General features: G+C 36.5%; 1 protein-coding gene, 1 long non-coding RNA gene and 2 pseudogenes across 3 annotated transcripts; 3 read left to right on the top strand and 1 right to left on the bottom strand.

Moving 5' to 3' along the window:
* The first annotated feature begins 42,513 nt into the window (after positions 1-42,513).
* LOC114305851 (rRNA (cytosine-C(5))-methyltransferase NOP2C-like) lies at positions 42,514-91,475 on the top strand (annotated as a pseudogene). Its single transcript, XR_014345593.1, has 14 exons — positions 42,514-42,545; positions 42,634-42,802; positions 43,676-43,823; positions 63,747-63,884; positions 64,645-64,707; positions 65,961-66,082; positions 73,002-73,170; positions 73,679-73,804; positions 73,846-73,931; positions 75,207-75,209; positions 76,590-76,687; positions 89,383-89,464; positions 90,487-90,548; positions 91,317-91,475. The product of XR_014345593.1 is annotated as an rRNA (cytosine-C(5))-methyltransferase NOP2C-like (transcript).
* Positions 91,476-104,727: 13,252 nt separating this feature from the next.
* LOC114301925 (uncharacterized) lies at positions 104,728-105,567 on the top strand. The gene has a single exon (XM_028246882.2). It carries the CDS (start codon positions 104,728-104,730, stop codon positions 105,565-105,567), a length of 840 nt encoding a protein of 279 aa, XP_028102683.2.
* A 5,779-nt stretch (positions 105,568-111,346) lies between these two features.
* LOC114301929 (aspartic proteinase CDR1 pseudogene) lies at positions 111,347-112,717 on the bottom strand (annotated as a pseudogene).
* Positions 112,718-142,110: 29,393 nt separating this feature from the next.
* LOC114317363 (uncharacterized) lies at positions 142,111-142,976 on the top strand. The gene is made up of 2 exons (XR_003648552.2): positions 142,111-142,182; positions 142,707-142,976. It is a non-coding gene; the product is annotated as an uncharacterized LOC114317363 (long non-coding RNA).
* Positions 142,977-144,179: the final 1,203 nt, after the last annotated feature.

Raw genomic sequence — 144,179 nt, forward strand, 5'->3', positions numbered from 1 at the left:
AATTTAAAATCAAGTTACCATTTGCGAACTGCCACGTATCGATCCATCACTACCCATGGTCCTCCAGTGAAAACCTTCGTGTAGTCTTCCATTATTTCAAATTTCACTATGAATAAACCATTTCCAATATCCAAAGTTTCAAAACTTGCTTGTAGATTCCACACCTTCCTCATTCTATTTACAAACAAATTGTAGCCAATATTCTTTCCTAAAAGTCTGACAATGAGACATTGCTTCCATGGTTCTCTCACTTTTTTAAGGAGGCTAGCAGGTAGTTTAACCACCTGGTTCGAGGCTATCTCTTTCTCCTCCGAAGATTCCTTTGTTTCCTTCTCATTTTGCATTTCTTCATCGGAAGAGAGATAGTCCGCTTCACAATCAAAACTGCGTTCTCTCTCAGTTTCATTGAATCTGGATCTCAGAAGTGCTTGTTTGAAGGACCTATGGATGCCCATGTCCTTTTCTGATTCCCTATCCTTGATACCGTTTCAGTGTTCCGCTTCCTCCACCATTTGCTCGTCTTTCTTTTCCAGGAGTTCCTCATCAGACGCTTTCGTAGCTTTTGCCTTTTTCTTGCTCCGATCAAGGTGATCTTGCTCCTCTGTTGGTGTTTCACGGGTGCCAATATATCACCTTCAAAGGTCATCTTAGAGAGAGAAAAATTTCGATTATGATCCTTGCGTTTTTCAAATTTCACATTTTCTCCTCAAAAAATACTAAAAGTCATTTGTCAAAAATAATAGAAACAAGGCTACTTAGTCCAAAAGTCTAAATTTTAATTTTGTTTGTTTAAAGTTTTTGGCATTGAAACATTTTGTCCAAAAAGATAAGTTCAAGAAAAATGATCAAAATGTCATTTTTTATATATTGGGTCCCAAACCCTCTCACTCAGTCACTATGAACTTTGATCTCTCTCTCCTCGATCAGTCCCAAACCCTCACTGAGATCTTTGCCTTCCTCCTCAGCATCACTCGTCGTCGTCTCCCTTCTCCACTGATCTCACTCTCTCTGCCTCCCCTTCACCGCTGATCTCGCTTCCTCCCCCCCTTTCTCTCTCTCTCTCTCTCTCTCTCTCTCTTTAATCTCACACGATCTGTCTTTCCCCCCTAACACCACCATCCTAGCCGTGTTGATCTCATACTCTATCACCTCCTTCAAACTGTAACCAATACATACTGTCTCTTTTTCTTCCCATTCTTTCTCTCCCCTCTCTCTTCTCTCCTCTCCATCTTAGTCGCCGACACCACTACTTCATCTTCCCTCTCTATGTTCGTCAAATCCACCGGTGTCCATCATCAAAGATGTTAGATCTACACCAAGTTCAAGTTCTACTAGATCTGGACGGAGATAAATCTTTCTCTGAGGTGTTCGTCCAAAACGATAAATATCCAGATCTTTCTTTGGTTCGATCTTCTAAGGTTCTCATATTATTATCAATAATGCTAGGGGTCAGGAATAATTTATCAGGAAAGGTTTCATGAATGACTTGGCAGTGACCAACTCATCTTGGTGGAGCCCCCAATATATTATTAAAAAAAATAAAAAAGAGAAATTGGAAAGACAATAAAGAGAGAAAGTTCTGATTCTATATTGGAGCCCCCAATAACACGCAGTCACTTAAGCAGCAATGACAATCCCTCAAAAAAAAAAAAAAAAAAAACTTCTTGTTGTCTCACATTTGTGGTGGTTGGCGATTTCTGCTATGAGTTCTTGCAAGAACACCATCTCCAATCACAAAGGTATGAAAATATAGCCGCTCCGTTATAGCAGTATGAAGATTTAATAGCAGTTGCTCTGTTAAGTGGCTCTGTTTTTTCACTAATGGTTGTTATTGTGTTGTGCTTTTTTCACTAGTGCATCGACTTTTTATTTTTATTTTTAATTTGTACTATTTATTGAAATGGGTTGTTTCAGCTACAAGTTTTTCATTTGAAGAATCATATGTTGTTTGTTAAAATTTGTCAATTTGATTCACATTTTCATCATGAGAAAGGCCCAAGTGATGAAATTTATGCAGAATTTATTTGAATTTATACAAGTTATGAATTCACAGTGCGCAAAATTGTTATGAGATAACACCAGTCGAATTTGTTGCTAAAATTTCTTCTTGAATTTTTACAAATTTTCAGCAGAAAGTTAATAAAATAATTTAATTTTTTACTTAATTAGGGTTTTTGTGTCCTTTGTTATGAATAAAAAAATTTTAATTTGTTATTTACATTGTAAAGGTATGGATAAAGAAATATCGAGTGGATCAAATGAGAACTGTGACGAAATCGATATTGAGACTGAAATAGAAGACACAAAAAATGTAGAAGTTGAAATTGAGGATCCTCAAGTGGGAATGACATTTAAGTCAATTGATGAAATTTATAAATATTATTCAAGATATGGGAAGAGAAATGGTTTTGCAGTGTCAAAGAAATATTGTAAAATGGGAGATGATGGGGAGAAAAAATATGTAAATATTGCTTGTACTCATGCTGGAAAGGCAAAAATCAAAACAAGCAATATAGTTAAATTACGCCCACAAACTAAAACGGAATGCAAGGTTGGACTTAATGCAAATTTATAGGGCGATGGAATATGGATACTGCGCTCCTTAAGACTTGAGCATAACCGTGAAATGAGTCCAAGCAAATCTCATTTTTTCAAGCAAAATAGGATTCTTGAACCACATGTGAAAAGGAGACTTGAATTAAATGATAGTGCAGGGATTATAATGAACAAAAATTTCACTTCACTTGTGCTTGAAGCTAGAGGGCATGAGAAGTTGTCATATTTAGAGAAAGATTGTAGGAATCATATGGACAAAGTTCGTCGTTTGAAACTCAAGAAAGGAGATTCCACTACAATGTATAATTATTTTGTGAAAATGCAAGTTGATAATTCAGAATTTTTTTATGTCCTGGATTTGGAAGAATAGGGCAGATTACTAAGCTGATGCAGGGAGAGGGCTGCATTTAAAGAGTTTGGCGATGTGATCACATTTGGCATGACATACTTGGTAAATAAATATGATATGCCCTTTGCCCCTTTTATTGGGGTCAACCATCCTGGACAGTCGACATTGTTAGGTTGTGGACTCATTTCACGTGAAAATACAGAAACATTTACATGGTTATTTAAGTCTTGGCTTGCATGCATGTCTGGATTATCCTCCAAATGCTATTATTACATATCAAGATAAAGCCATGAAAAATGCTATACAAATTGTTTTCCCTAATGTGTGTCACCGATGGTGTTTGTGGCATATCTTGAAAAAAAATTACATGAAAAATTGAGAGGATACAAAGAATATAAGGCAATAAAATTTGGTATATAGAATGCAGTTTATAATTCCTTAACAAAAAAGGAGTTTGAAGAAAATTGGAACAAATTGATAGAGAATTATCAACTTGAAAGCAATGAATGGTTATTTGGATTGTTTGAGGATAGGCATCAATGGGTACCTGCATTTGTCAAAGATATTTTTTGGGCGGGAATGTCAACCACACAATGAAGTGAAAGCATGCACGCATTCTTTGATGGGTACATCAACTTAAAAACCACTTTGAAACAATTTGTGGAGCAATATGACAATGCTTTGGAGAAGAAGGTGGAAAATGAAAATGGTGAAGAATTTAATTCTCTCAACTCATACATCCCATGCATAACTCAGTATCCATTTGAGAAGCAATTTCAAAAAGCTTACACTATTGCAAATTTTAAAGAGTTCCAATAGGAGGTTCTAGGACAGCTTCATTGCAATTTGTCTTTGTATACACAATGTCTTGATTTTTCAATATATGAAGTGAGTGAAGATGTTCCATTTGGAGAGAACATTCGATTAGCAACTTTCATTGTCTATTTTGATAAGGAAAACTTTGACACAAATTGTAGTTGTTAGTTGTTCGAGTTTAGGGAAATAGTGTGTAGGCATCAAATTGTGGTGGTAATGAAAGAAAGGGTTCATGAGATATCAGACAAGTACATTTTAAGAAGATGGAACAAAAATGTGAAAAGGTGCCATAGTAAAGTGATTATCAATTATGACAACTCTTCAATGTTGCCTGAAACATGTCGGTATAATAAAATGTTCAATGTCTTCAAAGATGTGGTTGATTTGGCAACTGATTGTGAAAATAGGTGTGATATGGTGGTCGAACAGTTACTTGAACTAAAAGGGAAATTGAAAGAAGAAGTTGAAATTGATTGTGGAAATAATAAGTCTAGTTTTGTGAGTAATCATCATAATTCAACCACTCATGGAGATGGTGTTTCGAAGTCAAAGGAGAGTAGAACCATACTTGATCCAGTTGTTTTACGTCAAAAAAGGAGGCCACCATGTAAAAGGAAATAGTCTATGGTTGAAAAAGTTGTTAATAAGAATAAGAAAGGAGCAAAGACCAAGACAAAGACCATCAACATCCAAGGAAGTGTAGAGGTGTGAAAATTATTTGAATAAGTTAATTTATTATTTAAAAAAAAAAGCTATTATTTTGTTAACTTTCAAATTTTATATTTTGCAGCAATCCAAGTTTGGTGCATCTTCAAATATAGGATTTGTTGATCTTGGTACACAAGAGAGTATTCAAGTGAATGAAAGAAGTTTATTTTATTCATTAACTTTATAGTTATATGATTTATTTATAGTTGGATTGTCTAATTGCTTCTTATATTGCAGAAATCTGAAATATTGGGTCCAAGTTTGGAGCAACAAAACATATTTTAAGAAAACTTTCCATACCAAGTACGTAATATTCTAGTATGTATTTATTTACATGGTTTTATGAAAATTTAATATATTTTATTTTTTTGATAGGACCATCATCATCCATCTCCATCTTTGATATTCGAACATTCAAGTTTCACAAAAATGTTGAATGACATAGTACAATCATAGGCTAACAATCCAAAAGAGGACACGAATGGTAGAAGTTGAAAATGTCTACATGACAGGGTTACTTAAACATTTGTTGACTTTTTTTTATAAAAAAAAAGTTCATTGAGAATGTTTATATTGCATTTTGAGAGACTTGTTTGTTAAAGCACAATGATTTTGGTGTTGGATTATATAGTTGAACTATTACATTGAAGCATTATCAATTATTAGAGTTTATTATGAAACGTTGAAGTTTTTATTATGAAATGTGATTTTTTTTTTCACATTATGAGTAAATTACCATCAAGAATGTTTTTTTTTCTTTATTATGAATAAATTTCATTTGTTAACCAAGCCTATTAACAGGTTATGTTTGTCATTAAAAATAAATAAAAAGTCAATAAGGAGTTGCTAGTAACAATATCAATAAGAGCATGACAAAAATAAAGAATTTCATATTCTTCAATGACCATTACAATTCAAAATACAAGACATTCCATTACAATACAAACACAAATATGAAATGGCATTAGTCATATTCTCCAATACTCATTTTATTGCCATTGCAACACAAAATACAAGAGTGTGCTAAATCAACATTTTTAGAATATTAATATTACATTTAATTCCTTCAATATTCAAACTCAATGGATTGTTCTCTACTTCATGAGTGTTGGTAGCCATAAACCTCTAACTGTCTTGCTCTTCTTTGAGTTTCATGTTTAATATGTTTGGTTGTTATGGGATTACACCATGCCTAATAAGGTCTTTCTGTGTTTGGCGTCTCGGACTCTATCATCCAAATTACTGCAATTACACCGCAATTACATTTTTTGCTTTTAAATCTAATCTCAATGGTTTCATCCCCTATCTCCACCAGTACCAATAGATGTTGATGTTGAACATCTGGGAAAAAAAATTCAAGGAGAAAAATCATAATCAAATTAAACCATTGTTACCTCATAACAATTATGAACATTATGAGGTCATGCTTAATGAGAATCATTCGTCTAGTATTTTTCAACTTTCATAAATTTATGAGAATCAATCTTTAGCAGTTCTCAGCTTTTATAAATTCATAAATTTCATAAATTCAAACAAACATTGACTGTAACTGATTATAAATAAAAAAAATTTCTTCTTTAGTTTGGCCTTTCTTTAATAATGCACAAAATAAAAAGTCGATGCATGACTACACCAACAACAACCATTAGCAAAAAACCACAACACAACAACAAAAGCACAACACAGCAACAACCATTAGTGAAAAAATAGAGCCACTTAACAGAGCAACTGCTATTAAATCTTCATACTGCTATAACGGAGCTGTTATATTTTCATACCTTTGTGATTGGAGATGGTGTTCTTGCAAGAACTCGTAGCAGAAATCGTCGATTGCCAAAAACATGAGACAAAGAGAAGTTTTTTTTTTTTTTTTTTTGAGGGATTGTTGTTGCTGTTTAAGTGGCTGCATGTTGTTGGGGCTCCAATATAGAATCAGAACTTTCTTTCTCTATAGTCTTTCCAATTTCTCTTTTTATTTTATTTTTTAATAATATATTGGAGGCTCCACCAAGATGAGTTGGTCACTGCTAACTTATTCATGAAACCTTTCTTGATAAGTTAGTCCTGACCCCTAGCATTATTGTATTATTATTATTATTTTCAAAAAATAGGCCATGTGTGTCTTTGTGTTGTTGCTGTTGTTGTTGTTGTTTTTTTTTTTTTTTTTTTTTTGTAATAGTTGTTGTAGTTCTTGTTGTTGATGACGATGATGATGAAGATCTCTATTTATTTATTTATTTATTTATTTTTTGTTGCTAATAGTAATGAAACAAAATGCAACAGATAAGAACAGAGAGAAAGAGAGAGAAAATAAAGATTTGAACAGATAGAATTTTTTGTTGTTGTTGTTGTTGTTGTTGTTGATGATGATGATGATGATGATGATGAACAGACAAATTGAACAGATTAATTTTTTTAACAAATAATTTAATAAATGGATTTTTTGAAAAGGATAATTTCAACAGATAGATTTAATGGCTTATAGGTTTTGGATCTGCTTGTTTTTGTTTGTTTTCTCTCAAATCATTTCTTCATTTACCCCTGAAAATGACAACACACAATCGGTTCTTGTACATATAAAAATTATTAGATATAAAAATTTATATAGATAAAATTTGGGTAGAAAATTTGTACAGATAAAAATATTGAACAGAAAAAAAATGGACAGATAAAATTTGGATAGATAGAAAATTTAGGTAGAAAAATTTGAACAGATAGAAAATAATTTTATCAGATAGTAAAAAAAAGTCAACAAATTAATTAATGGGTAAAATTGAAAACAAAATGTCTTTCAAAACAAGTAAAAGGACCTCTCACCTAACCATTTCACAAATTGGGCCTCTCATAAAAATAAAAAAATAAATAAATAAATACCCTGGAACTAATGCCTTAGGCACCCCCTAAATTGGATTTATCACCAATTTTCTCTAGAAACAATCAAATCTATATAATAAGGGAGAAAGATTTTTGAATTTATCCTAGAGACAATTGTCCTACTAGGACATTTCAATGGTCATGATTCACTTGTGTATTTAGATAGACGGATGAGATGAGCCTCTTTAAATATATATCAATTTACTTCCCACCCAAACACTAAACTTCATACTCACCCACGTCTCATCTCCATTCTATCTCTATTCTATCTTTAAGATCACTCTGTTATTCTATCTTTATCTCCTTCGTTCTTTGTTCTCACCAACCTCATTCCCTCTTTATCTCTCTCTCCCTCCCTATTCTTCTTCTTCCATACCCTCGCTCCCGAAACTGTTACTCTCCAGCCATATTCTTCTTTTTCCATACCCTCACCCCCGAAACTGCTGCTCTCCAGGTAAGATGCTTTCCAGGCAAGATCACTTTGTCATAAAAAAGACCCGTTGAGTTCCCTCTCTCTCTCTCTATCTCTCTCTACTGTGCTTTACAAGTTGCGATCATGGCTCACTCTGTTGAATTCGATCTAGGGCTTTCACTTTACTTTCTCGAGTTCACTCTATTGAATTCGATCTAGGGTTTTTCTTTACTTTCTCGCGATTTCTTGCTATCACTCTGTTCTTGCTTTCAATTGATCTTACAAACGATTTCTTTTCAGATTTTCCTTCTATCGGGACAAACAGATCTCACTTTACTTTCTCGCTGTTCTTGCGATCATAGTTTTACGTTTACTCTTTGATTTTATTCGAACTGTGATGATTAGTTGGGTAATGATTTCAGTTTTCGCTTGAAATTTCAGATTTTGGCTTGAAAGGCTTGCGGAGGAAGCAGAAAATAGAGTTTCTGCGAAGCATTAGGGTTAATTTTCAGGTGAGATTCTAATTGTGAACATATGAACTTCTAATGCTTCATTTTCTCATAGTAAGATAAAAAAATCATCTTATTCTTCTATTTTTTTTCCTCTTTTCCTCAATTTTCTCAGCAACCAAAGTTTAGTTAGTGTCAAGGTTTATTTATGGTTCAATATTTTATTGTTAAAGGCTATTTCAATTTTTATGCTTTAGACCCCCATTCTAAGCAGTTTGCTTTCTGATTAAATGTGGTGACTATGGACTTCATTTTATCATGTTTGATTTCTACCTCCTCCTCCATCATATAACAGAGTAAAATTGATTTGTTAATTAGGTATTATCTGGATATCACCACCACCACAACCACCGTCATCGTCTTTGGTTCGAACCCCCTCCGGTACCTCTCTCTGTCTCTCTCAAACCCTGTGTCTCTGAGGTTTAAATTGATGTTCTTTGTGGCTGTGTCTGTTCAAACCAATGAGAAAGAATGTCTTTGTTATAGTTTTCTCTCAAACCCTATGTCTCTGAGGTTTAAATTGATGTTGTTTGTGGTTGTGTCTATTCAAACCAGTGAGAAAGAATGTATGGGTTCATTATGTTTCGTGATGATCTTGATGATGCATTGTGTGGTGTTGTTAGAAGATGTATAAGAGTGGAGTATTTATTGCTGCTTTTCTGTTAAAATTGTGATTTTAATTTATTTAATGAAGCAATATTGGTAATTGGTAAGTTGTGGTGAGTTCCATTTATTTAGGATGTTAGAACTGGACTACTACAAACTTTGATGAGATATTTATGCTATGGATGATATGAGACAATGGTGATTACATTTTTGTACTGTATTAACCTTTTTAATATGAATGGATATTTTATGGTTTAATGCACCCACTTGATTTTTTTTTTTTTCGTGACGATCTTGATGATGCATTGTGTGGTGTTGTTAGAAGATGTATAAGAGTAGAGTATTTATTGCTGCTTCTCTGTTAGATTTGTGATTTTAATTTGTTTAGTTAAGCAATATTGGTAATTGGTAAGTTGTGGTGAGTTCCATTTATTTAGGATTTAGCTTTACTCTTGGAACTGGACTACTACAAACTTTGATGAGATATTTATGCTATGGATGATATGAGACAATGGTGATTACATTTTTGTACTATATTAACCCTTTTAATATGAATAGATATTTATGGTCAAATGCTGTATTGAATTCCAAGTGTTAATTGAAGAAGTTTGGAATTGTTGTTCATTTTATTGAGTATTGGAATTGCAAGGTGGTCAACTTAATTTTAGATGAAGCTGCTAAGAGGCCAACAAAAATGCCTTAGATAATACAGTGAGGTGTAATGAAAAAAACTTGGTTAGATGTGATTTAAGAAGAGTATAGTTTTGCATGTTGAATGGGGTGGAAAAGATTTCATGCTGCCTACATCAAGTATTCAGGAGTGGAGGCAACTCGAGTGTTTGTTTCGGTATTATTACTGATTGTAGTTAATGTGCGCTTTGTTTTTTTTGACGTTTCCAATTTCCACATGTGTAGATATATATTCATATGTATGTTCAAATTTATCTCATCCGGATTTAATATTTTAATATGACATTTTGTATTTTATGTTTCAGTGAGGCTCCTTTGACTCTTCAATTGATTAATGTTCTTTTGCTAGCAAGGTTGAAGGTTTTATGCGGCAAATTAGCAGAGTTTGATTGATTTATTAATAAAGTTTGGCTGCTTGAAATGTATGGTCAGGGTAAAGATCACTCTGTTTATTATGTTTGATTGCTAACACATGGATTCTTCACATTAAGGTAAAGACTCTTGGCTCCAAATTAGGTGGGTCGTTCCTGTTTGTGTTTTTTGCTTTTAACAAAAGATGGTCTTTCCTGTTTGGAAGATTTGGCATTTTTTTTCTTCAGAAATCTCACCAAAGGTCTTTACGATATTTAATAAGGCCATGATTTTTGGGTTTTATATGTGTATCTCTATGAACTTTCTTTTTTCTCTTTTGAAATTGTTTTGACATTATACTTTAACTACATGTCTCTTTCCAGTTATTATATTAAGATATGTATGAAACTATGGATTTAAAAGGAATGTATGAAGAGGAGTTATTGTCTACTGCATAAATGTTTTTATGCAAGAAGTTGTGATGGATGTTAGCATCCATATCTTTTAGAGAGAGAGTCATTTGAATCTTCGACTAACAGAATTAGTTAGTTTTTTGGAGTTTAGAGAGAGAGTCATTTGAATCTTCGACTAAATCATTATGTGCTTCACATTACATGCATTTGGATATGAATAAGGCTTCCAACAGTGACTTGTGTGTGTGTGTGTGTTTGTATATATATATATATGAAACTGTAATGTTGAATCAGTATGACACATGAAACAGGATTATGAAAACATCATATTTGGCCTCATGATCACTTTGGAGGACCATCAACTTGGTGATTCCTAAGAATGTAAGAATAGTTATAAAGTGATTTTCCTTTTAAAGGTTATTCTACATGTACACAGGTTGAAAATAAAAAGGAATATGTATCATCATAATGGAATAAAAAGGAAAATGTATCATCAAAAAATTATGAGCAGTTAAAATTTTCTTATGTAGTTATAATTTGATTGGCAGTAGTAGTACTAACTGGTGTGCATTTTAATTTTAATTTCTTTTAAATTGTAGAGCACTGGCTGGTGTGCATTATTTGATATTTTATTTTTTTTTATATTTGATTTGTTTAGAATTGTAGAGTATAGTCTGTTAAATATATTTTTATAACTGCATTTTAATCTTAATATTATTTACACTGTGCCTTTAGGCACGAGCATACGCTAGTTATTAAATATTTTATGCAATACTTATGTGAGAAAAATGTGTATTATATGTACTTTATAATTAAAAATAAAATAAAAGCACCATCTCATATATTTTTAGTCATAACTAAAGAAAAAAAAAATCATAACCAAACATCTGAGGTGTAATCAAATATTTCATGAGTGGTAATTAAAACATTATCGTAATTAAAGAATAAAATGACATAATTAGATATGCATATCCTTAAAAGAGTGTGTATAGTATAGCGATCCCGGATTTACCCTTGTTGTACAGCGATCCGGACATGTGTCCGTGGATGTTGGTAGTTGATTATTTTCTTGTTTACATCCTTTTTACTTTGTATTTGAGTTATAGGATGTGTTGGGCAGGTTTGTTACAGGTTGGTTGAGTTTAGAAACCAAAACTAGTTGCCCAGATTTTGACCTGTCCGCTCGAGCGGGGGTTTTGGCGCTCGAGCGGGAATTGCACCATCCAGTATTTCCTGTGCAGTATTGGACGCTCGAGCGTGGAGTTGGCTGCTCGAGCGGGGTTGTGTGAGTGCCGCTCGAGCGGGGAGCTGGAAGCTCGAGCGAAGACCTGGTTCTGTAAAAGTTCTGGGAGTGTGTATCCGCCGCTCGAGCGGGATTGTTGACGCTCGAGCGGGAGTTTGTGAGTGACGCTCGAGCGGGTCGACTGGGTTTAAGTTCCGTGTTTTGACTTTTCAAATCACTTTTTCACTTTCTTTTCTCTCTCATACTTTTCCAAAAACACCATTGTTGAGCCTCTCACTCTAGAACTCTACCTTCTCTCTAGGTTTTGATCTAGTAGGAGTGATTTGCTCATCTTTGGCCTTTACAAAAAAGTTGTTGATCGTCGAGGGCTACTTTTTAATCTGAAAATTTTGGGATTTGGAGCATGTTGGGTTTTGTCATCTTCTCCATTGGAACTCCGAATTTGAGGTAGGGATATCCTACTCCTCTCTATGGATTTTGTCTTTAAATTTTGGTATTTTGAGATGTTGGGGTTGGTTTGGTAATTTTTTGAAAGTTTGGGGCTTTTGTGTTATTTTACAAAAGTTGGGGTTTTATTTATAATAAGCCTAGATGCATGTTTGGTATAGAGAAATGGAATAAATGTTGAATCATTGATGAAAATGAGACCTAAGGGTTGAAATGGTAATTATGGAAAATGACCTAATTACATTATCTGATTAATTGAGATAATTAATTGTGAGAAATGAGGAAATGAAATGGAATTGTTGAGATTGGGAGTGCTTGGGGTTAAAGGGTGTAACTGAATTGTTTATCACACACCGAATTGAAATGTTGATTGAATATCCATTTGTGCATTTATTTTCTGTTTAGAAATAATTGCTTTGGGCTATCGGTGGAGGATAGTCGTGATTGTTGTAGACAATGCATGATGATTAGGCAAACGAAAACTAATCAATGGAATGTGTCATGGAATTTGACGGTTGATAGAATACATTAACTGTATGTATTGAGTGATGGTATATAGAACCAATGTGTTTGTATACGTTATGTGTAGAGGAGGAGATGGGGGATGTACTTCGCGGTTTAGGGTAAGATAGGGGATGTACCTCTAAACCGGATAGTGTTGGGAGAAGATAGGGGATGAACTCCGTAGATACAGCTCATATGCTTGTCTAGAGAAGTGAAGATAGAGCTCATATGCTTATCTTTGTGAAGTGTGGATACAGCTTATATGCTCATCTGTGAATGTGGGATATTGTCGTTATACATATCTGTTGAGAATGAGGATATAGCTTATATGCTTATCTGTGAATGTGGGATATAGTTTTTATACATATCTGTTGAAATGATGATAGAGCTAACATGCTTATCTGTTGAAAAAGGGAAAATGAAAAGTAACTTGGACTCATAAGTCATATGACATAAATATGTGATTTATGTGAATGTATCAGTGTTGGCCATCTATCAATTGCTAATCTTTTAGTCATTGTTCATGGTTGGTTTAGTATATTTCTACTGGGCTGTGGCTCACCCTATATGGGAATATCATTTTCAGGTACAGGTAGCATGCCACCTCCAAGGTCATAGCTTGGGAGGCTAGAGGCGGACATACTTTTGTCGTTTTACTTTTGATGTATTACATGCAAATTCAAGCCTAGGGCTTAATATGTAAATGAGTTAGTACTCTTTGTTGTAACCAAGTGTTAACTTGGAAAGCTGTAAGCCCGTAGGGCATTTTGCTTTTGTTGTTAACATGTAATACTTTTGTAATGAAACTCTGATAAATAGAAGAATGTGGTTATTTCATATGTCAATGAATGTCTTATTTGATGGGTTTAATGTTATTATTTTGAGGGTGTTACAACTTGGTATCAGAGCGTACCGGGTTCGAATACTTTGGGTACGTGGGAAGTGATTAGGATCACAATGGGTTTGTCTCGCTTGATAGAGACTTAGATGTAGTATCATATGCTATGTGCTTGATTGATAACATGCTTATGTGACTATGTGGGTATGGGATTTGATTTCTAGGATGTTGATTGGATCCTTGGGTTTCTGGGAGTCTTGTTGGAAAAGCACTTGATCAATGCTGTTTCTAACCGGAACTCTAGTAACGCCTCGGGACTATCACTATCCGGAGATGAAGTTCGTAAGTGCTTATGTGTTTATGTGCTTACGTGGAGTGAATTACAGTTGTCCATGCATTAGGACGTGAGTGTTTAGTTTTGGCACATTTGTGAATGTGCTAACGTTCTGTATTACCTTTATTAGGATGTCAAGACGAGGAAGAGGTGCTAGGCGTGGTAGACCTGTGAGGCAGGAAGTACCGTTACCGGGTGAGATTCCGGCAGTGCAGGAGGGAGTTAGCCAGGCCAATGTGGCCGAGCCAGCGGGTCAGCAGGCCATGGGTGCCTTGGCCAGAGAGATAACGGGAGCTTTGGGTATTCTTAGAGCTGGGAATCAGGCAGCTGAGACAGGGCCTTCTTTCTTGAAGAGGGAGTTTTTCCGGTCTAATCCAGATGAGTTTATCGGGGATCTGAAGGAGCCACTGAAGGTTGATGAGTGGCTAGAGCAAATGAGTAAGACGTTCGAGATGCTTGGCATCGAGGATGGAGAACTGAAAGTGACCTTGGCATCCTTCCAGCTGAAGGGAGATGCGGGTCAATGGTGGAAGTACGAGAAGGCTCGTGTTGGTGGTACGTGGGAGGCGTTTGTGAATGCTTTTCAGGAGAGGTTTTTGTCTGCAGCAGCTAGGGAGAAGCTGAGGGATCAGTTTAGCCGGCTTAAACAGCAGGGCTTGTCAGTGGCCGAGTTTGAGGCTACTTTTACCAGTCTGTCCAAGTTTGCACCTGAACTGGTGGCGTCTAAGGAACGCCGTTGCTATGAGTTTGAGCGGAAGTTGAGGCGGGGCCTCAAGTTGAGAGTTGGTGGGTCTTACATCCGAGAGTATAGACACCTGGTAGATGCCGCTGCTCATATGGAAATTATGATGCAGGAAGAGGAGGAAGAGCAGAGGGGCTCCAAGAGGAGCCAAGATGGCCAGGGTGATGGCAGGAGGCAGAGGGGTTATAACCCTCAGCAGTCTCAGGGAGCAGTTTCTAGATCGACCTTTCCAGTGCCGAGTGCAGGCTCGGGGAGAGGCAACCAGGGGGAGTTTGCTTGTTACAAGTGTGGCCAGCTGGGTCACAAGGTTTCTGTTTGCCCTCAGAAGGGTGGAGGTCAGAGAGCTGCTTCTTCTTCTGCTAGACCGCAGAGTCAGTTTGGGCTGGGGGCAGCCCTTGTCTTGTTATCAGTGTGGACAGCCTGGGCACCTGAAGAGGTTTTGCCCGCAGTTGAGTGCCACGTCGGGAGCGTCTGGTTCCAGGCAGACGCAGAGTTTTCAGCCAGCTCAGTCTGTGCAAGCCTCGAGGGCCAATCCGGGGGCTTCGTCGTCCTAGTCTGTGCAGCAGTCTTTTGCTCCTAGAGGTGAGCAGGTAGACCAGGGGCCTACGGGGCGCGTGTATACCGTTACCGCGCAGGATTTAGTACCAGCTCCATCGGTAGTGAGAGGTACTTTTCTGTTTTGCAACTCGGTTGCTAGTGTGTTGATTGACACGTGTGCATCTCATTCTTTTGTATCTGCTACATTTGCATTTGTTTTAGAATTGGAGTTGGCACAGTTAGCATCTCCTATTTGTGTGGTATTGCCTTCGGGTGGTGAGTTGATCTTGAAACAGGGTGTTAGAGGTTGTGATATAGAGGTCGCCGACCATAGGCTTCCTTTTCCGTTTGTTGTCATGCCCATGAAGGGTTTTGATGTTATTTTGGGTATGGACTGGCTATCGTCATACCGGGCTGTTATCGATTGCTACCGCCAGAGGGTCACGCTATGTACCTTGAGCGGGGAGTGGTTCCATTTCTTGGGAGATCGGGTTGGTTGTGTTTTACCACCGGGGTATGATTCGCGAGGGCGAAGTGAGCTTAGTAGTCTACTTGCTAGCTTTGAGAGAGGTGAGAGTGGTGAGACCCAGCTTGTATTGCCGAGGGTGGTTTGTGAGTATTCGGATGTCTTTCCCGAAGATCTTGTTAGTTTGCCACCTCACCGAGAGATAGAGTTCTCTATTGATTTAGTGCCCGACACGGCGCCGATTTCTATGGCACCTTACCGTTTTGCTCCAGCAGAGTTGGTTGAGTTGAAAGTTCAGCTCTAGGAACTACTAGATAAGGGTTTTGTTCGCCCTAGTGTTTCACCGTGGGGAGCACCGGCCCTCTTTGCTAAAAAGAAAGATGGTGCGTTGAGATTGTGTATTGACTACCGGAAGTTGAATCGGGCTACGGTCAAGAATAAGTACCCTATGCCCCGTATAGATGATTTGTTTGACCAGTTGAAGGGTTCCCGTTGTTTCTCTAAGATAGACTTGAGATCGGGTTACCACCAGTTAAGGGTCAGGGAAGAGGATATTCCGAAGACGGCATTCCGTACGCAGTATGGCCATTATGAGTTTCTGGTGATGCCATTTGGGCTTACCAATGCACCGGCAGTCTTTATGGACTTGATGAACCGGATCTTCCGGGAATTCTTGGATCGATTTGTAGTCATTTTTGTGGACGACATTCTTATCTATTCGCCTTCTGAGGAGGAGCACGAGGAACACTTGAGAGTGGTGCTTGAATTGCTTAGAGCCCATAGGCTGTATGCCAAGTTTGGGAAGTGTGAGTTCCGGCTGAGGGAAGTCAAATTCTTAGGCCATGTGGTTTCCGGGGAAGGGGTGTCTGTTGATACATCCAAGGTAGAGGCAGTGCAAGATTGGGCACAGCCTAAGAGTGTGTTTGAGATCCGCAGTTTTTTGGGATTAGCTGGGTATTACCGCCGGTTTGTGAAAGATTTCTCCAGGTTAGCATCACCGTTGACTAGACTGACTCGGAAGGGAGTTAAGTTTGTGTGGAGTGAGACTTGTGAAAAGTCGTTCCAAGAGCTGAAAGTTAGATTGACCACCGCTCCGGTGTTGATTATTCCGGAGAGAGGGTTGGGTTACACGGTTTATTGTGATGCCTCACGAGAGGGTTTGGGTTGTGTGTTGATGCAAGAGGGGAGCGTGGTAGCTTATGGCTCACGTCAGTTGAAAGTACACGAGAAGAATTACCCTACACACGACCTAGAATTAGCGGCTGTGATCTTTGCCTTGAAAATCTGGAGGCACTACCTTTATGGTGAGAGGTTCGAGGTGTTCTCGGACCACAAGAGTTTGAAGTATCTGTTTACACAGAGAGACTTGAACTTGAGGCAGAGGAGGTGGATGGAGTTCATTGAGAATTATGATTTTGAGTTGTATTATCACCCGGGAAAGGCCAATGTTGTGGCCGATGCCCTTAGTAGGAAATCCATTAGTGATGTAGCTAGTATAGCCATCCGAGAATGGGAGATGTTGGGAGCACTTGGCGAGTTTGATTTGCTACTGGGCGAATCCGTTGAGGCTGCGGCCTTATTTTCTGTTGTTGCACAGTCTACACTTGTGACACGAGTGTCAGAGGCACAGAGAGGTGACCTTGAGGTAGAATCCCTCCGAGAGAAGATCTCAGGTGGGAAGGTTGAGAAGGGTTTGACGGTATATCCTGACCAGAGTGTGAGATACCGAGACCGTTTGTTTGTGCCGGAGTCTTGCCGAGAGGAAGTACTCCGAGAGTTTCACCATTCGCGCCTTGCGGTGCATCCGGGAGGTACTAAGATGTATCAGGATTTGGGTCGCCAGTTTTGGTGGCGGGGTATGAAGAGAGATGTGGCTGTTTTCGTATCGAAGTGCCTTACTTGCCAGCAAGTGAAGGCCGAGCATCAGAGGCTAGCGGGTTTGTTGCAACCCTTGCCTATTGCCGAGTGGAAGTGGGAGCATGTCACTATGGACTTCATCGTAGGTCTTCCGAGGACTCAGCGAGGTAGTGATGCTATTTGGGTGGTTGTAGACCGGTTGACTAAGTCGGCGCACTTCATTCCTATGCGCGTGAGAGATTCGGTAGATCATCTTGCCGACTTGTATATTCGGGTCATAGTGAGGTTGCACGGGGTCCCAGTGACGATCGTCTCAGATAGAGATCCTCGTTTTATTGCTAGGTTGTGGCAGAGTTTGCAGAGTGCCTTAGGCACTAAGTTGACCTTTAGTACGGCTTACCATCCTCAGACTGACGGGAAGTCCGAGCGTACTATTCAGATCCTCGAGGACATGCTTCGGGGTTGTGTCCTGGACTTCAGTGGGACGTGGGAGAGGCACTTACCCTTGGTAGAGTTTGCCTACAACAACAGTTTTCAGTCTAGTATCGGTATGGCACCGTTTGAGGCCTTGTATGGCCGACCGTGTAGGTCTCCAGTGTGTTGGGCCGAGGTGGGTGATGCACCTTTGTTGGGTCCGGAGTTGGTTAGGGAGACGACGGAGAAAGTTGAGCTTATCCGTAGGAGACTTGTTACAGCCCAGAGTCGTCAGAAATCGTATGCCGACCGTAGGAGGAGGCCTTTAGCGTTTGAGGTAGGTGATCATATCTTTCTGAAGATATCACCTAGGCGAGGCTTGATGAGGTTTGGGAAGAGTGGGAAGTTATCCCCTCGGTTTATTGGTCCTTTTGAGATCCTTGAGAGGATTGGCGAGGTTGCTTATCGATTAGCTTTACCGCAGCAGTTGTCCGGAGTGCATGACGTGTTTCATGTGAGTATGCTTCGGAAGTATGAGCCAGATCCATCACATGTATTGGATTGGACCGATTTAGAGGTAGATGAGGATGCCTCATATGAGGAGAGACCGGTTCGGGTCTTGGATAGGCAGGATCAGGTCCTGCGTGGCAAGACCATTCCTTTAGTGAAAGTCTTGTGGAAACATCACGGAGTGGAGGAAGCCACTTGGGAACGTGAGTTGGAAGTCCACGAAAAATATCCGGACTTGTTTGTTGATATGTAATCTTGTATTTAGATTTTGAACTATTGTTGAACTTAAGAGCTTTTATATATGTCTTAAGTTGTGAAACATTGAAAATGTTTGGTTTATTGGAAGTATGTTTTGGAACTTGCCTCATATGGAAGTTGAATGTAACATTATATATGTTGAATATGTTGTTGAAATTGGAAAGGAAATGCGTAATGTTGATGCATGTTGAAAGTACATATGTTGTTTACATATTGTGAAATGCCTCTTGTTAAAGGGATGGGATGACCGGTAATGGGTCAAATTGTTGAATGTTAAAATGTAACATTGTTTAAAATGGAGGAAAACTTGTTTTTGAAAACTTGTGCTTAATTTCGGGGACGAAATTCTTTAAGGGGGGGAGGTTATAGCGATCCCGGATTTACCCTTGTTGTACAGCGATCCGGACATGTGTCCGTGGATGTTGGTAGTTGATTATTTTCTTGTTTACATCCTTTTTACTTTGTATTTGAGTTATAGGATGTGTTGGGCAGGTTTGTTACAGGTTGGTTGAGTTTAGAAACCAAAACTAGTTGCTCAGATTTTGACCTGTCCGCTCGAGCGGGGGTTTTGGCGCTCGAGCGGGAATTGCACCATCCAGTATTTCCTGTGCAGTATTGGACGCTCGAGCGTGGAGTTGGCCGCTCGAGCGGGGTTGTGTGAGGTTCCGCTCGAGCAGGGAGCTGGAAGCTCGAGCGAAGACCTGGTTCTGTAAAAGTTCTGGGAGTGTGTATCCGCCGCTCGAGCGGGATTGTTGACGCTCGAGCGGGAGTTTGTGAGTGACGCTCGAGCGGGTCGACTGGGTTTAAGTTCCGTGTTTTGACTTTTCAAATCACTTTTTCACTTTCTCTTCTCTCTCCTACTTTTCCAAAAACACCATTGTTGAGCCTCTCACTCTAGAACTCTACCTTCTCTCTAGGTTTTGATCTAGTAGGAGTGATTTGCTCATCTTTGGCCTTTACAAAAAAGTTGTTGATCGTCGAGGGCTACTTTTTAATCTGAAAATTTTGGGATTTGGAGCATGTTGGGTTTTGTCATCTTCACCATTGGAACTCCGAATTTGAGGTAGGGATATCCTACTCCTCTCTATGGATTTTGTCTTTAAATTTTGGTATTTTGAGATGTTGGGGTTGGTTTGGTAATTTTGTGAAAGTTTGGGGCTTTTGTGTTATTTTACAAAAGTTGGGGTTTTATTTATAATAAACCTAGATGCATGTTTGGTATAGAGAAATGGAATAAAGGTTGAATCATTGATGAAAATGGGACCTAAGGGTTGAAATGGTAATTATGGAAAATGACCTAATTACATTATCTGATTAATTGGGATAATTAATTGTGAGAAATGAGGAAATGAAATGGAATTGTTGAGATTGGGAGTGCATGAGGTTAAAGGGTGTAGTTGAATTGTTTATCACACACCGAATTGAAATGTTGATTGAATATCCATTTGTGCATTTATTTTCTGTTTAGAAATAATTGCTTTGGGCTATCGGTGGAGGATAGTCGTGATTGTTGTAGACAATGCATGATGATTAGGCAAACGAAAACTAATCAATAGAATGTGTCATGGAATTTGACGATTGATAGAATACATTAACTGTATGTATTGAGTGATGGTATATAGAACCAATGTGTTTGTATACGTTATGTGTAGAGGAGGAGATGGGGGATGTACTCCGCGGTTTAGGGGAAGATAGGGGATGTATCTCTAAACCGGATAGTGTTGGGAGAAGATAGGGGATGAACTCCGTAGATACAGCTCATATGCTTGTCTAGAGAAGTGAAGATAGAGCTCATATGCTTATCTTTGTGAAGTGTAGATACAGCTTATATGCTTATCTGTGAATGTGGGATATTGTCGTTATACATATCTGTTGAGAATGTGGATATAACTTATATGCTTATTTGTGAATGTGGGATATAATTTTTATACATATCTGTTGAAATGATGATAGAGCTAACATGCTTATCTGTTGAAAAAGGGAAAATGAAAAGTAACTTGGACTCATAAGTCGTATGACATAAATATGTGATTTATGTGAATGTATCAGTGTTGGCCATCTATCAATTGCTAATCTTTTAGTCATTGTTCATGGTTGGTTTAGTATATTTCTACTGGGCTGTGGCTCACCCTATATGGGAATATCATTTTCAGGTACAGGTAGCATGCCACCTCCAAGGTCATAGCTTGGGAGGCTAGAGGCGGACATACTTTTGTCGTTTTACTTTTGACGTATTATATGTAAATTCATGCCTAGGGCTTAATATGTAAATGAGTTAGTACTCTTTGTTGTAACCAAGTGTTAACTTGGAAAGCTGTAAGCCCGTAGGGCATTTTGCTTTTGTTGTTAACATGTAATACTTTTGTAATGAAACTCTGATAAATAGAAGAATGTGGTTATTTCATATGTCAATGAATGTCTTATTTGATGGGTTTAATGTTATTATTTTGAGGGTGTTACATATAGTATAATTTTTCTACTTATATAGGACCCATGTAGATCCATGTGATATGAGTATCACGAGTATTACGTATAATATTTGATAATTCATTTTGAATCTCTACTATTTTTCTTATCAAATGCTTCTCAAATTAGTAAAAAATTCTTTTTTTTAAAATTAAATTGAAAATTCAATAAAACCTTCATGAAATTTGTATTTGATACAAATTTTAGAAGATAAAGTATTGAAGATGAGTTTTTTTTTTTATTTATCAAATTTGATAAGAAAAAAATTTGGGATAAAGAGGGAAATTTTTAAAAAGCTTTTAATAAAAAATTGATGAAACAATGTGTACTTTATATCAAATTTTTTATTCAAATTTAAAATAAAATTAAATGAAAAATTTCAGAACAAATTGAAGAATCTCTTAATAATCTAGATTTTTTTAGTGACTTCTTATTTTTTGGTATAATTTAAAATATTAGTGCCATAGGGACGTTTAGAAATTTTATTTATAGAGATATTTATGGATTAAATTGATCTGATTGAGATAAATCAAGAATTAAATTGATTCTTACAATTTCATAAAAAAATGAAATTGTAACTGAATTGTGTAGGTCATCTGACAATAACCGAATGATAAACAACAACATGTTCCGATTCGATTCTGCCATTTCAAAAATAACAAAATTGATACATAAATTTTTACTTAAAGGATTACAAATGTATTTTATTCTTCTTATTTTTACATACAAATAATTAAAACAATAATAAACAAGCTATATTACGATTCAGTTCAACGATCAATTTATGGGTAGGGAATTTGGGAGCCTATAAGCGCACAACAATATTGGCCCAATCCAATAGGGGGAAATTCTAAAGTCCACAAATTCCACATCAAGGCCCAATATACATTATTTGTAACTTATACTAAAAACTTAAGTTTATAATGGGCTTGTTTGCTCTAGATTTTAGACACCAGATTATAAATTTTAGCTTCCAAAAGCCATTTCAGACTGTTTGTGCAAACTTTTGTTCATTAGCTTCTGATTTTGTAGCTTTTTTTCCTTAAAGAAAAGTGGTTGGAATCAGAAGCTGCTCTCAGTAGCTTCTGCGTTTGAGATTAAATGGAGGGCATGCGAAATTACTTAATAGCCCTTGTCAATTTCAACTATTACCAAAAACCTAACCATATAAACCCTAATTCTCAAAACACTGTTCATTTGCTCACTTGAGACAAATAGGCTATTTCCAGCGAGAGCGATTTCTGGCGGAGGTGTGAGAACCCGCATTTAATTATTCTTAAAAAAAAATAAATGAATAAATTAATTAATTAATTTCACTCAGAGTCTTTCTAAAATATATATTAGTATATAACTTAGTTTTAAATTAACTCAATTCAATCACTAACAAAGATATTATTAATAATAATAATTTTGTAGATGTTTAATATTTGTTGTTTATAAATTATTTTAATAAGGGTTCAACATGAAAATTATCCTTACTAAATACCTTAGTTAAAAACCTTAGTTTATCAATTTTAAGAAACCCACACAAATATATAAAAAATAAAAATAAAAAACTAGAATCCGATTTTTGGATTTTCTATGGCAGTGAATGCCACTTGTTCTTATACATGGCATTGTAAAAGGTAAGCTCAAATCATATTCCTTGGATTTGAAAAATCCGATTAGACAACATAGAATGATGAGAAGAGAGAGAGAGAGAGAGAGGGCTCAGCTTGGTGAATTCATCTATATGTATATGTAAAGGTTTGCTCATTCGAGTCAGTGAGGAGAAAATAAGCAAAAGAATTATGTGAGCAAAGAAGCGAAGTAGGAGAAGAAGAGGAGGAGGTTAAGAAAGCTAAATTTTTCTACCATTTCACCATCCTAATTCAATCTTACTATTAAGTAAGAAAACTCTCTCAACTCACTCATTAGCTTGGTGAATTCATCTATATGTATATGTAAAGGTTTGCTCATTCGAATCAGTGAGGAGAAAATAAGCAAAAGAATTATGTGAGCAAAGAAGCGAAGTAGGAGAAGAAGAGGAGGAGGTTAAGAAAGCTAAATTTTTCTACCATTTCACCATCCTAATTCAATCTTACTATTAAGTAAGAAAACCCTCTCAACTCACTCATTTTTTTTTTAAAGTTAAAATTTCAGATTGTGTTCCTAGCAAAATTATAGACAGAATTTTATTTATAGTTGTATATAAATTTTGTGATTTGTATATCAAATATTTGAAGATATTGATAGTCTTAAAATCATGATATTATTGCGGAAATAGGCTTGCATGTGTAGTTTATGCCATTAAAAGAGATGATTGAAGATTTTGTTTGACCCTTAAATCTACCAAACAATTGTACGGATTTTTAGACAATTTTATACTCAAAATTTTGAGATGATTTCTTTTACAAAGTTGTTGAGAATAATGTCTAGTTCATCCAGGAATGTTTGCAACAATTATTGAGTTTTGTACGAATTTATACAAATCTTTAATTAAATTTGAAACTATGAGACAGATTTTACTATATGTTTGAAAAATCATTATATTAAACCAAATTTAGTAATTTCTAAATAAAAAATGCAATTTGAGAAGTCTAGTTTCATAACAAAATTTTAAATTATGGAATTGATTTATAAATTTAAATATGGAATTAATTTAAGAAAGTATGATAAATTTGTGTCATGAAATTTCTTGGAATTTTATAGAATTATTTATAACTTATTTTTGGGAAATTCTTTCTGAAAAATGACCTTAAGATGTTTATTGAATATCATGTAGATTGTCACAAATTTTAGAATTGCATAAATAATTTATTTATAATTTTAATTACGAAATTTATATTCTGAAATTTCTAGACATATTTAAGATTATTACTTCAATTATTTATTTGGATAAAAAATTAATTATTGTGTTGGTCTAATTCGTTAACTATTGTAAATTAGTAACCCATGTATGGGTGTATTGTGGTTCATTTTTTTGTATCCAAATTATCAATTCATGTCATGGTTCAATTAAACTGTTTATTTAAATTTTGTACATTGATTAATTAATGTGTGGCATGTATAATATTTTATGTTAGGAATTTTTGTAATGTCCCAAATATTTTTTTATTTATTTATATAGCAGGCCTTCTCTGAAACGCTAGGTGAGAGTGATGAGTGATTATTATTTGCTTGCAAGGCAATTGGAAAATTTTTAGAGGGAGGAATAAAATAGGACCCACCACTTAGCTGATGCTTTAGAAATTGCTCAACAATAGGAAACGCAACGGGGCGGGGCAGGGCGGGGCCGGGGATCACACTCCCCGTCCCCGATCCCCGATTGTGAAAATCTCTCCGGCCCCGGCCCCGGCCTCGGCCCCGATCCCCGACAGGGAACCTACCAGTGTCCCCATCCCCGCCCCCCTAACAGGGATCAGGTTTCCCCGACCTCGAAAATTCCCCACCCCCCAAATCTGTTTCAACACCACCATCAACAACAACAACAGCAACAGAATCATCATCATCAACAGAATCATCAATATCAACAAAATGAGCAATAGATCATAAACCAAAAAAAAAAAATGGACAGACGACATACATGTATAAATACATACACAAAGAGAGAGAGAGAGAGAGAGAGAGAGAGAGAGAGAGAGAGAGAGACTGGACGATGGGCATCATCAACAGACGCCGCCTCTGACGCTGACGCCGACTGCTTCCCTTCGTTACCCTGCTGCTTCGTCGACTGCTTCATCGACTGCCTCCAATGCCGATTGCTTCGTCGCCGACTTTCACGTATGCCGACTGTTTCGTCGACTGTTTCCCCCTGTCATGTACGCCGATTGTTTCCCTTCATCGAAGAAAGAAACCGAGAGAGAAGATGGAGAGAGGGAAGGGAGAAACTCAGAGAGAAGATGGAGAGAAGAGGTGGTCATTGTGTAATGTTTTAGGGTTTAATTTTATATATATAAACATAGGGGAAAAATGGTAATTTTATGTCGGGGACAAATCGGGGATGAAGACGGGGCCAGGCCGGGGACGGTGCTTGGACACTAATCCCCGTCCCCTGCCCGAAAGTGATTGGGGATTGATTTTTTAATACCATCCCCGTCCCGTCGGGGGTATGTTTCGAAAAAAAACCGTTTAAATCGGGATTGGGGGTCAGGTCCCTGTCGGGCCGGGTTCAAATTGCCGTCCCTACTTAACAACGTCATGATGTTGAGTTAGTGGCATCGGGAAAAAAAAAGGCAGCATGTGAATGATATATTTATTTATTTATTTTGTTGGCCATTAAACACACATGGGTGAAACATTTCCACTCAGCAAGAAAGTGTTGCCAGGAACACCACTTCAATCCACAGAGTTCTGGTGCATACATTTTTCGGCCTAATGGATCTTGTCCCAATGTGATTACAAGATCAGTGGCCTTGAAGGTTGTGCATGGACCTTTAGCCGATGAAGTTCATCAGCAGTTCAACTCATGGATCTACCAGGTGGTTAGACTTCACAAAGACAAAGAACATGTTGAAGTTGAATACACGATTGGTCCTATATCCAAGGAAGATGGTGTAGGAAAAGAGGTCATTTCACGGATGACAGCAAATATGGTTACAGACAAGGTGTTTTATACTGATTCCAATGGGAGGGACTTTCTAAAACGGGTTCGAGATTATAGAGAGGACTGGTCTCTTGCAGTTCGTCAACCCATTGCAGGGAACTATTATCCACTCAGTGTTGGAATTTTTACAAAGGATAAGAAATCTGAATTCTCAGTATTGGTTGATCGCACCACTGGTGGATCCAGCATTGAAGATAGAGAAATAGAACTAATGCTTCATAGGCATATGACCCATGATGATTCTGGAGGACTTGTTGGACCCCTTGATGATCTTGGCCTCCTATGTGCTTATGAGGATGTTAAAGTTTGTATAGAGAATTCCTCTAATGCAACTGAAGAATGTGAATATTATAGAAAAAATTCTTTGCAGTGTAAATATTTTCTTGAGAAGGTTTTATCGACAATGACTGCATCATTGCCACATGGTTGCCAGGCTATTTTGGAGAATATTTAGGGCTTATTGGAGCAAGAATTAATGGAATTAAAATGCATGTGGCCTTGCAACTCACTTTGTCCTTTCAAAGGCAAAAGAGGGGGAGGACTTTTTATGGCCTTATTTTTTTTAATGGCTCTGGTGGGGCCCGCAGCACGTGGGTTTACATGAGATGAGGTTTGAGGAATCATATTGAATGTCAGAGGGCTTGTCATGATCTTCGCAATGATGATCTCGGATCCATGATTGGGTGATATTTGCATTTTCGGATTAGCTCTTTTTGGCTTGAGATAGGGATTTTCTACACTCTAATATGGTTTTTAACTTAGTTATTTGCTATTGTGTATAGATGATGAGATTTGGTTGTGGTTTGGACAAATCTAAGATTTGGGTATGAAATGAAAAGAGGGGTTTTTGATGTATGAGAGATAAATGAGTATGGGGCTTGAATATAAGATCTTGGTGTACCAAAATAGTTGATTTTGGGTGTTTGGGTCGATATTGGAAAAATGGAGATTTTTGCCCTAATTTGATAAAATGATTATTTTGTATAAATAATTGGAATTAACATTGAATATGTTAAATTGGATGGTTATTGACATAGGTGGTGAAATTGGATATGTATTATCTCACACCTTTGAAAGTTTTAAATAATTATTTATCTTGAGATTTAATATATGTCTAGAGATAAATGTATTGGGCTATCGATGGAGGATAGTCATGATTGTTGTAGAAATTGTATAAGGATTAGGAGATTTAATGCCAATCTATTGTTGGTTGTCATTGAATATGACCGTGCTATAAATACATCGTAAATGTGTATTTGTTGGGAGGAGATAGGGGATGTACTCCATATATGATTGTGTTTATAAATACATTGTATATGTATGTTTATTGAGGGGAGATAGGGGATGTACTCCATATGTGATTATGTTTATAAATATATTGTATATGTATATTTGTTTGGGAGGAGAAAGGGGATGGACTCCATCTAAAGCAAGTTGCCCGGAGTGTCTTGGGTGAAAGACCCAAAATTTTTTATATAAATGGGTGCCGATTCCTTCGGACGAAATATTCGTAAAATGGCAAGTTTGAAGTGTTTATGTGTGTTTTACATAAATGGAAAACCATTGAGTTGTAATCTCATTTTGGTTGTTCAAAGATGATGAATTTAACTCATGAATTGAGTAGTATATATGAACTGGAAATGAATTGAAGGAAAATGGAATAAGATTGGTCTTAGTAGCATATGAATATGCGGGCTTGTGGATGCTTCCATATCGGTATTGTTTATGTACGTGGTAGTTATACCTTTGCTAAACCTCATAAATTGTTTTAGATTATTTCTACTAAGTTGTTGGCTCACCCTATATGGGAATATCATTTTCAGGTGCAGGTGAGATGTTTCCTCCAAGGCAATAGCATGGGTGGACTTTCGGGAAGCAAGGGCTTCTTATTTATGCCTTATGTGTATATGTTTGTTATTTGTAAAGCCGAGGACTTAAGATGTAATGAGCAAGACTCAATTTGTGTAACCAAGCAATGGCTTGGAAAGGTGTAAGCCTACATGGCATTTAACTGTTTGTTTAACAGTGAACTCTGATGTATAAAAGTATGTTGTTTCTCATATTTATTCCGCATATGAGTTATCTTTATTGTATTATTTTGGGGGCGTTACAATTTTAATGAAATAGTATAACATTATTGGTGATTGAAATTTGAATTATTTGTGATTAATATAAAAACTAATCGAAATGATTAGCGGTGTATACAAAGTTAACGATCGAGAGTTAATTCCGATAGTTCAGGGTGAGCCCTGGTTTTTAATAATTTTTATATAATTGTGTCGCGAAATCCTAAGATGACATGGGACTTATTTGAACCCTTATCAGTATTTGGTTTTGGGATAAGAGTGGATGTGCAGGTGGCACGTAGGGAGGTTAAATACCCTTGACAGACTGTTCCCTTGGGGCAGACCACGAATACCACGGCTCGGGTATATAATTCTGGGTATGGGCATCTTTGGTAGTTCTTGAATATTTGACCACGGGGGGTTTCAAATTAACCGTGACCATGGCTTAGTTGTTGGTAAGAAAATCTATTTAGTGAGATTTTGAGTGTCATCTAAACTAATAAAATTGTTGAAATTATTTTAATTGTTGTTATATTATCATGCTATTAATTCCGTTATTTTCTCTTAATTGTCAGGATTATTATCTAATTATTTTTCTCTTAAAAAGAATGGTAGGTTGGTTATGTTTTCTTATTGTGTTGCAAAACTCATGGAATATATTTTGTTGCCCTAGCGTTTTATGCCAGATTTCGATGAGTAAGGAATGGAAGCTGAGGTTGGAGCCGTAACTAACATAGAACATTGGCTAACATGAAGTCAAGATTTTATCAAAATAAAATTTTATTATCTCTTGTATTAGTAATTAAGAATGTTGTAATGTTGTATGCGGACTTGTATTTTTTTTTAATTTTTTTTATTTTTTGTGTTGTTAAACTTTAACTATGTGAGAATTTAAATTTCCCTAAGTAGATGTTAAAATTTTTATTTAACAAGTTATTTTGTTATTTAAATTTTATGATGTTCCAAAAATTTGGGGCGTCACAGGAGGAAAACCAGAGTTCTCTCTCTTTATTATCTCTCTCTCTCTCTCTCTCTCTCTCTTTCACACACACAAAAACACACACGATCTGAAGCTCTTTCTTCATCACCACCACCATTACGATCTGAAACCCTATCTAGAGGGGTAAAACCCTCCCGTCACTATTGAGTTGAGGGGCAAACCCTCCTATCACCTAGCATCGTGATCTGGTCGGAGAACCACTACCATCGCATCAATGAACCAGAGCTCTCTCTCTATCTCTCTCTCTCTCTCTCTTCACGATCTGGTTGGAGAACCAGGCTAGGGTTTTGGTAGACCGTAAGGTCTAGGGTTCTCGAGAGAAGAAGAAGAGGGCTAGGGTTTTGGTAGAACGGTGACGATGACGATCGACGGGTTGTGCATCTCCAGCGTTGTTTCGACGGTGGCTATGTCATTGATGGCGCTCCCCTTGCGGTTCCAAATAGACCGTGCTTCGTTCTTGTACCCAACATTAATATAAAAAAAATATATAAAATAAAAATTTTTATATTAATTGATACTGATTATATTAACTTTCAATAATGAAATAATTTTATACTAATTGATGAACAAAAATCACAATTAATAATAATAATAAAGAAAAAGAAATACATATATAAATAATTAAAATGAATATATAAAAAATAATATGTAATCAAATCACAACATTAATATAAATTAGAACATGAATATTAATTGGTATTAATTTTAATGAATTAATAAATTAAACAAAATTAACAAAGAAACACTACAAGAAATCGCACTTTTACCGACCAAAAATTTGGTCGGCCAAAGTCCATTTTTAGTTGGCAAAAGTTATCCGCAACCAATTTAGTCGTTGAAAATAAATATTTGGCGACCAAACTTTTGGTCGCCAAAGATAAAAAATAAATTTTTCTTCTTCATTCGGCGACTAAATAATTTTAGTAGCCAAAACTAACTATAAAGCGACTAACATATGTTTTAGTTGCCAATTGTGGAAAATTTAGCGACTAAATTTTTTTTAGTCACCAATTGTGGCATTTTTAGCGAAGAAATTTTTTTTTTAGTCTTCAATAATCAATATACCCCGACTAAAAAAATTTAGTAGCTAAATATTGTACTTTTGCCGACCAACATAATTTTTTGTCGCCAATTCCACAACTTTTGGTGACCAAAATGTTATTAGTTGGCAAAAGTGGTCGCCAAAAATTTATTTTCTTGTAGTGAAAGGAGAGAAGGGAAAGAAAAAAAAAAGAAGAAGAAGAAAGAAGAGAAAAGAAAATAAGGAGAAAAAAGAAAAGAAAATAAAAGAAAAAGAAAAAAGAGAGAAAAAAATGTATTATAAATGAAATCACAAATTTTATATCTTATAAGGCCAAAAAGGACATTACACAGCAAAAAACTATTTTACAGCTTATTCAACCAAACACTACTCTACTGATCACATCTATAATCTCACAGTTGTACCAAACAGGTTAACAATTTATATTTAAAGCTATAATCTATAATCTGTTAAGTCATAATTTATAATCACTTTCCCACAGCTACACCAAACGAGGCCAATCTAATTAAGACTCATCTCTTTTATACATTATTTGTATTAAGCCTATAATCTAATTAAGACCCATCTCTTTTATATATTATTTGTAACTCATACCAATTTAAAAGTTTAAGGGTAACACTAAATTTAAGAGGGGTGTAATAGGCTATAATACTAATGCAACCAGTCCAACTGTGATTTGTCAAATCTGTGGCAATTCTGAGGCCAACCAACAACTCAATCACATACGTGCTTGAAATTGAGACTGCAATTGATGCTACTTGAGTTACTCTGTTATGAGCTGAGGTTTGTGCTATGGCCTTAGCATGAGTTTGTGGCATTGCCTGAGACTGCAACTTAGTATCTGATGTGAGACTTTATCTTCACACAACCAAACATTAGGCCTTTCCTTATTCCTTTTGGATCTTGATTTATTATTCGTAAATTCATCATAGATGATATGCACTCCCCATTAATCTTGATTATGGAACTCCAACATCGAGTTTATGCTAGAGGAGAGCCCACCCATGGAACGTTAGCTATTGATTCTGATACCAATTCCAACAAGGAGAAACTCTAGAGTCTACAAACGCCACATCACGACTCAACATACATTATTTATAACTCATACCTACTAAAAAGCTAAAGCCTATTGTAACAAGCCCGCGAGGGACCCCGCTACAGTTCGGACTCGATTTTGTTGTCGCGGTTCTTAATCTGAACCAAAGAGTCCAAATCTGGAAAATCGTTTTGAGAAACAGATTTTTGAAAAAGTAGTGCCAAACATGGACTGCTTTGCCAGATACAGAGTCGCCACCTAAATATTTTTAAAATGGGGAAATTTAGGAAACCCTGACTCGGCGCCAAAGGCCACGTGTCCGTCATCACCAAAGTTGCCTCGGCTCGGGAACTTGGGTACGATTGGGGAAGGTCAGCTATGAGCACCCCCTCTCGCCCGGTCCGAAGACCGGCCTCTACTAACCGTGATATCCAGTTTTGAAAACGTTATGTGTTCTTATTCCATTTATTAGCCTAGAATTACTATGTTATGCGCACAGTAAACAAGTATAGACTAGATTGCCTAATTTGGGAATAAACATTGCATATCCGTTTGCTTTGGAAATACTTTAGATTTTGCTACTCGTAAGTAGGCTAAAACACGGATTTCAATGAGTTTTTCCAACTCAAACAATCCAACCTCCACCCACAGGCATTCAAACAGTTTAACACATAAGCATTTAGCCGCATGGCAAGCATACTGTCATGTTAATATTCACACACATGCGAGATGCTAAAGCATAAATACTTACATCGTACTCCGTGCCAAAACAGTAAACTAGTTAGCAAAACGTGCGTTTCCTAGTTCATGTTAAATTGCCTAATGCAACACATACAAGATGCAATTTAGATAGGCTCGGCTAACCCTAAACATGGCATGTGAAATGCGGTCAATTATCACATATTCGATTTGTAAATTGAAGTACAAATGCAGTTAGCGTGATGTACCGAGCCTAATGCATGCAGTACAAATGCATGAATGCACGCATGCATAGCATAAGGTATGCTAAATTAAACATGCCCTAATCTACCATCATAAGCAGGTAAATAAAAGGGAAGAAAGACGTGAGGTTGGAAGACATACACACACTCACACACACTTATTACAGATTTGCCCTCACTCGGAGGGACCAAATAAATATTACAGTCCCAAATAATAAACAAATAAAATTATTACAGAATTTCTAATTAATTAAAAGAAAGGATGCAAAAGAAAGAAGAGGGTGGCCACAGCCTCTGCCTCGGGATGCGCAGATGATGCATGCTCGAAACTTGGCTCGCCCGAAAAACCCGTACCGTACCCTTGCCACCTCTGTTTGTACTGCCTTGTCTCTCTGAAAATTGCCAAAGTCCTGGAGCAGGTTCCTTGCATGCTGCAGAGCACCACCGGCCAGACAGAATTCCCACCGGCACTCTACAATTTCCACCGGCTGTTCTTGGACTCATCGGCACTTCAGTGATTGCCGGTCGGCACTAAATTCTGCCGGTCGGCAGAAACTTCCTGCAGAAGACAGTTTTGACAGCAGACAGAGAACAGACAGTGCATGGCGTGGGGTTTTCAGGCACATGTGAGCATGGTCATGCTTCCTATCATGTTTTGAACTCAAGGAAGCATGATCTTCAATCCTCAAGCCATCAATGGTGCATGATAGCCCAAGGGATCAAATTTGCCACTTGATGTAAGGATGCATGCAACAAACAAAATGAGAACCAAAGCCTTATCAAGTCGGAGTCAAAGGCTTCGGTGACCGAGAATCAAAGCACATTACATCACTTGTAGTATGAATGTTCCTTGATTCTCACACTTGGTTTGACACCCCAAACCAAGCAATGCAATGCATGTTATGCAAACATGATTCAAATGCAACATGATGCCAAATATTCAAGTCATGGCAAATGTTATGGAATTATCATGGCGAATATGCAATGCTAAGCATGCAAGGTGCAAACGTGATGCAAACATGGACCAATTTACCATAAAGTTAGCATGGGACTACACATTTATGAAACAATTATGTAGCAAACATGAGACAAGCATGCAAGAGGGCCTTAAAGTGATAAAGGTGCAGGCCTTAATTCACCTCAAAACAGCACCAAAAGTGCTCAAAATGATGGGCAAACTCTCATGTCAACATGCAAGCCAATAGACCCAAGGCTAAGGCACCAAAAGGGTCACTTCATTTCCAACAACAAGGCCAAATCATGGCATGGTTTAGACAAGTAAAAACAGAGTTTTTGCAGACAAAATAGGACCCCAAACCCTCTTAACATGGCGGCTAAAATGACTCCAAAGGAGTGTATGCACCAAGGTTCAAATATAGGCATAAAAGGGCACACCCTCAAGGCACAAAAGAGATCATAAATGCAAGCATGCAAACATGATTTAGGGACTGAAATAACATGGCAAACAACTTCAACTCATTCAAGTGGACCAACTAAGGCATGCTTGTGACTCATATACTTGAGGGCTCACAAGCCAAAATGCATAGCAACCATATCAAACATGTCAAACATGACCAAATGGATAACCAACAGACTTTAAGCATGGAAAAATAGTGCTAACATCTTCATGGAACCAAGCCAACACATGCAAAAATCATGGTCTAAACACAAGGGACATTTCTAGGCCAAATGGAGCAATACAAAGCAAGTACTACTAGCATACAAGGAGGCACAAATCCGGCCAAAAACAGAGGTTACATATGACCTAAAACATCCAAAAAACTTCTGAAATAAGGCTCAAGATGATCAAACATACATGCTACCTTTTTAGGCCAAAATGTAAGGAAACAAGACAATGAAGGGAGAGGGGTGTCCCTCCCCTATGCAAGACTTCAAACCACCTTCTTTATCACTGAAAATCAACTGGTTTTTAGTGGTGAAAAGACCAACACACTCAAGCAAACAAGGTCTCTCAAAAGAAGCACAAAAGAGGCCAAATAAAGCCTAATAAGGTGAGTTTGCACTCAAACCACAAAACAACCTTAATGAGAGTTCTAAAGCATGAAAATATAAGCCTTTTTTATGTTATACACAAAAGCTAAATCAACAAGCAAGATAGGTAAAAGACTATTGCAAGTTTGGGGAATATAAAGCAAGATGCTCACCCTTGAAGAACCCTTGAAGAACAAATGGTCTAGCCCTCTTCTTTTGATCAAAACCAGTCCAAAAACTCAAGAAACAACCCCCCAAGTCCCTCAATTTCGGAGCAAGGTGTAATAGTGTGTGTAATGGTGCAAAAGTAAGGTAAAAACACACTTTTGGGCCAAAAATCACACACAAAGGAGGAGAGAGAGGGAGATATAGAGATAGGATATATCTATATCTCTAAGCTCTGGTTTTTGCTTCTAACTTTCTAACCTAGATCAAAGAGGAAGGCCCTTCCTCTTATAAGACTCCCTCTTGCAAAGCTTATACAACAAGCTTGCTTAGAGGGAGATCCCTCCATCCACGTGTATGGAGGGAGGCAGAGTTGGTGCCAGCTATCACAGCTGGCACAAAATATCTCCATAAAGTAGGATGAACAGTGGTCGGCTGCCCAAAAAAGTTATTTCGACAAAAAAAAGTGCCGACCGGCAACAAAATATGCCGACCGGCAATAAAATGTGCCGACTGGCAACAAATGGTGCCGATGGAAGCAAAAGACCAGCCGGTGGCCTCTAGCCACTGCCGGTGGTGTGTGGGGATGCCTCACAAGGCATTCTCTGCCATTCCAAGGCAAAACACAAGTGTTCGGTATGAAACCAGACACTAAATGGTCAAGTTCGGAGATCCTGAGGCAGGGCGCGCGAGCCGAGACCTCCGGGAACTCCAAACGAACACAAACACGGATAATCACCGAGTGTTCCAAGCGGTGACGTCCAAGTCTCGAGGACGGTCAAAAATGGGGTGTCTACACTTATAAATAGAGAGAAGCTTGTTTGGGGTGTGCCATATAAATACATTTTTTATCTTTTTTTGATCACATTATCTCTTTACTTTTCTATACATATTTTCATAAAAAGTTAAAAAATATACTTATTTAGATCATTTCAATTGACTGTGACACATGTTCCAACATTTACTAGTTCTATGATCAATATTTTTAAACACCCATAATACGGTCAAGTCAAGATTTATATTTTTATGATGCATTTTCACTAGATATTAATAACAAAATTATATATTTTGTTTAGTTACACATTAAAAAAATAATCCATGTAATTTATTTCTAGTTATATTTTATTTTTAATGATAAATTCAAGCTTCAATATAGCACTAAGCACTTCTATAAGATTTTTAAGAGCAAAAATGTTGTAAAAGCAAAAAAAAAAAAAAAATGATAAATAATTTGTTATTTATTCTTAATAAACCATTATGTAGGGTAAATAGAAGTGGTGTTTTTGGATGTGTTTGATTTGTGTTTTGAGATAAATTTTTAAAAAAAAAATTTGAAGAGAGAGTTTAGAATTTTTTTTTTATTTATTTGGTTGTATATTTTGAAAATAGTTTTGGAGTTTGGAAGTTTGGAATAATTTGATATTTTATTATAATTAAGGAGTTGTTTGGGATGTCTTAAATAAGTTCCTTTTTTGACTTTTTGGACTAAAAAATTGAGGAAAAAAATATGATTGTTTAGGATAACTTTTTAACTTTTTACGAAAAAATGTGTATTAAAAAATTGTATAATTTAGTGTATAGGAGAAGGGAGAGAGAAATAGGCCGTACGCTGGGCAGAGTCGTGGCAGACTAGCATATAGGATATGCTTGCCTCCTTTTCGGGCATTGAATTGGACTGTGATGTTCGGTCCGTGGAGGCCACCATGGGTCTCGTTTTGGTAATCAGAACTGTTTAATGTGTAGAATTCATCAAGTACTATATGTTTGTAAAAAATCACGTTGATCAGATATCAATAGCTATTTGATCGGATTAGGTTTTTATCAACTGTTAACTATAATACCATATTTTTTTTTTATACAAAACTGATTTGATCATGTAGTTAGCAATATTCGATCAACATGATTTTGTGCAGCCATATAGTACTCGACGGGTTCTACATATTAAACGGTTCAGATTATCAAAACGAGACCCGTGACGGACCCCATGGACCGATCAACACCGTCCTTAAGCTTGCCTCTGCATGTGTAATTTGTTCTCACCAAAATCAGCAAAAGGCAACTCACGTCAACGTGATTTGTACTTTTTTTGTATAAAAATAATTTTTTTATAATTTTTTTTGATGAATAGCGATAACTTTTTAAATTTTTTTAGTAATTTTTTTTGTCTTTTTATCTTTTTTCAATGATCCCAAACCAGGCCTAAGAAGATATGTGTAAGAGAGAAAGTGATTGAGCAAACGAGAAGAGAGATAAAAAGTAATTGATAAATATGTAAGAGAAAAAGTAAATTTAAATTCTTCTGAAAAAAATTTAAAACAAACAAAATTTTAAAACATTTTCTTAAAAATTGTATCTTGACTTACAAACCAGCCGGTTGGGTTGTCTTTGAATGAAGGGAGGGCTTTACTCAAAATCCTCCGCAAAAGCTTCCTTACTGTGCAGCGCCCAACTACACCCTTCGTACTCTCTCTCTCTCTCTCTCTCTATATATATATATATATACCCTAGCGTATGCTCGTACCTAAAGGCACGGTATAAATAATATTAAGATTAAAATGCAGTTATAAAAATATATTTAATAGATTGCACTCTACAATTCCAAACAAATCAAATATAAAAAAAAATTAAATTTCAAATAATACACACCAGCCAGTGCTCTGCAATTTAAAAGAAATTAAAATTAAAATGCACACCAGTTAGTGCTACTACTACCAATCAAATTATAACTACATAAGAAATTTTAACTGCTCATAATTTTTTGGCTTGCTAATTGACTGTCAACTGCTCATAATTTTTTTATGATATACATTTTCCTTTTTATTCCATTATGATGATACATATTCCTTTTTATTTTCAACATGTGTACATGTAGAATAACCTTTAAAAGGAAAATCACTTTATAACTATTATTACATTCTTAGGAATCACCAAGTTGATGGTCCTCCAAAGTGATCATGAGGCCAAATATGATGTTTTCATAATCCTGTTTCATGCGTCATATTGATTCAACATTACAGTTTCATATATATATACAAACACACACACACAAGTCACTGTTGGAAGCCTTATTCATATCCAAATGCATGTAATGTGAAGCACATAATGATTTAGTCGAAGATTCAAATGACTCTCTCTCTCTAAACTCCAAAAAACTAACTAATTCTGTTAGTCGAAGATTCAAATGACTCTCTCTCTCTAAAAGATATGGATGCTAACATCCATCACAACTTCTTGCATAAAAAAATTTATGCAGCAGACAACAACTCCTCTTTATACATTCCTTTTAAATCCATAGTTTCATACATTTCTTAATATCATAACTGGAAAGAGACATGTAGTTAAAGTATAATGTCAAAACAATTTCAAAAGAGAAAAAAGAAAGTTCATAGAGATACACATATAAAACCCAAAAATCATGGCCTTATTAAATATCGTAAAGACCTTTGGTGAGATTTCTGGGGAAAAAAAATGCCAAATCTTCCAAACAGGAAAGACCATATTTTGTTAAAAGCAGAAAACACAAACAGGAAAGACCCACCTAATTTGGAGCCAAGAGTCTTTACCTTAATGTGAAGAATCCATGTGTTAGCAATCAAACATAATAAACAGAGTGATCTTTACCCTGGCCATACATTTCAAGCAGCCAAACTTTATTAATAAATCAATCAAACTCTGCTAATTTGCTACATAAAGCCTTCAACCTTGCTAGCAAAAGAACATTAATCAATTGAAGAGTCCAAGGAGCCTCATTGAAACATAAAATACAAAATGTCATATTAAAATATTAAATTCGGATGAGATAAATTTGAACATACATATGAATATATATATCTACATGTGGAAATTGGAAACGTCAAAAAAAAAAAAAAACAAAGCGCACATTAACTACAATCAGTAATAATACTGAAACAAACACTCGAGTTGCCTCCACTCCTGAATACTTGATGTAGGCAGCATGAAATCTTTTCTACCCCATTCAACATGCAAAACTATACTCTTCTTAAATCATATCTAACCAAGTTTTTTTCATTACACCTCACTGTATTATCTAAGGCATTTTTGTTGGCCTCTTAGCAACTTCATCTAAAATTAAGTTGACCACCTTGCAAATCCAATACTCAATAAAATGAACAACAATTCCAAACTTCTTCAATTAACACTTGGAATTCAATACAGCATTTGACCATAAATATCCATTCATATTAAAAAGGTTAATACAATACAAAAATGTAATCACCATTGTCTCATATCATCCATAGCATAAATATCTCATCAAAGTTTGTAGTAATCCAGTTCTAAGAGTAAAGCTAAATCCTAAATAAATGGAACTCACCACAACTTACCAATTACCAATATTGCTTAACTAAACAAATTAAAATCACAAATCTAACAGAGAAGCAGCAATAAATACTCTACTCTTATACATCTTCTAACAACACCACACAATGCATCATCAAGATCATCACGAAAAAAAAAAAAACCAACTGGGTGCATTAAACCATAAATATCCATTCATATTAAAATGTTAATACAGTACAAAAATGTAATCACCATTGTCTCATATCATCCATAGCATAAATATCTCATCAAAGTTTGTAGTAGTCCAGTTCTAAGAGTAAAGCTAAATCCTAAATAAATGGAACTCACCACAACTTACCAATTACCAATATTGCTTAACTAAACAAATTAAAATCACAAATCTAATAGAGAAGTAGCAATAAATACTCTACTCTTATACATCTTCTAACAACACCACACACTGCATCATCAAGATCATCGCGAAACATAATGAACCCATACATTCTTTCTCACTGGTTTGAATAGACACAACTACAAACAACATCAATTTAAACCTCAGAGACACAGAGTTTGAGAGAGAACTATAACAAAGACATTCTTTCTCACTGGTTTGAATAGACACAGCCACAAAGAACATCAATTTAAACCTCATAGACACAGGGTTTGAGAGAGAGGGAGAGAGGTACTGGAGGGGGTTCGAAGCAAAGACGATGACGGTGGCTGTGGTGGTGGTGATATCCAGATAATACCTAATTAACAAATCAATTTTACTCTGTTATATGATGGAGGAGGAGGAGGTAGAAATCAAACATGATAAAATGAAGTCCATAGTCACCACATTTAATCAGAAAGCAAACTGCTTAGAATGGGGGTCTAAAGCACAAAAATTGAAACAGCCTTTAACAATAAAATACTGAACCATAAATAAACCTTGACACTAACTAAACTCTGGTTGTTGAGAAAACTGAGGAAACGAAGAAAAAAAAATTAAAAAATAGAAGAAGAAGATGATTTTTTTATCTTACTATGAGAAAATGAAGCATTAGAAGTTCATATGTTCGCAATTAGAATCTCACTTGAAAATTAACCCTAATGCTTCGCAAAAACTCTATTTTTTGCTTTATCCACAAGCCTTTCAAGCCAAAATCTGAAATTTCAAGCAGAAACTGAAATCATTACCCAACTAATCATCGCAGTTCGAATAAAATCAAAGAGTAAAAGCAAAACTATGATTGCAAGAACAGCAAGAAAGTAAAGTGAGATCTGTTTGTCCCGACAGAGGGAAAATCTAAAAAGAAATCGTTTATGAGATCAATTGAAAGCAAGAACAGATAGCAAGAAATCGTGAGAAAGTAAAAAAAAAACCCTAGATCGAATTCAACAGAGTGAACACAAGAAAGTAAAGTGAAAGCCCTAGATCGAATTCAACAAAGTGAACCATGATCGCAACTTGTGAAGCACAGTAGAGAGAGAGAGAGATAGAGAGAGGGAACTCAACGGTTCTCTTTTATGACAGAGTGATCTTGCCTGGAGAGCATCTTACCTGAAGAGCAGCAGTTTCGGGAGCGAGGGTATAGAAGAAGAAGAACAGGGCTGGAGAGTAGCAGTTTCGGAAGCGAGGGTATGTAAGAAGAAGAACAGGGAAGGAGAGAGAGATAAAGAGGGAATGGGGTGGGTGAGAACAAAGAAGGGAGGAGATAAAGATAGAATAATAGAGTGATCTTAAAGATAGAATGGAGATGAGACGTGGGTGAGTAAGAAGTTTAGTGTTTGGGCGAGAAGTAAATTGATATATATTTAAAGGGGCTCATCTCATCCATCTATCTAAATACACAAGTGAATCATGACCATTGAAATGTCCTAGTAGGACAATTGTCTCTAGAATAAATTCAAAAACCTTTCTCCCTTATTATATAGATTTATATCTATAAGTTGTCAGCTTCTTCTGGATATGCAATTTTTGCTAAGTTTTATAGTCACAGATGGACGCATCGGACCGTTACCGCTTCGAGCCGAGGTTGTGATGGAACCCTTAGGTCGAAGAACTGACCATTTCGCTCGCATTTCGAAATCCCTAACGTATGCTCAAATCTTTTCTCATCGCATCTCATATTTTGTTCTGTTTTTCGTTTTTTCTGTTTTTAACTGTGAAGTCACACCTACATCCATTTGGGATGCTTTTTGTTTGTTTTACTTAAGCTTTAAGCATTTTACTACTAAGCTAAAGTTTAAATTGTAAAATTGGAAATGGAATTGAGCTATTTTAGTTCAAAATTTGTATTAAGATAGCATCGAATACCAAATTGAAGTACTGGGTGTTGTGATCCAACATATAAAGGGCATGCTTGGAATTGGATTTTGAATTTTTGGGATTGAAGGAAGTGGGATTATGCGGAATCAGTATATTGCTCTTTGGTGTAACTTTTGAAACTCAGCTGGAATTAGTTTATAGATTTCAAAAACAATGTTTAGATGTCTAAACAAATCTTTTAGTATTGAATTGGTTTTGATAATAGTTTACCCACTTCGCCATTTTGAAGCTGGGTAAAATAATTCACCCTTTGGGTGTTTTGGGTTGTATACTTTATTATACTTGTCTATATTTTGAGATTTGAGCTATAACAGTTGATACCTGTACTCCAGCACAACAAATTTATTTCACATTTTTTTAGTTACTAAAATATCTACTATATTATATGATTAAGCATATCTATCACCCCTTGGGCAGCACAAACATCAAGTGTTGCTAAAACATGCTAAGACTTAGAGATTGTGTTGATGTAAGTATTTCTCTTTTATATCATTAAGTTCTTCCATGTTTAGACCCATGTTGTGACAGTTTGTACCTATTGATACTTAATAGTCATGCTATTTTCCTTTTCTTTTACAGGCAACTTTAGTCATTGTAATCGTAATTTTTTTCCTTTTAGTTTTCTGATATTTGAATGTGATGAATTTTTGGATGTATAATTTAACAAAATTTATCCTTTTTCAGTAGTTGTATATTCATATATACATATTTAAAATATTTGTCACCCTTTTGTGCATACATGTATTGCTCAGGCATCCATTTTGTTTTTTTTTTTTTTTTTGATCGGCGAAAAGAAGACTTTATTGATGAAATAAATTGTAAACTACATCAATAAAGAGGAGCTTGGAGCTAAAACAAGCTCCAACCTCCTACTTGGTGAGAGACCAACGAGCAAAACAAACAGAGGAAAAAAAACCAGAAAAACCAGAAATATTATGCACAACAGCACCAAAACCAGAACAAGCAGTACAACACTCCTTTAAGCACCAAACAGATCAAGCCCTACAACAACCCTTCCAAGCACCAAAGCAGAATAGCAGCAGCCTTGAACTATAACCACCCTTCATCCAATCCAAGCACCAAGATTATTTAAACCAACACAGCTGCAAAACTGATCAAACAAATCAGACACAACAACATACAACCATGCAAAACAGATCAGGCACAATAGGACAGAACACCCTGAGCAACAACACATAGCCATGAACAGCACAACAGCACCCAGCCATGAACAACACATCAGAACAGAACACCCACTAAATCAGATGCACCAGAACAGAACAACACCCAAAAACAGCAATACACAGGTTAACACCCTCAGTGCATGATGCAGAATTTCACATTTTGCAAATTAAACACCAAATCATCAAGTAAATAACATAAGGAAGGACTAGAGGCTCTAAACCACAATGCAATCCGTGTTTTGATAATAGCACACAACTTTTCAAAATCCAGTTGTGACTCATTAAAAATGATTTCATTCCTCTGCTTCCAAAAAGACCAAAGCACTGCCAGTGGGATTATCCTCCAGATTACCTTCAATCTGTTGTTGCATCTAAACCCAGTCCACCATTGAAAAAGACCAACAATTGAACCCGGCTGCACCCAAGATACACCCCACCATCCAATAATATGAGACCAAACTCTCCAACTGAACGTACAACACAGCAGCACATGAGATATAGTTTCCCTTTCATTCCTGCAAAATACGCAGTTAACATTAGAATTGGCACTTAGGATTCCAATTCTTTGCAAATAAGTAGAAGTCTTGATCCTCCCTTTCCATGATAGCCAAGCAAAAAATTACACTTTCGGAGGTGCAGCATTCTTCCAGATGAGATATACCACTTTTGTAGGCATAGTAGATGGTGACTCATTCCACTTGTAGGCAGACGAAACAGTAAAAGTACCAGACCTGTCTGCAGCCCAAGACAATCCATCCAACACACAATTTCTGAGCTCTGGAGCAGTTTGGAGCAACTCCTTCATCCTCCTCACATCTTCAAGTTCCCATTGGAACAATGCTCTTCTGAAAGACAAATCCCACTCCTCATTTCCATTACTCCTACTCTTAATCACTGCCACTGATATACCTTTATGCATAGACACAGAGAATAATCTAGGAAATAAATTCTTTAAACAATCACTACCAACCCATTGATCCAGCCAAAAACTTATGAGCCTTCCATCCCCAATATTAACCTTAAAGTTGGCCTTAAATACCTCCAGCAACTCTGGGCACTTAATAGCAACCCTTAAAATATCCCTCCACACCAGCTTTGGCTGTCTCTGAAAGTACACAAACTGGTCTTGTTTCAAGATGTCAATTACCTGGGCTAGACTATGTTTTGTTTGTCAAAGGTTTAGGACCACACAATATCAGTTATGCTCATGCACAAGACAAACCTCCAAAGGAGATAATTGTTAGCCGTAAATGCGCTGAGGCTGTGCTTCGCGGTGCTCAGGTAAGAAGTGTCTAGTAGTGCCTACATATCAACTATATTTGTTACTTCAAGTCTCTTTGTCAAGTACTTTTGAATGTTCCAATTTGTGTTATAAACATCCTAGCATTTTCCTTTTTTCGATGATGTTCTTTATTTTTAATATTTATAGCCTTCAATCTTTTAATCTTGTACTCCATTTGCTAGAAGTATGTGGGCTAGTGGACTATTCTACCTTAATTTTCTACCCTCAGTTATTATTAACTTATTTCCCCCCCTCCTTTTATATATATATATATATATATATTTTCTCTTAGATTCCATGCCTACTTTGCGTGTTTCATTGAATATAATATTTCTTTCTCATTCAAAAGGATTTATAGTAGGCAAGGCCAGTGTTCAACAAAAAAATTCAAAACTATTGTCTAGGAAAGAAGTTGAGGTTTTAGTGTAAAGTGATATGATTATTTTATGCAGCTCACTTTTATAGAAGAGAAAGTCATTCAGTTTCATATTTTACCACTAGTATTACCTGTAATTATTTGTTATTTCCTTTGTTTATTTCTTCTATAAGTATTCGTACTGAGGCAACACAACAATATTGTGTATATTTCTCACTCTTACAGATGAAAAAATCATTCAGTTTCATATTTTACCACTAGTATTTCTTGTAATTATTTATTATTTCTTTTGTTTATTTCTTCTATAAGTTTACGTATATATTTCTTAGGTTTGTGGGGATTGCGGTACTTAATTTTGTCTTGAGGCAATAAAACAATATTGTGTATTCTCAACATGAACATCAATAACCCCCCCCCCAAAAAAAAAACACGAACTCGACAAGTTGTGATGACTTGGTACTCTTTCTTCTGTTTTCTTATGATAGTTCATGTGTAGGTATATGTTTCTGGTGTATTGGCTTGCAGTGCTCACGTTGAGAAAGGGGATGCAGTTGTAGTATCAGTTGCTGTGGAGCAGCCTGGACAGGATGGTGGATGGGGCGTTGGTATGACACGTGGAACTATTCTACAGGGATTGCAGACTAGCAAGTCAGTTTCTACAGTTATTTACTGAGTACACTGAATGACCTTTAGCGTGAATTGTTTAATTGTTTGTTCTTTGGACCTTGATTGTTGGGATCTGAAACTTTATCCATGAAAATGACCATCAAAGTGACATTGGGCGAAATTCATTGGGTTATTAACTGTCACACCCCAAACCCGCCCCTAAAAGTTTGGGCATGACCACCTCAGAACGGACATATAATACGATATATATATATATACAACATATGGGGCCTGAACGGAAGCATTTAATAATAACATAAAATAATATAAATTAATAACCATCGAGCTCACACCTATATGCCAGGATCTCAATGTGCCATTCAACAGTTCCTCATATGATAGACAGATATACAAGAAGCAGATATATGCATTCACACAATAACACATATGAGCATATATATACAGAACCAGCCCCAGACGTGGGCATACAACAAAAATATTGGTACAAGAAATTATACACGACTAGTTACATTAGATAAAAGGTTAAGGACCAAACTAGGGGTCATTGGGGGAACCCCACAAAATGCATAAGCTTCTCCACATGTCTTGACCAAGAAGGGGTGACCAAAGCTGAACTAAGACCGACCTTCAGGTTGATTGCCTACAGAAACAGACATAACACAAGGTGAGCAAGGCTCAGTGAATAATAGCACTTAACAATTTAATGATTATACTTGAATTATACTATTTATAACGTATGTAAGTGCGGAAGTCAAATAATTGCTCGTATCTGGTAAACATTTTCATAATGGCCTTGGGCCCAGTTTTCATACAGAGAGGCTTTAAGCCCAGTATTATGCAGAACGGCCTCATGCCTAACAAATCCAACAGATTGGCCTCAGGCCCAGATAGTAACAGATTGTACAGAACAACTTCCAGCCTAATAGATTACACAGATCGGCCATAGGCCCAACAGATTATACAGATCGGCCATAGGCCTAGCAGATTATACAGAACGGCCATAGGCCTAGCAGATTATACAAAACGGCCTCTGGCCTAACAGAATATACAGAATGGCCTCTGGCCTAGATATCATCAGAACAGACTAGTCTTAGGGTTATACAGAGGCACACAGATTCTTTCAATCATTCACATGAGTTTACATAGTTAGTTTGCGTTTAACAGGATACTAATGATAATTATTAGCAATAAGTAAAGCGTATTTCATAGATATCACACGTACCTTTACAGTACTATTTGTAGGGACGAAACCATTCACATTATAACGTGAGTCATATAACAACGTTATTGATATTCAATTCTTTCCTCAGGTTGAGTCATTCATAGGCCAATTCGATATTTAGCATGGTTTCTCAACAGTTACTAACATATAAAGCAACCCATAGCTCTATCTGATTATTCCTTCCGATGATCCATTCTAGCCAGATATCCATGTCATAAGACATGTGTTATAACAATTCCGGTTTTCCCTTTCTGTATCTGCTGTTTTCCAGACTTTGGTTCTGTGATGTTAGTGGCTGTATACCTTGTTGTCATCCTTTAATTCCGCTTGATTGAGTTTTAGGATGTATTGGGTAGAGTTGTTACAGGTTGGTTAGGCTTTGGTTTCAATTCCTTGTTGCCCAGTTTTTAGGAGGTCCGCTCGAGCGGGTCTTCTTGCGCTCGAGCGGAGATTGCACACTCATTATGTTTTGGTGCTCTGCAAAACTTCTGCAAGCATGTTTTTCACACTCGAGCGTGTTTCTTTACGCTCGAGCGGGTACTCTGGCACTCGAGCGGGCAGTACATTTTTTGTGTAAGTTCTGGGAGGGAAAAATCTACGCTCGAGCAGACTGGTTTTCGCGCTCGAGCGGATGTACTTTATTCTTGTGTCTTGGCGCTCGAGCGGGTCTTCTTGAGCTCGAGCGGACCTAATTTTTTGTTCTTGATGCTCGAGCTTGTGTTTTCTGCTCGAGTGAGAATGTCGTATATCAGAGGGCAGCTGGGCATTTTGAAATCATTTTCTATACTCCCACTTTCTCTCTTACTTTTCCAAAATGCCATTTGAGAGCCTCTCTCTCTAGAAACTCTCTTCTCAGAGGGCTTCATTTTGATCCGTGGATTTTGGAGTTTGGAGCATTTTGATTTTCTTCATCCTCTTCTCTTGGGCTCCGAATTTGAGGTAGGGATTCCTACTCACTCTTATGGTCTTTGACATAGATTTTTGGTTGTTTTGATAAAGTGTTGAAGTTAGGAAATTTTGGGGCTTAGGGTTTCAAAATGTTAAAAGGGGGTTTTGTTATTTTGATTCTAAAATGTGTATTGTGGGTTTCAAAATAATGATATTATTGTTGGTTGTTGATATATAGACCATTGGGTCAATATGGGGAAATGGGGTAGAGAACCCTAATTGGTTGTATAAATTAATTGGTATAATTAATTTGGGAAAATTGTGGCTATATGGAATTGAGTTGGAAATAATGAAATTGGCTCATTATATAGTAGAATAGTGGAGTTGGATTTATTAATTGCTCACTTTTGAAAACATTGATATTTTATCTGTTGGAGCTTTTATTATCTATTTAGAAATGATTGCTTGGGCTACCGGTGGAGGGTAGTTTTGATTGTTGTAGACAATGCATGATGATTAGGCAAACTAAAACTAATCAATTGGATATGTCATAGAGTATGACCATTGATAGAATACATTAACGTTATGTATTGATTGATTGTGTATATGACCTATGTGTGTATACATTGTGTGTGTGGGAGGAGATAGGGGATGTACTCCACGGTTTAGAGGAAGATAGGGGATGGACCTCTAAACCGGATGTTGTTTGAGAGGAGATAGGGGATAGACTCCACTGATACAGCTCATATGCTTGTCAGTTAACGTGTTGATATAGCTTATATGCTTATCTATGGAAGTGTTGATACAGCTCATATGCTTATCTTTGGAAGTGTTAATATAGCTAATATGCTTATCTGTTGAAATGTGGATACAACTTGTATGCTTATCTATTGAGATGTTGATACAACTAGTATGTTTATCTATTGTAAAATGGGAATCGTTTAATATGAGTCACTGTCTCATATAAGTGGTTGGCCAGGTTCTGAGCTGTTGATGTAAATTGTGAAATTGATAAGAAATGGGAAATGAAAAGAAACATGAACACAGTGGCCATGAAATGGAAATGGGTTATGAATTGATTTATGGAAATTGAACATTTATCAATTGCTAATGTCTTAGTTACTGCTCATACTGTGTTTAGCATATCTCTACTGGGCGTTGGCTCACCCTATATGGGACATTATTTTCAGGTACAGGTAATATGCCACCTCCAAGGACATAGCTTGGATGATGATGAGAGTTGAAGACTCTTTTTGTTTATTTTGTTTGTATTACATGTATATCAAGCCAAGGGCTTATTTTGTATAGAGTTAGTACTCTTCTTTTGTGTAACCAGGTGTTAACTTGGATAGCTGTAAGCCCTTAGGGCATTTGCTTTTGTTGTTAACATGTAATACTGTTGTAAGAGCTACTCTAATGAATAGAAATTGTTGGTTTCTTTTATATCAATGCATGTCTAAAGCGATGGGTTTTATCTATTATTTTGAGGGCGTTACAACTTGGTATCAGAGCGTACTGGGTTCGAATACTTTGGGTACGTGGGAAGTGATTAGGATCACAATGGGTTTGTCTCGCTTGATAGAGACTTAGATGCAGTGTTATGTGCTTATATGATAACATGTTTATGTGACTATGTGGGTATGGAATGTAGTTTCTAGGATGTTGATTGGATCCTTGGGTTTCTGGAAGTCTTGTTGGAAAAGCACTCGATCAATGTTGTTTCTAACCGGAACTCTATTAACGCCTCGGGACTATCATTATCCGGGAATGAAATTCGTAATTGCTTATGTGATTATGTGCTTACGTGGAGTGAATTACAGTTGTCCATGCCTTAGGACGTGAGTGTTATAGCTTCGGCACGTTTGTGAATGTGCTAATGGTCCTGGTTACCTTTATTAGGATGTCAGGACGAGGACGTGGTAGGCGTGGCATGCGTGGTAGGCAAGAGATGCCTTTACCGGATGATATTCCGGCACAGCAGGAGGGAGTTGGTAAGGCCAATGTGGCCGAGCCAGCGGGTCAGCTGGCTATTAGTGCCTTGGCCTGAGAGATAGTAGGAGCTTTGGGTATTCTCAGCACAGGGAATCAAGATCAGGCCCACGTTGCTGAGGCAGGGCCTTCCTTCTTGAAAATGAAGTTTTTTCGGTCTAACCCGGACGAGTTTGTTGGGGATCCGAAGGAGCCACTTAAGGGTGACGAGTGGTTGGAACAGATGGAGAAGACATTCGAGATGCTTGGCATCGAGGACGAGGCTTTAAAGGTGACCTTGGCATCCTTCCAACTGAAAGGAGATGCGGGTCAATGGTGGAAGTACGAGAAGGGCAGCGTTGGGGGTACATGGGAGGCTTTTGTGAATACCTTCCAGGAGAAGTTTTTATCTTCAGCTGCTAGGGAGAAGTTGAGGGAGCAGTTTTGCCAGCTTAAACAGCAGGGTTTGTCTGTGGCCGAGTTTGAGGCTACTTTTACTAGTCTATCCAGGTTTGCACCTAAACTTGTGGCGTCCGAGGAACGCCGTTGCTTTGAGTTTGAACGGAAGTTGAGGCATGGACTCAAGCTGAGAGTTGGAGGGTCCTTTATCTGGGAGTACAGACGTTTGGTCGATGTTGTAGCTCATATGGAGATTATGATGCAGGAAGAGGATGAAGGGCAGAGAGGCTCCAAGAGGAGCCAAGATGGTCAGGGTGACGGCAGGAGACAGAGGGGTTCTAACCCTCAGCAGTCTCAGGGTGGTTTGGCTAGATTGACCCTTCTAGTGCCGAGTGCGGGCTCTGGGAGAGGTAGTCAAGGAGGCTTGACTTGTTTTGCGTGTGGCCAGTTGTGTCACAAGTTTTCGGTTTGCCCGCAGAATGGAGGGGGTCGGCGAGCTGCTTCTTCTTCAGCCAGACCTCAGGGCCAGAGTCAGGACAGGGGCCAGCCTTTGTCTTGCTATCAGTGTGGTCAACCTGGGCACCTGAAGAGGTATTGCCCATAGTTGAGTGCCACTTCAGGAGCGTCTGGTTCTAGGCAGATGCAGAGTTATCAGCCAGCTCAGTCTGTGCAGGCCTCGAGGGCCAATCCGGGAGCTTCGTCATCCCAGTCAGTGCAGCAATCTTTTGCTCCTAGAGGTGAGTAGGTGGATCAGGGGCCTACAGGGCGCGTGTATGCTGTTACCGCGCAGGACCTAGTACCGGCTCCATCAGTAGTGAGAGGTACCTTTCTGTTTTGCAACTCGGTTGCTAGTGTATTGATTGATACGGGTGCGTCCCATTCTTTTGTATCTGCTACATTTGCATCTGTGTTGGAGTTGGAATTGGCACTGTTAGCATCTCCTATTTGTGTAGTATCACCTGTTGGGGGTGAATTGATTTTGAAACACGGATGTAAAGGTTGTGATATAGAGGTCGTCGACCATAGGCTTCCTTTTCCCTTTGTTGTTATGCCCATGAAGGGTTTTGATGTTATTTTGGGAATGGACTGGCTATCGTCATATCGGGCTGTTATTGATTGCTACCGCCAGAGGGTCACAGTTTGTACCTTGAGCGGGGAGTGTTTCCATTTCTTGGGGGATCGGGTTGGTAGTGTGTTGCCACCGATGTATGATCTGCGAGGGCGGAGTAAGCTTAGTGGTCTACTTGCTAGCTTTATGAGTGGTGAGTGTGATGAGACCTAGATTGTATTACTGAGGGTGGTTTGTGAGTATTCGGATGTTTTTCCCGAGGATCTCGTTAGTTTTCCACCTCACCGAGAGATAGAGTTCTCTATTGATTTAGTGCCCGGCACAGCGCCGATTTCTATGTCACCTTATCGTTTTGCCCCAGCCGAGTTGAGTGAGTTGAAGATTCAGCTCCAGGAATTACTGGATAAGGATTTTGTTCGCTCTAGTGTTTCGCCGTGGGGAGCACCGGCCCTCTTTGCTAAAAAGAAAGATGGTGCCTTGAGATTGTATATCGACTACCGAAAGTTGAATCGGACTACGGTTAAGAATAAGTACCCTATGCCCCGTATAGATGATTTGTTTGACCAGTTGAAGGGTTCCCGTTGTTTCTCTAAGATAGACTTGAGATTGGGTTACCACTAGTTGAGGATCAGGGAGGAGGATATTTCGAAGACGGCATTCCGTACGCGGTACAGCCATTATGAGTTTCTGGTGATGCCATTCAGGCTTACCAATGCACCGACAGTCTTTATGGACTTGATGAACCGGATCTTCCGAGAATTCTTAGATCGATTTGTGGTTGTATTCGTGGATGACATTCTTATCTATTCGCCTTCTGAGGAGGAGTACAAGGAACACTTGAGAGTGGTGCTTGAATTGCTTAGAGCCCATAGGCTGTATGCCAAGTTTGGAAAGTGTGAGTTCTGGCTAGGAGAGGTCAAATTCTTAGGCCATGTGGTGTCCGGGGAAGGGGTGTCTGTTGATACATCCAAGGTAGAGGCAGTACAAGATTGGGCACAGCCTAAGAGTGTGTTTGAGATCCGCAGTTTTCTGGGATTAGCTGGGTATTACCGTCGGTTTGTGAAAGATTTCTCCAGGCTAGCTTCGCCGTTGACTAGATTGACGCGGAAAGGGGTCAAGTTTGTGTGGAGTGAGACTTGTGAAAAGTCGTTCCAGGAGTTGAAAGTTAGATTGACTACCACTCCGGTTTTGATTATTCCGGAGAGAGGGTTGGGTTATGCGGTTTGTTGTGATGCCTCACGAGAGGGTTTGGGTTGTGTGTTGATGCAAGAGGGGAAAGTGGTAGCTTATGGCTCACGTCAGTTGAAAATACACGAGAAGAATTACCCTACACATGACCTAGAGTTAGCAGCAGTAATCTTTGCCTTGAAAATTTGGAGGCACTACCTTTATGGTGAGAGGTTTGAGGTGTTCTCGGACCACAAGAGTTTGAGGTATCTGTTTACACAAAGAGACTTGAATTTGAGGTAGAGGAGATGGATGAAGTTCATTGAGGACTATGATTTTGAGTTGCACTATCACCCGGGAAAGGCCAATGTTGTGGCCGATGCCCTTAGTAGGAAATTCATTAGTGATGTAGCTTGTATAGCCATCCGGGAATGGGAGATGTTGGGTGCACTTGGCGAGTTCGATTTGCTTCTGGGCAAATCTGTTGAGACTGCGGCCTTGTTTTCTGTTGTTGCGCAGCCTACACTTGTGACTCGAGTGTTAGAGGCACAGAGAGGTGACCTTGAGGTAGAATTCCTCCGAGAGAAGATCTCCAGTGGGAAGGTTGAGAAGGGTTTGATGGTGTATCCCGACCAGAGTGTGAGATACCGAGACGGTTTGTTTGTGCCGGAGTCTTGCCGAGAGGAAGTACTCCGAGAGTTCCATCATTCACGCCTTGCGGTGCATCTGGGAGGCACTAAGATGTATCGGGATTTAGGTCGCCAGTTTTGGTGGCGGGGTATGAAGAGAGATGTGGCTATTTTCGTGTCAAAGTGCCTTACTTGTCAGCAAGTGAAGGCCGAGCATCAGAGGCCAGCGGGTTTGTTGCAACCCTTGCCTATTGCCCGAGTGGAAGTGGGAGCATGTCACTATGGACTTCGTTGTAGGTCTTCTGAGGACTCACCAGGGTAGTGATGCCATTTGGGTGGTTGTAGATCGGTTGACTAAGTCGGCGCACTTTATCCCTATACGCATGAGAGATTTGGTAGATCATCTCGCCGACTTATATATTCGGGACATAGTGAGATTGCACGGGGTCCTAGTGACGATCGTCTCAGATAGAGATCCTCGTTTTACTGCTAGATTGTGGCAGAGTTTGCAGAGTGCCTTGGGCACTAAGTTGACCTTTAGTACGGCTTATCATCCTCAAACTGACGGGCAGTCCGAGCGTACTATTTAGATCCTTGAGGATATGTTTCGAGGTTGTGTCCTTGACTTTAGTGGGACATGGGAGAGGCACTTGCCCTTGGTGGAGTTTGCCTACAACAACAGTTTTCAATCTAGCATCGGTATGGCACCATTTAAGGCCTGGTATAGCCAACCGTGTAGGTCTCCAGTGTGTTGGGCCGAGGTGGGTGATGCACCTTTGTTGGGTACAGAGAAAGTTGAGCTTATCCGTAGGAGGCTTGTTACAGCCCAGAGTCGCCAAAAGAGTTATACTGACCGTAGGAGGAGGTCTTTGGCATTTGAGGTAGGTGATCATGTCTTCTTGAAAATATCACCTAGGCGAGGTTTGATGAGGTTCGGAAAGGGTGGGAAGTTATCCCCTCGGTTTATCGGTCCCTTTGAGATCCTCGAGATGATTGGGGAAGTTGTTTATCGTTTGGCTTTGCCACCCCAGTTGTCCGGGGTTCATGACGTGTTTCATGTTAGTATGCTTCAGAAGTACGAGCTGGATCCATCCCATGTGTTAGATTGGACCGACTTAGAGGTAGATGAGGATGCCTCGTATGAAGAGAGACCGGTTCGGGTCTTGGATAGGCGGGATCAAGTCCTGCCTGGCAAGACCATTCCTTTGGCAAAGGTTTTGTGGAAACATCACGGAGTGGAGGAAGCCACTTGGAAACGTGAGTTGGAAGTCCGCGAGAAATATCCGGACTTGTTTGTTGATGTGTAACTATGCATTGGTAATTTTGTAATATCGTTAAACTTTAAGAGCAATATATATGTCTTAAATTGTAAAACATGGTGGATGTTTTGGTTTATGGAAGTATTGTAGAACTTGCCTTGAAATGGAAGTTTGTTATAACATTATATATGTTGAATGTATTGTAGAAATGGAGATATATCATCAATGTGAAATATGATATAGAATTGTGAAACAAGTATATAGAAATTGTTGAATTTCGAGGAAAACATGTTGTTAATACATATTGAGATATGTGGTGAATTGCCTCTTGAATAAGAGATGGAATGACCGATAATGGGTCGAGTTGTTGAATTTCGCTTGTAATACTGTTGGGAATTGAGAAAATCTTGTTTTTGAAAAACTTGTATTTAATTTCGGGGATGAAATTCTTTAAGGGGGGAAGGTTATAGCGATTCCGGTTTTCCCTTTCTGTATCTGTTGTTTTCTGGACTTTGGTTCCGTGATGTTGGTGGTTGTATACCTTGTTGTCATCCTTTAATTCGGCTTGATTGAGTTTTAGGATGTATTGGGCAGAGTTGTTACAGGTTGGTTAGGCTTTGGTTTCAATTCCTTGTTGCCCAGTTTTTAGGAGGTCCGCTCGAGCGGGTCTTCTTGCGCTCGAGCGGAGATTGCACACTCCCTGTATTTTGGTGCTCTACAAAACTTCTGCAAGCATGTTTTTCACGCTCGAGCGGGTTTCTTTACACTCGAGCGGGTACTCTTGCGCTCGAGCGGGTAGTACATTTTTGGTGTAAGTTCTGGGAGGGGGAAATCTACGCTCGAGCAAACTGGTTTTCGCGCTCGAGCGGATGTACTTTATTCTTGTGTCTTGGCGCTCGAGTGGGTCTTCTTGAGCTCGAGCGGACCTAATTTTTTGTTCTTGACGCTCGAGCATTGTGTTTTCTGCTCGAGTGAGAATGTCGTATATCAGAGGGCAGCTGGGCATTTTGAAATCATTTTCTATACTCCCACTCTCTCTCTTACTTTTCCAAAACGCCATTTGAGAGCCTCTCTCTCTAGAAACTCTCTTCTCTCTAGGGTTTGATCTAGTTAGACTGCTTCCCTCCCCTTTGGCCTTTGTAAAAGTTATGTTGATCGTCGAGGGCTTCATTTTGATCCGTGGATCTTGGAGTTTGGAGCATTTTGATTTTCTTCATCCTCTTTTCTTGGGCTCCGAATTTGAGGTAGGGATTCCTACTCACTCTTATAGTCTTTGACATAGATTTTTGGTTATTTTGATAAAGTGTTGAAGTTGGGAAATTTTGGGGCTTAAGGTTTCAAAATGTTAAAAGGGGGTTTTGTTATTTTGATTCTAAAATGTGTATTGTGGGTTTTAAAATAATGATATTGTTGTTGATTGTTGATATATAGACCATTGGGTCAATATTGGGAAATGTGATAGAGAGCCCTAATTGGTTGTATAAATTAATTGGTATAATTAATTTGGGAAAATTGTGGCTAGATGGAATTGAGTTGGAAATAATGAAATTGGCTCATTATATAGTAGAATAGTGGAGTTGGATTTATTAATCGCTCACTTTTGAAAACATTGATATTTTATCTGTTGGAGCTTTTATTATATATTTAGAAATAATTGCTTGGGCTACCAGTGGATGGTAGTTTTGATTGTTGTAGACAATGCATGATGATTAGGCAAACTAAAACTAATCAATTGGATATGTCATAGAGTATGACGGTTGATAGAATACATTAACGTTATGTATTGATTGATTGTGTATATGACCTATGTGTGTATACATTGTGTGTGTGGGAGGAGATAGGGGATGTACTCCACGGTTTAGGGGAAGATAGGGGATGGACCTCTAAACCGGATGTTGTTTGGGAGGAGATAGGGGATGGACTCCACTGATACAGCTCATATGCTTGTCAGTTAACGTGTTGATATAGCTTATATGCTTATCTATGGAAGTGTTGATACAGCTCATATGCTTATCTTTGGAAGTGTTGATATAGCTAATATGCTTATCTGTTGAAATGTGGATACAACTTGTATGCTTATTTGTTGATATGTTGATACAACTAGTATGTTTATCTATTGTAAAATGGGAAACGTTTAATATGAGTCACTGTCTTATATAAGTGATTGGCCAGGTTCTGAGCCGTTGATGTAAATTGTGAAATTGATAAGAAATGGAAAATGAAAAGAAACATGAACACAGTGGCCATGAAATGAAAATGGGTTATGAATTGATTTATGGAAATTGAACATTTATCAATTGCTAATGTCTTAGTTACTGCTCATACTGTGTTTAGCATATCTCTATTGGGCGTTGGCTCACCCTATATGAGACATTATTTTCAGGTACAGGTAGTATGCCACCTCCAAGGACATAGCTTGGATGATGATGAGAGCTGAAGACTCTTTTTGTTTATTTTGTTTGTATTACATGTATATCAAGCCAAGGGCTTATTTTGTATAGTTTGTACTCTTCTTTTGTGTAACCAAGTGTTGACTTGGACAACTGTAAGCCCTTAGGGCATTTGCTTTTGTTGTTAACATGTAATACTGTTGTAAGAGCTACTCTGATGAATAGAAATGGTTGGTTTCTTTTATATCAATGCATGTCTAAAGTGATGGGTTTTATGTATTATTTTGAGGGCGTTACATGTGTTGAACCAAACAGACTGTAGGAGTCCCAGATGGGACATTCGGGATATCATGTTCCCATTCAAAATATCATGTTCCCGGTAAGTGGGGGTTACATTCACAATTTCTTTCTGTCAACCAATTCCACAGTATTAATAGTTTGTATGCAATTCTTATGCAGAGTCATAAGTAATTTACAGGTTATAGCACATTAATGATAACTATTAACCGTAACCAGAATGCAAAGTAGTTCCAGAGTCATACCGATGTACACAAATTCCTTCAACGTTTACATAAGTTCACACCGATTCCCAATCCACATACATGTTAACGTAATTATTAACAGAGAACAGAACGTTAATAACAATAATTATTAACAGTAAATAAATGTACATGCATAATACTATTACTCACTGCGTTGTGGCGGAGCGCTAATTCCTCCCGGAGTGTGTTCTACACACACACAAAGTCACAAATTAATTCTTTTTCCTTGTTAAATCATTTTTTGACTCACTTTTGTTTCGAATGAATTTACAAACATCAAAAGGCATCAAATACTAATTTCAAAAATATTAGAGGGTTAAGCACATAAAACAGAGCAGATAACATTTTACAGCATAGGCTGCACGTGTGGCTAGGAAGCCCCGCACGTGCCTTTTTAGCAGTAGCCAAAACCCAAAAATCAACCATTTCCCGTACGTGCGGCCATGACCCCCGCACGTGCGGCGATTCCCCCAGTGAGAGCAGTCCGAAATTCAAGCAAAATCTCATTTATGGTGAGTATTTACAAGGCTCAAAATAAGTCTATAAATTGCTAGACTATGGTCCAAAAATCATGTGAATAAGAATTACAAACACATATCACTCTCAATATGAATTGATTCTTCTATTTCTTGCAATTCATAAACATCAGTTAAACACTTTGAATCCCTACTATAAAGTTCCCAAATATAAATGTAATCATCCAAATCCATAAATGAGTTCAAACATGTAAAGATAAGGAATAGAATGAAATTCCTCGTCATATAACACAATTTAACTCCAAATCAATCCAAGGATACAACATCTTTTTAATTTAACCAACACACACCCTAATTTGCATGATTATCAAAGAAAATCTAACTCATATTCAAGAGAGGACTTAATTCAAGCAAAATACACATACCTTGAGCTTTAAACCCTACAATCCCTCTCAATTTTCCAATTTTTGTTCTTGATGAGTGCATTCTCTTCCTCTCAAACCCTCTTCTTCCCTAATTCTTTTTCTCAGGAAATATTTTGAGTAATTGCTCTAAGTCAAAGATGTAAGGAACACACACACACACACATATATATTTATATATATATATATATATATATCTAAAGGTGACTATAGACAAAATTTAATCAGTTTAATCGTTCCAAATCAAAATTTCACAGAAAACCCTATTATGATCTAAAAAACATACTGAACTCAAATATAACATCAATTTCAGGTAATTAAGTCTCTACGGCTTCCAATTTCTGATTCAAACATTATAATTGTGACAGATTTTTCTCTTATTAGACAGATATGCATCCATAATCATAGGATTCACTTAATTAAACTTAATTTCACATAAAATTTCACAATAAGCATTTAAATGCACAGAATGCGCGACTGAAAGTATACCAGAAACATACACGAGGGTCGGGTTATTACACTCTCCCCCCCTTAAATAAGTTTGGTCCCTCAAACTTGTTTTACCATGTAACAGATTAGAAATCCCACTCTCACATCATTGCCCCATTCTGTTATAGATGTTCACGTAATTCTTCAGTTCGAACAAGTCATAGGTTAACCCGATATATATCACAGTTATTCGAAAGGTCTCAACATAATAAGCTCCTCAGAGCTTTATTCAATTAGTCGTTTCGATGTCCATTTCAGGCATATAGAACAAGAGAAAACAACTCCATATATTTATTTCATAGGATCCTGTATTGAATAAGATAAGACTACCATAGTCCATAGCAGGACGTTTAAGGCATAAAATCCTTAGTAGGTAGGGTTTATAATCACAATATTTTCTTGTCAAAAAGTTCCATAGCGTCAATTTTCAAATACAGAAGCATGCAATTCTCAAACACAGAAATATAGTAGAAACTATTTCTTTCAGCACATAATTCATATAGTCCCATAGCATACATTAATCTCAACCACGATAATAAAAAAAAATGTTCTTTACTATGTTCAACCAAATCGACCCAGTATTAATAGTTCATATGTAAATCTCATTACTTGGTAAATCACATATTACAAGTCACTTGGAGATGAGTTGTTAACTAAAGCTAGATATCGTGTTCAAAAGAAATTAATTATGTAGTTAAATTCAAATCATATTATGCATAATGAAATCAGATATCAGAGCCCACCAACAAGGTTCTGTCTATTTAACAAAGTATACTTCTTTCCAATAGTCACAAATAAGTCGCTTAAGTACGTAGCCACTAGCTTAACAATCTGTTCTTAGTATTCCCCTATTTTCAAAAGCATTTCAGAGGCATACCATTATATTGGTTCAGAATTATATGTAATAGTTCTTGTCAAGGTCAGTACAACATAAAGAAGCGTCACAATACACGTCGTTACTTCCTCATAGCATTACTTCTAAGCACGGTAACACAAGGAAAATCATGCTCAGAATCAAACAGTTATGATAATATCAAAACTAGTATCATATACTTTTGCAAATTCATGCAGATGTGCCATGATAAACACTTAATCACACTATTACAACCATCTTTCCGAGCAAAGGAAGCCATCCAAAGATAAGGCCAGAAATCAAATTCAAAATCATGCTTAATTAATCAGCCATAACAGTAGGGTGTAACATCCTCCCTTAATAGGCATTTCTTCTTATTACAGCACAAACTAATTTGGCCCCTTTTTAATCATTTAAGTATTTCACTGTTCAGATAATTCTTACGAAAATTATAGACCAGTCGTTCGGCCCAGTCAATTAACATAAGCAAAGTATCCAGTTACTCCACGTACGTAGGTTCTATTAGGTCCATTTGTTTTAACAAAGTTCACTATATCTCACAGAACAATTCATATCATAGCCTCTAATATAAAATAGAGGACTAAATTGGCAATTTGCAATATCCAACATTTGCAGATTTACACAGAAATATATCATAGACATGATTTCTTAATCTTAAGTCAGTATATACGTAGGCAGGATTTTAATTCTTACGGTAACTTATCAGATTACCAATCATTTAGTTTCGATTCCAAATTAGTCAATAATTACCTATCTTTTTTACGAGTATCATATGAGCAGACAAGTAATATGGGTGGGGTCCTTCATGTCGTTTAACCATTTCTTATAAGAAATCCCGATTACAGATTACAGATTATAGATTACACATAAACAAAGTAGATTACAGATTACAGATTACATATTACAGAGTACAGAGTACAGATTCCTTACTATAAACAGACACAATTATGTTAAACACCATCAATAATTCCTCATCAGAAGTCATCGGTAATTTTCTCGGTTTGCGAAATCATATTAATTACATGTCGTTCCATGGTCAATAATCAACTTCCAAGTATAGCTAATGTGTAGGTCATTCCCTTGTCCACTTAAACAATCAGTGGGAACAAAATCACATTTAATTAACTTCTTACACAATTCTAAGAGGGATCACTTTATGCATAGCTTCTTCTCACAGCCACTCATACTCAATACAATCGAGCTATCATGCAAAACCCAATTTATCAAATATCTAAGCACAATAACTTCTCAAAATCACAGGTCTAAACTTTGTTGTGGCAAGAAAGACATGGCTATATCATAAAAGTTAGAGCATCACATATATCATTTCATTTGGTCAACAAGTCCTTGAAATATGCAATACTTAGAGTTTAATCAATTCATCTAAACAGATGCTAGAAAGCACAATTATATGGTCATCGTTCCCCACAGATAACTATCAACCGATAACACACATTTCATCTCACCATTTGCATATAAATTGTTTTACCAAGCTCGAACCCTCACCACATGCAGTGCACGCTTTTGATTGAATCCCACCTGCGTGTCTTGTATTGTCCACTAATCTATTTAAGATAAATAGAGGCAATAGTTCTCATAATTATTTATTCTTTATTATTTAATTTTTTTTTCTTGCAATTCGTTTTACTTAGGTTGTACAATTTCCCTTTTCATTCTGTCTAGGCAGACGGAGGTAAAATCCTCCGGATCTTCCATTTTTATGCTCACTATATTCTGCATCACAATCAGTCACAATATACTCAAAAGATATACAATACACATAACTGCAGATATTACACACACAAATATCGTTGCCATTAATCTATTTCATATGCACCAAGGATGTCATGCACGATGCCTAAGTCTTTTCTGGACATCCTCAAGCTCAATGGATTCGTGTGTGAGATAGCAACTCGTGCTCTGAAACCACTTGTCATGCCCCAAACCCGCCACTAAAAGTTTCGGCATGACCACTTCAGAACGGACAGATAATATGATATATATATATACAACATATGGGGCCTGAAGGGAAGCATTTAATAATAACATAAAATAATATAAATTAATAACCATCGAGCTCACACCTATATGCCAGGATCTCAATGTGCCATTCAACAATTCCTCATATGATAGACAAATATACAAGAAGCAGATATATGCATTCACACAATAACACATATGAGTATATATATACAAAACTAGCCCCACACGTGGGCATACAACAAAAATATTGGTACAGGAAATTATACACGACTAGTCACATTAGATAAAAGGTTAAGGACCAAACTAGGGGTCATTGGGGGAACCCCACAAAATGCATAAGCTTCTCCACATGGCTTGACCAAGAAGGGGTGACCAAAGCCGAACTAAGACCGACCTTCAGGTTGATTGCCTACAGAAACAGACATAACACAAGGTGAGAAAGGCTCAGTGAATAATAGCACTCAATAATTTAATGATTATACTTGAATTGTACTATTTATAACGTATGTAAGTGCGGAGGTCAAATAATTGCTCGTATCTGGTAAACATTTTCATAATGGCCTTGGGCCCAATTTTCATACAGAGAGGCTTTAAGCCCAGTATTATGCAGAAGGGCCTCACGTCCAACAGATCCAAAAGATTGGCCTCAGGCCCAGATAGTAACAGATTGTACAAAATAACTTCCAGCCTAACAGATTACACAGATCGGCCATAGGCCCAACAGATTATACAGATCGGCCATAGGCCTAGCAGATTATACAGAACGGCCATAGGCCTAGCAGATTATACAGAATGGCCTCTGGCCTAACAGAATATACAGAATGGCCTCTGGTCTAGATATCATCAGAACAGACTAGTCTTAGGGTTATACAGAGGCACAATGATTCTTTCAATCATTCACATGAGTTTACATAGTTAGTTTGCGTTTAACAGGATACTAATGATAATTATTAGCAATAAGTAAAGCGTGTTTCATAGATATCACATGTACCCTTACAGTACTATTTGTAGGGGCGGAACAATTCACATCATAGCGTGAGTCATATAACAATGTTATTGATATTCAATTCTTTCCTCAGGTTGAGTCATTCATAGGTCAATCCGATATTTAGCATGGTTTCTCAACAGTCACTAACATATAAAACAACCCGTAGCTCTATCTGATTATTCCTTCTGATGATCCATTCTAGGCAGATATCTATGTTATAAGACATGTGTTGAACCAAACAGACTGTAGGAGTCCCAACTAGGACATTCGGGATATCATGTTCCCATTCAAAATATCATGTTCCCGGTAAGCAGGGGTTATATTCACAATTTCTTTCTGTCAACCAATTCCACAATATTAATAGTTTGTATGCAATTCTTATGCAGAGTCATAAGTAATTTACAGGTTATAGCACATTAATGATAACCATTAACCGTAACCGGAATGCAGAGTAGTTCCAGAGTCATACTGATGTACACAAATTCCTTCAACGTTTACATAAGTTCACACTGATTCCCAATCAACATACATGTTAACGCAATTATTAGCAGAGAATAGAATGTTAATAACAATAATTATTAACGGTAAATAAATGTACATCCATAGTACTATTACTCACTACGTTGTGGCGGAGCGCTAATTCCTCCTGGAGTGTGTCCTACACACACACAAAGTCACAAATTAATTCTTTTTCCTTGTTAAATCATTTTCTGACTCACTTTGTTTTGAATGAATTTACAAACATCGAAAGGCATCAAATACTGATTTCAAAAATATTAGAGGGTTGAGCACGTAAAATAGAGCAGATAACATTTTACAGCATGGGCCGCACGTGCAGCTGTGAGCCCCGCACGTGCGGCAGTTGGTCCCTCACGTACAGATGGGAAGCCCCGCACGTGCCTTTTTACCAGTAGCCAAAACCCAAAAATCCATCATTTCTCGCACGTGCGGCCATGACCCCCACACGTGCGGCGATTCCCCCAGTGAGAGCAGTCCGAAATTCAAGCAAAATCTCATTTATGGTGAGTATTTACAAGGCTCAAAATAAGTCTATAAATTGCTAGACTATGGTCCAAAAATCATGTGAATAAGAATTACAAACACATATCACTCTCAATATGAATTGATTCTTCTATTTCTTGCAATTCATAAACATCAGTTAAACACTTTGAATCCCTACTATAAAGTTCCCAAATATAAATGTAATCATCCAAATCATCCAAATCCATAAATGAGTTCAAACATGTAAAGATAAGGAATAGAATGAAATTCCTCTTCATATAACTCAATTTAACTCCAAATCAATCCAAGGATACAACATCTTTTTAATTTAACCAACACACATCCTAATTTGCATGATTATCAAAGAAAATCTAACTCATATTCAAGAGAGGACTTAATTCAAGCAAAATACACATACCTTGAGCTTTAAACCCTACAATCCTTCTCAATTTTCCAATTTTTCTTCTTGATAAGTGTATCCTCTTCCTCTCAAACCCTCTTCTTCCCTAATTCTTTTTCTCAGGAAATATTTTGAGTAATGGCTCTAAGTCAAAGATGTAAGGAACACACACAGATATATATATATATATATATAAAGGTGAATAAAGACAAATTTTAGTCAGTTTAATCGTTCCAAATCAAAATTTCACAGAAAATCCTATTATGATCTAAAAATCATATTGAACTCAAATATAACATCAATTTAAGTCTCTACGGCTTCCAATTTCTAATTCAAACATTATAATTATGACAGATTTTTCTCTTATTAGACAGATATACATCCATAATCATAGGATTCACTTAATTAAACTTAATTTCATAATAAACATTTAAATGCACAGAATGTGGGACTGAAAGTATACCAGAAATATACACGAGGGTCGGGTTATTACATTAACATTAGATGTCAATGCACTGTCCTTAAAAATGGAGGTTGTGATAAATATATTATATGCTCTTTGTTTTTGGGGCAGTGTAAGATCATAAAGCAAACTATAGCTGCCAGAAATTTGCTTCCCATAATTTTTTTTTTTAAATTTATTATTCTCTTGAAGCCTTTTGTGCAATCATAACTTTTCTTTAGTATTTAGAAAAAAGTTGATTCTTCTTTATACGAAACAATTTTCTGCTTTTCTACACAGTTGATCAATAAGCTTTTAGTAAACCTTGCAATACTGCAAAAAGATAAACTTGAAAGGGAAATAAGAAAGCTGCTGCCTCATGTTGGTGCTGCCAATGTAAGGTGACAGGAGGGGTATATTGGGTGCAGACCATGCCTTCTACATTATTTTTATGAAGTGGCCAACCTTAAGCTCAAATCCACATGGCCACATTCCCATGCTTGGAGTGCACCTAGCAATGATAAAAGCTCAGGACCGAGAATGCAGTTTTTGCTGCATACAAGCAAGTTTTGGTTATAATTTGACAAGAGAATGGAGGAGACCGGAACTTGAGATTAGCAAGGAACAAGGTTGTTGCATCTTGATAGATTATTGGAATGGTTCCATCCTCTTTTTCATCTTCTTCATTGTTGTACCATCTTCTAATTTCTTTTTCTCTTTGTTCATTTTCTTTAAAAACTTTCTCATCACTGTTGTGTTTCCATCTTCTTCAGCGTCATATGTTCATCTTCTTCACTTTGTGTTTCATCTTTTGTTTTTTTTTTTTTTCTTTTTCAGCTATGTTTCATCTTATTTTTCGATTCTCTAGTTATCCACTGTCTTTTTGTCTTCTTTCAATTGCTCTTGTTTTGACTTCACTTCATGAAGGTCCTAATTTCTTTGTTCTATTTTTTCACTGTCCTTGACTGACATATTTTATATCCATATGAGAGCATATAATAATAGGTTCAGGGATTTGAGAACACAGTTTTCATTATACAGATTCATGAAGAGGGGAAGACTTGGGGGGGGGTGGTTGGGGTTGCATTGTGGAGGGTAAAGCTGGGAGAGGGTCATGAGGATGGGGCAAGGCAGTGGTGATTGCTGGGCAAGGGGCTTGCAGGGTGGTGGTTTGAGGTGGTAGTTGGGATGGGTGTGTAGTGGTGGTAGTTTCATGCATTTATATCTGTTTTGCTTCATGCATAACAGTTGAATTTATTCTTATCTTTTGTTCGTATTTATGCAAATATTTCTTGAAATGTTCTGGTTGACTTATGTTATTGTTGTTGCAGATCCCTATTTTTCTAAACGAAGTGGATTATATATTGGCCAAGGAACGACAATGATGTCAAGAGCTGGAATGTTTCGCGTTTTACAAGGAATTGCTATGGATATGAAAAACAGAGTATTTGAGCTACCTTCCTTTCATGGTATAATTTCCCCCCCCCCCCAAATATGGCGAGCATATGTGATATTGATTATGATTTTATTGCAACAAAATGATTTGGTGTGACATTTAATTATGGAGTTTTAGACCCCCTCACTTTTCAGTGGTTTCTCAACTTGTAATGGTGTAAGGCACATGCATCTGTTTAGCAGTACAAATCCTTTTGTTCATTAGTTCTTGATTTCCCCCATGTTGGTTATTCACTATAATGTAGTCTCCCTGTTTGTTTCAATGTTACCTGGAAGGTGGATCATTATGGTAGGCAGGATAGGAGCCAAGGATTAAAAATTCCTTTCGGTATTTGTTTTAGTTAGCTTGGAAACAAAATTTTTTTGAAACATTTCGGAACAGAGACATTTCAAGAGCATCAGTGAAATGACAAAAGAATTGGAAAATATATGGAAATGTTTGTAAACAAAACAAAAACTTATATAAATGTTAATAAATTTTTAATTGTTAATTACTTGAGCATGTTGAGGTCTATGAATGAAGATGAGATTCTATCCTAGGTTAACGGTGCCACCTTCAAGAGACTTTACTTGCCAAGCTAGCTGACACCTTTTTTAGGTTGTTATGTTTAGAGTAAATATTATAAACCATTTTAATGTTGTTTCATTTCCATTTTGAGTATCTTTGTGTTATTGGGACTATTGCTTACAGTATATAATTCAAGCTTCATGCTTGCTGTTTACAAAGTACTTATTGTTCTTCATCATCTGTTTCTTGAACTTTTTGGTTTTCAGATGTTCTGGAGAGGGAAATATTTCTGCAAAATCTGCCAAGCATTATCACCGGACATGCCCTTGGTAATTATCTTAGCATCATAGTTATTTTGACTAATTTATATATATATATATATATATGTTGTTGCCCTCTTTCTCCTCTCCCCTTTTTGTGATGGATGTATTGTTGCTTATTCTGAATCATTGTTTGTTGCCAAACATTCTTGTTACAGCCAAGATGTAGAAATTGCATAAATTCCTTTAAATCTCACAAGTTAAATCATGCTGCATTAGTTACCAATCCAATTTTATTGATGTTGACACTATTTTTCCTAGAATATCTACTTTGGCATATTAAAACTAAAAAATAAAAATATGAAAATAAAAAATTATGAAAAAATTGAACTATCTTGACCATTTAAGAAAAATAAATAGCACTTCTTTCAAATAAACACAAATTAAAGGTCCCATGCAATTTAAGTTCTACAAACTTAAGTTTAACCTACCTCTCAATTTTCCAATTATCCATTCCTAATTTACTAAAATATAGTGAAAAATAAGATATCCATGTGGCACCCCTTTCTCATCATTCACCTCTCAGAGAGCGTGCCCATTGTAGATGGGTTATCTGTGAACAGTTGTGTTGGTGGGCCCATTCTTTTCCAAGCAATATATTTCATCCAAGCCGAAGCATGCTGCTGAGGAGTGTTTGGGTTAAGTTAATTTTGATGTCTCTACATTGGAGACACGTTCCTTGAGTGAGTGAGTGAGTTGAGTTTCTTTCTAATTCTTCATATTAGAGTGGAGGAGTGTTTAAAGGGTGAGGGGCCTGTGACCTTGCAGACAATGGATGTTGAGAATTAAAAAGGTATTACTAGGTGAGTTAGGAAAGCAGTTTCAGGAGGTGTTTTTTTTTTTCTTCTAATAAATAAGGCAGTTTCAGGAGGTGTTAGGGTTTCAATGTTGCATATATATACATTGTAACAACACAAGGAAAGAAGACACCTGTAAATTGAGAAAGTAAAGAAATTGAAAACCCATTAAAATTGATGAACAATACAAAAGTACAATTTCTATCAAAAATGGAAAAGAGAGATCTTTTTAGGCTCTTGTTTTGTGTATGTGAAAGAGAATATAGTCTTATTTTACAAGGAGAAAAAATGTGATAGCTAGAGGACAATGGGGATGAGGGTAATTGGGTCTGTAAGTTTTTCTTGTCTTTGGTCTTTTTTGTTTTTTTATAGTCTTATTTGTTTATTTATTTATTTTGTTTTTGTTTTTCTTTCTTTCCTTTTTGTGTGATATATCCTGTTGTTTATTTTTCTTTTGTGCCTTAGATCCTTAACAGGGAGACAGGATATTGGATATGTATGCAGCTCCTGGAGGGAAAACAACTGCAATTGCTATCCTTATGAAGGACAAAGGAGAGGTTGTTGCAGTTGATAGATCTCACAATAAGGTGCAATTTTTGATAGATCTCATCTCACTATTAGTTCCTTGGCGCATGACTCTTGCATTGATGAATTTTAAATAATACTAGTCCAATTAGGTGTAGATAGGGTAGGATGGCATCCCAATGTTGTCTAGAAATGATTATACGAAATTGAGCTAAGTGCTCTTAGATAGGTTGGGTATGAGTCATGGATTTTAGAAAGCTTGATATTCATTGTTGGGCTAATATCCTAATAGCTTAAGCTTTGGGGACTAGTTGTAATCGAACATGGTATTAGAACTCAAGTTGGAGGAGGTCTTAGCTTCCAATCTTTCTAGTTGCATTTGGTCCTTGTTTGCTTCTTTTTTTTTTTTTTTTGTTTTTTTGTATGTAAGGATGTTTGCATCTCCATGTGCAAGACGATGTTGCACGTGAGAGATGGTGTTAGAGAGCTTGACATACATTGTTGGACTCATTTCCTAACAACTTAAGTTTTGGGGACTAGTATCTAACAATTGCGATTTTATTTTATTTATTTTTAATTTTATTATATTTTATTTCCTTGTAGGTGGGGTGGGTTATGCGAAATGAAAATATGGAGGATAAAATACAATAAGTGAATAGTGCTGGTGGGAGTGGGGTGCAAACCACTGTTGGTGATTCACAATGAGAGGCTTAAAAGCTTAACCAAACTGAAATTTAGTTCACTCACAGATAATTCTAAAAAATTACACACAGCACTCTCTTCTTCTTTTCTCCCACACTCTTAACATTCTTGATATACTAGCTATTTATAGATAAACTAGGCAATGTAAAAGCATACAATAATACAGTGTGAAAGCCTATAATTTATGCAGCCATTTTTTACCTCCTACCAAACTTTCTTTCAAAAATAGTGGTTGTCAAACATGGGGGGTGGCTGCCTACCATCAAGCTTTACTTTCAACATCCCCCCTTAAGCTTGATTCTCCATGCTTCTTCATTCCAAGCATTATCTTCATTCTGTTGAATAGATCGTTTTTCAATGACTTTGTGAAAATATCTGCAAGCTAATCTTGAGATTTGCAAGGAAATAGTTCCACCTCTTTATTTTTCACATGCTCTCAGATGAAATGATAGCGGGTATCAATATGCTTACTTCTTTCATGGTAAACTGGGTTCTTTGCCAATGCAATTGCTGAGCGATTATCAACATAGATCTCGGTGGGTTTTTCTTCTGAAAATCCCAAATGCTTCAGCGCATTCCGTAACTATATTGCATGGCACATAGCTGAGTTGGCTGCAACATACTCAGCTTCGCAAGTTGATAATGTCACAATGGCTTGCTTCTTGGATGACCATGTGAAGGCTGTATCTCCCATAAAGAAAGTAAACCCCGTAGTACTTTTTCGTTCATCTAAGTCACGTCCCCAGTCGCTATTTGAGTAGCCAACAAGACTGAAATTATCAGTTGGTTTATTTATAAACCATCATCGACTGTACCTTTGATGTAGCAAAGAATCCTCTTTGCTGTATAAAGGTGTGACTGATCCGGTGTTTCCATATATCTGCTGATCAGTCATACTCCATAGAGTATGTCTGGCCTGGTGCAAGTAAGATAGCGAAGACTTCCAATTAGGCTCTTGAAATAAGTTGGATCCACATCACCTGCCTTCGTACCTTTTCTGAGCTCCACTCCACTATCTACAGGAGTGTTCACTGGATTGCAATTCTCCATTCCATATTTCTTGAGAATTTCCTTGGCATAGCCACTTTGGGAAATAAAAATTCCATCTTTTCTTTGTGCTACTTCAATGCCGAGAAAATGAGCCATCAATCCAATATCTGTCATTTCAAATTCTTGGACCATGCTTCTTTTAAAGTCTTTGAACATGGCTAGATTGTTTCCGATGAAGATTTGATTATCAACATAAAGACAAGCAAGCAACATGCTTCCATCAGCTTCCTTTTTCAAATATAGTGCGTGCTCATATGGGCATTTTTCAAAACCATTGTCATGAAAATGCTGATCAATTCTAGTATTCCATGCACGCGGAGCTTGCTTCAAACCATAAAGTGATTTCTTCAATTGTACACTTTGTCTTCATGCCCATTCTGAACATACCCCGAAGGTTGTTCAATATAGATTTCTTCTTCAAGGAAACCATTAAGAAATGCAGATTTCACATCAAGTTGATAAATCTGCCACTTGTGTTGAGCAGCCAAAGAAATAATTAGCCTGATAGTCTCCAATCGGGCAACTAGAGCAAACACCTCTCCATAGTCAATTCCAGCTCTCTGCTTGTAATCTTTTGCTACTAACCTTGCCTTATAGCGTTGCACTTCGCCTTGTGCATTCCTCTTTGTCTTGTATATCCATTTCACTCCAATGGGTTTGTGCCCCTCTGGTAGACTGGTAAGCTTCCATGTGTCATTTTTCTCAATGGCATGAATTTATTCATCCATTGCTTTCTTCCATTTATCTTCTTGGATGGCTTCTGAGAAGGTAAGTGGATCACTATCTGCGAGTAGGCAGAACAAATTCAGATCTGCTTCTTCTATAGCTTCATATATCTCCTGCAAATTTCTCATTGGTCTTGGTTGTTTGAAAAAACTATCATTTGATGATGATGATAATGATGATGATGCAGCACTTCTGTGAGAAACTAGAGATCTAGGTGCAGGAATTCTATGTGGAGGAGTTTGTGGCTTATCTTGAACTTCTCTTGTGATTTCAACTGGAGCTTTTGATGTTTCATCTTCAAGAATGAGTTCTGCATCTTTGACATCTTTATCTTGATTCCAATTCCAAGCTTCTTCTTCTTCAAATATCACATCTCTACTCATGATCACCTTTCTGGTAATGGGATTATACAACTTGTATCCCATTGTTCAATCTCCATATCCGACAAGGATACATTTTTCTCCCTTATCATCGAGCTTGGTTCTTCTTGCTTCTGGAATCTTGGTGTACGCAACACATCCAAATATTCTGAGATGGTTGACACTTGGCTTATGTGAACTCCAAGCTTCTTCTAGAGTCATAGAATGAAGACTCCCGGTTGGACATCTGTTTAATAAATACACAGCACATGATACGACTTTAGCCCAAAATTGCTTGGGCAGTCCCTTTCCTTTCAACATGCTTCTTGCCATATCTGAGATTGTGCGATTCTTCCTTTCAGCAACACCATTCAGCTATGGCGTATAGGATGGTGTTGTTTGATGCTTGATTCCCTGCTCTTTGCAATAATTCTCGAAAGCATCTGATGTATATTCTCTACCTTGATCTGATCGCAATGTCTTGATGTAGTAGCCGCTTTGCTTCTCTACAAAAGCTTTAAATTCTTTGAAGATACTGAACACCTCCGACTTTCTTTTAAGAAGGTACACCCATGTCTTTCGGCTATAATCATCAATGAAGGTGAGAAAATATCTATTCTGTCCATTTGGCATTAGCTTCAATGGACCACACACATCAGTGTGCACTAGCTCCAGCGACTTTGTTACTCTCCACTTCACTTCTTTGGCAAAGCTAGTTCTGTGATGCTTGCCAAGAATGCAGCTTTCACAGACTTCATTAGTATGAGCAATATAAGGGAGCCTTTTCACCATATTCTTGCTTGACAACAGCTTCAAGCTTCCAAAGTTGAGATGTCTAAACCTCAAATGCCATAGCCAATCTTTGTCTTTGATGATGGCACTTAAACACTTCGCAACATCATGTTGGATGTTCAATGCAAACATCCGATTCTTGGACATTCTCACCCGAGCGATCAAATTACCATGATTGTCTTTGATGGTATGATGACAATCTTTCATGCTGATGTCGTATCCTTTCTCTAAGAGTTGTCCCATACTCAAAATGTTGTTCTTCATGGCAGGAACATAATAAACATTGGAGATGTAATCATGATCTCCATTCTTGAGCTTGATTAGAATATTACATCTTCCTTTCACTGGATTCTTTGAAGAATCACCAAATGAGACTTATGCCTGTACAGTCTCGTCAAGCTCAATGAACAACTCTCTTCTACCACACATGTGATTACTGGCTCCCGAATCTAGATACCAAACATTGTTTTGGTTTTCAGTGACCCCATGGTGAACAAACAAGACTGTAGGTCCAACTTTGTTTGTTTTCTAGTCGGCAAAATTTGCTTGCTCGCCGGCTTCTGTTGTTGCTCTACTTCAGCAGTCATTGCTGTATTGCCCGAACTTGTGGCACTGGTAATACTGAACATTGTTTTTGTCAAATCCTGGTCGGTTGTTGTAACCACCTCCTCCACCTCTTGCTCTTCCTCTTGAAGCAAAGTGTGGTTGATTTTTTCCTTCTCTGGCTGGACCTCTTCCGCTTCTTCCTTGAAAACCAAAACTTCGGTTATTGTAACCACGACCTCTTCCTCGGCTTCTTTGTGATGTCCCCCCTTGCTCGTTTCTGTCATCTCTGAAAGATAGCTTTGATTGAAGAGCTTGCTCTAGAGAACTTGAGGGAGTCTTCTTGTTGATCCTTTGTTTATGAATCTCAAGTGTGCCCATCAACTCATCAGTGGTCATGGCACTGAGATCCTTGGACTCTTCTATTGCTACAACCACGTGCTCGAACTTTGGATTGAGTGATCGGAGAATCTTCTCTATCACTTGAAGAGATTCCATCTTCTCTCTATATCTTCTCATCTGATTAACAATGGTCAATATTCTATTGAAGTACTCAGAAATTGACTCATTCTCATTCATGTGCAGCATCTTGAATTTGCCACGTAACACCTGGAGTCGAGCTCTGATCGTTTTCTCAATTCCACGGTGTGAATTTCGAAGAATACTCCATACCTCTTTAGAGGTTGTTGCTGCTAAAATCTTCTCAAAACTTGACTCATCAATGCCTTGATAGAGTAGATACAAGGCCTTTTTATCTCTCTTCCTTGAATCTTTTAACGTCGTCTTCTGAGCATCATTTATATTTCCTTCATTTGCGAGAGTAGCTAGCCCGTCATATCCTCGATCCACTAACTCCCACAAATCTTGTGAGGCTAGTAGGACTTGTATTTGAATACTCCAATTTTCATAGTTCTCCTTGCTGAGTTTTGGAAACTGGGGCTGAAAGAAGTTGTTGGTATTGGCCATTGGTTGTCTTTAAAAATCTGTAAATTTTCAAAATGGAATTTGCAAATTCTGACCATACAGATGTGTTCGGAATACTCTAAATAGTTAGAAAGCACTATTGGATCACCACAAACAGACTCCGAATGGCTTAGATCAAGCCAAAACAATTTGAACGGTTCAGATCTGTGGCTGCACCTTAGCCGCGTCACACTGGATTAATCCTCCGTGTGCTGATGTCAGCGGCTTAGTCAACGCGGCTTGGTTAGCGGCGCGACTCAGGCTCGGCTCGGTCAGCGGCTCTGGTCAACGGCGGTTCGGTCAGCGGCATGGCTCGGTCAGCGACTCCAGTCAACGGCTTGGAGGCGCGGCTTGGAGGCTCGGCTCGGCTCGGATGACGTTGGCAGATGACGTTAGACTCTGGTGCGTGCGTGTGTGGCGCGTGTTACACGTGGGTTGACTTGTCTTCTTCGCGTGGAAGCGCGTGAGAACGGCGTCAGGAGGCGTGTGGGGCCCGTGCAGGTCTGTCTGATCTGTGTTTTTTATGCGGTTTTCACAGTTGTGCTCGTCTCATTGAGAGCTTCAATCTGGTGTGATTAAAAATTGATTTCGACCACTTTGATTTCTGGGCAAAAAAAAAAAAAACAGTCTGTTCTTGAAAATTTTGCAGAATTTCTGCAAATTCAAGCTACCTTCGGCTCTAATACCACTGTTGGTGGAAGTGAGGTGCAAACCACTGTTGGTGATTCACAATGAGAGGCTTAAAAGCTGAACCAAACTGAAATTTAATTCACTCACAGATAATTCTGAAAAATTACACACAGTACTCTCTTCTTCTTTTCTCCCACACTCTTAACATTCTTGATATACTAGCTATTTATAGATAAACTAGACAATGTAAAAGCATACAATAATACAGTGTGAAAGCCTACAATTTATGCAGCCATTTTTTACCTCCTACCAAACTTTCTTTCAAAAATGGTGGCTGTCAAACATGGTGGGTGGCTGCCTACCATCAAGCTTACTTTCAACAAATAGATCTCTTATTGGAATAAGCTGCAAACTGTAAGTTTTTCTGAATGATCTGTATATTCAACTTATTTCTAATACAAATATTACAATCGATATATATAGCAAACCTAAACCTAATTTGAAATAGAAAATAATAACCCTATACAATCAATCTAATATTCACACAATTAATCTAAAATATGCAATCAACCTAATTGATATATTTCCATAATTAACATATATTCTCACAACCAAACATGATTTAAAAGAACTGACAAAGATATGAATTACAAATCAGTGTGAAGAAGTGAAAGTAATTACAAAAGGTGCAAGTGGGTTTGTGCTCTGTTGCAAGTGAAAACTTTGGCCCTACTTGCACTAGACCACAGGCCTTGGTGGCCACAAGTAGGCTGCCATCCTGCTATGATGCCAAGTCCACATAGGGTGGATGGTTGTGACATTGAGAAAGCTCCTTTTGTGGAATTGGCGCTTCATTGAAGCATTTTATTGTTGAAAGGGGATCTTTCTTTTGATTGTTTTAGGGTCGTAGTGTTTTTCTTTTTCTTTTTTAATTTTACTGGTTGTATGTGGGTTGTGCTCTCTAGGCGTGTTCTTAATACAATTTACTTGGTGACTGATAAAAATCATATTGCATGACAATGTTTGATAATTTTGATATTTAAACATAACCGAATACTATAGGCAGATTAATACTTTGATGCTGGCAACATGTGTTTGGTCTGATACTTAAAATTTTCACATCTAAAAATGTATCGTCTTCTGCCCTTTGTTCTCTTAAAAATAGATTTTTGTGAAGTTATCATTATGTTACTTCTATTCATATTTTATTTTGTAGGTTCTTGATATCCAGAAATTGGCTGCTGAAATGGGCTTGAATTGTATAACCACCTACAAATTAGATGCTCTTAAAGCTGTTCATAGAAGAGATGAATCCAGTGACATGCACACTTCGTCATTTGTTGCCCAAGAACTGCCAAACATTGATTTCCCCAGAAATGAAAACTGTATGTTAATTCTTTTTATATGGCCTATATTTTATGATTCATGATTTTTTTTGACACGTGGGTACATGTGAGAACAAGTGGTAGATATGCAAATAGTGCGTTTATAACAGTTTCTCTGGAAAAAAAAAAGATGAAATCATCAAACTTCCACTGGAATAGCCACATGTGATATTGAACTCTAGCATAACATGTCATGTTGGAGAGCAGAAAGGGTTAGAAGTTTCAAACTTTGAAATATGGTTGTGCTTTGAACCAAGAATTGTATTCTAGAAATTCTCCTTAGGGTTTCCCTTCTTACCATTGATTTAATTCTCCTTAGAATGCATGTCATTACCTTTGCTAGCTTTAGTCTAATCTCCCTTACCACACATGGTAGGAATTCATTTCCATTTTAGGGATGACAAATTTGTGGTTGTTCCTATTCCATGGTCGATATGTGCATGATGAGTGCCACTTCCCCTACCCTACGAGTGCAACTTCCATATCTAATCAACTTATAATATTTCAGTTACCAATGGACAAGAAACTCAAATGACTTACACTAGCAAAGCTGAACTCCGGAAGAGTATCCTGACACAGAGAAATGAGGTTGGAAGAAATCATGGCATTGGTGGTAGGGTTGAAAAATCAGAAGGTTTTTCTCCAAATAGCTTCGATCAAGTTCAAAATCAGAAGGTTTTTCTTCAAATAGCTTTGATAGAGTTCTTCTTGATGCTCCTTGTTCTGCTCTGGGTTTGAGACCTCGACTATTTGCTGGAGAGGTACGATATTTTCCTAGATTTTATTTTATTTTTGTATATTATTATTATTATTTCTTATAGTTGCCTATTTTTTCTTGGTGCTCCTTGTTCTGTGTTTTTTATCTTGGTGGTTGGCTTCTTATCTGTTGCTGGTTTCTCACTTTCTCCAATTTAGTAGGTGGTCGTTGACCATAAAGATACTTAAAAATAGATCAACAATTCTTGCTAGATCGATACCAGAATCTCTACATGTTTTTAATGTTGAAGTGCGTAATTGGACAATAGTATCCCGAGACTATGAAATTTTGCATGCTGTTGAATCAGAATTATCTGGACAAGCGTGTAAAAGTTGAATACCTGTTGAATGCAACCAATGGAAGTTACTATCTTGTGTTTTTGTTGAAGATCGTCTTTGGTACCAATTTATTGAGGGGATTTTGCTCTATGGTAGAATTTGCAAGCTGATGCACAGTAAGAAAATAAGAAGAATATCTAATCTGGATTTTCTTGGAGAATGTTTTGGGTCAATTTGTGCCATAGTTTCCAGTACAATTTGTACTTAACTGAGTATATAGCTCCTGACAGAGCAGAATGATGAAAAAGATTCATGTAGCTGATCCTACTTCATTGGAACCCAATGCTTAATTGGGATTGGTTTGGTTTGGAGTTGGACTGTTTTGGTAATTTCATATTTTTTGACATAGGCTGTAGTATGGGTACATGGACCGTTCTTGATTACATATGATTTTTTTACTGGTTTTTGTACACGGCTATATTAGCTGTTGAATATTTTAGCTAGTCAAAGATTTTAGTTTTCTGTTCTGGAATTAAATAAAGTTAGGAGTTTCTTTTTCTAAACCCATGACAAGCTTTTGCAGCTTTTTGTGATGTATTAGCCTTTACCCGTTGCGCTTAATTTCAAAAGAATTCTAAGTCGATCCTAGATCTTTCTTCTTTATCTACTTATTTTCTTTCTCATCTTCTTTTGTGTTACCATCCATAAGAGGCTCTGGTGTGTAGAGAAGACCTTACTGTTCAAGAAATTCAAGGCCAATAAACAGCCCCTAAATTATGCCAAAACTATGCTCTAACAAGCTAATAACCCTTTTCTGTACTTTTCAGACTTTGAATTCAAGCCCAAAAGCCATGAAATAGTTACTGTCTAGAATTTTAGTAATTAATTCTTTGCAAATCTTGCAACTTACCGCCTTTTAAATCAAGCCAATTCCAACCCCCCTGCACTGAGCTTAAGAAGATCTCATAGATTGATTTTGTTAGACAGAAAAGTATGGAGAGGAAGTATTTTGACATTGTAATATCTACCAAGAGTCCACTTTCTACTCAAGTTCAATCTTAATGATTGTAATTACTCTCTTCTACCATAATGATAGAATTTCATTGTTACACTATTTTTTAAGTTTCATATTGTTTGGGGGTGTAAATGAAGTCTTTGTAACTTTGATTAGATAGATAATAGCTAAAATTTGTTGTTGTTGTTGGTTTTTTTTTTTTTTTTTTTTAGCTTAAAAAAATTGTCTGTTAAAAAAACTAATAGCTAAAATTTGTGAGTATTCTAAAACATCTAGTCTTACAATGGTCATTTTCAATGAGATAGGTAGTTGCAAGAGTCAGAAAGAGTAACATAATGGGGAATGGAAGGCCAAAATTTTACTGTGTTGGGATGCACAGAGATGCATGGCAGTGTGTTGTTCAACTAGAATTTAACTCTAAGCAGAGAGGAATGGTAGAACAAGATTCATGTAGCCAAATCCAAATAGTTGGGACAAGGCCTTGTTGGGTCAAGTAGGTTTCTTTATCTCGTGCAAACAGTTTCTTATCTATTCTTAAAACTTCTAACGGGCCACTTTTCTCTTTTTGTTTTTACTTGTATAGAGATGTAGTTGTTTTTGTTGATAATGAAAAAACAACTTTGTGGAATCTATTTCAATTGGCCTTTTGGTTTCTTTGTTTGAACTACCATACTTGGTACTGGAACTGGATTGTTTTGGTCTGTTTATGATTTACCTTTATTAAATGATAATACTTATTTCTCACATATAAACCACATTAGAATTAAGTCTACCAAACACATTAAAACTAACTCTATCGAATGTAATAACCACTAAAATTCTCATGTAAGCCTCTTAAAGTCCTAATAAAATGAAAAGTTGGCAATAGTATTTCTGTGGGTCCTAATGATTATTAATAAATTAAAATATATTAATCAACATTGATTTCTTGCAAGTCCCATATCATCTTTGCTGCATTGCATAATTTAGATGTTAAGTAAGGCTCAAGTAAAATGAAAACTTAACTTCACAACGTCCCAAGTATGCTTCATGTATTTTTCAATTTGTCATTATTATTTCTATCACGTCATTGCAAAAATAGTTATAATATAATTGATGAGTTTTAAAAAAAATGCAACAAATGAAACTAAACTATACTTGATGAGTTTGGTTGTTTCATTTTGATGAGAATAATCTATTTAGTTCGTGTTTGGATAATTTAAAAAGTTGATGTTGGGTATCACTTTCTATTTTTTTGGTGTATTTTTATGACATCACAAAGACTTGTTCAATGCCGAGTAGTTATTTTATATATGTTTTAATTTCTCTCAAAAGATGATTTGCAAGTTGCAACTTCTTTTTTGTCATTCTTTATTTTTCTTGATGCAAGACACAATAGTCTTTAAAGAACGATGCAAAGTATCAAAGGAAAATGTTTGACCAAGCTGTTCAGATAGTTCCCTCGGGTGGAGTTTTAGTGTATTCCACGTAAGTGCACATTTTTTTAAATTAATATTTTTTTGTTGATTATAATAGTTTGTAATGGCACCCAATAGGTACAATCTGGAAAGAAAAAAAAAAAACTATACATCAATTTTTTTTCAAAGGTCTTTAGAAAATCTAAAAGATGGTCCAAAGACAGAGAATCGGCCATACAAAATAGATAAAAACTATGTAGCACGGACATATGATACAACATGGACAGCACACATTGATTTGCAAAAAAGGTAGGACACAACATGCTTAGGACACGTTTGAAATTATACTTCTACCAGTTTATTATATGTCATACAAATATCTTACTCAATAATTGTCAGTTACCCTTCTATTCAACCTCCCATTCCAATGAGAGGTAGGGTAACTATCTTGGTTGTAGGTTGGGAATATTTGAAAGGTAGGTAAGGTGGAAAAGATGATATTTGAATAGAAGGAAGGGACTATTATTAAAGGTGGTGAGATTAGATTGTTGGTTTAGGAGTGGTAAAATGCATGAAGAGAAGAAGAGAGGGGAGGGGTGTTCCTTGATATTAAGTGCCAAAGGTGAATTTGTCATTGGGTTGACAAACTCTTTGATCAATATGATGTCCTCCTTTCTTCACTATACCTCCTTTTCTAAGGTCTGGTTGACCAACTCATAAGCTAGTTGATAATCTTGGTTGACCAGGGTTGAGGCTTGATGATTCAATTGATTTTCTTCAATCTAAATCATCTCTCCAAGTGTGAAGTAAGTTTGGTCTTCTATATGTTGTTTTGTCAAGTTATATGTTCAACTGTTAATCTTTCACAATTGTATTTAACTCAATTTCACATTCAAGATTAATGTCATTGATCGAGTATTATTTCAAACATTCAACTAAGCATTCATCTCTTTCTTTCAAGATATAGGTTGTAAAATATAGTTCATTTATTGAATACAACCTTAAACATTAAAGAAGGTAAGATATAGTTTAAATCTACTGATAGAAGACATGATGGTGTAAGATTTGTTTGGGAAGCTTGGCATTGGACTTGTGAACTGCAAAGCAGGATGTGTAGCGAACAAGGAACACTACAACATTTTCTTAATTTAGTGACATTTGAAAGTGCCACAAAATTATTGGTTTAATGACATTTTTTAGTCTTGTGGCATTTTGAACAAGTGCCATTTGTATCCGTGCCACGGTAGATACTTGCAAGTGCCACTACACCATCATGACTAAAAACTTTCAATGACATTTTGATGTCATGGTAGATATTATTTGTGGCACTATCAAGCACCATTAAAAAAGAGTTAGTGACACTTATAAGTGTCATTACACCATCAAGACTAAAACCTTTTAGTGACACTTTAATGTCATGGTAGGCACGATTCGTGACGATAATTCATTGTAAAACAATTTGATCCGCTCTTGCGGAGACTCGAATCACCAACCTCCTGTACCATAAACTTTATACACCACACTCTTCCCACTACACCTCTATAGCACCGCATGATTATATATGCAACATATATTATTTATATAGTACATACATTCATATTAATATAAAAGTATATGTATAAACATAATTATTTTATTGAACATAATTTATGTAAAATAAACTATTTACTAGCAAAATAAAAAAAAAATCACTTTTGGCTACTAATTATTTTTTAGTCGCTAAAAAACTTAACTTTTGCCAACCAAAATCAGATTTGGTCGCCGAAGATGCACTTTCAGCAACCAAAATTTTGGTTGTCAAAAAATTTAATTCCTGCCTTAGGATTTTAGTTCTCCCGCGCTAAAAATGACCACTTTTGGTGACTAAACTATTTTTTAGTCGGCAATTGTAGACTTTTGGCTACTAAAACTTTTTTTGGCACCAAAAAGCTTTACTTTTGGCTACTAAAATTTTTTTAGTCAGTAAAACCCATATAATCAGCGACCAAACTTATTTTTAGTCGCCAATTGTAGCCTTTTGGCTACTAAATTTTTTTAGTCGCCAAAAAGCTTTACTTTGGGCTACTAAAAATTTTTTAGTCACTAAAACCCATATAATCAGCGACCAAACTTAGTTTTAGTCGCCAATTATAGACTTTTGGCTACTAAAATTGTTTAGTTGCCAAAAAGCTTTACTTTTGGCAACTAATGCTGTTTTGGTCGCTGAAAGCTATACTTTCAGCGACCAAATTTTTTTTAGTCAGGAAATTTAGTCGCCGAATGTGCTTTTTCCTATAGTGTATATTGCGTTTCATTTATTTATTTTTAATCATTTACTGCATTTTAAAAATTTAGAAAATATATTGGCATTTTTTGTTTTTTTTCAAAAATGCCATTATAAGCTTGGAAAGTTTTTGGCTTAGTAACATTTCTCAAAATGCTATAAAATATTTGTTTATGACATTTTTCACCTAAGTGCCATAAAAAGTAATTTGCACCTACCTAGTATCCTGACATTTTTTAAAAAATGTCATTGCGACTAAAGTTTAGTGGCATCTGTTGGTAAATGTCACGAACATAATTTTTTTGTGTCATTATTTTATAAAAGGCCATGAAATTGATATGACATTTCTTTATTGAAATGCCACTAGAGCCTTATATGTTTGTGGTTCTGTGACATTTTTCTAAAACATTTAATGTCAATTTTTATTTTTGTGGCATTTGCATTTTCTAAAAACATGCCACTACTGTAGTGTCACTAAAGTGTAAATTTGTTGTAGTGGCATTTTTGTTGTAGTGAAGTGACATTTTTTTTTAATTGAAATGCCACTAGAGCCTTATATGTTTGTGGCTCTATGACATTTTTCTAAAAAAATACCACCAAATATTCTTTTTGTGACATTTTTTAAGAACATGCCACTAGTATGGTGTCACTAAAATGTGTTTTTGTTGTAGTGGAATCATGCATTGGGTAAAGAAGTTTTTAGGTTTCTGAGCTACAAAACAATGTAAACAATGTATTTATGTGCATCTCAACATTACATGAATAGTATTTGGTAGGTGGTTATCATCATTTCAATTTATTTCCATAAACATGTTGTGCCTTGTTTCCTTCTGAAAAATCTAGAAATCCCCTAGATGTTGATTTGTGATTATGTATCAATTTTAAGCAGTATATAACAAACCCAATTAAACAATCAAGACAAATCGACACAACGATTTTACGTGGAAAAACCACAATTGGATACCTCCAATTGTGATAAAAAATCACAGGCAATAGCCACAAAACAATCCACTAAGAAGATATAAAGGAATTACACAGGTATACTCTCAATTACCTAGTGAATCCATGCCCGAATTGAACCAATCTCTATGTGTCTCTTCTAACCCCGTCTTCACCTCGGAATTGTCTTGACGATGAGCCACTCCGGAATCCACCAAAGCTTCAGGCTCGAATTCTTCAGAATCCACCGAAGAACACCTCTCTCTTTTGTGTAGAATAAACAAACAAACCTTTGATGTATGCTTCTTAAACCATGAGTTGAATATTCAATGAAAACATCAAAGAAAACTAGCAAAATATCCCCAGATATAAACCTTAGGATCCAAAAAGAAGATCTGGAGAAGTTATCTAAGTTTTGGGGGAAAACCAACTGCTTATAGAAAACCAAAGTAATCCTAGTTTTGGAATAAAACCAATTCCTTATAGAAATCCAAGAATCTGTGTGCGCGCGATCCACTCGAGCATGGGAATTTCCACTCGAGCGGAGGCTTCAAAATTGTGTGATTCATATAGGCTTCACGCTCGAGTGGAAGTTTACACGCTCGAGTGTTGAATCATACCATCCAGTACTTTTTCAGGCGAAACAGAGATGCTGTGAGCTTGCAATCCCCACTCGAGCGTCACTTTCCCCGCTCGAGTGGGACAACCAAAATTGGAAAATCGGGAAAACTTGATCCTATTACAACCTCGGTTTTGATCCATGTAAATTGACAAAGGTACGATTCGGGTTGGATTCGCATCTAATAAACTCATAGCCTCACTGAAATAAAAGGTGCGAAAACAAATACAACTGAAAGGAGTTTTGTCAAACGGGGTTGCCAAGAATAAAACCTAACAATCTCCCCTTTTGGCAATGCCGTGACAAAACACACCTAACAAATAAAATCCTAAACACCCCAACCCATTACAGCCAACAAAACCCAATTTCTTTCTCAAGGTCATGATCTACAAAACAGTTATTAGTGCCACAATCTCCAAAACAACTATTAGTCCCACAAGAGTATATGAAAAAGCAATAGACATTTGACACGATTATCTTGAAACATGAGATGGAAAACATGAATAGATGAAAACTAAGACTCGTGAAAAACCACTCTCAAACAACAAAAGTAAGATCATAAACCAACCAAAGTCAAGATGAACCAAACTTCCCCTCACTAAAAGCAACCACAAACACTAAAAAATAGTGAAGAAGAAGAAAAAGACAAAAATAATATGGTGGAACAAGCAAGGAATTTCAGATTTGTACCTTAAAACGCACAAGATTATCCAAGAAGCACAATTACTAGTAAACACAATGTGCACAGTCTGTAGAAAATTTCTCATGAAATAAAGTGATGCATTATGTGAAAAGCATAGATCCCATGAGAAAAGTGTGTGTATGACTCTTGAAGTTCGACAAACACTAGATTCAATCCTAGTAGTGATATGGAAGTTGGACCTCCGACAAGAGAATCTAAGCACGACAAAGGAAAGTCAAACCACTAGGAATCAAGGGGTATTTGGTGAGTAAAGGCGGAGGCTCCCCCTCAATCAATGAATTTTTTCTTTTTTTTTTTTCTTTATTTCTTTTGCACATTTTTTCTTTCTTTTGCATATTTTTTCTTCTTCTTTTTCTTTTTCTTTTTCTTTTTCTTTTTATTTTTCTTTTTCTTTTTCTTTTTCTTTTGCATACTCATTGGTGGCTAACACGCTCAAGAGTATGGAAACCGAACTAGAGAAGCATGGATATAATAAGGATGGCCTAGTTAGTGACTCTGAGGTAGCCTTTTTCTCATGGTTAGACTGCAAAGAATTAAGGGGAAAGCTGTGTAGGTGCAAAAAGATGGAAGGTGGTTAAGAGACTCAACATCACCCATGATATGCTAGTATAGGTCAATTCCTCTAGAAACGCAAAAGATCAATGATAGAAGTCCATAGAGAAAAAATCCCTAAGGCAGAAGACTCCAAAATTTGCTAATCCAAGAGTGTGTACAGAATGAGACATACTAATCAAAAAACACACACTCTAAAACGAGTAATAACCATAGAAAGCACACATATATTAACATGTAATGGATATTCTCATCAATTCCAATATGCACTAAGGACCACTCAAAAATTTCAAGCTTGCAAAACCATACTAAGAAAATCTTTTTGGGTTTTTATTTTATTTTATTTATTTATTTATTTATTTTTTTAACCAAAGCAAGACAAAAAACAAACAAGCACACATGTAATGACAAAAAAAAAAAACACACACACACAGAAACCCAAAAACTAAAATGACAAAACAAATTAATACAAGTCAAGTTTTCTTACCCAAACTGCTTTAGTATGAACAAAATTGTGAGAATTGCAGTTCTTGGGTGGTGTCTTGACGTTGTGGTTCCTTTCCCCTGCAATGGGAACCCGTCTCGACTTGGCTTCCAACTTCCAATTTTTAGATCTAGGCAAATACACTCTCCCATGCAACTTATAACAATAAGGGCAAATATGACCATGCATACCACAATGATGACAAATAAAAACAGGGTGTACCTTCTTTTCTTTTATCTTACCAACTCTAAGAAGTTTGAGAAGTCCATCCTTATGTTGAAATTTTTGTTCTCCCTTTCCTTGAGTTCTTGTATCATGAGATGTAGATGCACTCTGTTTTTGCTCTTTGTTATCACCAAAGCCAATGCCACTCTTGTCTGAACAAATTTGTTGAGACCCAATAATATTGTCCAAAGTCTTTGATCCTCTATTCCAAAGACCAATGGTAGCCATAGCACACTGTAGACACCCCATTTTTGACCGTCCTCAAGACTTGGACGTCACCATTGGAACACTTGGTGATTACCCTTGTTTGTGTTCGTCTTGAGTTCCCGGAGGTCTCGGTTGCGAGCCTTGCCTCAGGATCTCTCAACTCGACCGTGTTGTGTCTGGTTTTGCACGAAACACTTGTGTTTTGCCTTGGAGGGGCAGGGAATGCCTTATGAGGCATCCCCACACATCACCGGCCATGGCTTGAGGCCACCGACCAGTGATTTTGTGCCATCGGCAATGTATATTGCCGGTCGGCACTCTTTGTTGCCGGTCGGCCATTTATTTTGCCAAAATGGCAATTTTGAATGGCCGATCACTGTTCATCTACTTTTAGTAGATATTTTGTGCCAGCCTGTGATAGCTGGCACCCACTCTGCTCCCCTCCATACACGTGTGTGGAGGGATTTCCCTCTTGGATGGCTTGTTTTGGAAGCCTTACAAGAGGGAATTGCCTATAAGAAGAGGGCTCCTCTCTTGGCATTAGGGTTAGACAACATTTTTAGAGAGCTTTGACATTAGGGTTAGGAATTTGTATCTATTCCATCTTTATATTTCCCTCTCTTGTTAGTTTAGTGTGTGTTCGGTCTTACTTTTGCACACAAACACCCACCATTACACCTTTTCTTGGATATTGAGGGCCAAAGGAGTGTTCTTGGAGTTCTTGGAGCTGGTTTGGAGCTGAAGAAGCTGCTGGAGCTTCATTTGTGAAGAAAGTCTTCAAGGGTAACAACTTTGTTCCTTTTTACCCCTTTCTTGCATAGCCTTTTAGCTTACCTTGCAACTGTTTTTGAGCTTTGTGTATAATACAAAAAAGTTCTGTTTTTAGACCCTCTAAATAGCTGTTTAAGGTTGTTTCAAGCTTTGGGGTTGTTTGACCCCTCTTAAGTCTTGTAAGGCTCCATTTTGTGCCATTTTGGGTGAGCTCCGAGACCTTGGTGTTTGGGCCTCCTCACCACTGAAATCTTGAGGGATTTCAGTGGTAAGGATGGTGCCTTGAGATCCCAAGAAGGAGAGGGCCACCCCCTCTCCTTGTTGTCCTTAAAAAGGGCACTTTTTGCCTTGAGGGAGTACCTAGCTTAGGCTCTTGTTGACCATGCCTTGGCTATTTTTTATGCTTATTTTGCCATGAAATAGCATTGTTTTAAGTTGGTTTTGGTACACCATGCTTGCTTAGCATACATGCCTTGTAATGCCATGATTTGCCTCAACATGTGCCTAGCATTTAGACTACCATGCTCATGTGTTTTGGCCTAGCTTTGTGAAGCTTTTATGCTTGTTTTAGTATGCTAAGGGACTATTTTTGGTCATTTGAGTCATCCATGCTTTGCTTTGTATAGCTACCATGCAAACTCTCTTGTATGCCTTAAGCTTTGGCCCTTCTAGCATGCCATCCTTGCTTTGTTTCAGTGGTTTGGAACCACTTGACATGTTATTTCAGACCTCATGATGTGCCCATGTGCTTGCATTTGATCCCCCTTCAATGTGTTTAAAGGTTGTTGCCTTATGCCCCTTGTTTAAGACTTGGAGTATGCTTGCATTTTTAGACCACTTAGATGCCATCTAAGTACATCCTTGGCTTTGTTTAGGTCTGCATTAAACCTACTTTAAGTCTCTTTGGCCTTGTGAGGCTTGGTTGACCTAGCTTTGGTTTACCTCCCCTTTGGCTTGCCTTAAGTCTTGGACCATTATTGCATGTTTTGATTGCTTTGTTTAGATGGTTTGGCACCATCCTTAACATGATTTTCAGGGCTTGGTATGTATGCCATATGTCCATGTTTATCTTCTTTTAAGTGTGCTTAAAAGTTGTCTCTTTGATGCTTAAGTGTTGGTCCATTTGCATGCATGTTTGTATGTGTATTTGCCCTTCATTTTATAGTATTTTGGCCACTGTTTTAGGTTAGTTTGAGGGCTGCCTAAATTAGTCTAAGTCCATTCTTGCATGTTGTGACATGCTTACCTTGTGTGTTGATTGCATGCTTGGCCTATCACGTGTTGTGGCATGTCTAAGTGACTTTGCATTTGGCATGCATTTCGCTTAGTTGGAATTACCTAACATGTTGCATGCTTTGCATACTTGCATGCTTGAGTAACTAGCATATTTGTCACATGCCTTGTATGCTTGTTTGCATTACCATGTTGCATGCCTAGTTAACATGCTTAGGTTGCATTGCATGCATGCTTTGCCTCTTGATTATCCATGATTGAGGTTGAGCTCCTCACTTGTTTGTTGGTTTGCATTGCATTTGAAATCAACATGCATAAATTGGTCTCTTGGGCCATCACGCATTGAAATGCGCGATTGGTGGTCCGAGAACCAAGGACCATGTCCCTTTGAGTCATAAACATGATAAGGGATATGGTCGATGCATACATTGCTTGAATTGCATTGCCATGCAAAGCCTTGTCCTCTGCTGTTGTCAAACAGATTCTGCAGGAACTTTTTGCCGATCGACTGCACAGAGTGCTGACCGGCAATCCATCTGTGGCCGATGGATTCATTTTTGGCCGATCGACATCAAATCACAGTCGATGATGATTCCCTCCAGCCGGTGGTGTCTCCCAACGTCCAGGGAAGCAATTCTGAGAATTTGGCAGGCTTCAGAGAAGCAGAGCAGGGAAAACAGAGGCAGCTTGCGCATGACAGTGGACTTCCGAGCAAGACCCGAGCACGCGTGCATTGAGCCCTCTTCCCGAGGCCCTTTTCTTGCTTTCTTAAATTAATTAATTTGTTTAATTAATTTAGTTGGTCTGTAATGATTAATTAGCTAGGATAGTTAATTCATTATTCGAATTGTATTATTCTTTTGGTCCCTCCGAGCGAGGGCGAATTTGTAATAAGTGTGGGTGAGTGCGTGCATGTCTTCCAACCCCCACTTCTTTCTCCCTTTTACTTACCTGCTTTGATGGTTAGTAATAGGCCATGTTTAATTTAGCATACCTTATGTTATGCATGCGTGCATCATTCATCAGTATTGCATGCACCGGGCTCGGCGCATCATGCTAACTGCATTAGTATTTCAAATCTAACTTGAATACATGCTTCCTGTGCATTTTCACATGTCATTCATAGACTAGCCGAGCCTACTCTAGTGACATTCCGTATGCGTTGCATTAGGCATTTAAACATGGACTTGGATCATGCATTGATTGCTAACGAGTTCTTTGTTTTGGCACGGAGTACGATGTAAGTATTTATGCTTTAGCATCCTTGCATGCGTGTGAGTGTTGCCATGATAGCATGATTACCATGAGGCTAGCTGCTTATGTGTTATAAATTGCCTGAATGCCTGTGGGTGAAGGTTGGATTGTCTGAGTTGGAATAGCTCATTGAAATCCGTGTTTTAGCCTACGTGCGAGTAGCAAATTCCAAAACATTTTCTTCAAAACAAACGGATATGCAATGCTTATCTCCAAATTAGGCGATCTAGTCTATACTTTTGTGCTGTGCGCATAACATAGTAATTCTAGGTTAATAACCGGGATAAGAACACATAACATTTTCAAAAACGGATATCACGGTTAGTAGAGGCCGATCTCCGGATCGGGCGAGAGGGGGTGCTCATAGCTGACCTTCCCCAATCGTACCCTAGCTCCCGAACCGAGGCAACTTTGGTGATGACGGACACGTGGCCTTTGGCACCGAGTCAGGGTTTCCTAAATTCCCCCTTAAAAAATATTTAGGTGGCGACTCTGTATCTGGCAAAGCAGTCCATGTTTGGCACTTCTTTTCAAAAATCTGTTTCTCAAAACGATTTGCCGGATTTGGACTCTTTAGTTCAGATTAAGAACCGTGACACAAATCGAGTCCGAATTGTAGCGGGATCCCTCGCGGACGTGCTACACACACTTGAGTTCTTCCTCTTTCTTGATCATTAGTTCTTCCAAAGCAACTTGAGACATCTCGAGAGTTTCAATTTTTTCTTCATATGTTACATAGATTTGCTGAAGCTCATTCCTCTCTGTCTCACAAGTCAAGAGTTTTGCACATAGAGCTTGTCGATCATTAGCTATCTTGATGGCATCAAGCCTAGCCTCAGAAATCTCCTCCTTTAGTTTGACATTCTCACTTTCACATGCTGTGAGTTTCATAGTGAGTTTGTCATTCAATTTGGATAACTTAAGAGATTCCTTATACAACTTTTCATAAGCTTGCTCAAGCTCTTCATCATCACTTCCCGAGGATTCATCATCAGTGGTATTCTCAACCGGGCTCTTCGGATACTCTGTTCGTCTTTCAGTTTTAGAAGCCACCATGAAAGCAAGGAATTGTTTATGTCCCTCTTCACCTTGATCTTCATTGTCACTTTCATCTTCATCAGATTCTGATTCATCATCCCAAGTGATAGCGAGGGCTTTCTTCTTCCTCAAACGAGTAGGGCATTCTGAAGCAAAGTGGCCAAATCCTTGGCATTCATAGCATTGGACTCTTTCAGAGTTCCCTTGTATCTTTCCTTTCTCCTTCTTGGCTATAGAATTAATTTTGAGTTTATCTTTGCCTTTAAATTTATGAGTATGAGTAGATTCCAAAAGATCAGGATTCTTTTTCAAAAAAGATTTTTTAAATTGTTTAACAAAAGCAGCCGTAATCTTAGAATCTATCTCACAATCCTCATCAGAATCCTCTCCAACTCTATGAGCACTACTAAAAGCAATATCTTTTTGTTTCTTTTTGAAGTTCCTATGTGCCTCATAAGTTTGGAGATTTCCAACTAACTGATCCAGCTTGAGGTTGTCAACATCTTCAGCCTCCTCAATAGCCGTAACTTTTGGTTGGAACTGATCGGGTAAGGATCTTAAAATTTTTCCCACAACTTTGGATTCTGGTATTTTATCACCTAAATTGAAGCTGAAATTTACAATGTCACTCAACTTCGCATAAAATTCATCAAAGGTCTCACTATCTTTCATTGAAAGGTTTTCGAAACTGGACGTGAGCCTTTGAAGTTTTGAGCGTTTAACAGAATGAGTGCCCTCATGAATAGTTTGTAAGATATCCCAAGCCTCTTTTGCGACTTCACAATTACAAATACGACTAAACTCTTCAAGTGTGACAGCGCAAAAGAGAGAATTGATAGCTTTACTATTCCAGCAACTATTTTGGTAATCAATTGTGTCCCACTTTTCAATTGGTTTGGGGAATGTTACACCATGAACGATAATTGTTGGTTCGGTCCACCCATTCATGACAAATTGCCAAACTTTTTCATCTATTGATTTCAAAAACGATCTCATCCGAGCTTTCCAAAAAGAATAATTGGATCCGTCAAGTAGGGGTGGTTGAACCATAGAATTTCCCTCACGAATTGAGTCCATTATCACAAATCAAACAAAATCTCGCTCTAATAGATTTGTAAAACAAATAAAATAGAGTGATCTGCTCTGATACTAATTGAAAAATCTAGAAATTCCCTAGATGTTGATTTGTGTTTATGTATCAATTTTAAGCAATATATAACAATCCCAATCAAACAATCAAGACAAATTGACACAACGATTTTATGTGGAAAAACCACAATTGGACACCTCCAATTGTGATAAAAAATCACGGGCAACAGCCACAAAACAATCCACTAAGAAGATATAAAGGAATTACACAGGTATACTCTTAATTACCTAGCGAATCCACGCCCGAATTGAACCAACCTCTATGTGTCTCTTCTAACCCTGTCTTCACCTCAGAATTGTCTTGACGATGAGCCACTCCGGAATCCACCAAAGCTTCAGGCTCGAATTCTTCAGAATCCACCGAAGAACAACTCTCTCTTTTGTGTAGAATAAACAAACAAACCTTTGATGTATGCTTCTTAAACCATGAGTTGAATACTCAATGAAAACATCAAAGAAAACTAGCAAAATATCCCCAGATATAAACCTTAGGATCCAAAAAGAAGATCTGGAAAAGTTATCTAAGTTTTGGGAGAAAACCAACTACTTATAGAAAACCAAAGTAATCCTAGTTTTGGAATAAAACCAATTCCTTATAGAAATCCAAGAATCTGTGTTCGCACGGTCCGCTCGAGCATGGGAATTCCCACTCGAGTAGAGGCTTCAAAATTGTGTGATTCATATAGGCTTCACGCTCAAGCGGAAGTTTACATGCTCGAGCATCGAATCACACCATCCGGTACTTTTTCAGGCAAAACAGAGATATTGTGAGCTTGCAATCCCCGCTCGAGCGTCACTTTCCCCGCTCGAGCGGGACGACCAAAATTGGAAATCGGGAAAACTTGATCCTATTACAACCTCGGTTTTGATCCATGGAAATTGACAAAGGCACGATTCGGGTTGGATTTGCATCTAATAAACTCATAGCCTCACTAAAATAAAAGGTGCGAAAACAAATACAACTGAAAGGAGTTTTGTCAAACGGGGTTGCTAAGAATAAAACCTAACACCCTCAGACAAGCTTCCTGCTTGCACTTTGACTGTGGGCTATATGCATGTTTTCTTATACATTAATATATAATATGGAGTACATTTAAATGTGGTTTTTCTCCCACCCTTTTACTTTCCTGTTCTCTCTCCCCCTTCTTGTTCATGATCTTGGCACTTGGTTCCACGCCTTTGAGTAATTATATATGTTTTTGTTATAATTATGTGGTCTCATTTTATTCCATAATGATTTCAGTGATTATCTTATTATTTTATATCTATCCTTCCACCTGACATTGGGAAGGAAGAGTACAGTTCACATGAATCCTTCAAATTTTCAGGTGTACAATCAACCCAGGTGAGAATGAAGCACTGGTCCGATATGCTTTGGATACATATAAGTTTCTTTCATTGGCAGTACAGGTTGGACAACAAGTTTTAAGTTTCATATACAGTTCCATTTTCCAGATGGTTTGATTCATCCCAATTTAACTGCATTTAAAAAAAAAAAGAAGTTATTTATGGTAAAGGTATCATCTACTTCAGATTTCGAACATAAATGCTATTGTTCTATCTTTATGCTTGAACACGTACCTCATTCAAGGAAAAAAATTGAAAAACTAAAAAGTAACTGTTATGTAGAAGTATAGGTCATCAGATAAGTAGGAACTTAGTGTGTAATAGTTCTAGTTATAACAAAATTTAGGAATACCTTGAAGTAATCTTTTGAAAGTTCAAAAAATGTTAATATATATATATATATATAATATAAACACCTGTAAATGTATAACAACATTTGTGATTGTGTTTTGTGTGATTTGGTGGAGAAATTTGTTACTTTTCTTTCTCGTGGGCTTTGGTTTTCAGGATTCCTTTATTTTTTATCTCTGGAGATTAGAAAGTCTAGTAGTATGTAATGTATTTTGATGTTGTTGCTTTTGGTGGACTTTGTGTCCCTATTTAACATTTTGATTTATATCAATAATTTTGTTTTGTTGCCAATCAAGAAAATTTTAAAAAAAATTCTGTGCTCTTTCTTGACCACCAAACAGTTTTGGGGGGAATAAGTATAGCTTCCGCAGAAGTTCCTTGCATTAAATGTTAAGAAATTTCAAAGCCTCTTAGATCTAAATTAATTTCACTCATTTAATCTTATAGTATAGAAGTGAATTAATGGTAAAATTAAATCCAAATACGCAAGTAACAGTGTGTGCAATCGTATGGTCAATTATTTTATTGCTTTCTGCAAGGGTCCATAAACAGTAAAATATGTACTTATTATTTGCACTTTTGTTCCTCTTTTAGTTGTAGTGAATACTACACTACCTATATTTAGTATATTTAGTATGGCACTGAATTGTTATTGTTGAGGTACTTGTTAAAAACTCTTTAGATTTAGTTATGATATTTCAAGCCATGCGGTCTGATTTTTTATTTCATTTCAGCACCCAAAAATTGGAGGACCTGGTCTTCTTGGTGGTTGTGAACTATCTAACAGATACATTGAGTATGTTCTCTTGTCCTCTAGTCATATCCTATATATTTATTCTGTAATCTGCCATACTCTTATGTAAATATATGTGTTAAGCTATTGAATTCATGCAGAACATTGTCATTGCTGCTAATAATACAAAATTTGCCCATGCACTTTTCCCTCATTTGACTGACAAATGAAAATTGGGAGACTATTATATGTTTCTTTGATACTTCTCATCTATTCCTTCAAATATTATTTAATTGATAAATGAAAATTGGAAAACTCCCTTACTTTCTTTGAAACTTGGATGAATTTTTAATCTTATTTGCCTCTCCAATTTCTGTCTGGTATTGCACAATGGAAGCTCAAATGTAATCTCACTTTTGCAATCACGATCGTACTCGTGAAAAGTGGTGTAACGTCGATAAATGAAAGTATTTCCTACTGACACTAAAAATCTGTATTAAACTCAATGCCAATAAGAGATGATGATGCCTTTCGTGAAAAATAAATCACTAAGATCATTGCTTTTGACACAACTTGTTAAAAGCATAATGATAATGATATGATACAGTTTATTTGTTGGGAGTTTAAGGAACCAGTTTGCAGAGGTGCCAGATACTTCCCAATACCATCACACTGAATGAGGCCATTATTGCAACCGATGATGCATTTGAAACCATGATCTTATGTTTATTACATGTTCTGTCTTTTAGAGTTTCTTGAGAATGGGCAACCAATGATTGCGATGAATGGAGTAAAGAGCTGGTGACTTATTTTGATGTTTGGTTTTGTCAGGGAATGGTTAAGACCTAGTGAAGAAGATCTTGTTCAGAGATTTGATCCGTCATCTCCACTTGATACAATTGGATTCTTCATAGCCAAGTTTAATGTTGGCCCGAAAGGTACCTGACTTTTCTTAGAAAATATGTGACTTTGGCATGGGTACCAGTAATTTTAACTAATGCAGCTCCTCTAGGGAAATCATTGTCCAAGATTTTTTTTTTTTTTTTTAAATTTAAAAAAAAGGGGCCTCTAAGGTGTCAATTTTTACCCTTAACAAGATTTCAGTGGAACATCTTGTTAGGTGGTATACGACATAGATTATTCAGAATATTCTCTCAATTCATACATCACAAACGGGTATGTAAAATATGGAAACTAATTTTTTTGTACAATTTTCATCTCCAAGTGCAATCTGTGCATGATGGTGGAATTATAAAGATCATAACCTGTATTGAATAGACTGAAATGCTTCTTGTTCTTAACCGCTGTAAGCTTTCTGTGGTGTGATTTTCTCTTAGGATTTGAAATGTTTTTGCTTGTGTTCTATGTTCCTGACACATCAATAGTGACATTTGCTTGGATTATGCTTCATGCCTTCGGATCCTCTAGAGTTTTTTTTCCTGAAGTGATCTCTAGAGTGGTTCAATGTGGTGCGACACCTATCCCACTTGAGTAACCAAGGGCTGAGATCAATTCCTCTTAAAAACGACGTCGTTTTGGTAATGAAATTCAAAAAAAAAAAAAAACCTTCCTTCAGTTTCAGTTTTAGAACGAAATTGTAAGTGAGAGAGAGAGGAGAAGGAGGAGGAGGAGAGAGAGGAGGGGTTGAGCAGGAAACCAAGAGTTTGCCGCCAAAAGCAGTACAAAATGAAAGCCCAAATCTTGATTTTGGTTGGACAGTAATTAAAAAAATAAATTGATGACCCAATTTTTCTGTGGATTTGATTTCAATTTTTCAAATCTGGGTTTGATGTCAAAAAAATTGATGACTCAATTTATTTTTGTTTGAAACATAAAATGAAAATCAATTAATCTGGCCCCTTTCCACCTCTTTCTCTTCTTCCTCTTCCTTCTTTTTTCCTTCTCATGCCGCCGGCCGGCTGCCGCTCCTCTTCTTGCCTCCAACTTAGCTTGCAATCCAAAACCTCGAAAGTATTACAAAAACATAAACACAAAGGCCAACATAACTCACAACTTTTGAACTGTATATCAAGATTTACAACAAGAAAAACATAGAACCCAAAGAACATTTCAACCAATCGAAACAATAAACAACCCAACTATAGATTCAAGAAAGAACAAAATAAATAAATAAATAGAATAGGTTTATTCCAAGGAAAATGGATGTGTATACCAAGATCAGACTTGCTAACCCACCAAATCAAGATCCATGGATTTATTAGATCTTCATTTTCTCCCTAAAAACTAAAACCCATGGAAGAAACCAGTCGAAACAACACCTCCAAAATCTAAGAAACCAAACAAATCAAGAACACCAATACCTATGAGTCCTTCTCAGATGAAGAACATGAAAAAGAAAAAAAAGAAGATGAGAGAGAAGAGAGGAAGGTGGAGAGAAGGGGGCGACAGTGGGTGGTGTGGGTTTGGGCGATGGTAAGAAAAGGAGGAGAAAATGTTGTTAGAAATGGGTGGTGGGCAATTTGGAAATCTGCAACTTAGATTTTTTTTTTTTTTTGGTCCCGTATACCCCACCAAAACGACGTCGTTTTGGTGGGTGATTGATCTCAGCCATTAGCTCTGTTAGTGGGACAGATGTCGCGCTATAAAGCATCACTCTAGAGATCACTTCAGGAAAAAAAACTCTAGAGGATCCGAACGCATGCTTCATAGCGACTCTACGTCAGTTTTCTTCTTTCACAAATCCAAGATCCAAATAAAGCCTAAAGAGAAGTTGTCATCACTTGGTGGGTTGATCACTTGGGTTAATCACCTTCTTCCTTTAGAATTCTATTGATTGTAGAAACATCCAACCTTGCTGATGCTTGCTTCACCCAGTTGACCACCCTCTCCGCTTCCTGCACGACTTTCTCTTCCTCTGTCATCGCCACCTTCAATCTCTACTCTTGTTCTTTCACTGAAAACGTGCTCATATCCGACAACATCTCTTCATTCTTTCCCCACTCAGTACTGCTACTGCCTTTGATATCAAGCCCAGAAGCATCATCACCACCCTTTCTCTTCTTTTTGTTGGAAAAGCAAAAGCAAAAAAAGCTTGATCTTTCGCTCATTTGATTTGAGCTCTCGCAATATTGAAGAACAAACCTCAAATTGATCCAACTGTTTCACACCAAAGGGTTTGAGAGGAGATGGGTTGATTCCTAGTCTATGGTTTTGCGTGTCAACTAATCACCATGTCATCATTGCATTATCTTTAACCTTAGAAAATTAATTAGTGCTGAGTTATTGGGACCCATTAGCATTGTTTGTTACCAAAAGATTGAATTATGTGATGACCATAGTTGTTGGTGTGTAAACATCAAGCTGGTGGTGGGACAAGCATGCTTTTGCAATTTAATTAATTGCTTCTTTATTTGTATTATTTGATTTTTAATTATAATTGTAATAACCCGACCCTCGCATGTGTTTCTGGTATATTTCCAGTCCCTCATTCTGTACATTTAAATGTTTACTATGGAATTTTATGTGACTTTATGTTTAAGCATATAAATCTTATGATTTGAGACCTATATCTGTTTAATAAGAAAAACATCTGTCACAATTATAATGGTTGGATCAGAAATTGAGAGCCGTAGAGGCTTAATAATCTGAAATTGATTATTAATTTGAGGTCCGCATAAATTTTAAGTTATAATAAGCATTTTTATAAAAATGTGATTTAGGATGATTAAACTGATTGAATTTTGTCTTTATTCAACCTTTATATATATATATATATATATATATATGTATCTATAAGTGCCTCTTTGAACATTTTTTTTGTTTTGATTGAGAAGTCTTTATCAAAATATCTCCTGAGAGGAGAGGGAGAGAGTTAGAGAAGAGGAGAGTTGGGAGGTAGAAGAGAAACCTAGCAAAAGTAGAAGATTGGGTGAATTAAGAGGATCTATTGAGATTTTAAGCTCAAGGTACGTATCCTTTATTTTGCTAAGCCTCTTGGCAATTGATTGAGAAATTCTCTACAATATTCAAGTTGTGTTTATAATGGAAATCAAGAATGTGTATGTATGTTCTTGTCTAACTGTGCTTGTGGTTGTATTGGTAGTCCCAAACTTGTGATATTGTTCTTCCTCTCTTGATTTTACTTGTTGTGTAGGGTTATCCACACACCTAGATGATGATCTATATGTCTAAGTGGGTAGTTGAGATCAAGTATAATTTAATTATGGAAAGAATGGCTTGGGCATGTGTAATTGGAAATGGTAATCTTAAATACATTTTTGATGCATGTTGTGATGTTATTGAACCATTATAATACACCAAATTTGCTTGGTTTGAGCCTTGCCATAAGTGTATCAAGGGAGGGTTTTTGCTGAATTTCGAATAGAAACAGTGTAGAATCGCCGCACGTGCGGGAACCCCAGCCGTACGTGCGGGAGTCATGGCCGCACATGCGGGGAAATGGTGAAATTTGGGACTTCGGCTACTGCTTAAAAGGCATGTGTGGGCTTCCCAACCGCACGTGCGGGACCAACCGCCGCACGTGCGGGGCTCACAGCCACACGTGCGGACCAAGCTGAAAAATGTTGTCTGCTCCATTTGATCTGTTTGACCCTCTAGGATGGTTAAAAATAGTATTTGAAATCTTTAAAATGCTTCTTAATTTACTGGAAGTTATCGAATGAAATGTGAAGTTAGGAAGGAATTGGACTAACTTGTGAGCTATGTATGTGTGCAGGACACACTCCAGGAGGGACTATTACTCTGCCACAACACTGTGAGTAGTAGTACTGTAATCGTACGTTTAGTACCATTAATGATTCTTATTATTAATGCTCTGCTCTGTACAAGTAATTACGTTAACGTTTATGTTGTTTGGAAATCGGTGAGGATGTTGGAAAACTCTGTGTACATCGGCATGACTCTGGAACTACCCTGCATTCTGGTTACGGTTAATAGTTAGCATTAATGTGCTATAACCTTTAAGTTACCTATGGCTCTGCATAAGAAATTAGATATGAATTATTAATACTGTGCCATTAGTTGACGGGAAGGAATTAAGAATGTAAACCCCACTCACCAGGAGCATGAGATTCTAAAGGTCCTATCAGGGACTTCTATAGACTGTATGATGCAATACCCGTCTTAGGACATAGATATCTGCCTAATATGTTCATCAGAAATAATAATCAAATAAAACTACAGGTTGCTTTATACGTTAATGACTGTTGAGGAACTAGGATCCATGCGAGACCCGTCTTGAGTCCATATGTAATAACCCAACCCTCGTATCTGTTTCTGGAATATTTTCAATCCCTTATTCTGAGCATTTAAATGCTTACGGTGAAATTTTATGTGAAATTGAATTTAATTCAGTGAATCCTATGGTTATGGATGCATATCTGTTTAATAAGAGAAAAATCTGTCACAATTATAATATTTGAATCAGAAATTGGAAGCCTCAGAGACTTAATTATCTGAAATTGATTTTACATTTGGGATCGGCATAATTTTTAAGTCATAATATGATTTTCTGTGAAATTTCAATTTGGAATGATTAAACTGATTAAATTTCGTCTTATTCACTTTTTATACATAAGTGCCAATGCTTCTTATACATTGACTTGGGAAAACCATCACTCAAAAATATTTCCTGGAGAGAAAAATTAGAGAAGAAAAGGGTTGAAGGGAAAAGAAGAAGATTGGGGAAATTGAGAGGCTTGGTAGGGAATTGAATCAAGGTATGTAAACACCATCTTAAATTAAGCTCTTTCTTGGGTTTGAGTGAGTTTGCTCTTCTAATTGGGATTGCTAGAGGTTATGTTGAAGTTTTATAGAAGATGATTGTCTAATTGGGAAATTATGCTTATCATGTAGTTGTTTTGGAAATTAATTTGAGTTATGGAGAAATTACACCTTGCTTCCTTGTTAATCTCATGTAGATACTCATCTATGTGGTTGGATTATATGGTTACATGTGTGTGTGTGTGTGTGTGTGTGTGTGTAAGAAAGTTAGAAATTCCATGGAATTGGATTGTGATTGATTCATGAATTCAAAGTGATTAAGAACCTAGGTTGATTTATGATTCATTTTTCATGTGATTTTGAGCTTTAATCTTGTGTTAAATTGATCTATTTTGAGCCTTGCTATGTATTCTTCTAAGTTGGGTTTTGTGTGAGTTTCAGACTGCCAAAACAGGGGCTCGGCGGCACGTGCGGAGGTCATGGCCACACGTGCGGGCAAGAAAAAAAAATGAGATTTTGCATTCTGTTTATGGCCGCTCGTGCGGTGAGGAGGGACCGCACGTGCGGTACATGTCCGCACGTGCGGAGGGGACAGCCGCACGTGCGGCCCATGTCGGGAAACCTCGTCTGCTCCGTTTTACGTGCTTGACCCTCTGATATGTTTGAAATCAGTATTTGATGCTTTTTGATGTTTGTAAACTTATTCGAAGTAAAACGAGTTAGGAAATAGTTTAAAAATGAAACGAACTAATTCTTGTATGGCATGCATATGTAGGGCACCTACCGGGAGGGATTATCGCTCCATCCATGCACTGTGAGTAATAGTACGGCAAATGTACATTTTACTTACCGTTAATGACTATGGTTACTAACGCTCTGTTCTGTGTGAATGATTACCTTAACATTTATATCGGTTGAGAATCAGTGTGAACTTGTATAAATGTTGGAAGATTTGCATACATCGGTATGACTTTGGAACCTTTCTGCTTTGTCACTAACGAACATTAACGCTTTGTTATCTATTAGCAAACTACGCCATTCTTAAGAAATAAATGGAACTTATGTTCATCCAGAAAGGATGGTACTTGTGTGAATCGAAGATTATTCGGTTGTATTATACATGAATCTAAGGTTATTCAGGACCTATAATATGAACACAAAGGTCTACCACCGTTATATGACCCACGTTCTTATATGAATTATTCTGTCTATATTGACCACACTATCATGATACATGCGTCTCCCGTTACTAAATGTTATGGATACTCTATTATCTGCATGCTAGCTATATTGATTCACAACGAATAAATGGAATGTATGTACATTATTTATGGGACCTATGGTATCTCCGTGTCTCTGGAATGTGTTACCTTTTGCTAACAATTATCAGTAACGTTCTGTTAAACCTATATTACCGATGGTAATTCATGTGAATAATGGAAAGAATGTATGTAATTTCTGTATGATGCTAAAGTTAATCTGTTCTGATGATTTCTGGTATGGAGCAAAGTGTTGTACGGAACTAAGTGCTACACTTTGGTGGGAGCCACCTCTAGAATCCGTACGAGCCACCTCTTGAGTCCATACACATGTTATTTCTGGGCCGTTAGGCCATTCTGTTATTTCTGGGCCGCTAGGCCGTACTATTATTTCTGGGCTGCTAAGCCGTTCTGTTATTTCTGGGCCGTTAGGCCATTCTGTTATTTCTGGGCCGCTAGGCCGTTCTGTTATTTCTAGGCCGCTAGGCCGTTCTGTTATTTCTGGGCCGTTAGGCTGTTCTGTTATTTCTAGGCTGCTAGGCCGTTCTGTTATTTCTGGGCCGTTAGGCCATTCTGTTATTTCTGGGCCGCTAAGCCGTTCTGTTATTTCTGGGCCGCTAGGTCGTACTGTTATTTCTGGGCCGCTAGGCCGTACTGTTATTTCTGGGCCGCTAGGCCGTTCTATTATTTCTGGACCATTAGGCCATTCTGTTATTTCTGGGCTGCTAGGCCGTACTGTTATTTCTGGGCCGCTAGGCCATTTTGTTATTTCTGGGCCGCTAGGCCGTTTTGTTAATTCTGGGCCGGTGGGCCGTTCTGTTATTTCTGGGCCGCTAAGCCGTTCTGTATCTATTAGGCCTATGGCTGTTCTGTACATTAGTGGGCTTTAAGCCATTTTGTTAAGAAAACTAGACCCATGGCTGTTCTGGAAGTAATTACAAAATGTAGTTAATCATATGCCTCTGCAGTTATATGCATTGTTACTCAAGTTAAACATTACATTATTTATGCACTATTATTCACTGAGTTTCACTCATCCTGTATTTTGTCTGTTTTTGTAGGTAATCAACCAAGAGACCAGTCCTAACCCTTAAGGCTCGTCTCTCTCTTGTCAACCTCGGTGTGTCCAGGCACTTCGCTGAAGCCCGTACATTTTGTAAAATGTTGTTAGTTTTTTTTGGATTATGCTTTGGTTGTCTTTCATTAATATTTTTGTTATACGCCCAATTGTGGGGCTGAGTTGAAGTATATGTGTGTAAGTTTTCTGTATATTATTTACCTAATGTGATGTGTGATCCTGGCATAATAGTGGTAGCTCAATGGAATAGATTTTTGTTATCAAGTGCTTCCGTTCAGGCCCCATACGTTACATATATCGATTTTATGTCCGTTTCTGATGTAGTCATGACCAAAACTTTTAGGGGCGGTTTTGGGGTGTGACACCATACATATATGAATTGGGCTTAAAGCCAATCTGTTGGTATTCTGGGCTTAAAGCTGATCTGTTAATGTCTGGGCCTATGGCTGTTTTGTGAAACCTGTGAGGCCTAAGGCTGTTTTGTGATATCTGGGCCTCTGGCCAATCTGTAAGCTCTGTTAGGCCTATGGCCATTCGGTATAATCTGTTATGATATGAAACAAAGTAATGTACGGAACTAAGTACTATAGTGTGAGTCACCTCTAGAGTCCGTGCGAGACACCTCTTGAGTTCATACATGCAAGACAGGGCTTAAGCCACTCTAATTAAAGGGTTTAATGCCACTCTGTTTAAGGGCTCAATGCCACTCTGTTTAATGGCTCAAAGCCGCTCTGTTCATAGGCTTAAAACCATTCTGTTTAAAGACTGGGCCCAAGGCCATTCTGGAAACAATTACAAGATAAGATTGACTACATGTATTTTGCATTATATACGCATTGATATGCATTGTAATTCAAGTTGATCATTGAATTATTAAAGCACTATTACTCACTGAGATTGTCTCACTCTATATTTTGTCTAACCTTGTAGGTAGCAAATCTGGAGGTCAGCCGTAACCCTCGATGCTCGTCCCTCCCTTGTTGACCTCTGTGTGTCCAGGCATTTGGATGAAACCTGCCCGTTTTTGTGGAGTTTTGCTAAGTTTTGGCTTGTACGCTGATTGTCCATAATATGTCTGCAATGTTTTCGTTATACGCCCAAACAAAGGGCGGTGTTTGTATATGTAAACATTCACCATCTGATGCACTATTTGTGATCCTGGCATGATAGTGGTCGCTCAATGGATGTAGTTTCTTTTTATTTCATGTTATTTTATAATATATAATGCTTCCATTCAGGCCCCATATGTTATGTATATCAGGTTAAGTGTCCGTTTTCGAATAGGTCATGCCCAAACTTTTAGGGGCGAGTTTGGGACGTGACAATAATGGTCTATTTCATAAGCTTAGTAACACTGAGTTTTTTTAAGTTTTGAAACTATTAATAAGATTTTCTATTCGTTAGAATGGCCAACAGAATAAGATGATGGCAGCAACCTTAGTGACTAAATGTCAATGTTGCCCTTGATCACCCCTTTCTAACAATGTGGAAATTAAAGGATCAGGTTTTATATAATTGTGGAAACCTTCCTTGTCTATTATCTCTATGGTGCAACTATACAGTATCTCAACTTGTATTGTCTCAGGGGAAGTTAGTAATTTATGGGTCGTTTGAGATGACCTAAATAAGTATACTTTTTGTCTTTTTACAAAAAGATGTGCAGAAAAGTAGAGAGGTGATGTGATGAAAAAAAGACAAAAAGATAAAAAGATGGATTATTTTGTATATGCCAAACTTGACCTTATTCTAATTGTTCAATTAAAAAAGAAAAGATTAAAATGAGATTTAGGATGAAGTGTAAATGTGCAAAAATGTCTTAACCCCTATATGCCATGAAAAAAAAAAAAAAAAAAAAACAAAGAATTTTATTTTATTTTATTTTATTTTATTTTTTTCCTCACGAAATTGTCCAAGAATGTATATGTAATCTTCTACAATAACAAACACTGATTGACAATGCTAATGATAGCTCAAAGGCCTATCGGTAATATTGTTAAATATGTATTAAAAAAATAAAAAAATATATTAAAATGCATAAAAGTTGTATTGAAATTTTAATGTTAATTATTTTGTGTATCTTAATGATAGCCAATGAATTATCTTTGGCATGACTTTTTACTAAATTTATTTAACAATAATATTAAGAACACTATCAAATATATCAAGTATTTCAATTATACATAATATTTAATATTTAATAAGTTCTATGTTATACTATAGTACTCACAATAACAAATATACATATTTTATATTTTCAATAAATTACTACTTTATAAAAGGAAGGGTATCTCTCAATATTTAAAAAATTGAAATAATTGTTACACATTCTAAAATATATTTTTATATTTTCCACCCGTCAACTAATATATCAAACATAGTCCTACAAAAGGAAAATAATATACATTTATTTTTTAGATTCATTTTTAGATTTATTGTTATATAAGAGAAATGATTTGTTAATTATTAAAGAAGATATGAAAGTGAAAGTAATTTTAAATATGCTAATTGATTATCATATCATTATGTTTGAGGATTAAGCATAATGCCCATCTAAAAAATTGTATATATTACTTGGGATAAAAAGTGGGACTTATCATTTATCTCACGTCTATATTTCATTTTGGAAAAACACATTTGGGTGATTAACAAGTTTGAGAATGCATGATAAATAATGATTGGTTAGAAAGTGTGAACACTTATGTAACATTTGATAACGTTTACGTTTTTTGTTTATGTTTGTAAAAATTTTATAAATTGATTTTTGTTTATTTTTAAAAAAATATAAATTATAAACGTGTTTGGTTTGAATAAAATGTTTAAAAAAATTTAAAAACATAAACTTAAAAATATGTTTGTTTAGGCCTAAAATATTTATATTTATTTTTATTATTTATGACAATGAGATCATAGACATTATAATTGAAAAAAAAAAATTAATTGGAAAAAAAATTATTTGAAAAAAAAATTATTTGAAAAAAATGAAAAAAAAAATTAATCAAAAAAATAATTTAATTCGGAAAAAAATTATTTGAAAAAAAAATTACTTGAAAAAAAAAACTTAATTAAAAAAATTAATTGAAAAAAAAATTATTTGGAAAACAAAATTGTTTGAAAAAAAATTAATTGAAAGAAAATTATTTGAAAAAAAATTAATTAAAAAAATAATTGAAAAAAAATTTAATTGGGAAAAAAAAATATTTGAAAAAAAATTAATTAAAAAATATTAATTAAAAAAAATTATTTAAAAAAAAATTTTTGAAAAAAAAATTGAAAACTGAAAACGTAAACTCATTTTTTGAGTTTACGTTTTTTTCTCAAATTTAGAAACTGAGACAATAATTTATAAACCAAAAAAATTATCAAACAAGTTTTTATGATAATTTTTAAAATTTTTGTAAATATAAACTGCAAACTGAAAACGGAATGGTTACCAAACAGACTCTTAAATACTCTTGGAATGAAAAATGTTAGAAATCTTAAATAATTTATTAATATTTCTATCAAATATCTCACTTGGCTGTAAAACCCATACCTATGGATTATTTGTAGATCCTATACTCATGTGAGCTCTAAATGTTTTACTAATATTTTTAGTGAATGCCTTACATAGGTGTGAGACTCATATCACGCGAGTCTCATATGAGTCCCACATCCATATAAGATATTTAATAAAAATATTTATAAAACAAAAAACGGTTGGGAGCTCTAAAGTAAGGGTTCTAAAGAAACTCTAATTGTGTGGGCCCTACAATGATAGTGATGTTTATGCTTCTGTTTGTTTTTTTATTTTTTATTTTTAATTTTGTACGTCATTAGAATTGAGTTTAGAACTCCGACTTTAAAACTTTGAATCATCACCCATAATAAAATATTGGATAAATTACAAATACACCCCTGAAGTTTGATTAAAATACGAATCGACCTTTATGATTTTGAAAATTACATTTCACTCCTTGAAGTTTCTAATTTCATAACAAATCGCTTATTTTATTAATAAATTATCAAGTCAATTAACAGTTTTTAATGATATTAAAAATATGTTTCAATTAATAATTTAAGTAATTTTATTATTGTATAGGAGAGTAATTATGAATTTCATTTTTTTAGTTAGTTCTGTTAAATAAAAAATTCTAATAAGGAGATATTTATAATTTTTCAAATCGCATGAGACAATCTATATTTTAAGAAAATCTCAAAGAGTGTATTTATAATTTACCCTAAAACATTTAGGTTTTTTTTTTTTTTAAGGACCTTCATATTAAGATTTAATAGCATAAAGGACATCTAATATTTTCATAATGTCTAAGGTCCCTCAAGTTGATCCAGAGAAAATTGGTCCAGAGAAAATTTGAAAATTTCTCCACACAACGTAGCAACCCTTTCTTCAAGCAACTTTTGCTCTTGCTGGAAATCCAGAGAAAGTTGAAAAAGAAGAGGTTGTCAAATTTCTCTGGACAACATTGAGGACTAGTTCAATCCAAACTAGAGAATTTCTCTGGATCAACCCAGAGAAATTTCAGTTCAAACCATAGAATTTCTCTGGACCAATCCAGAGAAAATTCAATTTAAACCAGAGAATTTCTCTAGACTAACCCAGAGAAATTTCAGCTCAAACCAGAAAATTTCTCTTGACCAATCCAAAGAAATTTTAGTTCAAAGCAAAGAGAGAAGATCATTTCATTGAGTGAATAAGCAACAATAGCAACCTATATATATATATATATATATATATTAAAATGTGTTTTTGTGCAAAGAGAAATCAATTAATGAAGAACATAAACCATGAGCATAGAATCCTGCTTTGCAGTGACTGCGAGCACTCGAAGACAAATATCATGACAACAAAGAATACAATCCTCTTTACGCATTTCACATAGTCCCCAACCACATAGGTTTTGAAGATCACCCCACCATGATTCACGAACTCTTGCAACTCAGAGAAGCTTCTCGCCAATCCAAAAAATAGGACATAAAAGAAATATGACACAAGATATTTCACTCTCTCAATGCAATTTAATAGGTATTCTGGTTTGTATTAAAGGCATATTGGTCGAGCAACACTTATAAATTCATGAATTGCATCTCCCGTAAGAACCAAAGATTATATTACAACCCTTCATTCCCCTTGATCCGAGCAGACTTCTTATCTTTCTTTCTTCTGGGAGCACCGATAGCACCTGGGTCCACCAACGGGCCAGACCAAGTTTGGATGGATGGTTTTGAATACAAGAAATTCATGGAACTGAATGGGACATCAATAGGGTCAAATGCTGGATCTATGTGATGTGGACATCTTGTGCGATTTCGCACTCCCATCGGCGATCGAATGGCGAACTCGAGCGTGAGTGAACAATTGGTAGAACCGTGTGTTCGGTGGAGGTCCGATTTAGTGATGATCTCCCTCTCGGAGTGTCAGCGAATTCAGGGGGGTCCAGAAAGGAGCCGGGAGAAGCGGTTGAGACTCCTTAAGCGGCGGTGAGGATTGGTGGAGGAACCGGATTCGGCGACGGCATTTAATGGAGAGCTGATCGAACCTCGTTCGTTTTCTTGATAGAATCAATCTGAGTCTTTGATATGCTTTCGATTCTGAAGACGAGCCTATCCAACTCTACAGCCTCGGCTCCTCGTGCTGCTTTGCCCATCTCTTCTCTCTAGGGTTTTGGAAAGAGAGAGAGAGAGAGGAAGTGTTGCTCTGCAGTAGAGGATGAGAGACAAAGGGTCAAATTTCTCTGATAAATGTTTAGGGACCTTAGACATCAAAAAATAATTTTGTAGATCTCTTCCAGTATGAAAAGTGGGAGAGGGACCTTAGACTAATTTTTCCAAACATTTAAGTCCTTAGCATTAATTCTCTGCAAATATTTTATAGAGTAGTGTTAGAAATCTCAAAAAATTTTATCAAATCTTCTATTAAAATTTTTACCAAATATCTCACATGAATATAAGATATACACAATATGAATCCCATATAAAAACTTTTGATAAAATTTTTAAAATTTTTAGCATTTTTGTATTTTATAATTTCTCTTGGTGTACAAAAATGAAGTGGTCCGAGAGGCAGCGCCAGTGGGTCCCACCGGCCTACCATTGAAGTCAAAAGTTTGAAAAAGATATAACCGTTGTACCTCCATGACATGACCAGAAGAACCCCCAAGGGGCCGCCAAACCCCTCTCTCTCTCTCTCTCTCTCTCTCGCTCTGCAATGGCGGATTTTTCGTTTCTGTCAGATAGTAGTGATGAGTGTGCAGTGGAAGAGCTCCTCAGTCAAGCAATGGATCACTCTGTTCTTGAACAGGTTGCCGCCATTAACTGCTCTGGTTTCACTTCCGACTCTGTTCTTCCGTCTCACCTCGAGACTCGCTTCCGCAGGCTTAAGTCCTTACCAACAACAACCACAAAAATGTCTCCCACTCTTGCCAATCACAAGAACAACCCTTCTTCTTCAAGCTTCAATTCACACTTTCCCTCTGTTAAAGCGATCAATCCCCAATTCGATAGCTCAGTTGAAGGAAAACCCCAGTTACATTCACCGTTTGATGAAGACCCAAATGACCAACAACAGGTTTTGAATCCGAAATTGAGATCTGGGTCTGGTTCTTCTGTTTCGAAATCGTCGAATTCATCTGCTGGAAATGGGAATTTCTCACCTTTGAAGGAAAACCCAGATGGGAAAATGGGTTCGAAACCAAAATCACGATCTGGGTCATTTTTATCCCCTTCTGATCCTCCAATTTTTTTTGATTCTCCATCACCACCTAAGAAAACAGGTTGTTTCTGGTGTTCTCCCAAAAGGGTTTCCAGGAAAAATAGCAAGGAAATTGGACTTGATGTTGATTGGGGGAGGAATAGCGAGGGGTTCCTGTCGGATTTGAATATTTTTTCAGCGAAAGAGCAACAGAAAATTCTAAAGAAGGCAATGAAAGAGGAAGAGAAAATCAATCGCGAAGCTGAGAAAATTGTGAAATGGGCGAAGCAGGGGTCAGCGAGATTGAATATTTCAGACATTGAAGATGAGCTAAGTGACAACGAGAACACCAAATAAATATGGTTGTCATGGCATAACCTTGTTCAAATTTTTATTTTATTTAAATATAAAATAGTATATGGTTTTCTTGATATATTATGCTGTTTTGATCTCTGTTATCAATTACATGATGTTGTAAAGGGTTCTAGTTGTTTCAATATGTTGATAAAAGAAATATTTATTTTGTTTTGGTTGATAGTTATCCTTGGTGGTGCCTCAGATTTGAGGAGTGAGGTTGTTTCTCATTTCATCTTTGTTTTAAAATCAATTTCCTATTTCATTTTTGTTTTCTTATTTTAAGATCAATTTCCCATTTCATCTTTGTTGTCTTTTGCTTAATTTTTCTTAGTGATCAGGAGAGTTATTGAAACACAAAATGAATACGAATTGCCTCATTTTGTTTTCAGGGCCTAGGTAGGTATTGTGTTATATAAATACCATTCAAAATTTTGGGTAATAGCCAGCTTATGTGGAATCAAATATCATTAACAAATGTCTCCAATCTAAGTTAAGGTTCAGGTATCACAATCAAAGAATATAAATATGAGAAGTGAAAGTTCATGAAGTTTTAAATTGAAGCTTTTGTATTATTTCAAAAGAATAGTGGTAAGTATATATTCAGTGGAGGTAAGTACATATAGTGCTAAAGAGGGTGCTGAAGGATGCAAATGAGAGCAGTAGGATAGGAATACTAAAAAGGTTGTTGAACCATCACAATGGGCAGCTTCTAGATGAAGGCATCTGTCATGACATTTTCCCAAGTATTGATGCAAATTATTGAGGATGAATGCAAATTATTGAATACGGATAGCAATTGAAGAAAGTCAGGATGTATTTAGAGCTATACAATGAACATGGGTAAATTACAACGACTGTATGAGGTTTGGAGAAAATGCAAGCCTCACAGTTTTGACATAAATATATTTTGATTGGCTTTGTCGTTACCTGTTTCGGATAAATATTTGCTCCTGTTGTTAATGAGTTGAACTTCACATACAAACATTGTTGTATGGTTAAACTAAGCAAAACTTGAGTTTGAATAGTTGTTAAAGTGCAGATAATTGTTTGAGGCTTAGGATGAAAGCCATTCTCCGCACCCCCTAACCCTTTGCATGCTCTCTCCCTCTGTCTTCCAAATTGTGCTAGTGTGGGGAAAGTTGGGGGATGGATAAAGAGGATTTTCCTCTCGTTTGTTTTCATAGGTAGGATGGAAGGGATTGATAATGAGGGAATTAAGTAAAATTGTGTTTGTTTTTATGATAGTTGTTAGTGTATGGATTGTTAAATTATTTTTATATAAAATAAATATAAAACAATAAAAAAATAAAAAAAATACAAAAACATTAAACATTAATGTTTTAAAAAAAATGTCCAACATGTAAAATAATTTTAAAAAATAAAAATAAAATAAAAAATTTTCAGAAAAAAATAAAATAAATAAAATAATGATTTTTACTTAACAAAAAAAAAATAAAAATAAACATTAATCTTAAAAAAAATGTGCGACATGTAAAAAATAAAACAATAAATAAATAAAAATAAAAAATTTCTAGTTCGCTTATTATTTTTCTAATACCATGTCCTGGAGGCTCATCCGAATCCCATCTGCAAGGCCTGTCCTAAGCCCTTCGGCTTAACAGTCCCTTCCTCAACTCTGTAAATAAACAACACATTAAATGGGATCCACAACTATCCTAATCCCAATCTCCCTCTCATATCCCAAAACAAACAGGGGAGGTCAGAGAAAATGCAAGATGAAACATGTTTATGTACATGATGTAAAGAAAATTGATGCATATGAAATGTAATATCTAATTTAACATGAATTAACAGCAAAAACAAGCACTCTTCTTACCTGCTTCGTTAAGAGGCCGAATTAACATAAATTTAACAATTTTTTTTCTTCTTTTGGCAACTTTAGTCTAGAAGTTCCTAGATAATCTAGAAGGGCTAAGGATGGTGTTTCTACCACCAAATTTTCAAAGAAAACTAAAAACTAAATTATGAAAACCAACATTTTTGAACCAGCAATTTGCTGCACTAATGATCAACTGTCTTGGGAAGGTGTCTTGGGAAGGTCACATGCCCATCTTCTTCTTTTTTTAAGCTTTCCTTTTTGGCAAGACAAGAAGGCACTTGTCCAAGAAACTAAGCAAATGAAGGGCGCACTACAACAAAAGTTGCCTATAACCACATTTTTTAGACAACGTTTTTTGACAAACGCTGTGGATGGTGTAAAGTGAAATTAAAAACACGCGTTATCCTCTTATAAGCACGCGTTTCAATTTATAATAGTGCTCTGTCTCCATTTCTCTTTTCGTCTTTGGTCGCCAAAGTTTAATTGCAAATATTATGTTAGCTTTTTGGCAACCAAATTTATTTTAGTAGCCAAAAACTGGTATACCACGACTAACAAAAATTTTAGTAGCTTAAAACAAGATCTAATGCTGGCTAAAACAATAATTAGTCGCCTATTGTGGCATATTTAGCGATTAATTTTTTTTAGTCGCCAATAATTAAGATACAGCTACTAAAAAAAATTAGTATCTAAAAATCATAGTCAACAGCGACCAATGTAATTTTTAGTCGCCTATTTTACAACTTTTGACGACTAAAAAAAGTTTAGCCAAATTTAATTGCCAAAATTGCAAATTGTTATAGTGTGTACAGCTCGTACATTACTGGCAAGTTAACTAGAATCGTTTTATTCTATGCACAAGATTCACAGAATCAGACATGAATAACCATAACATGCTCTACTCAATATTCTCTCAATCTAAAAATCATTCATAAATTATGCTTAGAAAAAAATACCAAAAAGAAATATTTAAAATATGAATTTATTATGTAAATTTAAACTTGGTGTATTAGTAAGTCATACTAAAATGAATCTAGTCAAAACATTCCAAATTCGAAATACTTTTTATCTAAGAAATGATATAATAAATACAATCTTGAAAGATTTTACATTATTAATTTGTTTCCAATGTTTTTGGTCTATAATCACTCGTGTGAATGCACCATAAACTCACCCTTTGACCTTCCATAAATTAAATCAAAATATTTGGAAGGTTCTTAATTTTTATCATGAATTTTTAAAATTTGAAAGTAGTTATATATGGTATGAATAATATAATAATATAGTAAGAAAAAAGTTTTAATTTTTTTTAAAGGAAATAAAAATAAGTGGGAGATGATTAGGTTGGAGAGATATGAAATACTTTTTTATCTTTCCATTTGAAACTATAAATTATGGAATTATTAATATTTTGAAAACTATTACTTTAATGGATTAGCCAATTTAAATTTATTTTTTAATTCAATAAATTTACAAATTTATTATGAGGTTTTGGAGCTCCCACAATATTCCTCACGAGTGTACAAAACAAATCAAAAAAGGAAAAAAAAAAAAAGTGTACAACAAAAATTAAATGTGTGTAATTAAATCAAAATATTTTGAAGGTTCCTAATTTTTATCATAAATATTTTGATCTATTAAGTCATTTTGTTTATTTAATTTTCCTTGATGTTCCAAAAATTTTGGGCATCACATTTCTAGTTTTAAAACTGATAACATTATCAATTTTTTCATTTTTAAAGTTATTATTTTTTTTTGGTGTGTGTTCCATCATCAAGTTATAGACACAAAATTTTTAGTTTTGCACAAAAAAATAATTCAATTTTTTTCAAAAAAAAAAATTAGTTTTCTTTTTTTTTTTTTTGCACATAATTTTTTTTTTTTTAGTTTTTTCAATTTAAAAGTTGATATCTTAAAGTTTTTAAAATCAAAATAAATGTCAAATTATCATATTTTTTTTATAGATAATCATAAATGGTAAACAATCAATGTTTAAAGAGCAACTTAGATTATTAAAAATTTAATGAGACTTGAATGTCAAAAAAATCTTAGTAGGACTTAATGGAGTATAAGGTCATAAATTAGGAATTGTATGTAAATGTTTCTTTAAAAAAAAAAAAAAACCTTGAGGTGATATGGAATTGCCAATTATACGCCTATCACAATCTTTCTATTTAAATACTGATTGTGGAAGTTAGTAATAATTAAACAACAAAATCTCTCCCTTTAAATAGTAAAGACTCATTTCTAGGTTTATACATTTTGTGGTATTTGTTTATAACTCATTTTTTTTTTATAAAATAATTATGAGTCTCATATGATTGAATTATTTCATAAATTGCATATGGTATAACATTACCTTTATAACATTATTGTAAATAATTTTAATTTGAAAAAATAAGCAAGAATTAACTATCATCAATGCATATATATAGTTGGTACATTACTGGCAAATTAACCAGAATCATCTCATTCTATGCACAAGATTCATAGAATCAAACATTAATAACCATAATAAGCTCTACTCAATGTTTTGTCAATCTAAAAATCATTCATAAATTATGCTTAGAAAAAAATACCAAAAAGAAATATTTAAAATATGAATTTATTATGTAAATTTAAATTTGGTGTATTAGTAAGTCGCACTAAAATGAATCTGGTCAAAACATTCCAAATTCGAAATATTTTTTTATGAGCAGGAGGCACTACTAAGAAATATCGTAAGATTTTACATTATTATTTTGTTTCCAATGTTTTTGGTCTATAATCACTCATGTGTGAATGCACCATAAACTCACCCTTTGACCTTCCATAAATTAAATCAAAATATTTGGAAGGTTCTTAATTTTTATTATGAATTTTAAAATTTTGAGAGTAGTTATATATGGTATGCAAATAATTGAAGACGAATGGCAATCCTGGAAAATCAGTATGTATTCAGAGCTATATAATAAACATATGTAAATTACACTTACCTCTCCTGAGGTTTGAAAAAAATACAACAAGCTCCACAATTTTAGCATATATGTATTTTAATTGGCTCTGTTGTTTCCAGTTTTGGATACAATTTGCTCCTGTAATTAATGAATTGAACTTCATATACAAACATTGTAGTATGGTTATGTAAACTAAAGCTAAGCTTGAGTTTGATTAGTTGTTAAAGTGCAGATAATTGTTTGAGGCTTAGGATGAAAGCCATTCTCCACACCCCCTAACCTTTGCATGCTCTCTCCCTGTCTTCCAAATTGTGCTAGTGTGGGGAAAGTTGGGGGATGGGGGATGGGGAAAGAGGATTTCCCTAGAGGTCAGAGAAAATGCAAGATGAAATATGTCTATGTACATCATGTAATGAAAATTGATGCATATGAAATTTGAAATCTAGTTTAACATGAATTAACAACAAAAACACGAGTTCTTTCTTGCTTCGTTGAGAGGCCGAATTAACATAAATTTAACAATTTTTTTTTTCCTTCTGGCAACTTTAGTCTAGAAGTTTCTGGATAATCTAGCGAGACTGAGGATGGTGTTTCTACTGCCAAATTTACAAAGAAAACTAAAAACTAAATTATCAAAACCAACATTTTTGAACCTGCAATTTGCTGCACTAATGACCAACTGTCTTGGGAAGGTCATATGCCCATATTTTTTTTTTTTTTTTTTTTTTTTTTTCACCTTTCCTTTTTGGCAAGACAAGGAGGCACTTGTCCAAGAAACTAACCAAATGAAAGGCAGAAACACATTAATAGTGTGTTTGGATCTTGAAAAATGTAAATGAAAATTGAAAAAACATTATATATTCTTTTCTTAGGCTAGTTTTTAACCTACACTGTCAGCATGAACAAACACCAACATAATCAATATTTAAAAACTTAATAAGATTAATACAACCTAATTTAATTTTATTCATACATAAATAATTTATAAAATAATTAATTTGCACTAGTTCCACTTGGTGCAATCAGTTGGCTTGAAAGAAATTACACTTTTGACAAGATCATAACCGATCAAGAGGTTCATTTGTGACAAGTTTCCAAAGATTGGGAGTTCATCGGTAGGAACAAAGGCTAAACATACTGGACCATTTCCGTTTTGTAAGAAAGTAATCAACAGTGGCAGTTCACGGTCAGTTCCGGTGAATTTGAATGTTATTGTAGGCAACTTGGTAATATCGATGCTATTACTATAACATAAGCTGAACAACCCTAGTGGATCCGAAGTACGGTTTCCTGTAATGACTTTTATCAATTCTGATTCTAATTTTTCATACAACTCATTTGGCAGGAGCGTTAAAGTTGTCCCTGAGTCGATGATGATGTTACCCTGATCAACCGAATTCACTTTGGAAGACGGTGTGTATGTTAGGCTCTTGTTTCCAACTTTAATGCCCTCCAATGTGAGGTAATAGAATGTGTCGGTTGATTTTTTGGTTATTGGAGTTGAGATGACCCCGACACCACTTACTACTGCATTGTCGCCAAAAATTAACTTGGTTTTTGAAAGTGATGAATCTAATGGTGGTAAACAGTACGAGAATTTTCCGTGAATCGAGTGCCTCAATTGGCTTACGAATGAAAGCTTGCCGCCCCCAAGGCCAACTATACCAGTAGCTGTCTCGTTGAACGTGCCCTCGTCATTATGCCCACAACCGAAGACCATGATGGGGATCGGAACTGCCCGTCCGTCAGTCGATGATTCGAAGGTGAATGTTTCAGCAGCAAGGTGACCGATACTGAAAGAATTGTCTCCGTAGTGTGTGCTATACTGGCAAATGCTATCCCTGCTGGTACAAGTGGAGGGATCAGCACTCCCCAAGAACTCACAAAATTGTGACCGACACGATAACTCTTTGTATGTTGATGAATGATTGGGATCGAAGTACGGTAAATTTTGCTTGAAACACTGAGTGCAAGGCTTGCATTGTGTCCAAGTAAGATCGCTACCTGTATCCACAATCCCGAACAATGGAACAGGTGGAGTTCCAACGGATAACTTCATGACGTACTCTCCACCGGCGTAAACAATTTGGGATTGGATACCATCAGTTGAAGATTTTAAGGTCTGCTTCAAGTGACTGGCACGAGAAAATGAGCGACGAAAAGAGTTGACGAGGCGGTTCAACTTGTTGGTGGATGGGTTGTAGAGTGGGGAGAGTGGGGAGTCGCGGTGGATGAGTTCAGCGGTGAAACCACCACCACCAAAACTACGGCCACTAGTCTGGGCTGCAATGGGATAATTAATTACTGAAAGCTGAATGAAACAAAAGAATGCCAAAAGATAGAAGCCAGAGTATGAATTGAAAATGGTTGCCATTACTAAAATTTTGAGAGAGAGAGAGAGATAGTGGTGATGATTAAACGTCCGAACCATTTAAATAGCTACCTAGGCAGAGGGTGACAGAGGAGAAAAGAAGCAAATAAAGGAAAAAATGGAACGTCAAAGGGTGAGTTTATGGTGCATTCACCCGAGTGATTATAGACCAAAAACATTGGAAATAAAATAATGTAAAATTTCTCAAAATTGTATTTTTGATATCATTTCTTGGTAGTGATTATGTTGAGAAAAAGTGGTGGTGCTAAATGTATCAATTAATGTATTAATTAGTATATCAATATTAATTATAACATTATTATTGATTCCATTCATTAATCACATTATAAATTTCAAAAACCTCTTAAATTATGTCACATCATCAATTGATGCACTAATTAGTATATTAATTAGTACATATACATTATTCAAGAAAAAGTGTTTCAAATGTGTAATGCTTTGACCAGATTCATTTTGGTGTGAGTTATACTCTTAATTTTTTACTAGTTAAAATACAAAGAGGGAGATTTCGTCAAAATTTTCTCATAATAAAATTTTAAAACATTAAAGACAAGTATAAAAAGTTTTTTTTTTTGAAAAGATCAATACATACCATCATTATCAAGATATTAAACTTTAAAATAATAATTGTTAATGTAAATGTCAGTTTTTAATAAAATTAATATTTTTAAAATTTTCTCATCAAAATCTATCAAAAAAGATTCATGTTGATTATGAAATTCTTAAAAATATATATATATTACCGTCGAAATTGATGTAAAGAGTTTTGTCTCATAGTAACATGCTACTCTGTTTGACAGTAACATGTTACTCTAGTTTACAGTAACATGGTACTTTGACAATATTGTCTAAGAAAAAAAAATGTTTTATTTATCTTTACTTAATTATGTGTTTTCTCCACAGGGGGTTTATGAAGCAAAATAAATTGAGTTGTCATTTTCACCCAACAATGGTCCAATTAAGGGGTTTCCCATATAAAGAAAGCAATTCTTTATTTTCTTAATTTTTTTTTTTTTAATCTATGTTCTCTAACGCTACTCTTTACTTTACTTATCTATATACAAAAACTGTTTAAATAGCCTCCAAAAACTCTTCAAATGTAGTTACAGTATAACATATAAGAGTTTTAGAGACTAATTTTTGTGATCTCTTAAAGGAAAAATTTTGTTACAAAAGACATTTAGGAACCAATTTCTATCGTTATGAGAATAGTCGCTAAAAAGTTGTCATGAAAAGTACAAAATAAAGCTTTTAGCCACAAAATTTTAAAAATGTTACAAATAAATAAACTTTTAGGGACAAAATAATTTGGTTTCAAAATGATTTATTTTTTGAGACAAAAAATTTGGTCTCAAAAGGATAATAATTCATCAATAATATCTAATTTTCATTGCTAAAAATATAATAATAAAACTTTTCGCAACAAAAATATTTGATCCCTGAAAAATAATGTTGTCCTTAAATTTTAGTCTTTAAAACCTTAATTTTTTGTAACCTTTAATAATTTGGTAATAACTATTTTAATAGCTAGTCATTGAAATAACTAAAATGTAACAATACTAGCTATGATATTGGGGTGCGTTTATTTGGACGGACTGGATAAGGGGGGATTGTTATCCATCGGACTATTAGTCCTGGGATACATTATCCTGGGACTATTTGGTTAGACTAAGTTTGTATTCTATGTTTGTTTAGTCATGGGATTAGATGTCTGGATTGGACTATTTTTAGTTATTTAATGTTTATTTGGAATATTATGGAGAATGATAAATGCTCAAATGACTATTTTATCCTTTTCAATTATTTACTAAGTAATAGCAATATTAAATATAGTTTTAATGTTTTAATTATTTTTAGTTAGATTAAATAAAAATTTGTTTTATTTTATTTTTCGCACAATATTTTAATTATTTTAATTTATTATTTTCAATTAAATTAAATTAAATTTATAATTTATAATTTGTATTTTTATTTAATATATAATTTTAAATTAACGACAATAAAAATAAATTTATTTAATATATAAATTAAATTTTCAACAACACTAAAAAAATTTAATTTATAAGGGCATAATTTATAATTTATTATTTTTAAATAAATTTAATTTATAATTTATATTTTTTATTTAATATATAAATTAAATTTTCAACAACACTAAAAAAATTTAATTTATAAGGGCATAATTTATAATTTATTATTTTTAAATAAATTTAATTTATAATTTATATTTTTTATTTAATATATAATTTTAAATTAACAACACTAAAAAAATAATTTAATTTAATATGTAAATTTAATTTTTTAACAACACTAAAAAAATTTAATTTATAAGGCCATAATTTATAATTTATTATTTTTAATTAAATTTAATTTATAATTAAAATTTTTTATTTAATATATAATTTTAAATTAACAACACGAAAAAAATAATTTATAAATGTTCAAAAGACTATTTTATCATTTTCTAATTGTTTGCTAAGTAATAGCATAGAGGGTAAAATGGACATTTCACAAAATAATCCCATAGGATACCAATCTCATGGTTTCTATCCCACCTCCCCCCATGGGATAGGATAGTCCCATATTTGTGGGACTAATAGCCCGGAGGGATTATTAGTTCGGAGCAAAAAAAATGAAACAAACAATGGACTATTAGTCCGGTGAGACTAACAGTCCAATCCCACTTCCTAATCCTTTAAAACAAACACACCCTGGTTGTATATATCCATTGATGATGGTAAATTCTCGCTTGTTTTTTCAAGTTGAAATTATTTAGAATAATATTATGAATGTAATCGTATATCATATGTAATTTATCACATAATTCATTTATACGGGGGTCATAACTAAAAAAAATGAGTTATAACCAAACCACATTAAAGTATAACCAAATTTTTTTTTGGATTATAATAAAAATATATCATAATTAACACCCCCAATATGTATAACCAAGTCAACTAATGTATAACTAGGACATAACTATCAATATGACAAAATTTTTCCCTAAATTTTGCCCATTCATTAATATTTAAAGAATTGATCAACAAGGTAAGTTGTCGAATTATATTTAATAATTTAGATCTTATATTCTAAAAATAGAAATTTTATTACTTTTTTCTTCTTTTTTTATTTTATTAGGCCACGTTGATCTCATTAGAGTGCAATTTGGGGGTTCCACCCCCTATATGAGCACTGCATTTTGAAAAATGTTAAAGACTCAAAAGATATCAAATTTTTTATCAAATATTTTATATGAGAGTGGGACTTAAATTATGTGAGTTTAATATCTATGTGTGACATTTGGTAAATCTTTTCAAATTTCTAACATTACTCATGCAATTTTTACTTTTTGGGAATGTTTGATAGGGAAATTATTATTCAGGATAATTTTTTTAAAATGATTACATAGTAATTAAAAAATTTATGATATTAATTATTAATATTTATAATATTTTTCACCTTTTCGTAAAAATTGTTTGTTGTCAGCATGTCATTATAATTTTCACATGTTTGATTGGTATTAAAAGGGGATTTATGAGGGATTTATCGGATTGTTAATTCAGTACTTGATTGTATGATAAGGAGGAAGTGGCTGGAGGTGAGCAATATGCGAGTTCTACAAGATAGCTCAATTTGATGTTTTTTTTTTTTTTTTTTTTTTTTTTTTTTTGTTACAGGAAAATCCTCCCACTCTCCCGTAGGTCCAAGGCAGCGCCTCATGAGGAGATCACCATGGTGTCTTATTGTCCGTTCCGAGTAAGAGACTATAACCTGGAAGCTTGTCCCGACCTCCCAAGGTCTTATTGTCCGTTCCGAGTAAGAGACTATAACCTGGAAGCTTGTCCCGACCTCCCAAGGCAAGCTCCGCTTAAGTCAGGACTCGTACAATGGGGGAGAATTAAACCCACACTAAGTAGCTGATAAGGCATCCTTGAGGTCAACCTTCTAACCAACTGTGCTACACCCAGGAGATTGGCCCAGAGAGGAGTTGAACCCAGGACCTAGGGGCTTAAACCCCAGGCTCTTACCAGGTTGCCACTCACCCCTTGGTTGATGTTTTGTTTTACATAGTACTAAACCCTAAATAGTTTTAATAAGAGGATTAAAGACAGAGATTTTGTTGTTTAATTATTACCAACTTCTACTATCAGTATTTAAATAGAAAGATTGTGATGGACAAACAATTGGCAATTCTAGATCACCTCATATTTTATTTTTTTAATAAGTTAAATTTTGTTCTTCGAATTTTAATAAAAATTCAAACAAATTTGTTCTTAGTGCGAGCGCCTTAGTCACACACTCAGCAACATAAGTTAGTTATTTCGTTTAATTCAAACTTCAAAATGTCATAAATTTTGATTGTGTATATTCTTTTTAAATAAAATTAAAATTTTTAGAATCAACTCATTGATATATAAAATCAAAATGGATATTATGAAATTATGCATATAATAAATCTTGCAGTTTTTGAAGTAAATTTCTTAGTTTTCTAAATTGTGAAATTTCAAAGTTTGTGTTTGAGAAATTATGAAATTTCAAATGTAATAGTTGTTCAAATTGAAAAATTGTAAAAGTACATTGTTTTTGTGTCTGAGTAACTATGAAATTTCACAATTTTTGAATAGAATCTCAAATTTTTTAGAGTTGAGAATTTTGAAAATTATAATATTTATCTATTTATGTGTTTGTAAAAATACAAATTTTCATTCGTTTTTTTTGGCGCATAAATTGTGAAATTTCACCGTTTTTATATAGAAAATTGTGAATAATTATGTAATTGAAAATTTTCTTAATTTTTTTTCCCCCAAAATTGTATATTGAACATAGCTTTGTTGTTTGATAGATATTATTGAATCGGTTTCAATTCCGCTCTTTTGACTCTCTAAATGTGTTATTATGTCCATTCGATGTTCCCATAATGCATTTAATTACATGAAACTTAACGAATCGAATAATTGAGAAATAAAAGGAAACTAAGGAAAGGTGATGTACTTACAAGTTGTGTGCTATGTATAAGGCACATACAGAAGGGGACCATCGTTCACCCGCATCATAGTGAGTGATAGTAGTGTAATATCATGTTCTATTCACGTATTGTGTTTATATATGTTGTTCGAGATCTTATTCACTCTTTTAGTAAACAACTTACGTTATATGAGATATGTTTGAACTTTGGCACATGAGATATGGACCCGAGGTCGTTTTGTTTGCTAATATGATGGGCCTAAGGCCATTTTTTATTTCGTTGGGCCCGAGGCCGTTTTGCTGTTATAATGGGCCTAAGGCTGTTCTGTATTATAATGGGCCTAAGGCCGTTTTGTATTATGTTGGACCTAAGGCCATTTTGTCTTATGTGGGCCCGAGGCCGTTTAGGAAAGGAAATATGAATAACACCAACTTATTATTTAAGAACATGCACTGTTAAATTATACTCATACTCCTGATCTGTTTGTGTTGCTATCTTTCACTGAGTCTTGCTCACTCCATTTTTATGGATGTTTTGTAGGTAATCAGGTCGCGAGACAACCTTAGGTCAGCCCAGAAGCCTTTTACTAGACTCGTTTTGCTGAGTCACCCGAAGTGACTCTTTGGTTTTATTTTTGGGAAACCATGTGTGGGCATGTTTTGTTGGAATTTGGAAGAATAGACATGTGAATATATTGTCAATACCTAACTTTTGGGGTCGTTACCCTTTTCCACATTCAGTAAATGTGAATGGTGTATGAAATGTCATGTACTTAAGTATGGTGATGCATTAAGATCCTGGTATGTAGTCATAGCTCAATGAATGTTTTATTCTATTATCTTTCTTCCGTTCAGGCCCCATCGTTAATTAAAATTCAAGATTACAGTTAAGGCCTTAGGACAGGCCGGCCATGTCCAAACTTTTAGGGGCAGGTTTGGGTCGTGACATATTAAATCATTAAGCCCTCGTGAAGGAGGGTCCGAATGAATAAAGCTAACTAGCTAACTAAGCCAATTAAGCTAATTATTACAACACTTGAAGTGAATTAACTAACTATTCTAAGCTAATTAATTATTACAACACACTTTAACTAATTAATCAATTAGACTAAGCTATTTAATTAATTAATTACACAACATGAACTAATTAACTATCTAAGTTAATAGTTACAACATTTGCATGAATTAGCTACAACTAATTAACTAAGCAAATTAATTAATGGCCTCAGGAAATGAGGGATGCATACATGCTCGATTTTTCACCCGAAAGGCCACTGATTTGCTGCTGCAAGCCTCTGTTTGGACATTTGAACACCGACAGTGCTGCCCACTTCCACAACACCTCTGCTCCACCTTACCAACAAACTGTGCAAATTTCACTGATGACCGACAAGGAGCCGGTTGGCTACTAGTGGTGGTCGGTCGGCCACTGGTGGTGGCTGTCGGCCACTGCTGTCCTGAACTTCCTTGCTGCAACAGAGAGCAAAATAGAGCAAAATAGTGTATTTCTCAAGGGTTATTTGCACACTTTGCCTCTTTTCTTCAAGGGGAAATCAAAGGAGGGACAAAATTTGGTTCATAAACCATCAATCAAGCAATTTCATTGCATGATGGCTTGTGAAACCAATTGTGCAAGTTCAATAAATGCAAAACAAGACTCAAAATGTCCATCACCCTATCATGCATGATCAAGGGCAATGGAGACTTAGGAAAATGGCACATTTCATCACTTTTAAGTATGAAATGTTCCATTTTTCTTGTGTTCAAACTAACTTCTGATTTGAACACATGCAATGCAACACAAATAATGCTTATCTTACTTCTTTTACTTGCCAATTTTGTTTACATTTTAATTACCGAATCATTCTTTAATCGATTAGTCCATTGGTGAGTGTCTTCTAAAGTGAAAGAAGTGTCAACTCAGGGATAGTTTAAGGCATGAGAGAAGCTTCATGCCGTTGGTAATGAACCCTCAAAGGATGATTAAACCATTAAGCATGAGCCTTAATCTCAAGCTTAAACAACCATAAGGTTGAAACAACCCTCAAAGCAAATGGAAAAGTGAAGAAATGAAGGAGATTGCAAAGATCATATGTGCTGAAATTAGGTGAGAAAAAGCACTAAAACATGCAATCAACTCAAACCGATGGTGGTTAAAGCCTTAAAACACAAGCTAGTTAAAGGACTTACACTACAACTATACAATATAAAGCCCAAAGGACACAACCAGCCCAAAATAGTCCTAAAACAGTCTAAAACAAGTTCTAAAACATGCTGGAATTAAGCTAGAAATAGCTAGATTAATATGCTAAAACATGGAACATGTTAAGCTAGTAAACAAAATATAAGAAGGGGAGGCTACCCCCCACCCCCCCCCCAATTTTGGACTTCAAAATATGATTTTAGCCACTGAAATAGCTTTGAAAATCAGTGTTTAAAAGCTTGAAAAAAAGATAATAAAAGGGTGGGAAAGACAAGGGCAAAAGCCTCCAAAACAAGGTACAAAGAAGGGCTATCATCCCCTCAACCTTTAATGGCCTTAGGACCCACGCTTCAATCCAAAAACATAGTTGAAAAACACTTCTAAATCAGCAAGAAAAGATAGAAAAGAAGTAGTGCAAAGGTGCTCAAAATTATACCTCTTGAAGAGAAACAACACTTTTGTTCACAAACCAACAAATTCTCACTCTCAATGGCTGAAATTTGGATTCAATAATCTCAGCAAGGAGAGCTCTAATATTGGTTTAGGAAGTGTAAAGAGAGGGTGTATAGGTTGTAAGACAGAGATAGAAAGAAAATTCCAAGAAATGGAGCTTTTGGAATTTTTTTTAACCTTAAATCAAGAGGTTTGGCCTGGTATATATAGAAAAACAGCCTAACAGGTCGAAAATATCAAGCTTTGAACAACTGGAGCTTGTGGGGGACAGTTGGCCAAAAATATCTAAGTTTTTCACCAGTGGCCGACCGGCCAGAAGTGTGGATGGTCGGCCATTAATGGTGGCCGGTCGGCCATCAAAAATCTGCTTCCAGGCCCAACTTCAAATGGGCATATCTTCTTCACCTGGACTCCTTTGTAGGTCATTCTTGGGTCTAAATTGAAGTCTCAGAAGTCTACTTTCCAATGGAAGTGGCCTCACATCAAAAATCTAAGTGTGGAAAGAGATATGCCTATTTTAGTGAAGGTTTCTCAGTTTTAGCTTAATTGGATTGATGTCTAACTTCAACCAGCCATATCTCCCTCATCCGAACTTGGCTTTAAGAGATTCTTGAGTGTCAAATGAAGCCCCGAAAGTCCATTTTCCAATGGTGGTGGCCTAACAACTTAAGTCCAAGTGTATAAAAGGATAGACTTGATTTATTGAAGGTTGCCCGGTTATCTCTTAACGGTTTATGCCCAACTTCTTCCCCAAGTAGGTTTCTTTCCTCTCCTCCAATTTTCTTCAACTCCAAACCTCTAAAGAAGATGTTTTAAAATATTTTTGAAGGAGTTCCCCTCTCCTCCATTTTTTTCCAATTTGTCCTTTCTCGGTTTACCGAAAAGTGCAATATTTAACGAAATGCGAGCCTCGGAACATCGTAGAAACTTTTTTAAAAATATTTTGAAAGAGAGGGTTTTAAGATTTAAAATTGTTTTGGTCAAAAATGTGCCGTTTGGTAACACGTACGTTTTCAATTTTCTGTTTATATTTACAAAAATTTTAAAAACTCAAATAAAAACTTGTTTGGTAAAATTTTTGATTTATAAATTAGTGGTCTCAGTTTATAAATTTGGCCAAAAAATGTAAATTCAAAAAATGTGTTTCCGTTTTGAGTTTTGAGTTTTTTTTTTTTTTTACCACCTAACACTAGTCACCACCCGCCACCATTTTCCACCACCGTCTTCCGCCACCTCCACCCACCTCCCACCACCACCTGCTACCACCACTCACCACCCACCTGCCACCACCACCCACCACCCGCCACCACCACCCACCCATCTGCCACCCATCAGCCACCACCTGCCACCCACTCGCCGCCACCACCCACCCCTCGCCGCCACCACCACCACCACCCACCACCCACCTGCTATCCACCCGCCACCACCCACCACCCGCCATTACCATCCACCGTCTGCCACCACCACCCACCATCTACTTGCCGCCACCACTCATCACACACCTGCCACCACCATCTACTACCCGCTACCACCAGCTACCCACCACCACCAGCCACTTGCCACCCACCCACCCGTCACTACCACCCACCACCATCACTCGCCACCTACCTGCCACCACCACCACCACTACCCACTCGCTACCACCCACCACCCGCCACCGTCACCTACCCACCCACCACCACCACCACCCGCCACCTACCCGCCACCACCCACCACCACCCGCCATCTGCCACCCACCTGCCACCATCACCCACCACCCGCCACCACCACCGCCACCCACTCGCTACCACCCACTCATCCGCCACCGTCACCCACCTACCCACCATCACCACCCGCCACCACCACCCACCACCACCACCCACTCGCTACCATCCACCACCGTCACCCACCCACCCACCACCACCACCCATCCGCTACCATCCACCACCGTCACCCACCCACCCACCACCACCACCCGCCACCACCACCCACCCGCCACCACTCACCGCCACTTGTCATCCGCCACCCACCTATCACCACCACCCACCGTCACCACTTTCCACCACCACCTTTCGCCGCCACTTGCCACCACTTGCCATTTCTCACTCTTTTTTATATTTTTAAAATTTTTTAAACATTTTGTCAATTACCAAACGCGTTTGTAGTTTATGTTTTCTAAAAAAAAAAAAAAAAAAAAAAAACCAGTTTATAAAATTTTTGTAAATATAAACTGAAAACGTAAACGTTACCAAACAAACCCAAAATGTTTTGGTTCAAAATGGGGTGTAAGACTGGGATTTAGAGCTCTTCTTCTGAAGAAATCGAACATTTGCATAGCACAACTCTCATCATCGAGTGATCAATCAGTGGCGCCCAAGACTTAAGGGCGGTCAAAAATAGGTGTCTACAATTGCCCCTCTTTGACAAAGCTTGAAATCATGAAATGATGTGAGTGAATGTCAAAGCCTGAATACGACCCATTTTGACAAGGCCATAAGACTTGGGCAAGCAAACAAAATGCAGATGCAGTTGGTTGAACCCGAGGGTTGCCTATGTATCCCTTTGCAAGGAATCAAACCAGCGTAGTTCAGGGGCAAGATACAAATAATCTACACAATGCAAAGCAATTTAAGGTTGGACTCACACGCTACGTGAAGCCAGTTATTTAGACAAACCTTATGATCATGCAAAATGATGCAACAAACAATAACAGATACAATAAGCAAGATAACAACATATAAATGAGCAGCTTCAAGCTTTCAAGTAAAAAGTTGTAAAGCAAACTCCAACCACGCCAAAACACAGGATGAGGAAAGAAAACACCGCTCAGGATAAACTGAGAATCAAAAACTGCTCGGGGTCGTGTTTCATGTGTCCTGAGAAAAAACACGCCCAATCTCGCGCATCACGCATCCTGAGATACTCTAATCACGCTGAAATCGTGCGAAGAGGAGAAAAGTCGCTCGAGTTCGCGCTTTATGCGTCTTGAGATGAAACACGTCCAAGGTCGCACTTCACGTGTCTTGAGATAAATTCCAAATATGTTGAAATCGTGTGAGGAAAGGAAAACTTTAACCACGGTCTAAAGAAAAGCCGTCAGAAGCGCGTTCCATGCATCCTCAGATAAATTCCAAACACGCTGGAATCGTGTGAGGAAAGGGACACTCTAACCATGCTGAAATCGTGAGAGGAGGTCCAAAGAAAAGCCATCAGGAGCACGTTCCACGTATCCTGAGATAAATTTCAAAGACGTTAGAATTGTGTGAGGAAAGGGAAATTCTAATCACGCTGAAATCGTGAGAAGAGGTCCAAAGAAAAGCCGTCAGGAGCGCATTCCACGCATCCTGAGATAAATTCCAAACACGCTGAAATCGTGTGAGGAAAAGGACACTTTAACCATGCTAAAATCGTGAGAAGATGTCCAAAGAAAAGCTGTCAGGAGCGCGTTCCACGCATCCTGAGATTAATTCCAAACACGTTGGAATCGTTTGAGGAAGGGGACACTCTAACCACGCTGAAATCATGAGAAGAGGTCGAAAGAAAAGCCGTCAGGAGCGCGTTCCACACATCCTGAGATAAGCCTCGGTTGAAAACGATCCTAAATGTTGCTCGGTGTAAAAGGATAAATGATACAAGATAACACAAGATGTAAATAAATGCAATAAGTGCGATGATATGATACATGTTACAAGCAATGTAGTGCATGATGCTTAGGGAATGTAATAAACAAACAAAGCGACGCTTTAAAAAGTACCTCATGGGGTGAGTGGTGATGAACCGCTCTACTCTGATAGGGATCTCCCCCTTGTGTTCTTCAAACTCTTACCTTCAACTCACAGTTCAAAGGCCCTCAAATGCTGACAAGGGTTCTTCATGTAGATGCCATAGATGCCACTTTTCTTCCTGATCATATTCACAACTTTCCCTATTCTCCAACGGGGTAACAGACTAGGTTGGTTCAGTATCTAGAATTGAGGCGCACACATGCTATCTCAATCTATAGGGCTGCCATACAGATTTCAAGCTGAGGATACACCCCTGGGTATTTAAACCAGACTTTAGTCTCGAAAATTCCAAAAGTTTGTATTCTAGGCATCACCATTCGAACTCTAGTTTCCACCATCACAGTTGGTCTTCTAGGAACTCATTGCAAACATAGCCAAGATGCCTCTGGCAGGGAATGGTGCTCAGGGAGAGCATTTCTGATCGCCCATTTGGCTTGAAGCAGGCTTGAGCTTGAGCTTGAGCTTGAGGTAGAGGTACACTCTTACTTCGGAGCATTGATAAGGCCTGAGAAGGTGTATCTGGAATGCAATCTTGAAAATTGCTGAAGTTGAAACACACTAAGATGATCCAAAATTTCCATCTATTCTTTTGCTTTGCAGTTTGGAACCTATGTAGCTTCAGATAGGCCATTGTTCCATTGTTCTCACATAACCTGGGTTAAACCCTTCAGTTTATGAAAGAAAGAATCTTGTTTTGTACAAATGTGGAGAATGGCACAGCACTCTGAGCACAAAACGATTTATTTTTTAAATTGAAATTGAGAAATGAGTTCTTAACCGGGTATTGAGCCTACGACTGACTACAGTCAAACTGACTCAACAAAGGAAAACAACCTAAACACAAACATTTACACTCGAAACGACTCAAAACAAGAATCGAGACAAACAAACACAACACGTAAATGTGTTCCAATGGCAAGAGACCTCGCAGTTCATGAGGAGCCTGCTTTTCCGGGTGTTGTTTCCCACCCTTTCTTATTTGTGATTCTCACATCACTATGGCACTCAATCTCTATTCTCTCTAAAAAGCCCTTTCCTTACTTTTTCTCCCAACGCACATCTCTCTATTCTTTAACTTCTCTTATTTTTATCCCTCCCTTTGGTGGTTGATGGATAAGCAGGAAGTTATGGGCTCTTACCCCTAGTATTGTACTAGATTCTCCTTCTTTCGCTCACAACTAGTGAGCTCTCCCACAGAGGGGTTGCGGTGCGACCAGATGCATAACAAATCTGCAACTGACATCGGTTGACGATGCCCTTGGCTTAACTTGATTGAGATGAACTACAATACATTTCATCGGCCAAGTATACAATTTATTAGTCTCACACATTGCGTTTTCTACGTCCCCATTCCGGGTCAGACGCCAATCAAACCTGTCTAGATGAGGGGGTCGAATACCCTACTCCATTTCCAGTTCGTGCTTCACACTTGGCTTGGTACCTTGCTGCTTGGAGGATGAGAGAGTCTTTTGGCCTCTGTTGTTAGCTTCAGTTGTGCCCTTTCTGGCGAGTGCATTAATAACAGGGAAAAGATAAAAAACCTGACTCAACTGTGCCCCTAGTTCATTATTTTGACCATTTTTTGATTTTGGCTTTCTGCTAAAACAATTTTGACCAATATGAGAGTTAGATTAACATGCTTATTCGACTTTCTGCTTTGAAATCATGCAAGTCGGGTCATGATGCAAGTTAGGTCGTGAGCACTGAAAATTTTCCTTCTTTTGGGTCCAAGAAATGGTCCAGTTTTGGAAAAATAGAATGGAATAATTTTCGAGAGAATTAGTCAACTTAATTAAAAATCCTCAAAAACTATTTTTGCAAATGGCCAATGCTCAACCGACGTGAAATTAACTCTTGAGATGCACAATCTCATATCTGAATTTGATTTGTCTTGCAGCTGAATTTTGTAACAGAATATAACACCCGAATTTGAACAAAGACGAGCCAATTTGCACATGGATAAGATAGCTGAGTTGAACAAAGATCAGCCAATCAACATGGATGAGACCAGCAAGCTGAAAATGGTTGGGGCCGAACTTCAAGATGAAGTTGCCTACGTATCCCAAAGATGGGAATCATGCCGTACGTAGTTCCGGGTTTGAGGTTTACTGGGGTTTTGACACTCTCCTTTTGTGCTCTAACTTTTTCCAAGGTCGCCCTTCTGGGTTTTCAACCTTGCGAGCTATTTTTCTTTCTCTTTTTTCTTCATTTTTCTTTTTCTTTTCTTTTCTTATTTCTTTTTAATTTGTTTCCATTTTTTCATTTTTGTGGTCTTCTTCTTTTTTTCTTGCTCTAACTTTTGCCTGGGTCGCCCATCCGGGTTTTCGCCCCAGCTAGCCTCTCAAGGATAGAAAAGTTTAACTTGTCCATGTTGATCGATTTTGAGAACTTGAAGTTATCTGAATCTAGGAGAATGACTATTGTTCGCTGATGATGTAGGAGCCCATCTAATCGGGTTTAAATTTGCCCCTAGTGTTGTGGATAGGAACTTGATTGTCCTTTCAGCAATAAATTTTCTTCTCTCAGATTTTGGGATTTGGCTTTCTTGCCAATAATGACCCAATTTTGAATCTTTGAGCACATCTGACATTTTTGCCCCTAGTTCAAGGGCTACTTCTGATCTAACTTTGCAAGCTTCCTGTGATCACATCTAACCTTATTGCCCATAATTCAAGAGCTACTTCTAATTCGGTCATACAAGCCTTATATTGTGATTGATCATTGAACATTCCGAGTCAAGGTTCAAGGTTTGAAAGCAAAAGGGGTCGAGTCTTAAGGCCGACAGTGATCCTATGCTGTACAATCCCGAGAGCAATTCCACGTATGTCTTCGTAAGACCACGCAAAACATTTTTTGAAATCTTTTAATAAAGCAACTAATCGCTCAAGCTCCTTTGAAGACAATGCAAACCCAATCTAGATCAAGCCAGGATCCTTCTCAGTACTCACATTAACAAACATGATCTCATTCATTAAGGGCTTAGCATGCCTCTCTTTCTCTTAGTTGATCAAATTTTTGCAATTCCTGAGAAATTCCTCCCTCTTTGTTTTTATCACAGTGTTAGAAAAGTTTTAAAAAACCTAGGTCAATGCAATGATTTCAAGGTATAGAAAAAGTAGGTGAAAATGTATTGCCGTTTCATTCAGATCTTCTGGCATAACTGGCTCCATGATAGAAACAAACTTAAAAGAAAGAGTGAAAAGACAAACAAAACAAACTGGGAAGTGATGTTTGAGTTAACACCCCCAAAATCACCAACCTCCGACATAATAAGACTGACTCGACTGACTCAATACAAAAACATTACTCAATACAACACAACAAGACTGACCCAATACCCAAGTTAGAAAGTAAAATAAACAGCATTCGTAAATTGCTCAAAACAGTGCGTGCCATTCGCCATATCTGGGATAAAATAAGTGCCATCGGCAGGTAGTTCATCCTCGATCACATAGTCACATTATCCCCCAAGTTCATCGATCCAGTACCGATAGACTTTACAGGACCTGGTGCGATGATGACCTCATTGTCAATCAGATCTTGAACTTCATGGTGAAGACGATAACAACCGTCAGTGTCATGATTGGTTTGTTGATGGAAGGCACAGTACTTGGCAGCATTATGCCTGGCTGGAAGGGGATCCGGGAAAGGCCGAGGGTCAAGGGTTTTGAGATAGCCTTGTCCTATAAGGATTTGGAGAGCTTTGGACAAAGTCATGTAGAGGGGATTGAAGGTGTGGTTACCAGTTCTGACAGGCTTGATAAAAGTCTTGGTAGGTGTTGACTGGGTTTGATAATCTCTTATGGGTGTGGGATTGGAGCTGAAAGGAGCGTTTCTAGTACAACATCCCTTTTCCCGACTTGCCCCTTAATTCAGAATGCTCTCATCCTGAGTGGCAAAAGTGTCATCCACAGTCTTTGCAACAACTGTGAGCACTTGCTGTTTGTTCAGTCCTTCGGCTTTCAAAGCCTCAACAGCTCACTAAAGATGTTCATAGGGACCAATGCCTGCCCCTACCTTGTTCTTGCCATTTGCCTCCATTTTGCCAAGGGATTGGGCTTCTTCCAATGCAGCCCGTCCCAAGATTGGGGAGCCTTTTGACATGAAATTCCTGGTATGTGATGTGGTCGATGACGGAGCCAATATCCCAAAGGCTAGATCTGCCACAGTTCTCTGAAGATCTTCAATCATGTTCATTAGCTCAGAAGTAGTGGGTTTGTGGATTTGAGGTGACTGGGGTTCAAGTGCATCCATCGTACACAAGTCCATGCTTTCTGAAATGAACACCTCAGGCTTGGGTAAATGGGCTGGGGTGATGTATATGCTGGGGTTGTACGTGGATGGTAGTGTATGGATTAGGTTGAGGTGTGGAGGTAATGGGTTAGTGGTGGCCTGAGGTCCTTTTGGTGGAGCTATGATCTCTTTGTCAATAAGATCCTGAATCTTATGACAGAGGCGGATGCAACATTTTTTATCATGACCGTGCTGTTGATGATAGGCATAGTATTTAGATGGGTCATATCTTGGTAGAAGAGGATTTGGAAGGGGTCGGCGTTCTAGGAGTTCTAGGTACCCTTTTTTACGCAGCATTTTCAAAGCTTGAAAGAGACTCATGTAAAGAAGATGGAAATTTCGGGCTTGGGGCCGAGTTGAAGTGGTTGGTTTTTGGCCATTGAGGGGAGTGGTGACAGTGTTTACTTCTGAGCATTTCGCAGCTGTGCTACCATTAGTAGTAGCATTGGAATTATGAACAATATTGTTCTTCAAAGGCTCATTATCTTCCACAAAGATCCCTTGTCTGATGGCATCCTCGATTTGAAACCCCGTTTCATGAAGCTCTGGAAAGGTAAACAGAGGTAGAACGATCATCTTTTGCAACAACTTGCCATGTAGATTCCAAACAATCATCCTGATCTGATCTTTTTCGAAAGGCCTTGTAGTCATCATCGAGGCCTTCGCTCTCCATCTCGTCACGAACTCTGAGAAACCCTCTTTTAGCTCTTGGCGGGTGGCTTCGAGATCACGAGTTGTGACCTCGATCTGTGTGTTATAGGCGTATTTAGCAATAAAGGCCTTAGCCATCTCTTCATAGTTCTATTTCACAGAGTCCTCCAATTTCGCATACCAGATTGCGGTTATCCCAGACATGGTTCAGCTGAATAGTGACAACTTCTAGGCCCGGGTCAAACCCATTGACCTCAGAATATGAGAAAAAAGATGCACATGCACCATCGGATCTCCAGAGCCATTGAAACGGTCAATATGCGGCATCTTAAACTGCTCCGGTAAGGTAATTGCAGAATCAGTATACCTGTCCTCTATATCCGGGATATAGTTCACTCCTTGTGCTCATTTGAATAACTTCTCCAGTTTATTGACCTTGAGGGTAGTTGGGTCAACCTCGAATTCAAACGGAGCCTCGGTTTGAGACGTAGGTGCTTTGGAAGTTTGTGGTGGGATTGGCTCTGCCGGATTGCCCTGATTCTCTTGGACATTAGCAGTATAGACAGTGGCTCCAAGTGTTGAAATTCCCGCTGGGGGTGCATGGGATGCAGAGGCTATTGCTGGTTGTGGTTGCTGTTGCTGAAGCCTATCTATCACTTCTGCTTGGTGGGCTGCGACCTCAACTTGGCGGGCTGTGACCTCAGCTTGGTGGGCAACGTCTAGCTGTATAGTCTCAATGGTCTGCTGGAGCTGACGAAGCATATCTTCCATGCTGACTAGGGGATGTTGAGCTATTAGAACTGGCGAATACTCTTTTTTCTGGAGTAGAAGTAGAAGATTGGGCTTGATTGGGCGCAGGTGAAGTAAAAGGTGATTGCTGGATTGGTGAATTCTACCTGATCCTCCTCCGTCTGGTAACTGGTGGGAGAAGTGAGGTAAACTCTAGTTGCCTCTAAACAAATTCTGACCTGACAAAGTCTATCAATACAAGTCCAGAGTACTTGGGAGATATCAGAGCCTTCTGAAGCTATGGTTCCATGACTACCTTGCAAAAGAGAAAACATACAGAATCTTAGCCCAATTTCACTAGAACGAATATGATCACAGTTGAGTGACTGTGCTCTCTACTGAATTATGCAACAAAACAGATACCAACTTGGCAACTGATATGCACATCCCCGTACAGTTTCACTGTAAAGTACATACCAGTTAAGTGAGAGCCAAAACACCCCTATTTAAGGATAAGGTTACCCTGTCCTAGTTTCATCGCGAGCCAGGGTTTCACTATGCACAACAAGTGGCATCACACAATCCTACATTTGGGTAAGCAACCCGTCCTAGTTTGGAAAAGTCTCTATGTTTTCGATATGTAACTAGGCCGATTGGTCAAAAAGGGTACCTCAACAAGACTACCTAATATACCTCTCGCACTTAACACCGAGAAATGAAAGGAGGATCAAATGGTACAACAGTAGTCCAGATCCAAGGGTTGTGTTCCCATCGTGGCAGAGCCCACAACTGGTCAGGCTTTTGGCAAGCTTTTCCAAGCAAGCCTCCGACAAACCGCTCAAGAATAACAGATGGCAAACACTGTGACTTAGGCTCACCAATGCAAATGCAAATGCAAAGAAACACATGAGTGTAGATAAAATATCATATCATAAGTTCTAGTCAAGTTCTCTAAGTCCCCAGCAGAGTCGCCAGAAACTGTAGCTCGCCTTTTTCGTGCCTCCTTTCGGAAGTTCGGAAAGAAAGACCTACAGTTCGGACTCCCGCGGTTCTAAATTTAATCTGACAAGTGCAATGTGAAACTGATAAACACCAAAGAGTCCAAATCCACCAAAGAGTCCAAATTCATTTTGGATCAAAAATGCCAAAATTAGACTGTTTTCCCAGATATAGAGTCGCCGCCTAAATATTTTATTTTTGGGAAAATTTAGGAAATCCTGACTCGTGCCGAAGGCCACGTCTTCATCATCACCAAAGTTACCTCGGCTCGGGAACTTAGGTACAAGAGGGAAAGGTCATGAATTGAGCACCCCTGCTCGCCCGATCAAAGATCGGCCTCTACTAATCATGATATGATTTTTTATAAACATTATGTGCTCTTATTCTGGTTATTAGGCTAGCTTTACTATGTGGTGCGTACAAGCAAGTATAGACTAGTTTGCTTAATTTGGAACAATTCAACTCATATTTGTTTGCGAAAATGTTTTGAATTTGCCACCTCAAGTGGGCTTAAAGTTGTGGATTTGCCACTAAACATAGTGGGCTTAAAATATGATTTGCCACTCAACAAAGTGGGCTTAAAATGAGCATTCGTTGAATTGTTCCAATTCAAACAACGAGCCTTCATCCACAGACATTCATGAAGTTTAGCATTTAAGCATATAGCCTCATGGCAAGCATGCTAATCATGGCAACATTCACACTCATGCAAGTATGCTAGAGCGTAAAAACTCATAGAGTACTCCAAGCCAAAACATAAACTAGTTAGAAAGATGCATGATCCTAACTATACAATATGTCTAATGCAACACATGCAATATGCAATTAACAGGCTCTGCTACTGATATTACATATGGATCGATTTGAACAACATGCGATTAAACATGTATTCAAATAAGATATTGAAATGACAATGCAGTTTGAATGATGCACTGAACCTTGGTGCATGCAAGAAAAAATGAATGTATGCAAGCAGAAGATATGCTAATTGAAACATGTCCCTAATCTAACCATCAAAAGTGATTAAATAAAAGGGAGAGAGACGTGGGGTTGGAAGACATACACACGCACGCACCCTCGCGAAGAAGGGTCCTAAGGAATAAAGCTAACTAGCTAACTAGGCTAATTAAGCTAATTATTACAACACTTGGAATGAATTAACTAACTATTCTAAGCTAATTAATTATTACAACACACTTTAACTAATTAATCAATTAGACTGAGCTATTTAATTAATTAATTACACAACATGAACTAATTAGCTATCTAAGCTAATAGTTACAACATTTGCAAGAATTAGCTACAACTAATTAACTAAGCAAATTAATTAATGGCCTCGGGGAAACGAGGGATGCATACATGCTCAATTTTTCATTCGAAAGGCCACTATTTTGCTACTGTAAGCCTCTGTTTGCACATTTGAACATTGACAGTGCTGCCCACTTCCAGAACACCTCTACTCCACCTTACTAACAAACTGTGCAAATTTCACTGATGGCCGACAAGGGACCGGTCAACTACCATTGGTGGCCGGTCGGCTACTGGTGGTGGTCGGTTGGCCACTAGTGGTGGTTGTCGGCTATTGCTATCCTGAACTTCCTTGTTGCAACAGAGAGCAAAATAGAGCAAACAGTGTATTTCTCAAGGGTTATTTGCACACCTTGCCTCTTCTTTTCAAGGGAAAATTAAAGGAGGGACAAAATTTGGTTCATAAACCATCAATCAAGCAATTTCATTGCATGATAACTTGTGAAACCAATTGTGCAAGTTCAATAAATGCAAAACAAGACTCAAAATGTCCATCACCCTATCATGCATGATCAAGGGCAATGGAGACTTAGGAAAATGAAAGATTTCATCACTTTTGAGTATGAAATGTTCCATTTTTCTTGTGTTCAAACTAACTTCCGATTTGAACACACGCAATGCAACACAAAGAATGCTTATCTTGCTTCTTTTACTTGCCAATTTTGTTTACACATTTTAATTACCGAATCATTCTTTAATCGATTAGTCCATTAGTGAGTGTTTTCTAAAATGAAAGAAGTGTCAACTAAGGGATAGTTTAAGGCATGAGAGAAGCTTCATGCCATTGGTAATGAACCCTCAAAGGATGATTAAACCATTAAGCATGAGCCTTAATCTCAAGCTTAAACAACCCTAAGGTTGAAATAACCCTCAAAGCAATGGAAAAGTGAAGAAATGAGGGAGATTGCAAAGATCATATGTGCTAAAATTAGGTGAGAAAAAGCACTAAAACATGCAATCAACTGAAACCAATGGTGGTTAAAGCCTTAAAACACCAAGCTAGTTAAAGGACTTACACTATAACTATACAATATAAAGCCCAAAGGACATAACCAGCCCAAAATAGTCCAAAACAAGTCCTAAAACATGCTGGAATTAAGCTAGAAATAGCTAGATTAATATGCTAAAACATGGAACATGGTAAGCTAGTAAACAAAACACAAGGAGAGAAGGCTACTCCCTCCAATTTTGGACTTCAAAACATGATTTTAGCCACTGAAATAGCTTTGAAAATTAGTGTTTAAAAGCTTGAAAAAAGATAATAAAAGGGTGGGAAAGACAAGGGCAAAAGCCTCCAAAACAAGGTACAAAGAAGGGCTATCATCCCCTTAACCTTTAATGGCCTTAGGACCCAAGCTTCAACCCAAAAACATAGTTGAAAAACACTTCTAAATTAGTAAGAAAAGATAGAAAAGAAGTAGTGCAAAGGTTCTCAAAATTATACCTCTTGAAGAGGAACAACACTTTTGTTCACAAACCAACAAATTCTCACTCTCTAGGGCTGAAATTTGGACTTAATAATCTCAGTAATGAGAGTTCCAGTATTGGTTTAGGAAGTGTAGAGAGAGGGTGTATACGTTGCAAGATAGAGATAGAGAGAAAATTCCAAGAATTGGAGCTTTTGGAATTTTTTTGAACCTTAAATCGAGAGATTTGGCCTGGTATATATAAAAAAACAGCCTAACAGGTCGAAAATATCAAGCCTTGAACAACTGGAGCTTGTGGGGGATAGCTGGCCAAAAATATTTAGGTTTTTCACTAGTGGCCGACCGGCCAGAAGTGTGGATTGTCGGCCATCAAAAATTGGCATTATGCATAAGATTTGTAAAAAATGAGAAAAATATTTTGAGCATGACATGACATATGCATTCATCTCATAAGATTGTATAAAATGTATTTGATGCTTTGTTAGATGTCATTATGAATTGTTTAATTATTTGATTTAATTGATAATGAGATAATTGAATGAATTGAAAAGGATGTCATGTTGCTATTGAAGCATGTTTATTAATTTAAGTTAACTGGTTGTGATTAATTAAATAAATTGGATTTAAGAGATTATGTAATAGAATCATATGGTTTGACATGATATGATTTCACGTATATGTATGAGTACCTTTGTACCTGCATATCTTCTAATGTTTTAATATGAGATTGTTTGGTAAGTTAGTGGTTGCTCACCCACTGTCTGTACATGTGTACAGGGAATGCTTTTTGTATTTGAAGATTAAACAATGGGTTTTACCATTTCATAAGTGTAATGTCGTGGTGGATTGTACTACTTCATTTGTTTGTTTGGCTGAGTGCTATTTTTGTAAAGAGTAGTGTCCTCTCTTTTATTGTACGTCTCAGGGAATTTTTTTATTTGTATGAAAATGTCACTGTTGTATAACGAGAGGGAACATGTATATTTAATTATTCATCATTTCATCAAAGGATGAATTGTCATTTGTAAATTGGACTTAATTAATGAATTTTGGTAATGTTATCTGAGTAATAAAATATGAGACGTGACAACTTGGTATCAAAGCGAACTAGGTTTGAATGCCATGGCTCGTGGGAAGTGATTTTGACCACAGTGGGTTTACCTCGTAATTGTGAGCGACATTTGTATTCTATGTGATAACATGCTTGTGTGCTAAGATGTTATATGTTTATGTGGGCATGAGGTTGAGTCTCGAGGATGTTGTGTCGGGTCCATAAATTATCTTAAAAATCTTATTGGAAATGTGTCTGATCAACGTGATTTCTAATAAGAGGTTTAAAAGGATTTCTAGAACGACTAACCATCTTCGTAGTGGCAACCCGTTATTTGTTATGTGGTTATGTGATTTTATGCTATTTGATATGCATATTTTGAGTTTCGTGTTGGAACATGAGAATGTACCTTAGTGGGAGGTGTTGATGCTAAATGTTATGAATGGAATATATGTGGCCTTGCATGATTGTGAAAACTGTTCTATTCAGTTGATTATGTATGGAGTTAGTCTTGAACTTTGGGTTGTATATCCTTGTATGTATTTGGGAAGAGGCGTGGTCTCGACATGGTAAAGATTGTGAATGGTGGTAAGGGGTGTATTTCCCAAGAGAGATTGATTGTTTTGAGATATGGTTGTAAAATCTATAAAGTGCAAACTATGTAAGGTAAAAAGATGAGATTTGAAATGGATAATACTCATAATTGTTGTTGCCTTTATTTATTTAATTGTTTTGTCCCTGGGTGTCAAGGGAGGGAGTGTCCAACACTCATTGGTAATAGAATTATCTTAAAGGGAATGAGTTGTGTTTTGAGCCATGGTTGTATTTTCCTTGGGGATATCTTGTGTCTAGTTGGTTAATCTAGTGATTTCCAAATAGAGTCTTGGAATGACTCTATGAGTATGATAGTTTGGCGGTGTAATCTAGATTTTAGATTGTTTTGGTCGTACGAAATTGGGTAGCTTCGAGAACTATGCTCTCTTTTCCTTGCAATTGGGTGAGTTTGAATGAATTATTAGTTTGTTTGCTAAACCTTGGAGGGTGTTTCCTTGTTCTTAATGCCTGATAAGTCTTAGAAGAGAAGTAGGATCTCTTGTTGGTTGGCCAGGGGAAATGCACTGTTGTTTTAAGTATCCCGTGGGTTGTGTTAGTCGAATCATGGTTGCATTCAGGACGGACCTTGTGAGTCACCGTAATACTAGTGTAGAGTTTGTGTTGTAACTTGGAGTAAATGTCTTAGAAGTTGAGTTAAATTAACTTTTAGCTTGAGGGCCATGTATAGCTTAGTTGTTTACCTAGTTGTGTTGAGTCTTGCTTAGACTTAAGAGATGCTATTAAGACCATTTAGTAAACCTCACATCGGAGTGGAACCGTCTAAATTAAAAAAATATATTTTTTTACAAGCGTACCAAGCTGTATCCGTACCCTATTTTTTTTTTGAATTTTACTGTATCGACGTACCCGTATCATACCAGTACCAGTACTCGTACCCGTATCCATACTTCATAGATTTAGCCCCAAAAAGTTTGCCAAACCAAGGCTGAATGTGAATAGCAGCACCCTATTGAATCTCGAAGAAAAATTTATATTGGAGCTCGTCAATAGGAATAGGACGTGGTTTTCCACCAAGAATTGGGATTTTGTTGTCAAATACCGCTTTTATGATAGCGTATGCAATTTATGTTGACTTCACTTTCATTAATGGTATCTCAGTCTAGCTGTTTGTTTCTCCAAACACAACTCTACATGGTAAAACTTGTGCATGCCATCCTACTTCAATGAGGGACTGCATGGGATTAACTTTTTTACGTCCCGTCCGTAAAGTGTATGTATTACTGCAACCAATTATCTTATGCCATATCAGCATTTTGGTTTATTATTCATATGACCTGAGAATTAGACAATAACTTCCCTTTTCCTTCTCTGTGGTCCACCCACTCCTTTTCTTTGTTTTCTTTTGCCGTTGGATGTCCATCATGGGAAGATAAAGTCCGGCAAGCAAAATGATTAAGGCAAATCATTATTAGATCATATCACAAAAATAAATGGGATTGGTAACTAATTTACCACCATAATGGGCACAATTAATCCAGCAGGGCCACCAGCAGTACCCTCAATCTCCACGATCCAACCAAGAACAAAGAAGAATAGACCAAGAGCAATGGGGTGGTTGGCGCTGGTTGATGGTGGGGATTGTGGGAGTGGAAAGGGAGAAGGGAGAAGGCAGTGGTTGTTAGAGTAGATGGGGGAGAGAGGTGGTGTTGGATGGTGGCAGGGGTGGGCTGGAGGGATAGGTAGCAATAAACGATGGTGTTGGTTGCGGATAGAATGGTTGGCAATGGTCATTGTTGCTGATGGAGGCGGCAAAGGGAAAGGAGGTAGAGGCTTGAGGGGGAAGGGGGAGGGAGGTAATCACATGTGGTATGGTGTATGTAGAATCTCGTGTAGCAGTGAAGTATTTAAGATGTAACTAAAGTTAGTTGATGTGTCTTTTATTCATTGGCAGTCCATAAATCGGGCTTTCACGAAGCAGCCATGAATTAGTTAATCCCAACTCCAAAACTTGGTTTTGGAATCACTAAGAAGCAGTGTTGTTAGAGGCACGCCTAAGTGAGAAGCGAGAAGCGAGGCGAGGCTATTGCACTTCATAGGGTTCGAAGCGAGGCGAAATGGAGAGGCGAGGTTGAGGCGAGTGAAGCGAGGCTTAGGCGATGAAGCGCAAGGCGAAACAAAGCGTCGCTTCTTGCTTCTAAGATCTGGACCCTTCATTTTTCCTGATTTTGTGTTATTTGTGGACATGCATTGCACCTTAGAATTACTTTCTATTATTTATTGAGTGTAAAACCCTAGTTTCTGGGGGTATCGAAAGGATAGAGAGACGAAAAGCAAAGACGTAAAGCAGAGAAAGAGGAGAGGAGAGAAACAAGCGTGGTCTTGCTTCGTCTTCTTCTTCGGTATCGTTTCTAAGGTAAGTCTTCTTCTCCTACTTCTTTCTTCTTTCTTCCTGCTTCGTCTTCTCCCTCTTCTCTTCTTTTCGTCTTTCTTGCCTCGTCTTTTTTTTTTCTTCTCATGTTCTTCTCTCTTCTTCTTCTTTCCTTTATTTCATCTCTCTGCATATTTCTTTTCCCTTTTGCTTTTTTATTCACTATTTTTTTTCTTGCTGTGGTTTTGGGATTTTTTTTCCCCCTTCCCTGATTCTTATTCGGTTTCTCTTCTATTTATTTTCCTGAAAATTTTTTCAATTAATTTTACTAAATTGATTTTACAATTGTATAATTATTTTGCTATGTTAATTGTATAATTATTTTGCTAAAAAATATTATACAGATTAGTAAATTTTATAACATTGTCTTACTAATTAATATGTCATGTACTAATAAAAATTTAAAATTTAAAATATAATTCACTTTAATAATAAGATAAGTGTCACATTATTGAATAAAAAAAATAATAAAAATTATTAAAGCATTGCATTGATTTTTTATTAAAGAAGAGGAAAGAATTATTTGGGATGGTTGATTGGTTTGATGTTTGATGTTTTTGATGAATATTTAGTATTTAGAATGTTAGATTTGTTGGATATTTTGTGTTGTTTAAGGATATTTAGTATTTAAAATGATAAATGCATGATAGTTCTTGAAAATATTTATATTTTTGTCTATACTATTTATATTAAAAAAATATCCTTTTTGTTCGCCTCGATTCGATGAAGCCTTTGCCTCGTCTCGTCGCCTCGCGCTTAGGCGTTAAGAGACCTTGTCGCCTCAATTCGCTTTTCGCCTTAAAAAACACTGCTAAGAAGTTAAAAATCGCTTAAATTTCACACGTAGCCCTTGGTTCCATCAATGTATTCCCAACTGTAAGTTTCTCTAGATACTACTGTTGGAAATGGTTAGAAAATTCTGGGTAAAACCAGAATTTTTTCCTAACTTTGGTCAATTATCTAGGTGGGACCCGTGCGTCGATTTTCGCAAGCCAAAATGGTAATGCGTTCTATGCCGCATTGTGATTCACGTGGTATATTTGGTTGCTTAAAACCATTACCGAGTGAATGGGAAATTGAAGCCAAAGTATGCTCCATGGAAATGGAGTTTTGGTGGAAAATCCTTAAAGGTTTGAATGAGGCTTGTCCCACATTGATTTGATGGGAAGTTTTGAGTGGGTTTATAAGGCATGGGATTGGAACTTGGGGTGTGCCCCAAGAGGTACCCCAGTGTTTTAGAGAGGGACCCAAAAAAATCACCACGCGTGCCGTCGTCCGTCCGGCCGGGCGGGCTAGGCTGGGCCTGGTTGTGTTGGGCTTGTTCGGCCTAATACTCTAATCTTTTTGGGCCAAAAACATTTGGATTTAATTTTATTTTTTGAAATAAAATCTGTCCAACTGTCTAGAATTGAAATTAATTCTGGAGTTAAGCTGTTCTGGTTTTTCCCTACACCCAAACAGGACCCTACGGTTTTTATCTATTTATTCAAACTGAACATGTATCATACATGTTCAAACAGGTTTTGCACCTGTTTAATTCAAACCCAACAGCCATAAATTATCCTATAAATAGACTAGCCCCTCATTTGATATGATCATTCATAATTTTCGTCCTTAAGAGCTCTGCAAATTTATTCTTCATTTTGCTGCATTTTATTTTTGTGAGAAAGAGTATAAACAGTTAGGCCCCGTTTGTTTGGAGAGTTAGAGGGGGGATTGGGATTGGTAGTGAGGTGGGACCCACTAATATTGTGTTTGTTTTGTGTAACGACCCCATCACGTATAATGATTAGTACTTGATTAATTAAGAGGATTTGAAATTTAATTGCCGAGTATTATAATTTAAGTTGGGATTTATGAGAATTGTGAGATCTGACTCGTATATGATTCTATTAAGGATTTATTTTAGAATTAGAAATTAAGGGTCCAAATGGCTTAAGAAAGTGAAGTTAAGAAGTTGAATCAATTTAATCTTAATTACGGACCCATTTGAGAGTTTAATTAAAGATTCGATTCAGTTTAGTAAAATTAAGATGCGATTAATTAGATCCGAATTAAAGAAAATTAAGTTAATTAAATTATGAGGATTGAGAATTGTGACTATTACGAATTAAATTCATTTATGGGAGGTCCAATTTGAATATGTAATTGATTGACGAAGATGTGGTGTCTGATAAAAAATTGAAGGCCTAAATGATTGGGGAAATTAAAATTGAGGATGAAAATAAGTTTAATTTAATCTTTGGAACCTTTTAGGAGTTCAATTAAAAATCTGATTCAGGTTGATAAATTTAATTATAATTAATTGGGCTCTAATGAAAGTCAAATTAGACTGATTAAATTATGTGGGACTTGTGATTAGTTATGATCAATTAAGTTAGGTGCTAATCAAGATCTAATAGGACTAAGTGAGATTAGAATAAAATTAGGAATGATTAAATTAAGCCTTAATTGGGATTAATTAAATTAAAGTGAGACTAGTTAAACCAATTATGATCAACGATTAATCCCAATTACTGAAACTTAAGCGTGATTAATTAGTTGATAGGAGATAGGAGATTAGACTAGTGTTTGATGATTCATATGCATATCATTACATGAGGTAATCTGGTAAAGACAAGTGTCCCACTATCTAATAATAAATAATTATAAAAGAGATGAATGAAGTCAATGAAGGAGAGGAATTGCTAGAGAAGCCTGGAACTTGAGAGAGAGAAAACAAAGTTAAGCTCAGAGAGAAGAGGAAGAGAACGAAGAGAGGAAGAAGAGGGCTCCGTGAGACATCAATATTTAAGTCAAAAATTGTGGAAAAATCATCCTAAGATAAGAAATCTCATCCTCTTTCTACTATTGTTTAAATAATGTAGATATAAATTGATTTAAGTTTTGAGATGATTTAAGATGAATGTTGAAGAGGTTTTGGGGTAAAATAAGTTTCAAGAAAGTTTCATGGAAGTATTAGTCCCCAAATTCCTTGTAGACAAATGTTTTTCTAGGTTTCTAATATTCTATATACGGATTAACTCTTAAATTTGAAATTGTAGATCAAATTAAGAATTAGTTTGATTTTGGGTTCTTAATCTATGCATGTAAATCTAGTTTGAGGGTTTTTATTTTATTCAATTTAAACATGTTTTGGAAGCCCTATGATCATAATTTAAGGTTGGGTTGTACATGTAAACAAAAATAAATAAATAAATAAATAATTTTGATATAAACCTTGATATATATATATATATATATATATATGTGAGAGTTAAGTTAGAAATTAATTATCTTTGGCTTGATTTTGTAGAATCATCCTATAATACTTGAGATTTGAGATTAAATTCATGGAATTAGGATGAAATTGGGTTTTAAACATAAAATGAGTTACATGCATCATGAATTAAGAAAGCTATGAAATTAGTCTCATGGATTTTGTAAGAAATAAGGTTTTAAGTAAGAAATTTAGTACTCATAGTTGTGGAAATTAATTTGAAAAATTAATTGTTTTGATTTGATTTTGTAGTATTTTCTTGTAATACATGAGTTTTAAGGGAATTGAGCCATTCAAGTTCATATTTTGAAGAGACAAAGGAAATGCTTTAAGAAAATCAAGTTTATGAAAATTTGGAATTAATCCTAAAGTTTTGATTTTATAATTGGATTTTTACTTAAATCCATGCATGTAATGTAATTTAAGAATTTTATCCAATTTAGATACATTTTAGAACAACCATGATTATAAATTAAGTATTTCGTTAAAGGTTGAGTTAAGTTGAATTTCTAAGAAATTGATTTGCATAATTCATAGTTAAGTTGATTTTGTTATTAATAGTAAAATTGGATCTATTTGTATTACATACATCATGGAATTTCAAGAGGTTGGGAAGTTTAATTTATATTTTAGAATTGTGGGTTGATATTAATAAGATGAATTAAAACTAAATTTGGGCAATTGGAACATGATTTTAAATGAATTTTTTCTAATTGGAAGTGTTTACTAAATCATACAATGGTTCTCCATTTTTGTGTACCAAGAGTACATGTTTTGAGGCTTTGAATACCAAATTTGAACTTCAAATTGCAATTTTGAAATTTCAGAATTTACATTGTCTGCTCGAGCGAGGAAAGTCTCGTTCGAGCGTGAAAATCAAGCGCCCAGTAGTTTTTCAAATTTTACAGTCCGCTCGAGCGATCAAAGTGGCGCTCGAGCGGAGACCTATTTTCAGCATATTTTGGAAAATTGTATTTAGTTTACATTTTTATTCTCATCTCTTTCCAAAACATTCTAAACATGATTTCTGACTCAATAAAGATTAATAGGCTATCAATCAACATAAATTAGTTAGTTAAGAATGAATTATTGATCTAGTGGTAATTGTTTAAGAAGCCAAGCAAAAGATCAATCTATTTGGAAAAGAATGACTTAGTAATGAAAGAATATGTGAAACAAGAACCCAGTTTATTTGAATGAGAAAGAATAAGCGTAGTAGAAGACTAGAAAAGTCAAGTTCGATCAAGGAAGTAATATTGTATTTCAATGTGTATATGTTATGTGCTTGTGTAGGTCATGCACCATTGTCTGCCTGATTTGTCTGATTTGTTCAGTCCGTCTGATTTGCTTCTGCGACTATTTGTGAGTAATAACTTAGTAAAGTTATGTTCAACTGTACTTATTTTCTATGTGACAAAATGAGATCTGTTTTCTGAAATGATATGTTCTGTATAATGAATGATTGTCCAATTTCTGATATCTTTTCGTGACATCCTTAGTATCATGTGAAATCTGTTAGCTGTTACCCAGTATCCGAGGTTCCTTTATGGAACTTAATCTTTTAGCACTCTGTTACCCGTACCGGAGGCCCCGTCATGGGGGCTTAGCTTCTGTTCTGTTACCCGGATCCAGAGGTTCCTTTGTGGAATTGGTTATTCGTAACCCTCACGTGTTTGTATTTGTTTTGTATCTACTCTGTTAATGCTAATGGATGTATCACGTATACTTACGCATGACTTATGATTTCTGTATATGATCTGGACAAATTATGAATTTGATACGAAACTGAATTATGAATTCTGAATCTGTACGGACTCATTCATTAAAACCCTTTACCTTGTTATTATTCTCTGGGCTCTAGCTTATTGTATTAGTTATGTATGTAGGTGATCGGGCGCGTGACCAGGCTTAGAGGCATCTGCCTAGAATCTGTTTTTGTCAGCCAACCTATGTGCCTCCCGTAGAGGTTCCGGACATGTCAAGTGATTATCGCTATGTGATTTAAAGTTTAAGTTTTGTTTTCGTGTTTGGTTGAACAAGTCTTGTGTATTTTGTAAATAGGGCTAAGTCCTTTTTTAGTCTAATCTGTATTTATATGATGACTTAAAGATAATGTGTATATATGTATATAAAAAGTTTAAAATTTTTTTGTCTCATATAAGTCTGCACAGCTCGATAGACGTTGTATGTTGTTATTTGCTTCCACTAGCCCCTAATATTATGTTAATCTGTCTTAGAGGCCTTCGGTAATCCCGGGATTACTGGCCGGTTACGATGCTAAACCTATAGGGGCGAGTTTGGGTCGTGACATTTTGAGAGATGGGGAGGGGATTGATAGTGAGCTCTGGATTAGGATGGGCCTCCCCAAGAGGATTTGGATGGGCCTCCAGGACTTGGTATTAGAAAAATATTATTTTTTATTTTATTTTTTACGTGTCGGGCATTTTTTTTTGAACATTAATGTTTAATTTTTTATATTTTTTGTTAATTAAAAATCATTATTTTATTTGTTTTATTTTTTTCTGGAAATTTTTTATTTTATTTTAATTTTTTTAAATTTTTTTACATGTTGAGCATTTTTTTTAAACATTAATGTTTAATGTTTTTATATTTTTTTTATTTGTTTTATTATTTTATATTTATTTTATATAAAAATAATTTAACAATCCCTACACTAACAACTATCATCAAAACAAACACAATTTTACTTAATCCCCTCACTATCAATCCCCTCCATTCTACCTCTGAAAACAAACGGGGCCTTAGTATGTTCGTTAGACAAACAATTTGTAGTGCTGCTATTATTTGTAGTTGATCATTTCATCCTGTGAGATAGACGTCCACATTCTGAAAGCACCGTGGAGAGGACGAATCTGTCTTAAGGACACAGTGTCAAACATTGGACTTGATTAGCATAATATTTAAGATATTAATCAAGTAAGTTATTTATTTATTTTTTGTTTTATTATTATTTATTTAAATCAGATTTTAATTTTGTTTTGGTTACAAAATAAAATCTGTTTTTATTTATTTAATTCTATTTTTAGTTTGATTTTTGTAATCAAACATTTTTCTCTCCTTTCCTTTATTTCATTATATTCTAGTTGTTGTTTAGTACACAACATAATTTAATCTATTTAAATACAGTGAAGATTGTCCAACAACTACTTATTTATCTTAATAGTATGTTCTTTACAATATGTTTTTTTGCGTGACTTTGTGCTTGAGACTATAGGAAGTGCACCAGTGCAAGCCACATCTCAAAACATGAGGTGGTTACAGCTGTGTTTTTGTACTTTTGGTACCATAGATTTGAAGAAGCAAAGGCGCCGAGTGATGCCAGAAACACAGCACAGAGG

Source organism: Camellia sinensis, chromosome 12 (genome assembly GCF_055761805.1).
Source record: "Camellia sinensis isolate YWXY chromosome 12, ASM5576180v1, whole genome shotgun sequence".
Classification (NCBI taxonomy): domain Eukaryota; kingdom Viridiplantae; phylum Streptophyta; class Magnoliopsida; order Ericales; family Theaceae; genus Camellia; species Camellia sinensis.

Bases quoted from the DNA above. Each gene is read 5' to 3' on its own strand.
- LOC114301925 (XM_028246882.2), top strand. From the start codon at position 104,728: ATGGCGGATTTTTCGTTTCTGTCAGATAGTAGTGATGAGTGTGCAGTG.